Below are 125664 nucleotides of genomic sequence, written 5' to 3' on the forward strand. Positions count from 1 at the left end.
TTTTGCTTTTTACAACTTTTCTTCTCTTTTTTTTTTCCAACCCTCTGTCTTTTTAGAGAAGACGCCGTAGCCACTGGTAGAAAAGGTGCTGAGCAACCAACCGTCCACCGCACTGTGGGGGTCCAGACAGACTACAGAGAAAGTGAAACACAGACGGACCCATACAGCCCCGAGTATACGAAACAACCTGGGACGACTCCTTCAGAGCTTCTGCAGCTGGCAGCTTTGACCTGGGGTACAAGATAAACTGATCACATCTTCACTAGTTGTATAATATTATAATATTTGGCTTGTTAAAACCATAAATATCCAGCCTTTGTCTTGGTCATTGGAAAAGGCCTTGGATAACATGTCTTATCATGCCTTCTTTGTCATGACAATTCCCAGGTCATGGTTTACCAGCAGGCTTGGCGGAGGTGGAAATGATCCAGAGAGCACGTGCAAAGCGAGCTTGGGAGGCCAGCCTCCCTCCACTGCATGACTTGAGCCAGATCGACAAGAGGAGAAGGATGATGGAGGAGATGGGGGCCAAGGAGTGGGCTTTCAGGGATGGAGAGATCCAAAAGTGAGTCGTACTGCACCTCCATCGCTTTTCATTTTTCACTGGACAGACACAAAAGAGACAGCCAGAGGATACCACAACCATTGAACAATTTAACCAACTGTGCTCTGGATGGGATTTTGTCTCAGACTTGTTTTTGATAATATGCAAAATCTGACATTTTTAACTGAAGAGACGTCTTTACAGGCCAGTTGCTGCCAAAAAAACAAATCCTAACAATGAGTTTTGATCAACATTTGGGTGAGACAATTATGAAATGATTTATACTGACCAGAGCCTTGTAGCTCTTGTTGGATACATAGTCTAACCTCAATAGGAACCAAGATTTGTACATCCATTGTTTGTCTTCTTAAATGAGACTTTGTGAACAATCAATCTCTGTTATGTTCCGCGTGTTTTTACAGTACAAACCTCACCCTGCTGTCATTTCTGTGGTGGCCAGATTGCAGGAGGCTCGTCTTGCCGTGTTGATGGACCTGCTGAGGAAGAGAGATGAGGCTCAGAAACATCTCACAATTGGGAGACTGAACCAGATATATTCAAAGATCCAAAAAGAGAAGGAGACCAAGCTACGCAAAATCAACAATGACTACGTCAGGTGTAAGACAATGCTGATAGCTGGATTATTCAGGGCTTATTCAGGCTGGTTTTAAATTCCCGATGATCTAGCTCTCACTTTTCATTTCACCTGTAGCCATGAGAAAATTGGAAGCCAAGAGGAAATATGTGGAGGGGAAGGTAGAGCGACGGGACATCGTCATCGACTCTCAGACATATACTCCTCAGATCCACAGGGACGTGTTTGCCAACAGCAATGCCCACAAAATGAAAAGCCCCTACTTAGACACTTACGAAGGTGTACAAACACTTCTCCACAAGTAAAACTAAAAGTGTTCCCACTGTTCCACTTCGAACACTACAGAAGCCCTTCACTGCAAAGGTAACTTTTCACACTCTGCCAACCACAGGCTTGCTAGAGCTCGAGGCACGACTCACGACTGCGTCAGTCCTCAAGCCGCGAATGAAGCGTCCCAAAGCCGAGGTCATTAAGTACGTGATCAGGTCCCCTACGAGCAGAGCTGTGGAACTGCTGAAGAAATACAAGGTAAAGCAGGAACAGTGTTTGACAGGCACACAGCTTAACATTTAGATGCACACATTTTTATTCACCGTGGCTCCACAGGCCCAGAAGGAGGAGATGGCAGAAAAGGAGCTGCGTTGTCTTGTCAAAAATGAGAAGCCTGAACCTCTCCCTGTCACTCCCAGAGTGGAAAAACCACCAGAGGTTAGCTCACTTCTCTAACTGTAATTAGTTAACGCTACATGTATTTTAGATGCTATTTGTTAACCAATATACTGTATATGTCCCTTTTTAGGGAGATGAGGAGACAGAGTTAGCAGTAATCCACCTGCAGAAACTTCTCAGAGGAAGAAGTATCCAATATGAGGTCGGTCTGTGCGTGTTTGATATCATATATGTGATCTTTGTTGTCCCTAAAGTTACCTCGGCACCGTATACATGCGGCGTGAGTTTTAAGCACAGCTGTATTCACTTCTATCTGTGCTGCTACGCAGATGTTTAAGGGCAAAGAAAACCAACAGGACCTTATCCACGAGCTAAGGACTGTCAGCGGCCTCCAGAGCGAGGAGCAGCAGCTACAGAAGGCTGACAAAAAGCTTATAATTTCCCTGAAGAAACAGAGCAACCAACAGAGGAATAAGGTCAAGCACGCACACTCGACCACACGAACAAAATGTTTTTCATTTTTCAAACTTTCTCATGATCTCGTCTCCGTCTCTTCCCAGAAAGCGCAAGCGGAGGCGTCTTACGCCGCCGTCGAAGGCGCCGAACTTGAGCGAATGTTCGACACCTTGTCCAAGGAGCTTATTCACCTCCAGGAGGAGCGCAGGATTCATGCTTTTCTACTCGTGGCTGAGAGAGAGCGCCGTCGTCGAGAGGCCGAGGAGAGCGGAAGAAGACAGGTGGAGGAGCGCAAACGCAAAGAAGAAGATGAGGTCTTCAGACAAGTAAGGGCGTTTTTTTCTTTCTCTGTGTGCAAGCAGACAAAGGAGAGCGTAACTAAACTAATACATGCTGATATGTGGCTCGCAGGTAGTGCAAGTGAACCAGGAAAGCCTGGATATGTATTTAGAGGACATCATTTTGGGGACTTTGGAGCAGGCCGCTGACCAGCAGGCCAGAGAGGAGATCCACAGGAAGGCAAAGGAGCTTAATGATATTGTTTATGCAGAGGAGGAAAGGTAAGCAACACCTTGGTATTTCCACTGACAATTTTCATTCGGGAGTTGCAAGCTAAAAATGATACTCGCATCATTTGCGTGTGCGTGTGTGTGTGTGTGTGTGAGAGTAGGCGGGACAGCCTTCAGTCGGAGGAGATTGTGTCAGAGCTGGTGTACAGCTTCCTCATCCCAGAGGTCGAGAAGATCATCGTCAGGCAAAGAGGTGCGTGCTCGCACATTTTGAAAATTTGTGGAATAACAGAAGAGCAACAATGGAATACAGATCAATGTAATAGAATGATCCCGTCTCACCGCGTCATCTCTCCCCCAGTGCACCAGAAGCAGCATCGCCACTTGCAGGGAGCTCAGAGCATCATTCAGGGGACGACAACACCTACTGGGACCCTTTCCTCAGGGAGCTCGCAGTCGGCTTGCCCCGGCGCAAAAAGCTCCAGTCAAATCCTAGAGGAGTTGATCGGCCAAGTGGAGCAAGGGAAGCAAGCAGGACATCGGCACGCTGACACTGAGTAAAAGGACAGGCCTGAAATATATAAAGCGTACTGCTTCAATATCTGACGTGAAAAGTGTCCATTCGTATTTTCAAGGTATAGGTTTCCTTAAAGGTTTTTTGGGGGCTGAGTACAGCCTTTTGATTGTTGGTACCTGAAAATGTCATCTGTATGTAACATGTCTGACGTGTTTTCAATTGCATGGTCGTTCGGAGAATGTAGCTTGAGATGCTGTTGAAATAAAAAAGAGCAAGGTGTTGCCCAACTTCAGTTGGATTTATGGGCGACGAGTTTGTTGGTCAAATCTAAGCTTTGGCCACTAGAGAGCAGCAAGACTCTGAGAGATGCTGTTTGAGGTTACACAAGCACAAACAAGGCAGGACAAACGTGCATTCGCCGCCACACTGCAGGTGACCAACGAGCCTGGTATTTTTTTTTTATATAACCTCAGCATAAACCTTCCGTCTGTGTTCTGCGTCTGGGGTCACGGCTCTAATTGACGTTTGCGGGGCTGCTCTTGAAACTCCTCCGTCCCGCAGGTTACAGTGTGGGAATACTCGGTGCAACCAGCCGTGAGCGCAACTGGCGCGCCACAAGTCCAGCGGGACTGCGGCGCCCGTGCTCACCTGCGCCGTGTTCTGTGAAGCCTGAGACCGCACGGATCGGCCGCAGCCGCGCGGGAGTCTTGGCCGCGAAACACAGCTGTCCGGACATCTGGAGTCCTCAGGTGAGTGGGTTGATTGCGGCTCGACACTCGATCAGGTGCAGGCAAGGAGTGTCTCCCTCTCTTTCCTCTTCTTCTTCTTCTTCTTCTTTTTTGAAAGATAATTTTAAGGTTGACGCACACCATTTCGACCATTTCAAAGGAATTTAGCAGCTTGGGGGGTAAGAATTCGCTTTGGAAGCTGTGTGAAAATCGATAATTTTCTCTTGAGATGGAAACGCTGTCACACCGCTGTGGAAGTTAGTACTATTATGTCACTGTATGCCAGCGTAGGACTGTGGTTTGGGTTGGGATTAAATACGCGCAGAATGTCACAACAAACATAACTGAGACTGTGGCTCCAAGGGAAGTCATGTGACCAGTCAATAAAACCTGCAATCAACAAACCTTTAGTTCTTTATTTATTTTTGGTTGGAGATTTTAAAGCAAATCGTACCAAACTGATGATCAATTATTTCATTTTAGTTCCGTGCCTGGTTTTTTGATGTCGGTAAAAAAAAAAATTACAGGAAACGAGGAAAGAGGGGAAAAAACTTTGAGGTCTCAGTAGGAATTCCTGCTGTTGAAACTGCGCCGCAATTTCCGGAAATGATCCGGAAAGTTTGACATGGTTCCCCGCTGCGTGAACGCTTGACTTCATGGGAATTAGAAAAAAAGGCATTTGACGCTCTTAAATGACGCTCGTGCGTAACTGTGCCCTTGTTTGAAGATGGAATAGATCATTAGGAGATGGCCTTCATGACAGTGCCCTGATGTATAAAGGCAGCAGCACAGGTTGCACAAGGCCACAAAACACGTTTAAAAAGCAAAACATTTTATTTCAGAAACATTTTGATAATTGAACGAAAAACATTTATTTTCCCTCCAACATCTCATGAGATAAGAAATCCTAAAAGGCAACTGCAGGAAGAAAAAGAAAACCAGCACCCCACCAAAACAAAAAAAAATGGTGTGATATGTTTGTGCTTAGTTGTGATTGTTTTTTGTAAAATATTGTATTTAATCTATTTACATCATATCAGAGCTAATGCAACAACGACTGAGCAGCTTGATTTGGCAGTTACCCCCCCCCCCCCCCCCTCACCCCCCTCCTCGCTTCCCACAGACCTTTCACTTTTTGCAAAATCTGGGTTGCTTTTGAAAAGAGGGGGAAATGATTCTCTATCATCCCTCAGGGCGAGAAAGAACCAGACAGCCGCTGGCATGGAAACTGTCGATGAGGTGGCCACCAAGCAAAATGAGGACGACGAGGATGAGGAACCCAGAGAGTGTGGCGTGTGCGGTGATTTGGCCAAGGGTTACCACTTCAATGCCTTGACATGCGAAGGCTGCAAAGGCTTCTTCAGGTGGAGTCTCACCCGCCTTCGCTCTTTTCATCTCATATGCTACCCAGTTGCATTTGCTTACAGTATTCAGCTCAGATTAAAGGGCCTTTTCCTTTCCTTTCCTTTCCTTCCAAACGCTCATTTAAAGCCCTCTAAAAGTCATTCCTTTCATTTCCGGTTCAGAGCGGCTTCAGTCGTCCAGTAGCTTGCAGGAGAAGAAAAATCAGGGACACTTTCAGTAGCTGAAAGCTGAAACCATCCAAATTTGCGTGTGTAATTTACCAAATATTGCAGTCCAATTCCAATTTTCATGCAAAAGCTGCCCGGTGTTTGTACACTCGTCGCTATAGCACTTGCACTGTATAAACTATTGTCACCTTACGCTGACTGCAGAGTTTCATGTTAGCATTGCACTTGTGAAAAAATAAAAAGGCAACATTTTGAGATGGAAGGACTGTTATGAAGGCCCCCACAGTGGGATCTCATTGCAGTAAAAGTCAGTCCATCGCTCATCGCTGAGATCCGGCTCTTTGCTTTTGTCGACAGATTCGGTCCTCCTCAGCAGGAGAGATACCAGTGTGACACAGCTTAGTTAAAAGTTCCGTCTCTTTTCAGAGACCGTTTCTGTTGATTTAACTTTAACTTTCGCTCTCGCCAAAGGTGCTTTCCTTTTTCGATTTCAGTTAAGCAACATGCGTGGCCAGCTTTGGCTTTTTTTAGAAACTCTTGTGCAATTTTGACAGTGTGCCTTGGATCACTGCCATACTGTTGTTTTTCTCCTCTGCCAGAGTTTAGGAGACACGCTGTCATCTTGTCACTCCAGGCGCATTCCATCGTGCCATCTACAAACGTCATCTCCTCAATAATGTTTTTCGCTCATGTCCCATTTAATGACACTCCCGCCTCCCTGCTTTACTGGCACGGCTCAGGACTCTCAGTGCACTCGAGCAGTTCTGGCCAGGTTCAAGCCAAGCGTGCTGTACCCCGTTTCAGCTAAAAGTTAGTCTTTGCCTCATCTGTTCAAACAATGTGCCCCCGCCCCCCAATTCTCATCAGATACTTAAAACTGCAGTTTTGTGCCCAGAACGAGTAAAGTACCCCCTCCCCTTAACATTGTCTTTAGACGCTGCTATTGTGCAATGTCATTCACGCTTATCTGAGCTGCCATGGAAACGCAGACATTCATTACAGTGTCCTGTGTCAGTCTGATGCCATGGCTTCATTTAACCCAGAGCAACCCCTGGTTCTCATTATTTATCAATTATTTATCTTCATAGGCCAGTCTTCAAGTTAATAATTTTCCTCTCTCTCTTTTTAAACAGCTGTTTTAGTCTTCCAGCACTTTGGGGCGTGTACGTTTAATTGATTCTTTCTTAAGCCGATTGTATTTTCATCGCTCATTGAAGGAAATACTGTACTCCTTGATGCTGAATTTATGCTACTACTGAGATGAAAAATCATTTGAATCATTCGACATTTAAATGATATTACAGAGGGGTCTTCTGACTTACTGAACATGTGCAAATACAGAAATACACACAACTAAAATGGACGTAAAGGCTTTAAAAGAGCACTTTAATCAATAGAGACATCTCAAGGCATGAGATCACCATGCCAACAGTTTTATTCTGATAAGTCCGAGTGGATTTGGGGGCCTTCTGGGATCATATCGGAAATGTACTGTGAAGTCCGAGTGTTGAGGGCTTTGTGTGAGAGGTTTAAAATCTCAGTAGGTGGCCAATGCATGCTTCACTGGATCAGGCTAATGACTTCTTCTAATATTTCCAGGTACGGCTCACGCTGCTGCTTTATTCAAAGCGTCAGTAATTTAATTAATTGTGGAAGTTCAGTCTGCTCAAGTTCACGAAGGATTTTCTCAGAATCAGAACCTTGTGATTCACTATCAGCCTCGCAAAGTCACAACCACAATTCAATGCTTCTCCCTGTAGGAAGTGTTCCTCCCTCCAAGGCGATTAAATAGTATAAGAGAAGCAAGTCTTTGAGGGATAGCAAGATTAGAAGCTGTATGTCGAAAAATCCATTCACTTAAAATGCTTAAATGTGATTACTTCTAGAATAAAAGAACACATCATTTTTGTTCAAGTCGTCTTATTTGAAGTGTATTTAGTTTGGTTTCCTGCAATTTGCCACTTTGCCGAAGTGTTTTCTCTGGATTATTTGATCCTTTTTCTATTCGACTGTGTTGTTAAAGTCGAAATATGATCGTCTTTTTGGGGGGTAAATGATGGACTGGCACACACGCGAGCTCGCAGCTATTCAAGTGGAGCGCAGTGTTTGTTTTCCTTCTTTCACAGTGTTTTATTTTTGATTCTGACTTTCTGACTTCAGATTGATGTTTCTAAGCTGTTACTAAGTGGATTTTTAAATGAATTCAGACGCGCCATAAAGAGGTCATCGCAGCTCCACTGTCCGTTCCTGGATACATGCATCATAACTAAAAACAACCGGCGGTCGTGTCAAGCCTGCCGCTTTCATAAATGTCAGGCCATCGGCATGCGCAAAGAGAGTAAGTGACGACATCCGGATGCCTGTACACCGTTTTTCCCCTTATATTTTAGAAAGTGTCTCTCGTTACTGCACCTATTGTACCGCTTATTTGAATACACATTGACATGGTGTAACTGTTCCTATTCGGTCAGCTGTTGAATACATTCAAAGTGACTTTTTCCAAATTAAATATTCATCTTTTTTTGTCTTCGGTGTGGTACAGTGGTCATGTCTGCGGAAGAGGTATTGGAGAGGAGGAGCCGCATAACGAGGAAAAAGATGCGTAAAGCATCAACGCAGCTTTCGCCACAGCAAGACGAAACAATTCAGGAGCTGCTCTGCAGCCACCGCAGCACTTTTGACTCGGCGTTTACGCGCTTCACGGGCTTCAGGGTATGTGAATGACTGCACGCACTTCAAAGTGTTCACCACCATCATCATCTTCTTCAGACTCGTCTGACTGATGTTTTGTGGGGGTGTTTTCAGCCTATGGACAGAGACATCCTGGCAGAGAGTGAGCACAGCCAGTCTCACCCACTGACCAATTGCCCCACAAAGACCTGCTTTGCCGCTGGTAAATCCTCAGCTGACCCCACATCATCCTCATACGCCTGCTCCCTCTCCTCCTCCACCCCCACTTCCTCCTCCTCTTCCCCGTCTCCCAGTCTCTCCGATTGTCCTGGAAAACACGAGGACTACGAAGGAGACGGAAACGCTCGTGTTTACACGGCTCTCCCACATTTGGCTGACCTCACGACATACATGATTCAGGACATCATTCGTTTTTCTAAAAGCCTTCCGGACTTCCGGTAAATAGGTTGATAATCAAATACGTCTCAGTCGAAATAGTTTTTTTTTTTGTGCTTGTAGGCTCTAATCTGGTCTCTTACAGGTCTCTAAGCATGGAGGACCAGATATCTCTGCTGAAGGGAGCCATGTTTGAAATCATGCAGATTCGCTTCAACATGGTGTTTAACTTAACAACAAGCAAATGGGAATGTGGCCATATTAGATACTGCATGCACGACGCGGTGCGAGGTGAGACGACTAACACAAGCCCAGGGAGTAGTTTCAAAATATGCAGCTTCGTGCTTCCATATGAAATGGATAACGTTCTGAGTCTATCGGTGTTTTCAGCTCCTCAACCCCTCAGGAAAACATCTGGATTTTCAGCTGCTTCATGCTCCTCCGTGTTCCCCCAAGTCTGTGTGCGGTTTGGTGTTGGATGGGAAGTGTGTGCAGAGAGTTTACAGAAGCTTCTTTTTTGCTGACAGCACCTACCTGCTGCTGAAAGCAAGCTTAACAAGAGTGCTAAGAGGGGGCGACAAAACAGTGAAGTTGTTGACCGTAAAGGCTCAGGACTCCTCAGAGCGTCACGCTGATGAATGACGCAGCAGCAGAGAAGCAGGCCGCAGTGTGCGCTGTGTGTGAGGAATCCTGCTCGTACAGTAGTTCACAATGTAACTCAAGATATGTCAAGAACCTCTGATTTACACGCAACTGAAAAGCAAAAAAAAGTTTGAAGGCTTCAAACTGGAGTTGTCACTTTGTCCTCCTGCTTGTGTAAGGTTCCATTTGCATTGCTGGCCTTTAAGTGCACGTATGCACAGTGCCTATACATGCAGAAATATCTCTGTTGAGATGGTATCTGTGTGTGAGCAGTCATACAGAACTTGTCTCACCTCTTTTCGGTTGTGTTGTGGCTCCTGTAGGGGGAACACTATGTAGTCAAACTGGTACTGTGTTTAAGGATCGCACAAGACCGAGTTCGCTTAAATTCATGTGAATTATGCTTCTAATTCTCCCTCATAGCAGAACACTGCGGGGATTGTGGCAACATTTCTTTGAAAGTACGTGTCATAAGGTGGGATTACATTGCCAAATTTTTATTTGCATTTAGAAGATGTGAATAGGAGGTGAAAAATGTACACTGCTTCCTTTTTTTTCGCATTTCAAAGAAGACTTCATGTGCATTATGGCATAGAAACTGTGTTTGACCTGGTAAAAGCTCAAACTGATTGACTGACCAACTCTTTCTGGTTAGAGTTAGTAAACAACTCACTCTATAATATCCAAGATATATTCCAAGCTTTGTAATTATTCTAAATAATTATTATCTCCATTTTTCACTTATGAATGTTTGGGGGGTTTTTTCTGGCTAAACCAACAATTTCTTCCACTGTGGTGGAGCAATGAACTCTATACCGCCACCCTCTGGCAACACGATGCAGCCTAGTTTAAATGCTTCAAAATGCTCAGTGGAACTGCTTGATAGTTGAGGAGGTGATGGTTCGGATGCTGTCGATCAGCAGGCAGCTGCATGTAAAGTTTTCATAGAGGATCACCTCGAAGGGGTGCAGGGCAACAGTTTTGCCTCAGGTTACACTGACTTGGACCGGCTTTAAACGGCACGTACCCACTTGATAGACTTGCCCAACCAGAAATGCTGCAGCATTTTGAATGAGCAGGAAGCTTTTCGTACAACTTTTGTGACATGTGGTTATTAGACACATCATACTACAGGGAAACACTCAGGTTGCTCATTTAAAGCAAACTGTACGGGCTGCAAACTGCAAGGTGGTGTGGTTGTTAGTACCTGAAAAACAAGAAACTTCCCGGCTTGAGTGTCTCCATCTGGAGTTTAGGTTCCTCCCACAGTACAACATGCATGTTAGGTTCATTGATAATTCTAAACAAATAGTGACTGGTGACCTGTCCAGGGTCTACACTGCCTCTCAGGCCTATGAGAGCTGGGATACGTTCCAGACAAGGCCTTAAGGCCCTGAACAGGATGAAGCAGGTGCAGGAAAAATAAAAATAAAAAGTATAGAACACATTTAACAACCATTTAACTGCCAGGCCACAAATCGGGAGTAACTTTTTCATGTGAGCATGTGAAGCAAAGATGATGAATCTCATTCAATAGAAAATAAATCAGATCAATTTGACAGATCTCGTTATCGTGCCTGTTGCTGCGTTTTTTGACAATAACAGGAAATGCAATGAAACCACCTCACGGTATTTATACTGCGGCAGCTAAATAGAAGCAGTCGTCTGCAAGTGATTGCAGCTGATCTGCCTTCAGTAGACAACCAGCACGAAATGAACAGATAATCATGAGGTGGCACCAACTGGATAGCATATTTGCGTGAATATGGAACATGGATGTAGGTGTCAGCTCACAGCTTTGAGCCTCACTTGCGTGCCATTGGCTGTGCTCTTTCCCAGTCACGAATCATTCTTTAACGCATTATGTAAAGCTGCAGTCCATGTTAGACAATGTAGCGTGTAAGGTATGGATTTTATGCAGTGTTGCTTTTGTTATAAATAGAATTCATGCGAGTTAGTTGATGATGACCTAGTTCCTCCCCTTCTGTCGTGTCACTGTGTTTTACAGCGGGTTTCCAGCCGCTCCTGCTCGAGCCCCTTTTCAAGTTTCACCTCACGCTGCGCAAGCTGGACCTGCAGGAAGAGGAGTACGCTCTCATACAGGCCATGTCCCTGTTCTCTCCAGGTAGCAGCAGGTCCTCAGTTCACCTCAGCCCATGCTAATCAATCATTAATGAAGCCTGTAAATGTTTAAACCCTATAAACTGCGTGCTTTTGTAGCCAACAGAACATGAACATGTACTTTCAGACTTCATTGGGTTTGAGAGTGCTTTGGAATTTATTTATTTTTTTCATTTTTATTTGGTCCACCAGATCGTTCTGGAGTGCAGCAGCACAGCATGATTGACAGGGTCCATGAAAAGTTGGCACTGACGCTAAAAACTTGGATTGACTGCAAGAGAACAGGCCCAGAAAAACAGTGAGTTAAAGGGTCACAGGAGGGTGACGGAAACCTTTCGCATATTTATCAACCTTTGTCTCCCATCCCTTTTCAGCTTGCTGTACCCCAAAGTGATCGCCTGCTTTACAGAGATGAGAACAATCAGTGACGAGTACAGCAAACAGATCCTGGAGATCCAGGACATCCAGCCCGACACCATCTCTCCTCTCATTATGGAGGTGGTCAGCACAAACACATATACCGACCTCTCATGCTGACCGATGCGACTCATGGACAGCTCAAGCGCACCGAAATCCCAGCTGTTATTTAATAAAAAGGGAACTTAACCTGAATGTGCCCCCTGATCTCAGTGAAAAGTATTCTGTTGTTGCCAAATAAGCTTTCAGAGTCCAGTCCTGCTGAAAAATAATCTGTCCTCTGCCCACCACAATGCACAAATACAGCAGCCTTAAGCACTGGTGAGTTATTATTGACATGTTGCTCTGTTTACAGTAAGTACATATTGTGAGCTTCGATGTTTACTTGTAGATGTTTTGTCCAGAATTGCGGGAATTAAGTATTTCCTCCGAAAAATGAACGAAAGCTCAGTTGCCAAGTCGATTTTTGCTTTTTACACGTTACCTCAGGTTGTGTTTAGATTGTGCTTCTGTGGCATTGTGTACTGAAGTGATGCAGTTGTTAATAATAAAAAAAAACAAAAGACAAAAGGTGCTCTTGAGACTGGCTGCTTCTGGGTTTCTTTTGCGGACTGTGGGACGAACACTGCCACACTGTGGTCACACTTACACAGAGGACCATGGGAATGTGCAGCTGATCTGGTCGGGTACCTGACATATTACAAAAAGTAACCCGCATTGCTACTATGGCAACAAGTGATGCGCATGAAGATGAGCGGAGATTGTAATCCTCTACTAAGAAAAATGGTTTGATAACTTTTGTCAGGCATTTAAAAAAAAACAAGAAAAACCTCAAACACCTCAAAGCTTTGAAAAACAGCGACAAAAAAAAGTCTTGACCACCTCGGCCTCTCAACCTAAACTCTATAAAACATGTTCTAGCTCAACTCAGTTTTATATGAACAGCACAAACTTAAAGAGAGAGAGGGAGAAAGCAAAAATAACAATTTATCTTTACATGAAGAAACACATCCAGTTAAGTACAGTTTAAGCACTTGGCAACAGTAGGAGAGAAATTCAGAATTTGCTTTAAGAAAAGGTAATCTTAAAATAAATGATCTTATTTGGGGAGGATGGCTGTAAACTGCGACTGTTCATGGGTGAGGGGGCAGTAGGATAGAAAAGGATATAATGAGATGGCCCAATCTCTCCCCTTGGCCCCACCCCTCCGCTTTTGAGTTCCACAGGTAGGGTAGACACCCCATGAAAAGCCCCCCCTGCAAAGTTGAAGAGAGAGGCCTGAGCAAAAGTTAGCGACGTGCACAGAAAAGGGGGAGAACACTCAGAGCATGACGCGAGGTCCCCCAGCAGCCTCTAACAGCGCAACCAGAGACAGCCCCAACCATAAGCTGCAGCAAAAAGAACAAATTTCACCCAACAGTCACAGCAGAGAGGGAGGGTGCATCCTAAAACAAAGCTGGCCGGCAGCTTCACAGTAAAGGAGCCCGACAGCTGAAGGCTCTGCCTCCCATTCTACTTTTAGAAAGTCTCGAAACCACAAGTATGCCAGCAGTCTGAGTGCAAACTGCTCTGCTGAGATCAAGTGGAACTGTTTATGAGCCGCTCAGAGCCAAAGGTGAGCATTTAAGTCAGAGATCTGAAGTCTGACACACAAGTTCAAGCCGACTCAACTCTACTCTTTGAGGGCAGCTGCTGCCTCATCGGAGACATTCAGGACCTTTTTTTTTAGAGGACAGCTTTGAGAGCTGCTATAAACACCGACTTTGCTCTAAAACGTCCTTTCATCGGCCGAACTAAAGCAGTGACAACACCAACACCGAAAGAAGACCAGAAAGACAAGATTCTTGATCATTTCCAGGCTATCCTACTCTTTATTTAATGCAAATTACAGTACCAGGGAACTATTCCTCGGAGCACGCAGAGGGAATATTTACAGAGGCGCACATTTAGCATACCTTCACAGAACAAAAGAAACAAAAAAAAGAACAAAAATAAAACAAACAAATGAAATAAAATTTTTCAGTCACAAACGGAGGCATTCAAGTAGTAGTACTGTTATACAGGATGTTTTTTTTGTAGTATTTTTCTTTTCTTTGACCCCAATTAAACCCAGTTAACATGTTCTCCTCGTATACATGCTAGTATGCTATGGGATACTAGCATTTATACTTGGTTTTCTTATTTTTTTTTGGTAACCGTTCTGGTGTTTTTATTGAACTGGGGGTTGGTTGGGGGGGGGTTCGGTGAAGTGGTCAAACCTTCTGGTTGAGGGTAGCAACACGTTCATGAATGCAAAATTACAGCAAGCGGGAGACAGGAAAAAAGCTACAGGACTCGACCCCTTAGGTGCTACTGAATTCAAACCCCCCCGCTCCCCGTACGTAGCCCGGGAGGAGAAAGAAGCAAGAGGACAGAGAAACAACTAAATATCCAGACGGAGAGGAGAAGAGGAGAGTTATTGCCTCTGAGGATGGCTCATCACGACTACATCATAGTTTGGCTTTGGTAAGAGAACCAACACTGTGAGTGATACAGAAACTCTACTGTATTGTATATATACAGTACATGAGGCCTTTTTTTTTTTTATCCATTTATTTTTTAACCCCTGCTGCCACCCACCTACTTCATACCCCCGGAGTCCGTGGAGGACTGTGGTGACGTGTGTCCAAGATAAAACGTCTATCAAAATAAACACCTGTCTATTGTATCTTCAGTTAAGGAAAAACATCCTTAGGATCGACAAAGTATGTTCCATGAACTATGCAGTGAATGGGGAGGGATGAGGGGAAGAAAGAGTGTGTGTGTGTGTGTGTGTGTGTGTGTAGCTGGGTAGCAGGACATTCAACAGCACCAAAGGGAGAGTCACAATATGGGGTGGGGTGATGGCAGGGGAGGGGCCGGGTGAGAGTGGAGACAAGGCGAAGGTGTATGAAAGCAAAGGCACTCCAAACTATAGTTACACTATACATGACTAGTTCTTGTTACAATAATACAGCTGTCATCTACTGTACTGTACAGGTAAGATTGAACGTATGGCTGGATAAAGCTCATCATTATCATCTACAATATCCATAAACAACATCAGTTTTACCCTGATTCTGTCCCCCCCGCCCCCCCCTTTATCATCTTTGTTTTTGCTCATAAACAGTACATGGGTCTGCGTATATATATACATACCTTGAACACAACATGGAAAAAAAAAAGAGAAACTGATCAACAAAACATGAAAAAAAAACAAAAAAACAACAACGTACAAGTCAGAATTTTGGTGAGGAGCATTTATACTGTATATACAAACTTTTTTTTTTTTTTTTTTTCCTTTTCTTTAATGTAGTGAGTGTTCTCCGTAGATAAAGACAGATTCGACAGACTGTACCGAGCGGCTCTATGTGCTGTGCTGGCGGGTGGCGGGCGGGGAGCGAACGCTAGGCTAACACTTCAGTCAGTGGTCACGACACGAGGCGGCGAGTGGTGCGCCCGAAGACCGCCGCCGGGACTTCTCAAAGAGTCCAGGAAGAGGGAGGAACCAAAAAAAAAACGCGATCATCTGGAAGAAGAGAGGAGGACGGGGACGGGGGAGCATGTTTGTCGAGACGCTGCACTGGTACAGATGCAGTCGATGACGGGGGGGGGGTAGAGCAGTGCCCTAAACCCCATCTACAGCCTTAATACACGTAACACAGGAGAGGAAGGAAGTGGCTGCTGGAATCTAACCACACTCCAGCACGGAAAAACAAAAAGAAAATACAACAAAAATAAAACGCCCCCTTATCTTACTCTATTGTCTTTAGGCAGCAACAAATATTGCCACTGCTCTGCCAGATATGAGCTCAACATAAATGATTTCTGAACCATTGTAGTTAATATACATATATCTATATATACTTTTTATACAGAAGGAAAAGTAATATATAAACTGTGTATGTATGCATGTTTGTTTGTACTGCGTTTATACATTATACAAGCACACAGCACCAGATACATGTCACGTCCAAAAACATCTGCCCTGGTGGACCAAATAAAATAAAATAAAATAAAATAAAAGCAATTCGAGTAAAACAGCTTACCAACCGTTTAAAAAAAAAACCAAAAAAAACAGCCCCGGGGCAAAGAATATAAACTGTCCAAACATTACCCCCCTCCATCAAGTGGACTGCTTCTTTCCGCATACGTCAAAATCATCATGCATCCGTGTGTGTGTGTGAGAAAGGGTGTGCGCGCATGTGTGTGTGTGTGAGTGTGTGTGTTTACGTGAGCCTCATGCCTTGTCTGCGGAAGTGGTGTTGGAAGGTGAGAGGGCGTGACAAACCCCCCTCCGGTTGATCCTACCGTACTCGGGTCATGCACTACAGAAGGAACCAAAGGAGGTGGAGGTGGATGCAGAGAAATGGAGCAATATAAGGGAGGATAGGTGGGGAGGGCCGAGGGGAACAGCGAAGGACTTTTCTACAGATTGTCCTCTTACAAACATTAGCAGGCTAGCTTTGTGTATACATGTACAGTGTACTTTTATCAACAGAACAGTCGGCAACACCTCTGGCCCTGCGCTTTGCTTCCCTGTTAAAAGGGCAACGAGAGATGTCTTTGACGGAGGATGGAGAAGAGTTCAAACAGCTGTACGTGGAGGCCGGTTGGGGGTAAAAGACGTTGGTTAGGGATGCTTGATTTACGGTCATGGCGTGGGGCTGTTGTCTAGCTGTTGAAACCCGGGCGGCCTCAGCATCGCTTGCCGCTGTCAGGGAGGAGAGCAGGGCAGGAGCAGAGCTGAGCGGAGCTCACCCCCTGGCCAGGGCAATGGAGAGGCTGTGGGCTGGGACTGAGACCGGGGCAGGGCAGGCAGCCGGTGGGCTCAGGAGGTGGAGTTGGAGGCCGAGGCAGAGGCGGTGGTGGTGCTGGGGCCTCGCTCTGTGCTGCTGCCGTCTGTGTGCAGGAACATGGGTTACAGTTAGCTTGGAGGTAGGCAGATCAATGTAGAAAAGGACTGACAGAGACACAGAAATGGCAGAAAGGAAAAGTCTGTGTTTGTGTGTAAACTACTTTACAGCAACCCCCCCCCAAGAGGGCCGACTAATACAGGCAAGAAAATGAGCACGAAACGCCTCGGCTTCTCCACTAAGAGAGCAGGCCAAAGAGACAAAGCTAACACAACCAGCAAGCTGTTCTCTGTGACAGGCCATGATAGTTAGTCCCAGGTGTAAAGCCCTGAAAACAAAGATCTGCAAAACAAAGTTTCCAGCCCCCCCCATCAAATACTATGCGAGCCAGAATCTTGAGTAATGCTGAATCCACGGTTTCCTGCGCGGTTTCTCCGAGTCTCTGAACTAACTGGATCGAGCTCCTCATGCACAGTCATGAAATCAGTCGACAGTACAATAAGAAAGTGTGGATAATGGCAGCTGTCCTTGCAAAGTCTCTCCACAAAACAAGCGATCATTTCACACTCGTCTCCTTTGTCTGGTGTCGTTTCAGAGCTGAAGATCGATCCAGGCGGATAAAGGAGCCGGCATGCTCAGCCATTGCAGTTACAAATTGTTGGGCTGCATGCGTCGGCCACAGAGACACTGACCCACTGCGTACAGGTGAACACAACCCAAGTAATTTCACACAGAAATCGTGTACTTTCTGATCAAAGAAAGAACTTGCAAAGCATTGTTTAGCGTCCATGGAGCTTTATAAGCGAAATTTAATCAAGGGAATAATTCGTTTTTGGAGGCTGCAACCAGTACCTCGAAAAGTCCTGAATACAGAGCTTCTGGCCATTGAAAACAAAGGGTCTGCTGTGGGAAGTGTGGCTCTAACCTGTGGTGGCAGACGCGTTGGTTGGGGTAGAGGCGGCAGCCTGGCTGCGGGCGTGGGCAGGGATGAGTATGGAGGCCAAAGAGGGATTACTAGATAGCTCTGAAAAAAAAAAAAAAAAAAACAGAATGTGTTACCAGGTTAGGTTTCTGCCTGTAATCCTGAGCTGCAGACGCTCATAACCGTCATCAAGAGAAACTTGAAGAATTTTTTGAAACTGAATAGACAAAGGCGACTAATTGAGCATTAAAGACATTCGTCATCCAATGTCATTCCTCTCTCCCGTCTTAAAGGGGCGGCGTTTAGAATATGTACAGTATTGTGCAAAAGCAAACAGCAGCTGGGGAGCAGAAGGGGGAAACTTTCTGCGAGACTACTTGTTTTAGTCTCCGACAGGTTGTTATAGCGTCTGCCGACACAAAAACGCACGTCCCCTGCAAACGTGTGGCAGGGCAAAACCGCAGGGCTCGGCTCTGGCTGCTTTATTGCACCAAAGTGACGTTTCCAACACAACAGCTCTTCACATCGGAGGCCAAATCGCAAGGCGCTGCAGGACGACTAAGAGCGGAGCGAGAGCCATCTGGGGAAGACTGAAGGGAGCGGGATTTAACCTGTGGTCGTTACAGGGTAAAACGTTCTCCTTTCCCTCGCTACGGCCAGAAAAACAGAAGAAGAAATCCCACAACAGTCTACTCCAAGAGCAGACAGACCTGCTGCAGACAGAGTGAAGGTGAATTTATCATTATTTCGCTGACCCTGCATCGGTCCACTGAGAAGCAAGGCAGAAGAAAGTAGAGAATGATGGTCTAAATTAAGACGGGAACCAGACATAACACACCCAAGCTTATTCTCTTTAAATATGCAAATGATTCCTCTGGATTAAACTACGCGGAACACTTCTTCCTCTATGAGTGCGTGCTGATGGCGTGTGTTTGTGGCGCATACCCTGGGTGGTGAAGTTGAAGAGCGAGGGCTTCTCCCGCCCGTTGGGCAGTTTGACGTTGGGGTCGCGCAGCTCATCGAAGAAAGAGTGCGCGCAGGCCTCTAGAGGGGTGAGGCGGGCCGTGGGCGTGTACTCCAGCAGGCGAGAGCACAGGGCGATGGCCTCTGGAGGCGTACGAGGCCGGAAGACCTGAAGGCCAATGAGAGACAGAGACGACAGTGATCACAGAAGTCTGCTGAAAAGTGGAGCTGAACAAAAGAAGACATTTTAGTGCTGGCAACACACATGCAAGCGCAGGAGAATAGCATGCGTCCGCCTAATAGCAGGGGCTATTTAAGTCTGATCTACAGTGGTATTCTAGGAAAGCTGGTTTTCTGAGCTCATGAATGAACAGCGCTGAACTAAAAGCAGCTGGAGAAAGCAACCAGAGCAACAGGGCCTCAGAGACAGGAGGGCCTGCAGCTGCCTGCTGATTGGATGCTGGTTTTCTAATGGAAAAACACTGAGGGACCATAGAGGGGAGGAGAGAATTCCCCCTTTACACTTTAAAACCTGTTTTCTGTCACGTATGCTTTACAGTGTTTTGCCATATCGACGTCAGACTAACATCAGAGGCAGAACACATCGTGCTGACAGGGACTGAGATGGTGCGAGGCAAATCTAAAACAAACATGCAACAGCCCTGTGAGAGTGCTACTGATCCCAAACACGCTTTGAATTTTACTCGTCAACCAGTCTTTATCAGCCATTACATTATTATACATTATTTAAAAAAGTAACGGCTACTAAATCCACATGCAGCTCTGTTGGGTGGAGATGATGAGGGATGGCAAGCAAAAGCAGCTAGATGAAGCGGGGGAGGGGCTTAGAGAAGTAAAAGTGCTCTTGTACCTGTTGACTCACCTTAGTCCATGGATGTGCCTTAATCTGGGGGAATTTGAACTCGGTGTAGTTGGGGTTCATCTCACGGATCTGTTCCCTGGTCGGGGTGCCGAGGACCTGTGACACAGAAGGAGAGGAAACATTAATCTCTATAGCAACGGGCCTCAACGTGAACTGCCGACCACTTGCGAAATACAGTAGGTGAGCATTGCAAGCCCTGTGGTTCTGTACCTTGATAATTTCAACCAACTGATCCACTCCACTGTCGCCTGGGAAGATTGGTTGTCCTAGCAACAGCTCTGCCAGTACGCAACCAGCTGACCACACATCTGCAGGAAAGAGGAGGTCCACAAAAGGAAAAACAAGTCAGAAAAAACACTCAGAGTCTGAATAAGCAGCAAAGACACGGGATGTGATAATGATAATCTTCAGTTCTCTTTGCTGACATGTTGCATTCACGTGAGTAACCGACAGGAGAATCATTTCTGCGCTGCGTTAAGCTTAGTAAGTATCACGGCTGGAGTGAGCCTACCTATGCTGGAGGTGTAGTCAGTGGCGCCAAAGATGAGCTCAGGAGCCCGATAGTAGCGGGAGCAGATGTAGGACACGTTAGGCTCTCCGCGGACCAGCTGCTTCGCACTGCACACAAAATCAAAGCATTTCAAAGAGTTATCATCTCCAAACTCCAGACAAACCAACCAAATGCACCCTTTATGGAGTCAGCCTTAGGGAATAGTTTGGGGTTAGAGGGGTTGAAGCCCCTCACGTGTCTGCAAGTATGAAGCTGGAGCACAAAGTCTCAAGCAAAAATGTTTCATTCCTAAAAGAAAAAAGCGTAAGAATCTCACAGCGGTACAACAGGTTGTGTCGGGTTATTTCTTGACAGAATAACCCAAAGCCTTGTCGATTTTGTGTGGTTACCGGGTAACCAAGAAAGATTCCAGGTAGAAATGAGATGCACAGTTAATTGGTGATGGTGTTAGACTAAGCTACCCGTTATCATTCCAATCACTGCACTAAGCTAAGATGCCAAAGCAGACTTCCATTGCTCTACGGTCTCCTATAACCTGCACCAGCGTGAAGGACCTGACAAAATTCTTGCGCTGCGTCTCACCTGCCGAAGTCGCAGAGCTTGAGCACAGCCGTCTCTGGATCCAGCAGCAGATTCTGAGGCTTGATGTCCCGATGGCAGATCCCAAACGAGTGGATGTAGGCCAGACTCCTAAACAGCTGGTACATGTACAGCTACACGGCCACGGAGACACACACACAAACACACAGAGTTCAGCCACAGAAGCAATCCGACTCGCTCACAGCACGAGCTTCAAGTAAAAAACAAGCAGCCAACGATCCAAGCTCAGCTTGGTGAAGCGCGTGAGATTTTGTCAACATGTCCAGACAGTGACATCACACACACACACTCCTGAACCTTGTTATCCAGGCTGTACACAGATAAAATAGCAATTGTACAAGCTTTTTTCGCCTAAGATTTCAGTAGAAACAAGGTTTTCACTGGTTTTGGTGGATTGAGCACAGGAACATGTATAAACATAAACTTGCCTGTACGGAGTAACGTTCCTTAAAACTCGCCATCCTAATCCAGGTTAATCTATTCGTTCAAAAGGTCTTCGTGTTAACACTACGGGCCACAATATCGCGTGTTGTGCGTCGTGCTCATTGCGGATTTGGGTTCTCCAAGATAAACCCACAGTAAGTTGGTGAGATTTTAGACGACACCGTGGAACGTGCTCGTTTATTTCGGGGCTGAACTACGTTACTTATTCGCCGTTTGAATTGAGACACATTTAAATCTGCAGCAGTACTAAATGAGCCTGAGCCAATCCGGTGTCCTCAAACTCACGGAGAGCGCATGAAAGAAATCTTATGCTACGGACATGAAGATCCATCAAACGTCCTGATGATGTAATATTTAAGTCGGATAGTGTCAACTTCTCCACATCTTGTTAAAAAAAGAGAGGTGTACAGACTTGTTGCCATCATGGTTTTGGACACACACACACTCACAAACACACACAGTTTGCCATCTACCTTGACATAAACCATGGGCAGCGTCTGTTTGGCTCGGCTGTAGTGTCTGGCCACTCTGTAGACGGTCTCGGGAACGTAGTCCAGGACCAGATTCAAATAGACTTCGTCTTTCTATTGGAAAAGAAGAAAGAAAAGGAAATTCAAAACCACAGCTCAAAACACGGGGATCTGCATACAAATCAGGAAAAATGGATGGAACACTAGAGCAGTGTTGCAGGTGCAGTTCTGAGGCGAAACATTCAAATCTTAATCAAGAAGGAGAAGAAGAAGAAGAAAAAAAAACACATCCGTGCACGTAAGCAGCCTTTTTCTCTCTTTGTCTGCGATGCCTCTTTTCCTGAAGAAAGAGGCCATTTTCAAGCTGATGTAACTGCTGTTTTTTTTCACGTCCAAACTGGGAAACTATTGTGTCTCCCCCCGGGGCAGGAAGCGCTCCGCCGTGCGTCACAGCGGCCCGTGCTTCACCAGTGGCCGCAGACGATGATATCATTTCCTTGTTTCCTGGTCGAACAAGGCCAGCGATGTAGGGCGGGGTTCAACTCGGGAGCACAGCGGCTCTGAAAGGATGCTGTGTGTGTGAGGGTTGCTCCGCCTAGTTATTCTAGGACTTCCTTTTTCCTTTGAGTCTGACCAGAGCCGGACAAAAACCAACAAGATCACCACATGCGCCACAGCTGATGCATTTTGGTCAAGAGGAACTTTTTTTTTTAATAGTTTTTACAAGTCCTGAAGGAAGTCGTCCCGTCCCCCCCCCCCCCCCTCTTTCTGTTTCCGCACCACAGGAACAACAATCCTAGTGCACAGAAGTTTTTTTTTTTTTCTGACCTCGAAGGAGGTCCTTTTTCACCACGAGGGGAACCTTCTGTAAAGCAATACCACCAACCGTTTACGGAGCATATATGCAACAAAGGAATTCAAACTCAATTGCTTTGTCTACAAATGCCTGCAGTCTGCATCAATGTTTCTATCTTCTGTGTAAATGCAGAAAAAAAAAACCCCACTAGAGGCGTCTGGTCCCTTTGAGGAACTCCCCACTGGCTGCTTCCAACTGAGAAGATATAAACCGACAGAGTAATTCGTCACGAGCAGCTTCCTTTCAAATATTTAACAGTTTTCTATAGAAAGCTGGTCCCTGGCGATTTTTTACGTACTCAAACTAGAGTCAACAGGCAATTTATGGGTGGTAAACGCACACAGAACAGTGATCTACCAAAAGTTAACTGCAGCCACAACGTTTGCGGTAATGAGGAAGCTCCCAGTGCAACGACGTGGCTCATTTACACATTTTTTAAAGTTTTTGGACAAGAACTGAAGCATATGAACTCAAAAAGAAAAAAAAACCAAAAAACTGATGCTATTGTTTTCACACTCCAACCAAGTGTGCGAATCCTTTTGCCTCCTCTCCCCCATCTGTTCACGGCTTTATCAGTCGGCCCCGGCTCCCTGCAGGTCTGCAAAGCACATTGAGGGCCGTGTCCATTAGAAAAGACATAAGCAGACCGTGTGGTACACTTCTGCCAGCTCGGTGTCCTGCTTTGTACTGACTGCCGCCTCCTGCTCACACTCAGACAGTTAGACACATATTTGATGTGTGCGAGTAAAACGAAGGGCCATAAAAAAAAGAAAAACCAGGAGACAGATGCACACAGCAGAGCGGCGTTTTTAAGACAACTCGATAGGCAAAGGTGCTCAATCATCTTTTTCTAGAACCCCTTCCACTCCTTGGCATTGTTAATCTGAGCGTTTCTGTTTTCCAGCCATGCGTGTGCATGTGTGTGTGTCTGTGTGTGTGTGCAGAGACGCCTCCTCCACCGGCAAACCTCCCATTGATAACATGTGTGACGGCTGGAGAGCTTTTTCTTTCTGCTAGCACCATCAAAGCTATATTTAGCCTAGCAACAGCGATGACTCACTTCCTGCCTCACTACAAAAGCCACTTCCTTGGCTTGTTCCCAAAGGGTTAGCAAAGCAGGGATTGGATTGGCTGCCTGCTGCTCTCGGTTAAATAATAAAGCCTCCGATTTGCCGAGAAAATAGCGACTCCACCTGATCAAGTGGCTGAGCTTTTTTTATGAACAACAATCACCATCCTACACTGTGCAAGAAGACTCGATGGAATCGGCAGACGCAGCCTGAACCTTCGGGGCAGCTCTTAGAGCGTTAATAGAGTGCATTCGTGCTTCCTGTAACTGCATGGGCGCTCGTGTTGGCACATTACGCACGAAGCATATGTGAACCCATACCATTAGAACCATTTACATACCAAAATGTGTTAATGAGTGTTAAATCAAAGAGGAAAAGACAGAGGGACGTACGATGAGTGAATCCTTACTTTGATACACTCATGAAGATGCCTGTAACATGGCACTATGCATCTAAGAATAAGTCTGGAAAACATGCGCAGGCAAATAGGCCGTACATCAGGCACTGCAAGAACTTGTCCTCACCATTTCTTGGCAATTCCAATGACAGCTTTATAAGCTCACAAGAACTGAGTCATTACCCAGAGGCAACACTGTTTAACCGCTGCGTATTAGCATCCGCACACATGTTGGGAATACATTTCCCGTATGAAGGGTTCCATTGGAGTACAATAAAAGCCACTGAATGGCCCGGACCTTTCGAAAGCTTTACCGGGACGGTGGTCACAGCTGGATTAACCTTAGCTAGAAGGCCTGGGGGGCGGGGAGGGGATTACTTTTGGACCCCCGTGGCCCCTTTTTTTCGTGTCCGGTCGTCATCAAGTGTGTACAGGACTTAGAACACAGTGCCAATGAAAAGTTTGGATGGAACTTTTTTTTAATATTCACAAAAGTGAATGAGAAGCAGAGTCCAGACCTTTGACTTGAAGTGTAAAGGCAGGAAAAAAAGAAAACAAAAAAAAAAACACATTATACAAATAATACAGAAGAAAAAAACCTACCGCCGCAGCAATTATTGGCAGCCTTCACTAATATGTGGTTTAAAAACCATGAACCTATCATTGATCATCTAAATATCTCTTATAGCACATCTAAAACGTTCTTGCACCAATTTGCTGGTAGTTTCTGACACTTTTTCACAGCTCTATCTTCAAAGATTTGGTTGAATTTAGGGTAGCACTTTGCTGGTGGGTTTTGGTCAGTTCAACTCATTTTCAGCCATTTTGGAAGCTATCGGTTGTGTGTTTTTGGGATGTTTTAAAACCTAACATCCAAAGTTAGGTAAGTCTTCTGATTCAGTCTGTACTCTGATACATTTACTGACCCACAGCATGACTGAACCTATCGTGTTTTAATGCAGGTCGTGTGCTCCTATCGCTTTCACCTGTACAAAACAAAACTGATTCCCTTCATTCTCAAAGAGCTTTTCTTTGCTTTCCCCTGACCATAGTGGACCGTTTGTGAATGTTTCTGTTGTTTTCTCTGGCTTGGCATCCCTCTCGTCTTTAACCCACGGAGCACTACTCGGTGTAGACTTTGGAAGAAACTCTGCACCGAGTAGTGCTCCGTTTTTCTTCCAAAATCTACACCGATCAGCCTTCTGTGTAAATCTCATTAGAGCCACATCCCAGAAGCACTTCAACAGTTTAATGATTGCATGGTAACATTCAAACTACTGAAACAGCGATTTCAAGGTGTTAAGTCTTTTTTTTTTTTTTTTATAAATAGAAGCACGTCGGTTGCTCTGAAACAGACAAAAAAAAAAAAAAAAAAAACCTAGAAACAATCAGCCCCGTGACACCGAGTTAAACCATCATCATTTAGTTAATTCCGCTCATATAAACACCGAAAGAAAAGCAGGTGGGAAATATTTAGAGAAGCCTTTTTTTGGGTCGTTCATTAAAGTTGATTTCAATATTCCATTAATTATGTTTGACGCTCTTGCATTTGCAATTCAGAGGCGCCGGTAACAAATGCAGCAAGCTCCCAACCGTCATGACTCAGGCTGCTATGAGTCAGTTTGATTCACTTAGAAAAACGCAGCACCACTTAGATGTGGTGAACCTAATTTCCTTTAGCCCGGTTGATAATCAAACATAAATATACGCCACTTCTGCTAAAAGGCTCCCAAAATGAGTTTCCTCTGAAAGGAATTTAAAGCTTCCAGTGGCGTAAGAGCATCACTGTTTGAGCGAAGGCTTTGATGTGGGTTTTCGCACGTCATCATTTCTGCGCTACCGAGGTTTTAGATGCTGAAAATTCACTCTTCTGCTGTCCCTACTCTGAGCAGCAGTCAACTCAGGAGATCTCATAATCGAACACCTACTTATATCAAAGAAAAAAATGCTTAAAATCCCTCTGAGAATTGCCATCTCAAAAAACAGTGCTTCCTCTAGTCCAGATAATTTACCAAACAGGCATCGTGGGTGTTTTAGCCACTGAATAGTAGAGTATTGGCAAAGATGAGGGCTGCATTGTTACCTTTAGGGTTAGGGTTAGGGTTAGTTCTAACCCTTTAGAACCCTGTTCAGAGCATCCTTATGTAAAGACTTAAAGACAGAAGTATTATTATACTGGTTGGATTCTGTGTTTTGGTGAGGTTCACACATTTACTTGAATCCCTCACATCCCAACTGAGTTATAGATTTATAAAACGTTTCATCAATCTATAACTCATTTATTATAATTGTTGTTAATTCATCAACGCTGTGGCAATATCTCCTCATCTCCCGTCGACTTATGTGACTGAAATAGTGCACATGCGAGTGCAAATATCGCGGGGGAGCGGCTAAACTGCACAGCAGAGGGCAACTCTGCCGGCTGAATGTCTTATGCACTCTCTCGTATGTCGAAGAGGTAAAAGTCAGTCTTATTTGCTTACCTGCCCACACACTTTGGAACAGTGTCCCCTTTTCTTTTTTTTCTAATCAAAGTATTATACAAGAGGTTAAAGGGTAAAAGCAAAAGCACACGGTGTGCCACAGGCCTCGCCACAAGGCAGTAGTTGTGTAAGACTACCTGTGCACATGATGACAGCTACAGCAGCTACAGCCCTCGCCTGTCTCAGCTGCATCTCACGTCGGGACAAGCCCAGCACCCACACTCCTGACGTGGCCGTATCATATCTCTTTATCAGCATCTTCTTTTTAAAGACCATCAAGTTCTCTGAAACGCTCCATCCATCCGCTCACCTCTGACCTTTCACCTACTTCACCAGCCTTCCTTCTCTTATTTTCTCGCTCTAGCCTCTATGGGTGGTAAATCCCCATACCAACAACACAGTGCCAGTCTCCATAATTAGCTCAGTGACACAATGAGGGGGGGGGCGGGGGGGTGGAAGGGAGCACATGAAATAAGTTAAGTACATGAAAGGCTACACATCAGAGGAGATTTAAAAAGGCGTAAAGGTAAAGGAAACTTGTGCTGTATCGAAGCGACAAATAGTGATTGCAGAAATTCAAACTGGAAGGTGTTGGCCGGGTTCTGAGATAAGTCGATACCTCCCCATGAGTCAGTATACCAAGAATTAGCGGTGATTCCCAGAGGTCAGTGGGCACATGGCTAGAGGCAAGGGGAGGGGAAAAGGTGGAGCTTACAGCACAGTTGGGAGGGCTCAAGTAGATCTATAATTAACCATCGCCCCCTGCTCTTGCAAATTGATGCCCCCTCACCATCTTTCAGTTCACTCTCCTTCTACCAATCCACATCAAAAACCCCCCACGTCCATAATCCTCAACAGCTTTCCTTGGCTTCAGTAGCCGTGCAACAGTGGAGCATTCCTAACTGCAGCGTCATGGGTATAGTCCCGACAGCATGTGTGCCAAGTCCATGTGTGTCTATATTTGACAAGCAGACCTCGGCGGGCCTGTTTGTCGGCTCACTGAATGATATAGTCCAGCCTTGTAGTCTCCTGGGGAACTTCAATGGTCGACAGAGACGGATAGCAACCCAAAGGGAGTGACTTTCCTGCCGCGGTGTACAGTACGCACTCGTGTACTTATCAAACAGGGATAAGTTGAGCGATGAGGCGGCTGAAAGGCACAGAAACTTCAAACAGGAAAAAGACTCATACACAACAAGAGATTCACTTTGACTGGATGGAAGCAAAGTTATTTCACTGACTAAAACAAAAAAAAACAAAAAAAAAAACAATTAATTCCATCAAGTCCGGTAAATCACGCCGCATTCTCGTCCACAGATCAATGAGTTACTTCTTGAAATACTGCGAACCAGAGGTGTGCCACTTGGGAGGTGATAGGATTTTATATTGAGGCTCAATAAAGTACATTATCTCCGTTACGATTACAGGTAAAGTCACAGGTATGTCTCGATTAGCAAGAGCAGTTGGTCAAATGCTCAAAAAGCTGTTTTCTATGATGGGAAAAAGGATTTCTTTATGTGTGGTTTCACATGTCCTCACCTGGAACAACATGCGGTGATCGTCAGAATAGAATATAATGAAAAGCTAATGTACGGAAACTATTACAGGTCTTCCTAAATTTAGCCCAGCAGTGATAAACGTCCTATTCTTTTAGTGCTCACTTGATGACGGCACTCCCAAAACGTAGAGAAAGTGTTGCGGTCGACCGTGATTTTCATCCCAGATTGGCCGGATCGACGTTATGACACCAGATCTGGCAACGTGCCAAACAGTGGCGAGCCGGAAGGTAGCCCAGTGCTGCACTTCTGTTTGAACAAACCTGTCAAACAGGTGGAAATGGTGCCATCGCCTTTGTCTCTCAATGAAGAAATGTGCCACGGCAGAGCTTAATGTTACGGACAGGAATTTTTCTCCTCTCTGCTTTGTCGTGGATGCATCACTCCCTCTTAAATCTAAATGCCTGACATTAAGTGATCTGTCACAGAGAAAAAAAGAAAAAAAAAGCTTTTCACTGTCCATTTAGTCTTTACTTTCCTGCCACATGAGCAGTTTTTCACTGAAACATCAAAAACAAAATGGATCAGGACACTGAAGACGATAATAAGTTCAGAAACTGCGTACTGGGGCCATTATAGGTAAAAACTAAATTACTGAGCTGATAGTGGCAGAGAAAAAACAAACAAATATTTTAATGTTACAACATGCAAGTCTTGAAAAATGGAGGTTAGAATAAAGCACTGACACTGACAGTGGGCCTTGGGTAAAATGAATGAAACTGGTCGCTTATGAGCAATCGGACAACCCGTAAGCTGTCCATCACAGCTCATTAAATGATTGAGACCAACCAACCTCGTTAATTAATTACAGACGGAAAAAAAAAAAGACCTGACGGAGCCCATCTGTGTTGCACCACCTCACATGTGTGAGCCACTTCCTGCTTACCCGTGACGTGCCGTAATGCGATGAGGTCGCTCCAAGCTTACGAACAGAAGCAATGTGGCTCCTTACCAACCAAACACTACAAATTCTCTCAAAGAAATATGTAGTTTGTTCATTTTTTTCCCCCCCGCACACAAATCAACGGTAAGAAGAGCGTAAATTTCAATCAAGTTTCTCACCATTACACACGTTTCTTGGAGCAAACGTGTTCATCTAACTGACCTTGTCTCCACTGGAGTAGAAGAAGTAGCGCAGGCGGACGATGTTGCAGTGGTCCAACTTCCTCATGATCTGCAGCTCACGGTTCTGTGCAACAACGACAAAAAAACACGACATTAGACACATTACATTGAAGCATTAGACATGCTCTGAGTCAGTCTATGGACCTTATAGAGATTCTGAAAGGCCTACATCGCTCTGAAGGACAGCTCCTTTTAAAATCATTTACCTTTACAGGGGCAACAGTTTATAGCTGCGCTGAACCCTCACAAAAGAGCCCTTAAAGAAAGCTGCACATCACTGTGTCTTAGGACAGAAAACACACTTTCCATTTGTCATCGAGTTCAACAACAATGTCATTGACTTCCACGTCCCTGTCACAAGCCAGCATGCCAGTTTGAGAAAAATGGATGAGGTAGCAGCAAAGGAATGGTACTAAACAGATAAATGGGCTGTTCATTCCTTTATGACACCATTACACCGTGTGGCATGTTTCCTATTACCATTAAAAGCCACTAATATCGAAAGAACATGGCCCTTGGGAATCAGGAGATGGTTAGCAAGTCAGCAGAAACACTTCCAAATGCAATATGTAAAGATAAAAGGGTTTCTGCAACGATAGTTTAATTGGTCACTCGAGCAGCATGTGAGCTCTGAGCCTTGACAGAGAATCCAATCTAGAATCACGCACAGTGTTGTCCATGCAGAAAGTGGCGAACTTTCATTTAGACTTTCTCGAGAGTGGTCAGGAATTCCTGCATTAGACGAAACTTTGAAAAAAATTAAAAGAATCCATTATAGCTCAGATTTCCTCTCCATTTCCCCTCCCTTCGCTTCTTAATCACAGGACTTTTGTAGTGACTGGATTTAAAGGGCTTATGTGACCGTTACAGAGGGCGGACCCCAGAGTAGGAAGAAAAAAATGAATAAAAAGGCAGGTGGTCAGAATACAGGTGGCTGGAGGTTGTTTTTATTCAAATGTTCTCATCTGCCAGCTGACAAGGTTTTAGGTGTTTGTTCTCAGTGGGCACATTTACATTCAGACACCAAATTCTTCAGAACATAAAGAATAAATATAGTCTTCATATACGCAGCTTTTAGCTTACGGTTTTTGAGAAATTCTGGTGTGCCTTCCCACTGAAAAAAAAGTCAGTTCACGGGCTAAATAAGCGATTCCCTGGATAACAGTTAACATGATTACTTCATTAAGTAGCTGGCTGAAATATCATCAACCATTAAACCTGGACAAAGCATACAGTGGAGAACACTGGCTTATCACAGACCTGATGCACCGACTGATTTGGTGTAAAAGCACGCTGCACATGACTCAATTTGGCAGCTGTTAAAATGCGACCACATTGGACAGTGGTGACTAAAATCACAACGACATCTAATACAGAAAGTTGTGGTTTTAAAAGAACATGTTTGAGTTTTGCCGACATGGCTATTTAAAGCCGACATGATTCAAATCGTTTCATCGTTCTACTCATTTAAAACTATTTAGACTGGTCAGAGAGGGCAATAATTACCAGTTATTTTCATTACGGAGTAACTCAACTTGATTTTATTCACCGTTTGAGATGACTGGTTAGTTAGAAATGCATTCATTGTGTTATCCTTTGGTAAATGTGAGGATGTGATGCAATTCTTTGCCTTTGGAGGTCATAAACGGAAGCTAATTCAGCCTCTAACAGTAGCGCATCGGGGGGAAAAAAGGACTTGTAAAGTATTTTCAAATCCGTATTAGGCGGAGTGATAAATGTGCTTAAATGGCAAAGAATTTTGCCATTGTGTGCTGGCCTGAGAAAATCCAATCAATAAAATGTCATTCAATTCCAATATAATGCCTCTGTGTGACCACGGCCTGAAAGGAAACGCTTTTCAGTTAAATAGCAGAAGAAAAAGAAACTGAATATTCACATTTGGCCAGTCGGATCAGTAAAACTTTAGGTTTATAGCTGACGAGGCACCTGGCTGAACTGTCAAAATGGTGAACTGTAGTGCTGGCTCGCAGTCTGAAGGAGAGAATAATGCAGTCCCTTATTGTATGGGTAAGGACCAATGCCGACGGGTGGAGGGGGATGCTGTCCTTAATAAGGAATACAATTTGTATTCCTTTATTCAACAGAGTCATTTGTCATTTGTCCACCAGACAAGACTTCCTCCTCAGCAGCAGCTCCGCGGAGCATCTTGTAGCTCGGCAGCCTGGTATAAACGACACCCTCAGCCTAATTCACTTACAGGCAGAGGCAAATGGTCCAAACCGTCCTCCCCCTGCTTTTTCACTCTCTCCACAGCTATGACCAACACACAGACACACAGCCACCACACCGTAAAGTGACATCACTGCGCATAGGTCACAGAGCAGCCATCGAAGCACCGTGCGCCGCAGGCAACGCCCTCTTCTTCTCGCACTGGAGTGTTGGAGGGTGTGCCGGAGATGGCAGCATATGGAGGAGGAGCAGGCAGGCTGTTGAGCAAAGCGCTGCCCAGCTCCTCTCATACCGCAGTCCTTCCTGCTGACCTGTTCGCCGCCAGCGTCTCAGCAGCGCGGCCAGCAGAGACCCAACGAGACAAAAGCAGACAGATGGAGCAAAAATCCAAGAGAAAATGCTCCACCTGAGCACTTTGTGCTGCTGATGTGTAACACCACACAAAACCCCATCCAGCTCCAGAAAGATTCAGAGCAGAGACCAACACAAACACGTGGCCCGCTCTGCTTAAGGATTCAACCGACTGTACACGGCTGTACTCTGTGAAGCCCACAAAAACAGCGGACCAGCAATGTGTAAAAACAGCCCAAAAAACTACGATTCATGGGGTTTGTTACCGTTAAGAATGCTCAAGGCTGGCAACCTAAAAGGAACATTCATGGGATATGTAGTCACCATAAATCCAGCCTTTTTATTCTCTCCGTGTTGGATGTTTACTGCCCTCTGCCAAATTAGGTCACTTTATCAAGCTTTTATGGGTGGAAAATGTCAGCATGTCAGTCACTGATCGAATGGACACTGTTCAGGGAGTTCATTTATACAGGATGCATTTGTAGATATTCCTGCCACATCTCCGCAAACAGCTGGACTTTAAATTCGTATTATTTTAGTGTACGTGTCTGCAATTAGAAAAAGATTAAATCAATTTGACCTGCACGGGGGGGGGGGGGACTAAATGCTTTGGTTAATCTAAAGGAACATTAGAGGAAAAACTACAGTTTGCTCATGAACACAAAGGCAAATATCAGCTTCTTGGGAAAAATGTGTGAACCGTGCACATTGTGAAGCACGACAGTGGCGCTATTATGGTCCTGGGAGTTTTCAGTTCAAATCAAACACTGGAGGAGGATAATGCCGGCCCATAATTCTTTTCTTTTAACAGGGTAACGATCACAAGCCAACTGGCATTTCCACTGAGGAACACGTATTGATACATATGTTACTGTTTTTTTGGACAACTACAGGTTTTTAGTCAGTCGTGCTCACTGACGATATAAAGAATTTTTTTTTAAAAGCTCACAAATAAGTTGGATAATACATAAAAAAAACAGTGCACTGTAGTTCAAATCAAATGTCGATGAAACAATGCAATGGTTAATGTATTTACTGGGAACCGTTCAAATTACTCGAGCTGCACATTAATGAACAGACTATTTACAGCAGTAGGGCAGCGCATGTGGGGCTTACTCAAAATAACCCCGCATCTTTCTGCTCTGTAGCGTAGAAACATGTCACCCAGTTCAACAGCAAGGTTCAGTGACGTCCTTTTGGTTCATTCAAATATAAAAATCGCACCAAGGCTTTGATGTGGGATTGATCAGGTTTGAGATGCTTCATCAGTCGATCAACTTCATTCTTTAATGGGATTTGTTGCCAATGAGAAAAACGCAGCGTGCTGCCGGCCTTATCGTTTACCGCTGTTGCCTAAGAGCAGCTGCCACCAGACGCGCTCTCACTCCGAGTGAACGTTCTGATGCGAGCATCCATTTTCCAATAGGCTGATACGTGATCCCTCAGATGGGAATGGAGACTGCCCTACCTCATAATGCACCACAAGCAGACTGAAAGCCCACCAAGATGGTCTCTCACACACTCGTCTGCTGCAGCCTAATGCACAGCCTGTTCACATGATTACCCTGTTTGACTCGTGTGCATGTCAGTGAGAGGAAAATAAAGCACTTGCACGTGCTGGGCGAGCACGGTTTGGTCGACCCAGGCTCACTGCACAAATCAGCGGACGGGGGGGGGAACAGGAGGAGGAAAGAAACAGAAAGCAGGTGTTGTAACCGGGTGTGCACACTTAATCGCGCACGCTTGCTGTCATGTGAAGAGTCTTAGCTCTCATTTACCTCATTTTTCCCCCTCACAAGCTGTTCACAGGGCTGAGCAAAGAAAAGGGGACGTGGCGAGTGGGAGACATCCGCGGCAGAGGGTCTGCCTCCAAGAGGAAACCGTACAATATATCGCAGCATGTGATCTTCAGCTGATCACTGAGCTGTTTAAAGATGCAACCTGCTGGTGCCTCATGCTAATCGCAGGCAAAGAGGAAGAGCAGGATATGACTTCATTAGAGTCTGCACGCAGAGTCACAAGGAGTGTGTGTTGCCCCTGTGAATTTGGTGGCAGATGGTCGACCCCCCCCCCCCCCCACACACACACACACACCATTCAGTGACATCATTTGTCTTGTTTCAGAAAGCGAAGAAGCACTAGTACGAACTGGAAAACGCCGCCGAACCTCGGAAAGGTTAAAAACCAGGGCTCTGAGCTGCCCGAGCATTTAGCCCCAACCAGGTGGGCGAAAGTGCTGCAGGCTCCAACTTAATTCCAGCGACTCTCGTGGGAAAAATGGAGCTACAGGTTGTGAGTCGACCGGTGAAGGTCCTCTAATAATAACCAATAAAAAAAAGACCAGCTCTAATGATTTTAAATCTGGGTAACGCCCTGTCAGATACATTTCAGATTTATTTTTTGCCTCATTTAATAGCTGTATTCATTCATTTCCTTCCATGGGCTTGAAGTACATCAGTAACGCAGTACATTCTGTAACACTAATGGAGCAACATAGCCCACAGCACCGATATTAACAGGCCATTATCACAGCGGACATTTTAACAAGTCGCAGCAGAAAAAGAACATTTTAAATAAAGTGCATTTAGCTGCATTAGTTTAAGGGCCTTGCTCCCTCGCACCCAAAATCTATCCCCGCCCCAGTGCCTCGTTTAGCCTTCGACAGCACATTAACAACATGTCAAAATACAAAGAAGGATATAAGGAGCATGCCCTAATGACCTCGAACACATTATGATGAGCTGCCTTCGTATTTCGAGGCCCGTTCATGTCATGTTGATGTGTTCCTCTCTCTGGCAGAAGCCGCCAGACGTTGTGATAATTCCTGCACCAGGTAAAGGTGTGACCACCATATATAAACCTATATATACACAACACGGATGTGTAAAGCTGCACAGCAACGCTCCAGAACGCCTTTCCCAACCCCGGACATCAATGGCTCCCTCTCATCCAGACCAGCAAAAAAAAAAAAAAAACTAAAACTGGAACAGCTCTGAAATGTGTTTTCTTGGATAAGAGCCGTAAGGTTGTCAGTGAAAGAATCGGTTGGAGCTTAGGCACTGGCTCTGAACCAGGACTGGAACTGCTTCAGTCAAAAAAGGGCTATTAATTGGTTTAAGTAGATTTTAGATCAAATGCGGCTGGTCTTCATTACAAAACACAGGATGAAAATGGACTGGAACAAAGGACCGTGTGATAAATACAACCAACTGGAGCGTGGAGTATACAAATAAGACAGATCTAACTATGGGAGTGACCTTCATGACAATCTTTGCTCTGGCTTTTATCCCTACAGTACAGCAGGAAGGTTGTCCCGTGTTGTGTTGTGTTGAGGGAAAAAAAATAAAACCATGACAGCGTCGCCACAAAATCAACTCACTGTAGGCTCAAAAAAAAGTTTCACAACAGTTGAATTTGTTCAGAACCTCCCAACAGCTGCTGTTTAGGGGCCTTCACGACCATCACACCTTCAAACCGATACAGTGATTTAGATGGTGGGAAAAAAAAAAAAGCATCAAAATGCTCATTTATCCAAATCTGTTCATTTTCTACCACAAAGCAAAAGTTAAAAGTAAAGGATATTTGTATTTATCATGTACATGGGGGGGGGTAATGCATAACCAGACTTCTTCAGCATGACATCATCACCCCTCCCAGTATGAGCAAAACCAGCGTTGGCTCCCTGGCTGGAACGCTCGTGTAAAACACACCGACTGCCTCTGCAAGCCTTCCGTCAGATCTATTCAAAGCACCAGAGGAGGATTCCAGCGGCGCTTTACTTGGAAAGAAACGTGACGTCCCGGTGGCAACCGAACTAAACCCGACGGATGACTCGAGCAATCAATCAGTTGCCGGTTGTTTGGGAGAAAAAAAACACGCGCATTAAAAGGAGGAGTGTGTGGAAGGAAGTGTCAGATTTTCCCTTTGTTTGGTCTTGTTTTGCAGCTCCTCTGATCCGCCTGTTCGTGTGAAAGATCGCTGCGTTCACATCTCATTCACAGTTACTCGTGGCACAGTTAACGTGGCAAAATCTCCCGTTTGGTCTGTATGAGGGCATGTTTGTGTGCGTCAGTCATCATTTAGCCATCCACCCCTGCCGGTGTCCTTTTGTGTTTAAACAATGCGCCCGAGAGGCATTTGTTACCTTAAATCTCTTGTCTTGCAGGACCTTCTTGATGGCTACTAGTTCTCCGGAGTCGCAGAGTTTAGCTTGGTAGACGACGCCGAAAGAGCCGTTGCCGATGACCTTAGTGTCCGTGTAGCTCACTTCCTGTGGCCGGTCGGGGCCTTGACCCGGAGTGGCCACAACTGTTGTTACCTTGCTGCCATCTTTATCTCCTACAGAGAGACACAAAGAGACACACAGGCTGTCAGAACAGAGTTTTTTTCCTCAGAGTCGGGAGAAGAAAAGTATATACACACATCGTCAAAGGAGACGTTTAGGACATTGTCCTTTACTTTTACTTTTTTTGTTGCTGTTGAAAAAAGAAAAAAAATCTTTCTTTTCAAATCCCTCAATCCAAGACCTTGGGAGCACCTTATTGTCAGAGATCGGATTCCCTACTTTTGGATAGACTGTAAACGCAATTTTCTTCTTTGTTTGGTTTTAAACGACTGTATTTATGGGCAATCAAAAGAAAAACTACATGAATGATTTCATTCGGGACAGACGGGTTAAGGCATCACGAGATAAGTATTAAAAACAAAAAGCACAAATGGGCTCAGAAAACTGGTTCATCGCTAATGCCAAACGCAAGTGTCTGACGCGCCGTGTCGTCACGCGAACCAGCGCTGACGTTTTCCAGATAAGGAAGGTAGGAAGTGTGTGTGAGAAAGCGACCTTTACCCTGCCAGCTGCCCAGTGCAGAGTCCAGCCAGCGTCCGACTGATGTGTGAACAGAGCAGGGCTCGGCATGCCGTGAACAAAATGCTGATTCTCTCGTCCTGCAGCCCACTTCTGGGTAATGAGAAGAACTCGTCTCACAGTAAAAAAATACATAAAACTAAGGAGAATGTGCATGCCCTGTACAACTGTGCAAAAGCATCCGATTTTGTTTCTAAATTTACCGTTTACTTCTAAACGACTGCAGGCTGAGCTTTGCAGATCAGCTACGAGCCCGAGCAGCGGCAGGAGATGAGGATGATGAAACCGCCACAGCGTTACCGTAGAGACGCGGGCATGTTTACGTGCTGTGAAATGCTTGTAAAAAAAGGTCTACCGGAGCCAAAAGACACCACGACAGCAGAACTTGTTGCAACGCCTGAAACAAAAACACACAGGGGGACGTGTCTCTACTCAGCCGCTTCATTTCCCATCAAACAGTTGGCGAGCATCAGTGGGGGAAGCTACGGGAGGGTGAAAACATTAAGTATGAACAACCGAGGGGAGAGTATTTAGAGAAAACCAATTCTGATTGACAACTGATAACTTTTTGCTGCTGAGAGGCGAATAAACGAAGCCTAAACGGGCCGGTTGTTTTACAGAGAAGAGGAAATATGATCGTGAAGATGGCGTCGAGACCAATAGTTGGCGTTAAGTGCAATCCAGAAACTATTCCAGCCTCCGGTATTTTTTATTCCGCAGGGTTGTTACAGTTGAGTGAAGCAGTGCAAACACCAACGAGGTGGACAAAGGTCCACTGGGATGGTCTGCGTCGCCGAAACGTGACGTTCCATTTCTGGGGAAGTGTTCGTCACGCTTCAGAGAAGTTTCAGCATATCCTATGAAGGAGGGTACAAGTTCATTAGTTCTCTCCTGTTGCCCCTGACCGCTTCCACCTCTCTGGAGTGGCTTCCAGGGCTAAAGTCCACATTAGCTGGCAGTTAAAAGGACAGCCAGCTGCAAGTGCGTTACACAGGCAATGAAAACATCATTCCTTATTGCCTTCAATTAACCCCTACATTACCACACGACCTGTCCGAGGAAATCTACAAAATCCCCAAAGTCCTTCATTAATTAACCGGAGGAAGCTTGGTTTTGATCCAGCAGAAGAAACTGAATCCATCTAATACATCCAAAACTGCTTTCTTTGATAATCAGCAGCATACACGTGTGTCAACAGCTCAGTGTGTACAAAGTCACGTCCGATGAAAGGATCAGAGGCGCCTGATAACCTGTGATCGGTCAGTATTGGCTGATGATGCCGGCCAACACACACACACGTTTGGATCAGGCTCTGCTGCTTCTTAACCAAGTGTGTGTTGAATTCATTCAACCAGAAAGAAGCGATAACAAAGCAACATTTTTAATTGATAGCGTGGAGGTTTACAGGTCAACTTCAAGTCTAATTGGCTAATTGAGGTTACTTTCCAGCAGGATTATTGATTTTACCAGATGGAGTGGCTGAATGGACACATATTCACAGATGAGGGGAGAGTTTGTGTGTGTATGACCAGCTTATTCTGGACGTGCGTGTAACGAAAAATTTAAAAAAAGAACTGGGAAAAAAGCAGCGAGGGGGTCTAAGCAACTGAGAGAACCTCTCTCTCTCTCTCTCACAGAGTCTACAAATAATGACTGAAGACAGACACTGGGACAAGAAGAATAGACTGCGTGTGTGTGTTTGTGTGTGTTTCAAGAGAAATCTGCCTACATATTCCAGTAGGGCCTTCTCTATGACGCCTCTGCACTTCCTCAAACCGTGAGAAAAAAAGTCTGTGCTCTCTCTCTCTCTCTCAAACACACAGACAACGTATGAAGCTCGCAGTGAGATCCCACCCTGGATTGAATAATGGATGACCAAGCGATTCGAGCGCATCTCAAACGGCCTTTTTTCCTTTTAACGTTTTTCACTGACTGATTAGAAGCCTCCATCCTGACCTTTCCAACACCTTTTTCCAAGAAAAAAAAAAAGGTCACTCGAAATATCTCCAAATCTTCCCACAGACTTTCCTGCATCAACTGCTATGTGACCTTTTCACAGTTAGGACCAACAAACCGAGGATTAGCTGCACTTGACATGCCAAACGACAGGCCTGTTCTTCCGAGCTACAATCGTTCTTTTAATTCTACTAAATTCTCCCTTGTGAGAATCACCAGAAAATCAAACGCCCAAGAGCGAAAACAGAGAAACAAAAGAGATTCAAATCCAGATGCAGAAATCAAGTAACGTGTTAAACCAGAGCACGAATTCACGGCCCCATGTAGCAAAACTCAGCTGCAAAACTCGGGCACAAGAGAGACGGCCGTTGCAGACTTTTAGGCGGGGACATCAATAGTCGATTCAGGTCACCAGGCTGGCTCAGGCCGCAGCCAGCACGTGTGAACAAAGGGGGCAAAGTAGAGCGACAGCTGAGCGGGTGCAGGATACAAGTGGAGATGGGCATCTTTTTTGCAACCGATCACAAAAAAAAAAAAAAAAAAAAGCAGGTGCATCTTTGAGTCAGTTCAAGAGTGACGAATTTCAAGTTTACTAGTAAAATGAATCACAAATTCATTCGCACCGTTTATGATGCAAACACAACATTTCAAGGAATTTTCCACCAGCCTCGGATTTCACGATGACCACTGAGTTAAGTCTTCACATCCCAGAGGCTCTCAGTAAGTCTTCTCCAGCACATCCCAGAAGCTCTCAGTGGGATTCATTTCAGGACTCACACAATCTGTGTGTGAAAACATTGGCCCGTGCCATTAGGGAAGAAAAAAAAATAAAAAATCTATACAGAAATCTATTGATGGACAACCCTGATCATTCAGTGTGTTCAGGTAGTCAGCTGACCTCTTTCTTTCTTGCTTTAAATGGGTATTTAACCATGCTGAACCTTGACCCGACCAACCGAAGCGACCCCAGATCATTTACCTCGTTAACGTGAGGTAGAGACTTCTGCCTAAGTCTGCCTTGCCTTATGACAGAAGCCTTCTTTCACACTGGACTGAAGCGTGTCTCCCTTCAGTCGACGACATCCGGAGGTTAAGGGCATCGAAATTGTGCGGATGAGCAGCAAGTGCTGCTTCTTCGCTCTTCCCACCCGCTGCCGCCCCAGTGTCTCGCTTCTCCAACCATTAGGTAACCACCGCCCCGTCGGTTCCGGGCCTGGATTGCGGCCCTGAGTCTTCCACAACTGGTTCGCAGTTCGCTGCATTACTGGAACATCCAGTTCCAGGAATGTCAGCACTGTCGCACAGCTAACTTGGCCGAGCAACAGAGAAGGAGACGGGGTTTTTGAAAAGAAACCATGTGGGTGCATTGATTTTAGATAGAGTGGTGCACAGCCTGCGGAGCCGTGGCCGCTCAGTCCTGCCACCACACCGACGACACCCCACAGACGGATCATCCTCCCGTTTCTCACCGATTCTGGTGGCTCTTCCCTTCCCAGTAGGAAGGATTCATTAGGAATCAGAGTGTAATTAGTTCATTTTGTTCCGCCATCACTTGTAAAATGTGAGCGAGACGCATAAAAGGACGAGGAGGAAAGGGGAAGAGAGAAGAACAGCTTTGAAATGCAAAACAAGCTGCTCATTGTTCTTGGCCAGCTGCCTCACCCCCAAAAAAACAAAACCTAAGAGTGCTGGTGTGGGTGTGTAAATGTATACGTGCGTTTCCATCTGCCTGCGCTGGAGGGGGAAAAGCATTCTGTCCCTGATCATACACACAAGCTACAGCTGCTGAGGATCATCAAGCCAAGTTATTCCCACACATGGCCAGAAGAACGTGTGCTTGGGTGGTGGGATGGGAGAAGTCAAGGTAATGGTCGATGACAAGGAGGTAGATTCTCAGGATTTGACACATGTTGTTTTCTACTAATTCAGTTCAAAGTTCAGTCATGATACGGCTGACGTATGCAGCACATAATGCCTCTGAATGATAAATCTAATTTTAGATTTTAAAGAAAAAAAAAAAACAGGTTTCTTGAGTCACTTGTTACTGGGAAATGAACGATTTTTACCAGAAAAAAAACTATCGCAATTATTCAAGGGGGGATTTTTTGGGGGCCAATTGATTGTTCCAAAAAAGGAAGAAAAAAAGGGAAATTCGTTTGGTCCGCAGCTGCCTTTTGCATCTTTGCTTCACAAGAACAGGAAATACTCCGGAGGAGCATCTTGTTTTGTTCAAAGCACGTCGGCAACAGAAGAGGAGGGTCCCAACCCATCCGCAACGATTTTTGTGTTCCGATATGACACCTCGAGTATTTGGACGCATCCAAGCTGCTGAAGTGGAAAGTAGCGCAAATGTCAGCAGAAAAGTGCTACTCCGACCGGCACACACACACACACACATCTGTAATCCTGCAGAGGATTACCTGCAGCAATCACACGCCGTCTCATTCAGTCACTTTCCAGGCGCAGTGAAAGGAAGTAGCTGTCCGGGTTATCTCCACCTCAACTCTGCCAAAAATGTGGCGGAAATTCACGTTCTTCGGAACACGTCTCTGTAATTTCAGTGTGAAAATGTCTAAAAGAAAGTACTTTGAGACATTTTTCCCCATTTACTTGTGTGTGGTTTAGTTTCTTGCATCTTCAAACTCTGTTTATTACACCACCACCTCTGCTCAGGACGCAAATGAGCCTTCTGCTTCCACTCCAGCGTGAGAGCGCAGATGTCCGCAACCTTTCCCCTGGACTGACTCCATGGAAGCACGAGCCCAACCAGCCTTTGCTTTACTCTTAAACAGAACCATTTCCCAGCACCTTTTGATCGAGACGACTTCTCATCAAAAAATAAATAAATCAAACCCTTCAAAATGTCCTTGATTATCTACACATTGACGCAGAATCAACGCCAGTTGCGAAAATGCATTTGAGCTGCGATACATCTTTAAAAGCTGGAATATCATTTCATGGCACTGAGAATAAAAAAAAAAAAAACGCCATATTTTTGCTTCTATATTGCAGACTTATTTAGACTTAGCTGATAGTGGATGGATATGTCACCAAACAAATTGTGAGCACTGTGGATATGCCAGTTTATACACATACACCCACGCCATGTATAACAGGTAGAACAGGTATAGGGCTTGGGACTGGACTTAATCTTTGCCTATGTGTCACGGTCCAGCGGTTTCTGCCAAGGCCCAGTGGAGAGAGCCTCACCCTACTGACACACATCCTGATCACATCAGTCCTACAGCTCAATCCACATTCCTGAGCAGTCTCCATCCTGCACATCTAGAATGTCGGTGTCTCAGCTAGAATTTTTTTTTTTAATTCAGTCTGGTAAACTCCAACATACGTCATGCAAGTGTAATGCAGGTTTTTTTTTTAAACCATAGTAGTTCACATCAGAAATAGATTTACATGTGACTAAATCGAATAGGGAACCTGTAGCACCCATGTATTTATCAAATACTGTAAAATAAATTGGTTTCGAAGCATGCATAGGGTGAGTGAGCTTTTGTCGTTCTTCTGAAAGAGTCGCAGACATGCCATATAGGAAAAAAATGTAATCTGACAGAAGTGTACGGAGCTGAGCAGACTCCCCGAGCTTAGCTGACAGGCCAAGTCAGTCGCGTGGCTTCATCTCCGCAGCCACCGTAACTTCATGGGCATTAGGACAGTCGGCGTGACGCTGCTCTACCCGTCGCCACGTCTAATTTCGACACGGCCCCACGGAAATAGGACAGGTAAAAAAAAAAAAAAAAAATCAGTCCTTTCGAGGGCCGCGACAGTTTCGCCCGAGTCAACTACGAACGCACCTTCCGCTTCGACTCTTGCGTAATAGACCGGCCCCATCCTTTAACCCCATTACGCATATGATTGGTGCTGTGTAGTAATGTCGCTGTGAGATCTAATCTACATTGAAATGGCCAATAGTCAGACCGGATCTGCGGTAACAGGGGTGGGCTAGGTTTTAGACTTGGGACGGTGCCAGCACCGTCTTCCTCTGGCCCCGGCCCTGGCCCCGGCCCGGCGCGGCCTGCTTGGCTGACCGGCCCTGGGGCGGCGCGTCAGAGTGCAGCGATGTGCGCTCACACCGGAGGCAGCAGCGGTGCGTGCCGCTCAGCACCATCCAATCTCTGTCTGCGACACAGACGTGTGACAGGGCCGAGCTATTCGGAGCTAACGCTGTGCTAGCTTGACACATTCTCGGGCTGGTTAACGAGAAGACATTTAGCGAGCAAAGGTGGCCCGACAGAAGGCTTGGTTCATGCAGGCGGGTGGGTGGGGAGGATGAAAAAAAAAAAAAAAGCTACTCTAGAATTACAGAGGTGTACTTACTGCTGACTTTCATGCTGCCGAAAGCAGAGGGCTGCGGCACTGGTTTGCAGCTCTCTGCGAAGGATGTGGTCCTGGGCCGACCCGACATGATCCAATCCCTTTGATTCTCTCGACACGGATGCTGTTACTCTCTAAACGGCAGGGCTGATCGATTCGCCGAACTTTCTCATCCAAAAAAGGATGACAGCAAATGAATATTACTGTGATTAACAGAAAGGGCAGACAAAAAGCGACCCTTTTATCCCACTATCCCTCACACTACTTTGTAAGACCTAATAAACTACCCTTTCTTTCTCATCGACGTTCAATCAGAGCATCGTTTCCTCTTTATATTCCAGGTTTTCTCTCAACGGGCCTCAGAAGACACGTCTCCGACTAAAATAGTCATGAATCTGGCCTCTCCCAGTGGCCCCCTCGTTTAAAACCAATTGCGATTTCTGTCTGGATGAATTCCACAAAGATGAGGACGTGTTAGTTCAGACGTTGATCCACCGCGGATCAAAGGTAAATGTGGCGTTTTCTTGTCGATTTGGGACACATGCAGTTCCTCTTCATATCCCGATGTGGAGGCTCAATGATCCGACTGCCATGGCGGCTCCCTCGCTATACCCTAGCCTACAGACCGTCCAACGGAAAATCTGCCAGTTACCACCGTCTTCTTCTACGAATTCGCTGGCTTTATGCTGACACTAATTGCGGCTTCGCCGTCGTCAAGTTTCGGCGTCTGTACCAAAGCCCAGGAGCAACGAGTTACTCAGAAAATATTGGTCTTAAGGTACAGAGTGCGACGATACTGAACGTCTTTTTTTTTATTCCTTCCCCATAGGTTTCGGGCTCTCAGTCTTTGTCGCTGCGCATGTTTGGTACGCTTTTTCCGTAAATGGTGCCATGGATCCCTCCACCGTCATGGCAAGGAGTTCACGCTGCTGACGTAACCCATAGAAGAGAATAGGAAAACAGAGAACACGCATACGTTGAATCTGGGGTGGCCTATTCATCCAATCAGAGATTGTATCCTTCAAAAATGGGCGTTGCCCAAATTCGTGTGGTCCAATAAGAACGCAGCGTTTCAGCACCACATGGCAGTACTCGCTCGGCACCGCCTTCGCGACTTCAAAGGCTTTTTCCCGTGCCGCGGCGGGGACAACGGGCGGAGCTGCTCTCAGGATTGATGACTTCGTCAACCAATGGAGCTCCAAAATCAGGCTGTCAGTTCAAAATGCCCCAGCTGTCACAGAGCACCGGTGGTCATGCAACACTGTTGCTATGTTAGTCACAAAAAAACCTATCCTTTATCTCCTCTCGCCACACTTTTTCACGCGGCCCTCTGGCACATACGGTTAATTCGTGTTGAATTGCTCGGTATTTTTAATTAAGGGCGTGCACGTGTGACAGCATTGCTCTTTATCCAGGATCATTTCAGAACCTTTACCACACCATACGTTTTACATTTCAACACTTTTTCACAGTTCCACTCTAAATATTTTAAATCAATGAAGATGAAAATGTATTGTACATGTTCTGTTTTCATTTAAAGTACTGCTATTTATGATCATAATAGTCATAGATAATAGTCATTTATGACTATTATCATGTTTCAGTCCTCTTACTACCTTGATTTTTTTTCCTTTTTCCATTATGCATACACTGTATTCAGACAATTTGTTCTTGTATTAATTTTTTTTCATTCATTAATTTTTTTTTTATTCATGAATTATTCGACTCTTATCTAATTTCTTTTTATTGCTATGGACCTTTTGTAAGAGCAATTGTTGTATTGCATGAAGATAATAAACCTGCACATTTCACTTGTAGCCATGTTTATATATATATATATATATACATATATACATACAAACATGACTATTATGAACAATCGTTTTAGAGTATCGATGTGTTCTTCACATTTGCTGATCATTTTTACTCACTGTGTGAATTTCAAGTGATTTAGAAACACTTCAAAAGCTGATAATGGATATTGGTCCAGATTAGCCAACAGAACTGTCCATCAACTTGTAACCATAAAATCTAAATTATTCACAGGTTGTAACTGATCCGTGACACATTAAATATCATTAAAGTGGTGCCATGTGTTCCTCTGGCCTGTGTACAGTAGCCCTTGTTGCACATGCTCCAATGTGACTTATTTTATGATTTGCATGATGGAATAGATGCACAAATGTTTGTTGAGGTGTAAGTGACTGCCCCCCCCCCCCTCCCCCTCCCCCCAGCACCACAGCATCGCTTATCTCACACAGCATGCAGGTAACTCAGCTTCACAGGCAAGTCTTTCCTCCCTCACGGTGATCAGAGGGCTGGCGGCCTGTCTTTTATGGGATCTATTTATACCTTTTTTGTGTGTTTCGTATCAAAAGGAGTTTCTCCAAGGCTGCCCCTCAACAGTGCACATGCTGAATAGATTTAAAAAACAGGCAGCTGAGCAGAAGTAATGCAAGACTGTTTTCTCTTCACCTCCCCCAGCAAACACACTTTTCCCCATTAGTGAAAGGAAAAAATATCTAAAGACTGTGAGCGGGTGAGCGGGAGCAAAGCCAAAGGCCAGCTCAGAAAAGACTATTATCAAGGAAGATGGGAGGGAGTTTCTGTATGTGTAAAATATATTAAATATATATATATATATACATAAATATATAAATATATAAAAGATGGATGGACAAGGTAAAGTCAATAAAGAGCATTCTTTTCCAGACCAGTAGGGGGCGACTCCTTGATTGCAAAAAAAAGAAGTCTGACCTCTCAGTTGACCCCCCTCCCAATGAGTTCACAGTCTCAGTTATGTGCTTCAGTTCGTCTTCAATACAGCTGGATGTTTATTTAGCAAATTATGATCCCAATTGAGGACAAAATAAACTATAAAACAGGGTATTTCTTGATCAGAATCACAGCTCGCTTGTCAAGTATAGTTTTAAATAATGCTTGACCCATAGTTTCAAAGCTCAAAGCATTGTTCCAAACCAGTAGCCCACAATCCACCGTGTGACATCATTGCATCCACATCCACATTTTAATGCAGTCTGTTGTGAAGCTTCACTGTCAGAACCGTCCACACTCTGTGTGGTCAGTAAATCTGTGGTATGCAGTTTGTCACTGCATGCGTGTTCGATGATAGAAAACAACAATGCTCAGTTCAAAACTAAAATCATAAGGGCGCATCAATAGCTATGGCATCTTTTAGTAAGTCTTCAGGTTCTGTCAAATGGACGAGGCTTGTGTATCAATTAATGCATAAATAATCTATAACCTTTAGGTATAGCTTAGAATCTGCACTTGGCAGGGAGGTACTCGTCCAGTCTCGATTGACTGATTTATTTGTTGTACTCAAAGTAGGAAATGGAGGCAGGCCAATTAAAAGAGCCAATTAGTCTCTTAAAAATCTGATGTCAGTTTATAATTTTCTTTCTATGTGCACAAACACAGCTTTTTTAAAAATATCATTACCGGTACTTATGTTCAAGTCATCTTGTCTTTTAGGCACTTTCCTGAAAGCCTGAATGATGGTTCATAAAGATGTGTGGGCGAAAGCAAATCTCACCTCACACAGCTCAGAATACATACACATGGCAGTTTTATTCAGTGATTACTTTGCTGTTGTTAGCACACTGATAGTTCATGTTTGTACAGCGAGTCTGTGCAGGGCTATAGGCGGTGAATAAAACATTTATTATCCTTCAGGTTTAATTTAAAAAAAAAAGTAAAGCCAATTTGCAGGTGCCTTAAACCTACATTTGACCTAATGGCCAGCAGGGGGAGATTCCTGGTGTCCATGGGAAAAAGGACACTGTCCTCCTGAGTTGATGTGGTTGTTTTATGCATTTCATGGTACAGAGCTTCACAGACTTAAGCTGAGGAAGAATTTTTAGCAATCCGCAAGGACACTTGGAAACACGATGAAAGCCTCAACTGGCTCATCTGAGTAAAACAGACGCAGAGTGAGCAAAGTAGAACTTCTTTTTTAAAGGGCAAGACTTTTAATTTGAATGTCAGCAAGTCTTTCTCTCCCCCTCTCTCTCTCTCTCACACACACAATGGACATATTCCATAACTGGGACATTTACATATAAATACTAATTAATCAGGCAGGGTTAGCACCAAGATATGATGCTGTGTCAGTATAATGATGGCGTTGCATGGACCAAACCTTTCAAAAATGCTGCGCTGTACTGTCGGGTATTGGAGAGATCAGTGAAGCCAGTAGAAGAAATGGCCTTCACAACGTTTTATGCACGTAAAGTGTATGTCAGTGAATGTAAAACAGTAAAAACGAAAAAAAAAATCACTTTTTACAACAAAAACGTTAAGAAATAAATATCAAAATAAATATAACATTTGCACAATAGCTAAAAGAGACGACATTTTATAACACTCTCTCAAAAGATTTTTGTGTCGACTGTCATCACCTTGTGGAAATTCCTTGTTCTATGATTAAAACCCTTTTCTAAAAGTAAAGAATGTTTTATCTGACAGAAGAAATTCACAAATAATGCCCCAAGTAATATCAAAAAATCGATTCAGCATTTTGTGCCATTGAGCTAAAAGTTTTCACAATTCTAAAGATCCAAGGAATAAAAGAACTTCTCCCTGTTCCGTGATGCAAGATTCAAGAATAAAGTTTCAAGAACAAAGGAGAAAAATGAGCTCCCGTTATAAAAGCCCATCATCTGTATACACAACGGTCTATGTGTTCTCGGCTCTAAGAACACGTAGATTTGGTGGAAATGGACCAATGCAGTAAAGTGCAGTAAACATTTTTTCATACAAAGGTGGGTTTGATGTCGTCTTTGAACACCACAGGGCGCGAAGAGCGATAGAGGCTTGTATAGCCATCATACTCGCTGTCAGAGGAGTCTGAGGAGCTGTCTGAGCACAGGAGTGAGCCTCGCTGCAGGCAAGAGTTACAGTAAGGGCGATGGTAGTAGCAATAATCCGTAGAGCTGCTAGAGTCCGAGTCCCAATATCCACTGGAGTCTCTAATGTGTTGATGATGCTGCTCGCTGTCACCACTCTCCTCCACGTCACGTGGAGCTGCGCATCTGTGGGATCTTGAAACACATCTTTGGCATTTTCCAATTACTTCCTGCCCGTCTGCATCCTCCTCCTTCTCCTCCTCCTCATTTTCTAGCCCAGGCTCATTGTTGTGGTCATGGGAAATCATTTCATCCACAGAGATAGTCTCCGGATGTAGTTCACAATTGCTTCTTTTCTTTCTGCATCTAGACACGTCTGATCCTGTGTAGAAGCAGGGAGGGGGCAAGGCTCTTCTGCCGGAGCGAAAGGGCGGCCGTCGTTTCCTCATCACATAGGGGGAGATGCTGGGGTAGCGGAAGAGGACAGGAGGATGAGGGGAGCAGGGTGACCGCAGGGACAGAGGGGACAGTGTGCTCAGTTTAAGCAGGGAAGGTGTCATGGATGTTTGACTGGGAGATCGAAGCGTTTTCTCCGTGACTGCATCCACGCTCAGCTCCTGGAGGATCTCCTGCAGCTGTTCACTGCTAACAAAACCAGTTGGTCTGGTATTTGGTCCCATTTGAAATGTTAGGCCACCATGCCTGACCAATGTTTCCTGAGGGGGTTTTGCTCCTATATGGGCTTGTAGAGAGTTGACAAAGTGAACTGTCTCCTCTGCTGTCCTGCCTGGAAATTTAAAGGGTACAGGTTGCTTGACATCCCCTGCTGCCCTGGAATCAGCTGTGTACCTGTCTGCAGGGCCAGTGTTAGGAACGTCTCTCTGGATTTCATTAATGTAAACATCTTCATGGAGGAGAGATGGAACAGAAACAGAAGCTGAGGAGTTTGGAATAGAGGAAGGCTCAGAGGATGGTGTAATGGCGTTTGATGAAGCAGGAGCAGGGGTGAGGTTAGGAGAGAGAAGAGGGGGTGAGAGTCTGGATTTGGGGTCCCTCTGAGATAAAGACGAGGAAGAGGGGGCTTCAGACTCAAGTTCAGTGTTCTGAGTGGAGGAGGAGTTGAGGTTAGTGGCAGAGGAGTCCACACCCTGCTCCTCGAGAGGCTGGCTTGCCGTCATGAGTCGCAGGAGTTTGTCCTTGGCGTTGTTCACCTGCTCCTGAAGACTGTCAATCGCAGCGTTCTTCTGAAAATTGGGAAGAAAACAATAGAAGCATAAACATTTGGAGATATACAGAGAAAACGTGCAGCTTCCTGCAATTATTACAAGGAATAACGCAAAGGGAAACGGAAATGGAAAACAAAACGGGGACAGTAAATCAATTTTCATGAGAAAATTCAGAACCTAAGTTCACACAGAGTCAAATTTCTTTTGATATTTTTTCTGATTGAACGATAGATTTAAAAAAAAAATTTAAAAAGCTGACAAACAATACATTACCTCACTCAGCAGTTTTTTCATGGAGCTGTTCTCCCCCACCAGGTAGTAGATCTCATCCTGGCTGTACACAGATGGCTGGCTCTTACTGGGGCTGCTGAAGTACTTGGCCATCTGACTCGGGTTGTTCTGATCTTCCTCGAACTGCCGCCACTGGGTCAGCTGCATGGTGACAAGTTAGATATTTCAGAATTTAGGGGAAAAAAAATCTAAATCTTAGACCAGATCAGTACAACTAGATATCCACCATAAGATATTACCAGCACTATTTGTCTGACATTTGAGCAGGTGTGTTGGAGCGCTCTGCTCATTGCTCAAATATTTCCTTCCTCCTCAGTGGAGAAGCATTCCTTTACTGTAATGTAAACCCTCTGCCAGAGTGTCAGAAAGTCATAAAACTGTTTGCAGCAGTTTAAAGAGTTTTGACTCACAAGAACCCTCCGTGTGAGTCATACTCTACTGACAGACATGGAAAACTGAAACGCATATGGAAACTTCAGGTGTCAGTATAAGAGTCCTGCAGAGAATTTATTAGTTTCTGCCTAACAAAATGAGAACGTCATGCACATAGTCGTCATCCATCTGTCTGTCTGTCATCTGTCTCCCGATAGTTTCGGCCCGTCTGATCCTTCTTATTCACTCTGTGATGACAGCTCTCACAAAAAAGTTTTCTTTCGCTTGTGTTTCTACAACAAGAAATACTTTGGAAGCAAGCGGATGCCAGAAGTGTTTTTCAAAAGAATAAAGAGAGGATCCTGAACACTCTTTAAAGCAAACAACTAGCATGTTCCGCTAACAAAACAAATTCATTCTGGAAACGTTATTTTGCCTGTAAGTTTGCGTATCTGTTGGTGTTTTTCTCGCACCTGAGGCACGAACAGCACGCAGTTGGTGGCCAGCGTGCAGATGAAGATGGCTCCAGCCACAATGCCGTAGACCAGGTTGGGCCAGGAGTGCAGGAAGACGGACACAGGGATGGCGACAGCAGAGGAGAAGGCGACGAGGGTGACAGATGTTAGGATGGTGGGAGACTGGTTGACTGGGGGATGGCTGACGTTGCTGGTCAGTCCGGCCAGATAAGTGCCGTAGAGGAGAAGACAACCCTAAAGAGAGAAGTTCGGGAAAATGACAGAAAATTCAAATCAGGAACACTGTACATTGTTTTGTTCTGGTTGTTTCTGGTCGTTTCCAGAATCAAGACAAAGATATCAAAAGAAAAAATAAATGGCAAGAACTTTGAGCCTTTAACAAATTCATTTTTTCGACTCAAGAAATGTGCGCAAATCAGCCGATATTTTGACACGTCCAATGGATCATTTGCAAATCTGAGCCTAACACATCGATGACCCTTAACAGAAAGAGCAGGTGTCTAAAATAAGTACGCTACTGACAATGACCCGACAAAGAATTCATAAGTTCATCCTTTAAAAAAAAAAGAAACCAGAGATAAAAAATTTGTACGTCATGGATTGTCAAAACAGCCTTAAAGCATTAGAGAACAGACTCTCCAGTTTTGTTTGACCTTGGACATGCAGCTGTGTTCACTGCATTCACTATAACCACTGAAAGTATTTATAAGTCTACAAATTCCTTTAGATACATCAAACTAATCTAAGAAGGTCATTTGGCTCTGTAGATATTTGTTCCCAGGTTTGCTATGGAACAAAGTGTGCTTGAAGTACATAAATAAAAAAAGGTATGACATACTTATGTATGAACAAAATAATATGAAAGCAGTGATTTATAATATTTCATAATCGTACTGAATTTGAACACAGACTGAATAGAGAGGACTTACCTTCTGGACGGCAATAATGATGATCCACATATTTGAGTATAGAGAAGAACAAGAGTCCAGCTGAGACAACGAGTAGGAAATGTCTCTCTCCATCACCTACACCAATGGAAACCATACACAATTTGAAAGCCGAGACTTTTTTTTTTTGACAGTTTCACAAACTTTTCCAATTTATGACAACTTTATTCAGGAAAAAGTCCAAAAAATCTAGCTTTCCAGCAGTTTCATACAAATCAAATTATAGGATCGCAAAAAGGCGTACAGGGGGAATTATGATTCAGTTTTGAGTTACATGTCACACTCATGTTTGGTAATTACTGTTGGTAATTGTACCTTGACAACTGCTCCCACAGATCGCGAACACCTGACAGGGTCTGTGAGGTTCCAGGCAGTGAGAACCAGGATGTCGACCAGGATCAGCAGAGCCACCATGCCAATCAGCTGGATGTCACGGATGATCTGAGACATAAAAAGAAGTCACTCTGTGAACAAATTCCTCTCATCCGCACAGTGTTTTCATCCAGATGCAGAGACTCGATGAAGAGAATGCAGTGGCATTCATGCAGTGGCGATGCAGCCTCACATCAGAATGCATTCTGGTTATAATGGCTATAATGGCTATCTGGCCCATGGCTGCACAACAACTTCTTACTTGGTTAGGTTTAAAGATTGATGACTAGATGGTTACAGGTTTGCATCATTTCACCTAAATGCTCCTTTGTACAAAACATGCGATGAAAAACGTCAGCATAATTTGACTGTTTTTCACACATCTGAGCAAGTGTATCTATCACACCCTTTTTTACACGAGACTGTGTTGGCCGTGATGCGTGCTTCGTGTTCACTGCAAAGACTGGATAACAACGAAAGTCACTGTGAAAGGTCACGAAATTAGCTGAAATCAAACATGACCAACAGGAAGCCAGAAGAGAATGCATTCGTACCACTCTCTTGTCAGGCACCCGCTGAGTGAACACTCGGTAAAGCCTCCACGTTTTCCCCAAAATTGGGCCAAACACCAGGGTACTTCCCACGCAGAGCGTCCACATCTGAGCCTGCAGGAGAGAGCACCATATAACAACCTTAGAATTTAACAACTCCAACACTACCAGGAAGCATTGAAGGTTACGCAGGTGCTTACTTGAAGAACGGCCGTAGATGTTCCACCTTGGGAGTGAGCTCGATCATCACCGGCAAACAGGAAGCCGCTGGTGTAGGTGAGGACACTTCCAAAAAGAGTAAGGATGTTGAGGTTGGGACTGGACATCTTTACTATCCTGATAATATGACAAAATCAAATTAAATGATCTGTATTTATCTCTTTGCGTTTATATGATGTTTTACTTCTCAACCCTACCTGTTGTTTTTGAAGCGCAGGGTGAAGACGAGGAAGCAGAAGGCCAACAGGATGCCACAGGATAGCAGAGTCCACACAACAGCACTTAGCACAGGGGAGAGGGAACGCCTTGGGAGCTCCACTGCCAGCTGCACACACACACAAACATGACCCTTTAAACTTCTAAAACCACATCTAAATGCTGTTCATATATGTGCATTATGTGATTACTGCTATATGGCGTTTTGACTTTTACGATGGACACCAAAGCAATACCAAGAGCCACGGGTTCGTCTCAGCCGAAAATTTTATTAGAGCAAACAAGAAAAAACAAACATCACCCAAAACATTTGAATCGTTTTCGCCGAAGATTAAAACCAGCAGTGAAAAATGGCAGAAGGGTTTAGACATTCACAGGCACAATGACAAGAGGGGCCGAGTTAACCCCCCCGTGATTCCTTCGAGGGTTGAAGTAGGGGAAAAGCTTTTCATTGAATGTGTATCCTGTGAATGTGTAGATATGAGAATGAGAGTCCGCGTTGTAAAAGGAAACCTGACCCCACCCCAGATCCACATACACCCCGACTATCTGGGGTTTCTCCACCAGCGGCACGCAGACAGGGGGGCTACTGAGTGCCCAGTATCCCCCATCTTCTCTCATCCCCAGGGTCCAGTAGCCTCTTTCAGGTTTCAGCAAATTCCCTCCTTTTCTGTTGACCGATTCAAGCCCAACACCAACGTCCCACTCCGTCTTCCCTTTCACCTGGACCTCAAAGTAGATCCTGCCAGAGGAGAAACCCTCCTTTCCCAAAACACTAACACAAGGGTAAAATCTCTCTGGGTTGTTAGGGAGGCTCACAGCCACATCACCGTGATAGACCTGTTTCTTGTTTACTGACAACACCAATTTGGGGTGAGCTGTGTCAGGATCCAAACTCACGTCCACGGCGCACCTTTGAGCCCGCTTAAATTCGGCCTCACAAAACCTCTTCACCTCGGCTTTCACTGTCTCCTCCAGCTGACACATGACTCTCCGGACCGCCCTCCTCACTGTGCCCACATATTCAGCACTTTCCACGCTGGTGTCAGACCAGTCCTTGATGGCTGGCATGCTGCAGAAAGCTGGGAATCTCTTTAGAAGGTAGAGATTGTCTTCAGTGCGTAAAAGCAGCTCCAGTTCAGAACTCCTGCGCCTCAGCCGATTGACCTCCTCCTCCAGCTCCATTATAATCCCACCGGCCATGCTTTCTACTTGCCTCTGCTTTGCTTTTATCACATCAACCACCTCCGCTTGACCTCTCTGGACAACTTGGAGCAGATTGTTGAAGACCTGCAAACTCTCCTCAACCTCTCTTTCTGCGTTTCTCTCGCTGAGCTGAACAACTTGATTGAACTCACGGATTTTCTGCAGCCTTTCATTGATCAGTTTTTGCACCTCAGCATTGATGCTTCCAATCTGAACTCTCCTGTCTCTGCTTTCATCCTCTATCTGAGTAGTGTGATGATCTTTGTGGTCAGTTTTCATGCAGACATGGCACACGTACATCTGATCAGTGTTACAGAACAGGTCCAGCAGGCTCTCATGCTTCTGACATATTCTCTCTTGCATGTTCATCGTGGGGTTAATTAGCTTATGTTTCTTGAGGGTTCCTACAACATGATGAGGCTCCAGATGAGTCTCGCAGAATGAGGCCAAACAGTCCAAACAGGATTTAAAAGCTTTCACTTTCTTTCCAATGCAAACATCACAAGCTACGTCTCCTTTATGGCCTGTTGACTGGCACACAGCGCTGACTTCCTCTTTAAGTTTCTTTTCCCCAAATTCCTTGAACTGAGAGGCCAACTCTGATATGAAGGTGTTAACTTTGAGGTCAGGCCTCTTGTAAAACTTGTGCTTACACATGGGGCACTGCGGCAGATTAATGCCTTGCCAGTATCTCTGTATGCAGCCCCTGCAGAAGTTGTGCCCACAAGGAGTAGAGACAGGCTGGTTGAACACATCCAGACAGATGGGACAAAGAAGCTGCTCCTTAGACAGAATGCTGGCAGCAGTAGCCATATCTGCAAACACATCCAGAAAAAAAAGAAAAAGAAAAAAAAACAGGTGGGATTTAATTAAATAGGTTGGCTCAGCTCCTAGTACTTTTGTCTTTCCACTGTACTATCAGGCTTAGAAACACGTGTGTCTGGTAAGCTGTCCGCATCCATAAATAGCAACAAATGCACAGTGTTACATTTCATCACAAGATAATTCCTTGAAGTGGCATGGTTCTCATGTCAGCTAAGATCAACAAAGAATAATACAGAGTGACAGTAAAAACCCTAACATCAAGTAAAACAATTCATTCAGCGATATCCTCTCACAACAAAGAGCACAGCGCAGCTCACGGCTTCGTTTTCCTTTGAGTGAAGATGTCAGGCACACTCCGAGGGCAAATGATGTGGAGCATTAATATCATAACGCATGACAGAGATCAAAGAGATGTCAAAGAGATAACTCACCTCGCTTTTTTGTGTTGTTGCAAAGACATAGAGTTGTGTTTGTTTGCCTCTACGCAGTGTCTCCACTGCTCAAGTTTTCATTTGAGAAGTCACATTATACTTCCTCTTGCATGGTGCTGACCTCTGCTCACTTTTCTCTTAAAGGCATCGGAGACAGGGGCAAAGCTAAACATAGCTGCAGGAGTCCATCCCTATTGCCTTTCCCGATCTCTTGTATTCAGCTGCCCTCTCAAATGAAATAGTACCACATATCTTGCAAGCAGGCGTGAGAGCAATTTTTAGGTGGGAGAGCTACGTGCTGCACAAAGCATGAGCAAATGGGAGGCACAAGATCGAAGGTGTAAAGATAACATTCATAGCTAAAAAGGTTAAAACAAAGGCTTATGTAATGTATGAGTTAAAAAAAAAAAGCAATGAGGAGGAAGTAAAAAAGTAGTAGAACTAAAAAGCTATCAAAAAAAATAAAGAATAAGATTAAAGCTCGATAAAGAAAAAGAACATTGAAGACCAACAGCCGTCAAACAAAGAAGATGAGTTAAAACCAATTAAAAACAAGATAAATCAATTTTAATATTCTTATTTGACTTGTGTGGATCCTCAATGTTATGTGGTAGCAATATATATTGCTATTGACTAACAAGTCTTGTGTCAGTCATGTGATCAGTTTATTGCCAGCAGAGTCAAAATGTGAAAAAGGCATTACATTACGCTACGTGTTAAACAACACACACACACACATCAAGCCTAACATTAAAACCAACAAGACATGAAACTGATCGTCTTGTTATAATGTGACCTGTCAAAGAATGGGATATATATAATGCAGCAGTCACTTCTTGAGGTTGACTTACTTGAATCAGGAAAGCTGGGATGTGAAGGATGAACTAAATGTGAAATGACTTGAAAACTGGGTCGGATTATCTACATAAACAGGTCTAGAGGGGTGTTCCTAGTGGTTAGGGTCTGCAAAAAGTGGTCTAAGAAAGGACCAGCAACCAGGTCAGAGAGAAGGCTGCCTCATACATCAATGTTGGTTATGTCAGAAAGGTGTTAAAGCATGTGGTGCATCGCCGCTTGCTGTATAGCTGCAGAACCGTCAGGGCTGTATATTTTGAGCATGTGAGCACTAGAACTGGTCAAACAGAGAAACGTGGCGTAGTCTGATGAATATTTTTGACCTCGTTTGAATGGTAGAGTATGCAGAGTATTAAACTTTAGCATTTCTCACTCCCAACTTGTGACACACTGACACTGGGTCAGCTGGTGTCAGTTTTCAACACTCAGGGTACCCCTCCCGTTTATCAGTCCACATGCAGAGCAGTACCCCGAGAATATATTGCCATGATAACTCGTTTTCCACAGAGCGCAACACCTAAACCTGGCCAAGAAGTTTTATTGCCCAGACCCGAAAAGCAGAGGCTGAAAAAACAAAAGTGTAACAGCGACAAATATTCAAAACCTTGTCAGAAAACTGACTGGGTGCTCGGGTTGGAAGTCAGGCGACTCTTTATTTACTGCCAACAGCAAACACTTATGCTGTCAGTCACTGTAAACCTTCATTCTTGAGGATACTGGTGGAGATTAGTTCCCTACACGTCAGTATATGGCACTAAAGCATTAAAATGTGACACCGTGTCAAAATATGATATCATTAAGAAATATGATGTAGGTCACCCATGCTGGACAAGACATATAGCATGTCAGAACTGTGCTCAAGTGTCAGATGTATACATAAAGCCTACTGTATAAACGAAAGCACAACTGTGTATGGCATCTGGAAACCTCAGATATAACATGGACATATAATCATGTTCTTGTTATTGATAAGTAAATCTTAACGGCCATGTTTGATCAGGAGGGAGAGAATTACCAGGTTGAGTGAGCATAGCCTCTGGAGAACGTCGAGGCCTTCCTGCCTGCTGACTCCGGACTGGATGAAGCAAAGTGGGGAATCACACTGGGAGCTGCAGTTCAGCTCAGGCTCCATAACTGGCCCCAGTCTGTCCACCATTACATGCACATCCTGCGGAGCATCAAAAGACAAGTGTGATCACATTTGGAAAATCAACATGATGCTCTCTTTGAGCCAATGTGGGGACTGATGATGTAGCAAGAAACTGAACTTTTATCCAAAGGTCCACATATATAGTTTTGTTACTTCATCTCTATTCAGAAGCATTTTCAGGTAACAGGTTGTATAACTAATGGGTTTTTAGTGAAGCTTATCACCTTTAACAAATCCATCAGAAAGACAGCAGTACTTTGGTACGTTCTGAGAGTTCTGAAATAACGGCTGCAGGTCTGGATCGCCGCTAAAAACCCCTGCTGCCATGTAAATAAAACTCTCCAGGAGGTAGACATCTCATTACCCCGGTCTACCGTAAACATAAGACTTCACAGAGATAATACATAGGGTTCAACACAAGGTGCAAATCACTGATAAGCCTCAAAAATAGTAATGTCAGATTAGACTTTGCCAAAAAGCCAGACTAGAGCGGGAAAAAACTTCCTTTGAACAATGAAACTAAGATTACATTGATTTATGGGACTTTAAGGTTTGCAATAGGTTACGAGCTTAAATTTTACAGCACTGCGTGTAAAACATGTTGTAGCACTGTGGGGGCATTGCTATACAAGACTTTCACTGGCACTGGATCAGCAGTAGTTATTGACGATGTGATGGAAGACAGAAGCATCTGGAAGAAGCTCATAAAATATTCTATCTGCTGCGATTCAGCTAAACTAAACCGAATGGACAATGAGCCAAAACAACCAGTGAAAGCAGCACAGGAGTTTTTTAAACCAAGGGCCAAACCAGTCCTGTGAATCAAGCTTTATATCACTTGATAAAGACCAACTTAAAGCAGATAGACCCATAAATAAATAAAAACAGAAGACAGCTGTTGGAAATTCCTGGCAAAGCATCACACAAGAGGAAATGCAACGTTCGGTGATGTCCATCGAGCAGCCACAAGGATTTTAGAAAAAAACATTTTTCAAGCCCTAAAAAGATAGCTATAACATTTGAATGTAAATGTCTTTAAAAATAATGTTGACAGTCTGCTCTTAAAGCCATTATTCTTTATATAACCGACTTAAATATGTTTAGGTAAAGAAATGAATTAGAAGACATGTCTGTCTCCTTGCTGACAGAATGAGCTGAACTCCAAAACAAAAAGCACTTGGGGGGGGGACGCAAACTGATTCCATGTGAAGCCACTGTTATATTTCCAGGTTATAGTTCACTAACTAGTTGTAGGGCCTCTGTCCACCACAGTGTGGTGCTCTGAGAGACCACACGAGGAATGATGAGGACACGGAGGGGATTTTACACTGCACTGACACCAGAACGTCAGGAAAGAGCTTTTGATCTGAATGACAAATAAATCTCACACTAAACAAAACTAAATGATATCGGAGGAATGAAAATGCCCAACAAAAGTGTTGAATTTTTTTCCAGCAACAGAACTACAAATAGAGGAAGCGGGACCTTTCTGTTTGAGTGGACGCCTGACTGTCTGAATCTGCTCAACCTCAGTTTTCACCACGTCGACACACAGGTAAATGAACATTTGCAAACAGCAGATCCCAGTCCCCTGCACTTCTTTAAGCAACAAAGCGAAAGAGTATTGCAGAGGTGACACACAGCAGCTGTCATTTGATTCACTTAACAGCCACGTCATCTGTAATCAGCCCAGTTGTTTGGGTGTCTGAGACCGAAGATGTAAACTTTACCTGCTACAACAGTTTGTCACCCCTGCCATAGGCATTTTTATGAGGCTAACGCAAGCTGCACTGACATGCTGGAGATTCACCTCTGAGACACACCTGATATTCCGAGCTGAAACCAGACTATGAATTTGATCATTGTAATTGCTGCAGTGATTCATCCGCATACTGTTTAGACGACAAGACAAACTGTATTGATGTAAACTGGCAGACAGGTGAGTGTTTATGTGAGCAGTGTTATAAGGCATCACATGTCTCATCACTGTCTGTAATAACTAAGACAGACTGTCTTAGAAAGGCCCTGAATTTATGAGCTTAACAGAAAATGTGTGGGAATGTATCGATAGATCCAATGTGACATGGAGATATCCTCTATAAAGTAAAACAAACAAATGTGATCAAGTGAATCCCCTGATGACCTACTTCCAGAAAAATTATCGCTGTTAAACACACAAAGGAGCCGTGTGGGCAACACATCTGGGAAATGTCTGAAGTTCCTGTTCATGTCCTGTCGTCACTTTCCAAGTTTAGATCACAGTTAAGCTTCTTCCCGCAGGAAGGCCGGCAGGGAAAGGCATTTCCTCCAGTTTTTCAAACCCCAGCCTCCACAGGTTGTAATATGGAAGAGAGCCCGCCACCACGCGGGGGTCAGCAAAGGTCTACCGTCATCCAGCTATGTGGGGAGGTCACTGTGTGCGGGAGAACAGCTCCCAACTTCAAGCGGCATCAGGTTTTATGGACATGTTTTGACAGTTCAGGATAGTCATGAGGAGTGTCTTAGGCTAAACCACAAGTATTACCTGTGGGATGGGCCTGACCTTGTGGTTTAGCTTTCCCTAGTTCATTGCTCTCTTTTTGCCAGATTTTTTTAAATCATTATTCAATAACTTATGATTACATTTCCACCATTTCAGGCTACTGAGCCTAAAGACACACGAAAAAACAACAACTTGGTTTTAAGAGTTAATTAAAATGAAGTAAAGCCATTCATTGTCCTGTCAATCACTAGGTTTTGAAGATTAGAGCGGCAACTGCCAGATGCATAAAGCCTGGTTCAGGGGCTGATATTGAAACATTCTTTCTGAGGCAATAATCCGTTTATAAGTTTATTCTTTAATCTGAGTTAGAATGTAATTACTGGCAGCAAACTGTCGCACGCCATTTCTGGGCAAAGGGGTCATTTTGCAGCGCAGATGTATCAACTGGTAATTTTGCCCAAATTTAATCAAGATGTAATTAATTGTTCGGAACCGTGGAGATGTTTGAAGACATGAGACAATTTCAAGAAAAACGCCAAATGAAACGGACCTCGTGCAGGTCAGCGTAAAATGTAGGTGTTCGTGCAGAAGAACACATCTTTAGAAATATTCAAATATGCCTTATACTCTCTTGTATTAAAAAATATTTTAATTGTAGGCTATATGATGTAGCTTCTATAAGTGGTCTTCGTCGATAGATTATTCTAATTTTCTGAACAATCCTGATCTGTAAGACACTAATTAACGCTGTTTTCCATCGCCTCGGTTATCCGGTGACATAACAAACTTGCGAGCATGGAAAAAGGATAGGAGAGAACGGGAAATGGGAATGAAAAGGAATCAGAAAAGAAAAGTTTTAAAACGCAAACCTCGATCCTCAGAGCGCAAGGAAGATCCCATCGCCGCGTGCTGCGTCAGACTCCATCGCGCAAAATTCGGTAAAGTTGTGATGAAAATGAAAAACAATTTGAAATATAAATGCTCCAACATTGCTACGTGGTTCCCATGACCGCACTCCGGGAAGAGAATCCCACGACTTAATCTCGCCGTCAAACTGTCAGTCCAAGCGGAGCCTGTCACTCAGGAAAAGTTCACCAGACTGCTGGAGTTTCCATTTGAGCACCCAGGGAGGAGTGTGTGTGCGTGTGTCGGATAGGAGGTGGTTGCGCCCTCTCTCTATAAACTGTGTGAGCATGTGGTGCAGGAGGGCTGTGACAGTTCCAGAGGCCCCTGGGGGCACTGGGATGGCATATACGGGATAGACAGGGCGGCACACCATCTGACCGCAGCGCAAACAAACAGGCTGAAAACAGCGCTGGTTTAAATGGAAAGAGAAACACAAATTATCTCTGACTTGTTTTTTCAAATGCGGACATGTATGAGAGACGGAAGATCACAGGCGAAATGGTATCCCTGCAGGCCGACAGTCGTGTCAAAAACAGTTTTACTTTGAGTGTGGTGTGCTAGAAAAGATGCTTGTTCCCCAAACTGCAAGAGGCATAAAGCTGTTATTAAGTCGTCACAGAGATTTACAGTGTGAGCCTACACACAGTGTCATTCCTCATGAGGGAGTGCCACTTTCTGGGAAACACAAGAGATCCAGAAGAGAAATTTGCAGATATCATTCAAGCATTCATAAACCCACTTTCAGTCCCCCATACATCTTTCATCTGGATGTGTGGGCTTATTGTTTTTCAGTTTAGCCAACCTCCTCGGTGCTATAGGCAATGGCTTCTGAATTTATTTTCTTGGTTCCTGAAGACGTTTCACCTCTCATCCGATCACCATGATGTATGGACTGAAGCCTCAGTACAGTCTCTAAAACTGAACTTGCACACAATGTCACGCAGCCATTGAATCAATGGAAAAAAAAAAAAAGATTTGCAAAATCAGAAAGTGTCAACATACAATCACACAAAAGCTTCATAACAATTTCAGAAAACTCATGAGAGATAGAATGCGAAAAATAGACCAATTGTCACATGTTTTGATCATCTTGTTTCAGGTCTTTTTTCATGTTTTCAGGTTTCTGTCACTTAGTCTCACTCATGTCACCTGTTTCATTACCATCAGCTGCACTCACTCACTAATCACCCTCCTCAGTATTTAGTTTACTGGTTCATGCATGTTCATTGCAGAATCCTCACCTGTTCATGCCACAGTCACAGATGTTAAGTCTGGTTTTGCCTCATAGTTTTGTTCAAAGTTATTTACTCCATAGCCTTGTTTTTCCATAGTCTTGTTTTATGATAACCGGCTAATCCGCGCTTTCTGTTTTTGCCTTGCTCCCTGTTTTGTTTTTGTGAATAAACCAAGTTTACTTTGAAGAACTGCATCTGGGTCCTACCTTTCACCACCGTCCCGACACCAATGAATCTGAAAAAAAATCGCACAACTTTTGGCCCTAAACAGTTGTTCTTATTTAACTCACTCTGTAGCTTATGTATTATTTTCATGTATTATACAACAATAAAAAAAATTGCATTTCATTGCTATATTTTTCAAATTTCACATCATAACACTGGAAACTGTCACTATATCTACAGCATAATCCTCAGGACATATCCTGTAATGATTATTAAAGAAAGCCAACTGTAGGATTACTACTGCTAAAACCATGATGAGAATGTCAGTACTGATTATTCTGATAGCAGCAATGCATGAGAGGAGGAAGAAGAGGAAGAAGCCCATCTAACTTACGTTATCCTGCAGAGTACTGCGTCCCTGAACTTTGGTAAGACACTGCAATAGAAAACATCAATAGATTTTTAAAACTGAGGCGGCTAAACTGCTGTTAAACAAATAGATGAACCCTCTAAATCAAACAACCGTGTTAAGCCTCCGCACCAAATAATTCGGCTCCTATCGATTTTGCACCTGTGCTATTATGTGAAGGTTTCCGGAAGCAGATTCACGTTGGCAGACTGCTGCCATACTTTGATAAGCTGATTGAATACAGAGCGAGCGGATGGATTTTAAGGTTACACATCACCTATTTCAGAATCCAGTATCAGAGAAAGGACAACTAGAAGACTTTCAATAGGAACCTCCATTGACTATAACTCTCATCGTTGTTAACAGAAACTTTAATTGACCGGATTACTTTTCAACTATAAATCCATCCATTAATCTATTTTCTACACCCACTTTGTCAAGTTCAGGGTCTCTCTGCCATTGGGCGAGAGGCAGGGTGCACCCTGGGCACGTCACAAGGCCATCACGGGGCTAACATGATCATGCACGTTCACTCCTACGGTGTATTCAGAATCATCGGTGAACAATGCATGCGTGCTTTTGCATAGTGGGAGAAAGCTGGAGTGCCTGGAGACAACCCATGCGTGCGCTTTAGCAAAAACAATAAGCAGATGTCAAAACAAGGATGAAAAGCTCAGAGAAGTTGTTACCTCCAGTTGGGTAGTAGCTGGTAAACTCAATATTTTCACTTGCCAGTTCAAAAGAGAGCATTTCAATGCCCCACAGTTTCCAGCTCAGTTACACCCAAAGCGTGGCAGTCCCACTCAGGTTTCCCTCATGATAGAGTTCAATATGACTGCAGCAGCAGCAGGTGGACTGCACGGCTACTCAGATTACCGGGGTCTTGAATATTTCATCTCAGGACACGCGACTGCTACTCAAAGAGCAGGAGTCAAAGCAGAGAAGATGCCTGGTAGGATGAACTGGATGAAACAAGACACATGTTGCTCCTCTGAGGTTACCAGGGATCCATTCAAACATTTAGACTTAATAATTACCAAATCCTGGTGTCAGTTACAGTCTCCCTCTCGCACTGGGCTGTTACGTTGGGCATATATAGCTGGAGGTCCATCAAACAAAACAAATAACAAGCAGAGTTTTTACACTCATGACACACCATTTCCTGCTGAATCTGCTGACAGATCGCACCACTGTTTCCTGACATGGAAGCATCTGCAGTTTGAGTTCAACATCCCACCTCAGTGCCAGAGACTCCCACCTTTCAGGAGTGTTTGAGACCGTGTGGATGGAAACGTATTGTTCTGTGTTTGAAGCCTCGTTAACCCAGTGCAGCCCTTTGCTGGACGCTCCTCTGGCATGCCCAGGTTTGCCCACAAACATGCCGAGAGACAAATCCCTCTCTGGAACGCTGCAGCTCCTCCTGCAGTGTTGCTATGGAACTGGATTAGCAACACTCTTCCAATTAAAGGGGAACTCTGGTATTTTTAAACCTAGACCTTGTTTCTGGCATGAAGTAAGTTTATCTACTCACCGAGAACAATTTGGCGAAAGTTGGCGTCCTTCGGAAGATATTTAGATAACTCGCGATCCATATAACGGAGTGAACGGGGCAAAAACGATGCAGCCTCTAAATAAGGCATTATCTGTCTTTATTTCACCAATACTCTAAGAAGAATGAATGAACGAATGCATACTATTGCTCTGTTAGCACATAGCTACTGTTATGTGGCTACTTGCAGCTATAGGAGAGCTAGAGGAGGGAATTCTACACACACCTCTACTGGGACCACTTCATCGACACACATGCCTGCAGCACAGCTCATTCACTCCGGTAAGAACGTCCATCTTACTCAAAGTCGTCGTTCACGTTGTCAAAATTTGATAAATATCCTGCCATGTTGCACAAAACTAGCAGTAGCAAACTCCGTGTGAAGTTAACCAACTGTCACAGAGCAAGGAGTAAATACACTGTGCTCCAGGGGGGCGTGTGGATGAAGTCATCCCAGTAGAGTGCCTGTGTAGAAATGCCGCCGTTAGCTCTCCTAAAGCCGCAAGTAGCCACATAACAGCACCAATGAGCTAACAGAGCTATACTACACGTTCGTTCATTCATTCGTCTTAAAGTATTGGTGAAATAAAGACAGATATTAGACATAATTAGAGGCTGCATCGTCAAAGCCCCGTTCACCCTGTTATACGGATCGTGAGTTATCTAAATATCTTCAGAAGGATGCCGACTTTCGCCAAATTGTTCTCGGTGAGTAGATAAACTTACTTCATGCCAGAAATAAGGTCTAGGTTTAAAAATACCGGAGTTCCCCTTTAAAGCTCCTAAGCGGGTTCAAGTCATGGTATGTTTTATGCAAATCACCCCCCGACTCACTCTGTTTTTTTTAGAAATGATGATCTTCCTTAGACTATCATGAAGAATGAAATGATATGCTGGCATTTAAGCAATAATTCCATGTTAAGTTATACGATATTCAGTCCAGTTAACTCTCTTTTTCCTCTGTTATGGTCTCCGCCTGTGCCATCTGCTGCACATTTCAGTGTTTGCTTGTGTTGTGAGCCTTTGCAGCTCGGTTTGCCACTTTGAAAAACATGTTTTTGTAATTTGCTCGTGCTTTTCATAAGCTGCAGCCCACTAAACTCCCTGACCGTCACAGGTTTTTCTCACATTCGAGAAATATGGCAGCCTGATCTAATGGGGAATTAGCAAAACGCTGCAGTGTCGCAATTAAGGGTTGAAATTCATCAGAAGGCAACCTCGGTGTAAAACCATTGTTTTGGGTTAGGAGGCAAAAACCGTAACAATATTCCAAATGTATATTTTGTAGCTTGTTGTACGAAAGTTTTGAGCGACCTCTCATTTTTTTATATTTCACTTTCAAGGGGCCAGAATTTCATTTGGTCCTCAGAAATAGTTTCCTGGGAGTTCTGATGGTCTGTTAAAGTTTTTTTCTTTGGACATCGGCTGCTTTTCATTTCAGGGGATTTGTTTTTATTTTTTGTCACGCCACTAAAGATTAGCCTGTGAATCGTTGACGCATAAAAGAGTCCCCTAACTCATTGGGTGAATCTCTGTCGTGTCTACACATAACAGACAACTTAACAAGGAACTAACTTTTTTTTAGTTTTTAGTTGTGCGCACTACCCTCCCATGTTATACCAATTCTAAAGAGTTGCACTTACTAGCAGCTTGTCACAAAGACAGTGTATATTTCTTAAGTCGCTTTCCCCCCCCAAAAAAAGCCAAAGATAACAGAGTTTGCACCAACAACTTGATTCTCATAGACATATTAGCTCAAAAGTTGATATATTTCAGCGGAGAGTGCTATTTGAGTAAAAAAAAGAAGTAGACGGCCTAAAAAAGACTGTGGCAGTGAAAAAGTAATTCTTAAGGAAGGGGAAAGGGAGAAAAGGCTAAGGCATGCCAAATTACTCAAGAACTGGATTGAAAATCAATGGCAACAGGTCTTGTGGAGTGATGGAGCCTCCCCAGAGCTCAGACCTCAACCTTACTGAAGCAATGTGGGATCATCTTGACAGAAAACAGAACAAAAGGCAGCCAACATCCAGAGAAGAGCTTTGAAATGCCCTTCAAGAAGCCTGGAGAGCTATTCCTGACGACTGCTTAAAGAAATGACAAGAATGCTTGTGTAAGCGGGCTCAGAATGTGTGGATGAACTCTGTTGCAATGTACGAACACTGTTCATTCTTTACATTTTGTATTTCTATTTATGTTTTTGGTAAACTGCTGGACCGATTTTCCGTTTTCTTGCCAATATATTAAGAAATGGGAGGTGGTGAAAGACTTTTGCACAGTACTGTAGTCATCAACATCCGAAACCTTACCTTGTACATCGATTCCAACCCCACTGAACTTGTTCTCATTTGACGTAGTCACTTGCAAATTTGACTAATTTGCGACCAATTCTACTCATAAATTTGAATTGTCTGTGCTTCTTATGGACAATGGAACAGTTCTCTCTGGTAACCACTGGGCCTCCGCTCCACCACCTCCTCCCAGCTTTGAACTTAATCTAGATTTTCTCTTGAAGGATTAACAGTGTAGCTCTAAAGACAAGGCTTGATTGTTGTCAGGGTATCTGCAGTGTGTGGCTGCTGGAGGAAGTCGTTGTAAATTTGAAACTAGTCATGTGTGAGGTCTGGCATGCATGTTAAGGCACACTTACTCGTGAGCTGACATGGGCTGGTATGCCTCTGACTCAGGGTGAAAAGAGGATTACATTATCACACCTTCCCCCGAAACACTTTGATCCACCGATCATCTGCATTTAACCTGCGTATTGTTACTCTCAAGGTGAGGAGAAATTGTGTTGCACAACAGAACAAAACCAGAAATGGATGGTATGGAAGATGCATTTACATCTTATTCTTACATCTGTTTTGATTTTTATGTCAAAATGAAGCTCTGAATGAATCCAAGATAATATGTGTTTGGTCTAAACTTAATTTGGTAATATCCACTCATTTTTACATTCATATTTCAAGGAAAACATTGCAACTGATGCAGTTGAGGGATAGAAACGAAGTATGTGAAACAGGCGCTGTCAGTGAGTGATAGGCGACATGATTTGATGCAGAAAATAATTGAACTGTTTGCACTCAGTGTTCCTCGAAGAAAGATCGGAAAGGAAACAGCATCATCAACCATTCAGGAATCTGGAGGAATTTCAATGCATGAAGAGAAAGGGTAAAAAAACCTAAGCTGGCTATCTGTGATCTTTAATGCCTCAGACCCCACTGTATCAGCAGCTCGTATATTCAGAAGGAATTGGGAAACGTTTAGCACGCACCACAAAGATAATGAGACTATACAGTGACAGAAAAAAACGTCATATCTTCAGTGTAGTTTTATGTTAGCTTTTCCCGGAGGCAGCATCAAATTATCTGCACTCTGATGCATCTGGGGTGGACCATAACGCAGTGGGGATGTTTTGTTGTCACGCAAATCGATATTCAACATCTTTTCTGGAAGAAATGGGCACTGTGTGCATCGGAAACAAGCTGAAAGGCCCGGCTCGGTGGTGGCCATCACTGATGATCTGTAATGGCCACATTAATGCAGAAACGTTCAATAAAACTTTGGAGCAACGTATGTCGTCTTCAAGAGGACGTCTGAAGACCACGTTCTGCTTTCATTACAAAGGCGTGGCTGAGGAAGAGGAAGGCACTGTGCTGCCCTGCCGGCAGTCCTGACCGGTGCCAGGTGGAACATTTTCAAAAGAAAACTGCAGCGACAACAAGAAGAACCGTCTACTGTTTTGCACATTCAGACGTGTTAGCAACAAGGATGGGATAAAATAACAACTTAAAGACTTCCTCACTTGGTTTTTTTTTTATTCCAAAAACATCTTTTAGGGGTTATGATGAATAAAGAATAAAAAAATACATTTAAAAAAGGTAACGTCACAAAGTTACAAAAAAAAAGATGTTACAACTTTTTTTGGAACGTGTCGCAACGCCTTAAAAGGATGGAAAGATGTAGACATCAACAAATGTAACTACGTTACATGCGACATGTTTCCGTTTGTGGTTGTAATGTAGCTGGCGTCAGTCCTCATGTGTAAGACAAAACTACTGAGGTGAGATGTGATCAGACACCACATTTACCGCGCAGCGCAACTAGAACGGAGGCAGCATCTTTCTTCTCGGAGGCCGACCCAACGTCAGGAGTTATCTCCAGATTACAAAGGCGCGATATCATGAATTATTTCATTTTCTGTGACTCCCTGCGACCTGGACAGAAGCCGATTTCTCTCCTGGAAGCAGGCGACAGCTCCGCTTCTCGTTTGTTTGTCACCCTGATCCGCGATCTCGGGTTTCCTTTGTGACAGAGTGTTCGCGTTTTACGCTCAAAGTGCGTGCGTGCGCGCGCAAACCTGCGCTCACAAAGTCCAGGCGTGCATTCGGCCACTTTGTGGGGAGTGTTTCCTTGGTTGCCTGTAGCTGCCGAGTGAAAGAACACGGGAACCCAGCTGGGACTTGGTTCAAGACCATTCAAAACAGACAAAATATGCGAAAATCAAAGCATCATTCGCGCCAGCCGGGCTGAAAAGAAACGGTGAAGTGGAAAGAAGTTTAACGAGAAGCGGAGTTAAGAACATAATGTGCATTAAAAAAAAAACAGAAAAGGAAACAAATTAGTCAATGGCTCTTGGCAGGTCGCGTTAAGGGATTAACAGATTGTCTGAGACAGAAAGAATTTGCTCTTGAATCTCTTAGTTAGGGGGTTACAGAAAAGTGTTCAGATTCAAGAATTAATTCACTTACAGAATGCAGATGAAACCTGAAAACATTCGAGACACAAAGTGGACGTGTGAACGCAGACAGGAGAAAGAACCCATTATTCAGGGTTTGCAAAAGTTTGAGCAACATTTGATAAAAAATCATTTTAAAAAGAAAAGAAAAAAGAAAAAAAGATTTGTGCAACAGCGAATCAAGGAAAATACCTGGTTTTTTTCGAGGGCATCATGTAAGGAGACATCACATTTGTGTAACATTTCCATCTTTTATGATTTCAAATTAACACAAAAAGCTCCAGAAGTTTTGACACCCTGCATGCTGAGTACTTCATGATATCCTCTTTAGGCAGGTATCACAGGTTGGCTTCAAGTATTCTCAGATCCACCCCCCCCCCCCCCGTTTTACATGTATAAGTGCTCTTTTTAGGTCAGTCCACCAGCTGTAGATGGGTTTTTGGTCAGTTGGCTGATATTTAGCTGAATCCTTTCTTTGATTTTCCCTGTGCCAACTTCAGTAACATTAATCCAAACATGACATTGACCACCCTGGCCTGGAGATTTGACTTTCACTGCATTATATGTTTGCATCAGGAAAGTTCGGACGCTCTCTTGCAAACTTAACAATAAAAATTCTGCAGTGAGAGAGCAGAAAAGGGTTCTTCTGATGGCTACAACGCTGCTTCAGGGGTCTCAGAAGAAGTCCTGGGAATTTCTCTAGACCTCAGCCTACCTTCAACGACCCGGTTAACTTTCCTCATTTCCATTGGAATGTAGAGAAATGCCTATCAGGCATTTTCCTGGAATCAACTGCTCCAAATTTTCAGAGGCAGAGTGTTCAAGTAAGCAGCTGCTTAGAGAAGGCTGGTGGCTTCTTTATGATGACCCTGAACAACCTACACGAGCTTGTTAAGTTCTGAGTAAGTTCTATTAAAAGCTCGGATCACTCGGGAGTGGGATTCAAATGTGGATAACGTTTTTACTTAATGGGCTAAAGACCACTTTACCCTGTAATAACTTCACTGTTCACAGCCACTGAGACGTGCTTTTAAGCCACTGGAACAAAAACCTTCCAACGGGATCACAGTTTAAAGTCGCAAAAGCGTCGAGAGAAGAACGTTTCTCCCAGAAACCAGAAGCCGCCACCAGATGATCACTTTTTATTATACGTTTATCACAGTCTACTTACAGCATCTGACACGTTCGCAGTACATCACCATCATCTCGTGTTTAGTAGAGCTCCATCTGTAGGTTATCTGAAAATGTAAGCTCACTTGGCGTTTGAAAAAGAATAGTATAAAAGCAGTTTATTTTGTTATAAAAGCTTACCTTTGCTCTTTAGTGTGGTTAAGCTGATCAGTACAAAAATCTGATACCAAAGGATTCCATAATAATTCCTTCGAAATGTTAAATTTGTCACATTTTAGGGTTTATATATTAATCACATTATTTCACACGCAAACATACTCGTATTTTACTGTTACTAAGGCACTTAGCAGTAGCTGTAATGTAGGAACTGTTGTAACACAGAGGAAAGTTCTGCTTTCTAAACATTAGTTGCTGCTGGGAACTTCTCCTCCTCCTCCTCCTCCTCGCTAACACACACAGAACTGTCCGTCCGACGGGTCCCCGGCTTCTCACCCAAGCGGAAAGTTTCAGCAGAGATGTAACCAGGAAGACAAACATCACTTCCTGTTTGAAATGACCGCGGTTTGCATCCAAAACCGATGAACTCAGAACAGAAACCTCTCCGACCGCGAGCTTCGTTTTTATTGTGCGTCGACGCCCAGCGAGTAAAAAAAAAAAAAAAGGCTGCGACTGGGGTCGTGTTCAATGGCCATTGTTTCTGTGCTAGTGTGGTGGATGGTTTCCCCTGGTCCACCCCCACGTGCACTTCCTGCCAGTGAGCCTGGACGAGCAAACTTCCACATGTGAAAGCCTTAATCTGAGCTCATTTAAACACAGGCATCGAGGGAACGCTCCTCACAGGTGGTGTGTTTAATGACCATAGAGCTGGCAAAGAAAAAAAAAATACTATAAAGTGTAAATAAGGCTCTCTTATCTCCCACATCAGAGGGCCGTAGTGTCAAACCACTTTCTGCTGACATACTAAAAAGCTCCTTTTCGACGCTCATTTGGTCGGAGAAATTTCGATGAAAAACGCTGCAGCAGCTGGAGAAAAACATTCAAACTCAAAGTGTATAATAATGTGCTGCAGGTGATAAAAAGGCTTAAAGTGTTACAATACGGATGAAATATGCTGTCCAGGAAAACGAAAGCAATCATGAAACTCCTTCAGTCCTCAAAGTCCAAACAAGAGTTCTACTGCCCTCCTGTGCTCAACCGCCAGAGAAGCAGGTTGAAAGACGGGTGCTATGGCAACATGACACACACGAGCCATCATTTAGTCAAATATTGACATGAAGTATGGATAATCCCCCCCCCACCACCACCACACCACCTTTTGTTGTCCAAGTTCAACAAAAGATTGTTTCATATTCTGTGCGTTTAAGTGGCCAAATGTACAAAAGCGCATGTGCACATAGTTGTGCGTGAGTTTGTGGAAATGCGTCTGGCATAGTTCGAAGTAAGCTCCCCTCCGCAGGATGGCGTCGAAAGACGGACCCAGCCTTTACTGGCCAGAGGCTCAGATGTCCCTCCGTGGCGCTCTATCCCAGAAGCACCCGTTGAAGGCGGTCGGCGGGCACGCTGTTCTCCTCCTCGGACTCCGCGTCGCTCTGGGAGTTGGAGCTGCAGGGAGAGGTGCACTCGGGGGAGCACAGGTAGTGCATCAGGGGCAGCCGGTACTTCCCGCAGAAGTCAACGAATTTGATGTGGCGCACACACGAATCAAAGTACACACCTGAGGAGCAATGACGAGAGCAAAGTCAGGCCCAAGCGGTGCTGCTACGCATATGTAATGAAGGCAGTTCATGTCCTCAGCGTGATCAGGGGAGCCAAAGGACAGAAGTAGGAGTTGAACAGCTCATTAAGAGGAGAAGCCAGAAAAGAAAAACATTTATGTTGCAGCAAGTTAAAGAGCTGATTTCTGGTTGATTTGGGAAAAGCTGGCATGAGGCAGGCAGCAAATAGACGTGGCTTCATTTTCTTTTTTAAATCAAACTTAACTTATGGACAGAAAAATGGCAGAGTTGCACAGCATGAGAAAAACCGAGAACAAAGAAGTCTCACCGGCACACTTGGGGTTGGGACACTTGCTGGCAAGGTCCAGGTAACGCACCAGGTTCGAGGGAAGGTCGGAGGGGGAGTACGGGATATTTCGACTCTTAATGGTACGGCCTGCCAGCTCCAGCAGCATCGGAGGGTCGTAGGTCATCTCCTTGACGAAGCGTACCACCAGTGGGTTGCCTCTGAGACTGAGCTCCTGCAGCTGCACCAGGCTGAGGATCTCTCGAGGAAGGTAAGTGAGCAAGTTGTTGTGGAGGCTTAAGGATCGCAGCGAGTGGAGCCTAAAATAACACATGGAGGTAAGTGAGTTTATCTTCAAAGCACGACTACTGGAACATGTACACACACACACACACAATTCCAGCCTTGAGGATAGGGCATACTCCAGACTAAGCTGTTAAAAATGATGTAGAGTGCTGATGTTACCTGGTGAGCTGTGGCGGCACACTTTGAATGCGGTTGTCACATAGGACCAGGTAGGTGAGGTAGGGCAGGTTTGCCACTTCAGGAGGAATGGCTGTGATGAGGTTTCCACCCAAATACAGCACCTCCAAACTGACAGGAAAAAAGAAAAAAAGAGGACAGGGATGCTCTTTAATTCAGGTCTTATTTCACTGGAGCTTAATGCAGTGCAACAATGACTTTCACAGGTTTCTTTCTTCACAATTTATTTGTGAGATCCATTTCTTTCAGCTTCGTCATGATGGTTGTTCCTTTATAAAGCTCTCACTCTGCACCTTTACAACAGCAACCCCCCCCCCCCCCCATTTTTTTTTTAAATCCACAACTCACAGTCCTTAAAAGATAATCTCTTCTCTATAGCTCCATCTTCATTTAAAATACAAAATGTTGTATTTGTAACTGTAAGTACATCAACATGCCACAAGGGGGAGACAAAGATGCACCGATTCACACTCAAGTGGTCACATTAGTGGTTGTGTCCAAATTTGCCTGCAAAGTTTTAAGAAATAAATAAATAAATAAAAAATACACAAAAAATTTAAAAAGACAGGAAGTGAACCAACCGCACAAAACTGATTTTTTTTGTACACGTATGCTTGCATCTCCTGCTAACAGCTGAGCAGAAACAACCTAAAATGAATGGATCGGAATGGTTCCAAACAGAAAGAAAACTGCATCACTGCACCAGTTTCAGTGGAGAACAACATTAAAAGGCACTGGTGCTATTAAGATAGCAAAAAGATCGAGGCGGCTGACTGTAGGCACGAAACACACAGGCTGGTAAATGGGAGACAAAGTGAGAGACAACAGGGAGAGAACTGCGGATGACTGGTCAGCAAAAGTAAGCCGTCGGGCCATCTGCCTGCTGGAACTGATGACACAGCAACTGCGAGACATGAAGCCATTATACTGCCCACGGTGCTGAGCACTGGGCAAAGCCCCTCTGTGACGGTCACTGAGACATTGAGGGTCTGCTCACAACCCACAGATGTTTGGGGGGAAAGCACAGATAAAAAAAACATCAGAAGTAGCTGCTTTGTGCAGAGCTGTATGCTTATGCACAATCATGGGACACTGACACTTTCACAGATAAAATTAGCATGTCACAGTAACTATATCTGTGTGTGTGTCCCCCTCCCACAGAGACATTTCAAAATGTCCAAGTATTTTTTTTTTTAGGAGGCTGATGAGAGAAATTAAGATGACCGGTGATCAATCAAAGTTGACGGCACCTGCAGCTACAAAGTGAATTTCTTTCTGCTTCACCGGGAAACCTGCAGATCCTTTCAGGGTCTCTCCATACACTCCACTACTTTGAAAAAAAAAACCCTCAGATTTGGCGTGTATGAGTCCAGCTGGCGTTTACGTGACACCCAACTGAATAAACGGCAAAGAATGACCATGCACGATGCATTCAAGTAGTATCTGAAAAGCATCATCGACTGTCTGCCCCCGTCAACTAGAGAGTCCTCTATACAGTGAAGGATAGTGATAGTGTCCAAGTGAGTGAACAAATGAACAATTTGAAGAAGTCTGAAGACAGTTACGTGGACTTTTTAACAGCCCCGGGAAACGCTGTACAAACAGCAACTGCTGCCCAGCTGAAAACTCTTTCAGGCCACCACCAGGCCTTCGATAAGCACAAGCAAATGAGCAAAATGACCTGCGATGTAAAATACAAATAGAACCTCACCTATTCAGCAAACCAGCAGAATCTGTAAAAATCGCAGCATGTCAATGCTGTGTTCTGCAGATACAACAGGAGTCGTCGGTCCTCTGCTGGTTTATCTTTGCAGGATCCTTTGCTCTGAACTGAGTCATTAGTTCTCACAATTAGTGGGGCGTCTTTATCCATTCATGCCTACAAATGGGGAGTGGAAATCAGGTTTGTCCACGTGTGTTTGTACAGTTTCTCAATTACTAAGATTTATAAAAGAGAACCATATGATTACAGAGCTTTGTAAATCTGGCAAAAAGAATGTGCGTGCACATTTCTGCCTTTCTGCGCACACCGATACTCATTCATGGATTTCCACGCCGTTTTTGCGTATCTTTTCATTTTAGACAAACTAATCACTGCTATTAGCTATAAGCTAGTATCTGAGACTGATATGAGGCGGCTAAAGGTCTGACTGTGTGCGATCATAAGTCGCACGGCCCTCTTTATCATCTGCTGCCTCATTAGTGATAGAGATGCACTCTTATGTGCGATTGCGCTGGTTAAAGTTTGACCTTTGGCCTCGGGTCTCGCATCGGGTCACCGTGATCTGCTACCGTTGAAATTGGCATAGGATAAGACTGTAAAAGGGCTCATGGCCCGGGGCTCTATCGTGTTCTTCGTCTCTCACAGGAAACTCAAAGACAAAATTTTATTAAATAAATAAATAAAATTATTTCTAACTGACTGTACTGCAGCTAAATTTGCAAATTTGGATGTTTTTTGTGTTTCTTTTATTGCGTTTAGTCTCTTTTTTTTCTCTCTGTACTTTTGTCTCTAAGAGACAATCTCCCATGTGACCATGTGTAATTACAACCATGTCTAATTTAAACTGAATTTTCATGTGAGGACAGACTCCGTCTTTTAATGACACCTTTACTCCAAAATCGCTTTGCATATGTGCCTAAACCTGCCAGGACTGGACCAGGTTTAGCAGATGCTATGAGTCATGATGTTCACACAACAAACTGGAATTTGAACAAGGGGCACAAATGTCAATAGCATTGATGAGATAGGGGATTTAACCAAATCTGTAAAGATGGAGCAGAACTGGTCACACTTCAAATAATGCAACAGGTTCCCAGACTGTGACAGAAAAATGTGGGTCAACGTGTGACTCGTGAAAAAGCGGGTTAAGTGTGACTAAAAGGGGTTTACAAAGCAAACAAGGCAGATGCAACGCACATCCATCAGTGACTGATGAAAGCTGACTAACGTAAACCACAGAGGAACGAGACGTTTTTTAGACTAACTTCTGACGTGTACATCAAGTTGTGCTCGGAGAGATAATGGGTTGTGTTCAGCACAGATATGTTGTCATCATTCTATTACATCAGCTGAAATTTGACCCCCCCTCCGCCTCTTTTACAGGAGTGAGAGAAGAAAGCCCATTGATCATCTCTGAAAAGTTACAAGTGATCCTTCGAGTTAAAGTCCTGCACTCAGAATCTTACATAAGAAGCAGGCAAGCGATGCCATAAAAGTTCTCAACGCAAATGTATAGAGACTGATAACTTAAGGAGACTATTTCAGTTCCAAAATCTTTAGACTTTTGTGGGTTTTTTAAAGTTTTTTTTTCTTCTCATATTGCGTTTTCTGCTCCTGTTGCGTTTTGTGGAAAGACGTCACCGGGAAATATTTCCATACTCTTGAGAAATGATGCGTTGAAATGCTGCAGCGGGTTCCAATTTCATTCAATCTTGTTAGTCGTTTTAAAACGTCTCTCGGCCACCGTATCAATTCAGGCCTAACATATCACCATGGCAACAACACGTCCGTTCCATAGTTCCTTCCCTGTCAAACTGATCGAATCACAGGCTAACGGTCAGGATAAAGCAGCGCAGTATATATATATATATATATATATATATATATATATAGCGACATGCACCATGGCGACATGCACCATAGCGACATGTATAACCCGTAGTGCCCTTTCACACGGACCCTGAGGTTTAACCCTGAGGTTTATCTCTACTCAGTCTAACATTACTATTCGTGTCATTGTGCAATATGGTCGCGTTAAATAACTCGCTAGCTTGCACCAAAGAGTTAAACCCATGTGTCAGTGCTTGACTTGATTAACCAGTTAATAGCTGCCCTGTGCTGTTACCTACCTGGTTAAATTTTCAATCTCTGTGGGAATACTTTTGAGTCTGTTTCCGCCGAGAGAAAGCGACTGCAGACTCAGCAGTTTGGTGCACTGGAGTGGGATCTCCTCAAACCGGTTCCCACTTAAGTTCAACACTTCCAGCGGCAGGGAGCCGAACTCTTTGGGCAGAGAAAACTCGTCCAGACGGTTGTTCTTGGCAAAAAGGGTTTTGAGCTTGGTGAGTCGCGTGATGCCATCACAGATGGACAACAGTCCGTTGTTGCTGATGTCCAGAAACTCGAGGTTGTAGAAAAGGCTGACCGACGAGGGGAGCGAGGTCAGTCGGTTGTTGTTCAGGTACATCTGTCTGGTGTCCCTTTTCCTCTCGTCGCTAATACTGTCAACGTTGAAAGTGTTCAAACTCAAACGTGAAAGGTCGAGCACATAATCTCTGGTTGCTGCTGCTGCTCCTTCGTGAATCTCCATTTTGACTGTTTTGTCGTGAATTTGACTCTCTTCGAGGTCCTCGCAAAAGTTTTGCAGTCCACGTGATCCGCAAGTTAGTTCCTAGGCCTTCCTATCTTCAACATGTAAAACGGATAGACTTCCACACTCTCACCAGTAACAGTTAACCGCATTTCGGATTAAATACAAGTCACTAAATTAGTGCTAACTACAGGCCTCTTTCGTCACATTTAACTACTCTGCCCGCTGAGCAGCGCTTGTACAACGCAGACGTTCTTTCAGGGGGATTTCGCCCATTGGCTGATCCTTGACAGATACCCCGCCCATCTGGGCGTTGATTGGCCACTCTCCCAACCTATATTGTTACAAAAGCAGTAATTTAAACATTCTATGGCTTGCTCTATGTAGTTTACTGGCATTTTATAGTCACGCACTATCATATCATGAGGTGATACAGCAGTAAATTAGTTTTTAGGTCTTGCAACAACGGTGCAATGCTGGCTGATGATCCATCATTCCAGTAATCAAGTCCTTCAGTCATTATGCAACACATGTCTTCTGTCACATTATGTAAAAGTGTGTTGGTTTTTAGGTGCACCGAATGAGGGAAAAGGCACAGGACAATAAAGTTTTTGCAACAGAATTCAGATACATGCCTAATACATTTAGCTCTTTTCGACAGAGGACAAACTTCAGATGTGGACATTCCCAGTACCCACAGTTTTGGAGCTGTTTCCAATTGTGACTCCTTTTGTTTTTTTCAATAACGTGTGCCAACGTTTGAGAAAAAAAAGTCACTGTACTTTCTGTCAAAATAAAATGCACAGTGACTATAAAGTTTATTTTGAGCAACCGCAAGATTATTTAATGTACACTGACAAACAGCAAGGGAATTAGGGGTTAAAAAAAAAAACACTGGTCATATTTTAATTGGAAATACAATACGTCAAATTTTTATGTTACAAGAACATGGAGACAGTGGCAAGAGAGTTGATGAAAAAACAAACAAACCTTTGAACACCTCACGTGTAATTAGATAAATTAGCAATAAATCAGTGGCATGACATAAGCATAAGACTTACAGGAATATTATATAATCCTTCAAAGATAACAATAGGTTAATTGCTGCTTGAAAGACTACGCAGAGAATATATTGAACTATTTAATACGAGTGTTTCTCAGTGTAACACTGCAAAAAAATTTACAAAGCAAAATATATATGAAAGATTCAGAATCCAGTTCTTAGTTCAAAGCTGGCTTCCCTTAAAAGATGGACTGAGGTGAACTGGAAAACTAAGAATCAAAATATGAAATTCCCTTTGGAACTCATGGAGGCTGCATCCTCCAGACTAATGAGGAAAGGAAGCATCCAGCTTGCTGTGAACACACAATTCAAAGGCCAGCATGCACTTTGTTATGCGTCCGCAGTGATACACTTGGCACCGGTCATTTTCCACATCTGTGATTGCACCAGTTACACTGAACAATAGATTGTAAAAGAACAGCATTTGTTCAGCTGTTTCATCATTACGGTGACCTTGTCAAACACTTTACCCAACAAGCCTCATTCGCCCACTCAGTTGTTCGGGTGGCTTTTTATTTTTCCTCATACAAACCGTCACACACATCACTGGTGATGCATTTAGGGCATTTAGATAAAGGTTTTGAAACACCAAATGATGTCATTGGGCTGATGTTCTTTCCAAGGAAAGTCTTGCTCATTTCAGCCAGATAATACCAAACCACAACAGCATGACTCTGCTGTTTGGCAGCCAAAATCCTTTATAAAAGCAAAAATATGAACATATTTGACCCTCAGAGTTGTAAGTCATGGGAACTTAAAACCAAATTTCCCTGAAATTATTTAAATCATCATCTGTTAATTACATAAATTGCTGACCTTTCAACCTGGGATTAGGAATAGCCATTAGTCACTGATTGAGAGGCTTTAAGACATTTTGTGGCTACAGCAACAACAATTCAGATATGTATTCAGTGGCTTGCGTGTTAAGCAAAGAGTAAAATGTAACATTTAGTTCAGTACTACACTGTCAGTCCTACACTGCTATAGTGTAGTCTAGAATGGCTTTATCTCAAGCAAGAACTCATTTGTCTCCAAGGGCAATCCTTCTGAATTCAATTCAGTATTTGATTATTCATTTTGGATAAGAGTGCACACGTATAGAAACGACAAGGTTATGTTGTTGTGTAGGGCATTTATTGGCATACATACATTTTCCTTACAGTCTCTGCACTTTTCAGTGGAAAGATCTAGCTCGAAACTAGTAATGTACCTTTCGCACAGACATTTGTCAGGGTCTGCGTTACAAAGCAGCAGTTTACCGCTAAACTCCAGCAAAGCAACAAGCTCGTGGCACAAACCGCTGACATGCAGGCAAAGGTGTTGACCGATACGGTTTTGCAGGTCTAAGGCACTGATTTTACTGTCAAACATCCCATTTTTTGATACAAGATTTAGACAAATGAGCACATTAAAGAAACCCAACTAACTCACAACATTACGTTAATAACACACACGCGCACACTCATACATTTTATTTGCACCCAGATATCAATGTTGCTACGCTACTTTAGCTGACGACGAGGCTAGTCCTTCTGTTAGTGATTTTCAAAGCACAGGTATAGTGTTGTTGCTGGGTCCAGAGTAATGTTTTACCTGGAGAGTTTTGTACATTATTCAAACACTTCATCGAGACTTTGGTTTCATTTTCACCATGCTAAACTCGAACCTGGTCTTATCTGGATGCAAAGAACTGGACAGCGACACCGTCTTTGTCTCGGTAAAAGAAGACAGAGAAGTGTTCAGCCAGAAAAAGCACCAGAGAGACTTGTCGGAGCGTAACATGGGGAACAAAGTGAGCTCTAACTCAAGCCGCTCACGTACTGTACATAGAAACAAAAAAAATTTTCGCAGTAAAAATATCACTTAAGCAGTAAGATACAAATACATTTCAGCAATGTGGTAAACTGAAGCTTAGGAAAGATAAGAAGAAAGAAAGAAGTGCAATGGTCAAGTCGTGGCCTGCTGTTGCAGTTCTACATGGCAACAAAATCAAAAGCACAGGTGGCTCTACCGTCTTATCTCAGCTTGTTTAAAGCACCTGCTGATACGAGAGTAAAGAGAAACATGCCCTGCATACGCCCATTTCAATAAGTGGATTCTCCAAGCTCCAAACTCGGCTGCCTCGTACAACACTTGACTTTCATCCTTCCAAAACAGTGCCAACTTGACAGTTTCTTTCATAACAGGTTGGAAAATAAAATACAAGAATTGTAGTAAAACTAGTCCCAGGACTAGTGTGGAGGTGCAGTGATACAATCAAATATGACAGTACTGAACACAAGGCAATCGGATTACATTCTGTGATTGCTCTTGATTCTAACAAACATCAACACAAACACTTAAACACAGTTAAAAAAAAGAAAAAAAAAGCGTAATAATTAACATAGTAGAGAATGATGAAAAAGTCAGTTTAATAACACTTGTCCACAAGGGGAAATCAAGTATGGATGAGGGGCGACGGCGTGCATCCTCCTCCTCTTAGTGTTCCTACTTAGGCCTCCTTTGTGCTGCTCTTCATCTTCTCAACTGTTTCCTGTATTTGAAAACAAAGAAACATAGAGGGAAACATAAGCTATGGTATGTATTTCCATCAAAATAAAAACTGCACAAACAAAGTAAAAAAGCCTGAAAAGCTGCAAGAGCATAAAGTGAAATAAATCAAGCGCACTGTTATTAAGACGATAAGATTTCTCAATGCCAAACTGCAAAGAATTTAGAGATTATGGGATCTAAAATCCACAAGACCATTGCACACTTTAAAGAATATGGAGACATTTCTGCGGTCATAGAGCTTTTAGGCGGCACTGCATGAAAGCCAGAGAGAGTACTTCAGTGGAAATCAACTCGCTACCACAGGGATATTTCTGAAAACCCCGGACGGTAAACAGTGTTTGTCACGCATCCTCAAATGCAAGTAAAACCTCTGCTAAAAAGGGAAAAAAAAGCCACATTTCAAGAGGATATTGAGACTGTTGCCTCGTCAGAGTTCCCCCTCCAAAGGATTGAGGCAAAGTGAAAAACTGGCCTGTGGTCTGATGAATCATAGTTTGAAAATCCTTTTGTAGATTGTGGACACACTTCCACTGGGCTAAAGAGGAGATGGGGCACAGACACAGATGTCCTCCAGTTATCAGCACACAGTTTCAAAGCCAGTGGCTGTGACCAGCTTTTCTTGTTTTGTAGCAAAATAAACTAAACAGAGCTCAGAGGTTTTGGTTAAACTGTCCCATCTGTGTCCTCCACAATGAAATATTCAACAAATGAAACACTGAAATGTTGAGCAGCTAATTTGTTAACAATCAAAACTGCCAGCTGGCGCCTCATTTACCAAACACTTAGTGTTGTTAAGAGAGGAGGTTTTAAACGTGACACCGTCGCAACAATTTTACACAGAACTCCACTTTGAAGGTGAATTTAGCGTGAACCTGCCTAAAACTGCACACTCAAGAGTCACATTTGTTTACTGTGGCGTTACAAGCTGCCGGGGCACAGAGTTCATGACCTTGCTGACTCAGCCATGGCCTCAATCCAGAGCCCTCGAGCTATGTTGTGAGCGCCAAGTCCACTTGTAATCCTCCTAATTCACTGTTTGAATAACAGATAAATATTCATAGTTATTATCACAATAATCATTCTCAATGTTAGCAGAAATCCATTCATACGACAACACCGTTCTTTTGCTCTAATTGTTTCACTTGATATGCCTGAAGTGACAAAGCTGCTGATACCGAGGCTCTTTTTGAGAGTACTACGCAGAGAGGTGTGATTCAATTTTCTGGAAACATGCTACCAGTAATCTTGGTTATATCACCATGGAATCTAATGGCAGACACTGAGTTCAGAGGCCACAGTGTTGATTTTCTTCTGCACTGGAATGCAGAACTGGAGAACCCAAACCAAAGAGAGGAAGATGGATGAGAAACTTTCATTAAGTACTGCTGTTGCAGAGAGTCAAAAGGAACAGATATCCGGACAAAAGAACTACGCACAAGCAGTGGTTCAGGCTAGATTGAGAGGAGTAATGACTATCACAAAGCAGGTGAGTGGCAATTAATAAGTGGACCTTGGTGTAAAACAAGGACAGGAGGTAAAACCAAACAGAAAAGGGAGCAGACTCTATGAAATAAAACAGCAAGTGAAGCTAACCTACAGTGCGCAAGGAAATCTAATTACAAGGACTTGAAAATTGCTTGGAAATCCAAACAAAATAAAACATTACACATTTTAGTCCAGTTCTATGAGCAGTGGTGGAGTTTTGAATTATACCTTTATACCTATCATTACACCCAAGTGGTGCGAAAAGCTAAATACTGACTCGGAGTTTGATAAAAACAGCGGGACTGTTATCATTTTTATGGGTTTTCAGATTACCAACACAGACCTGGTGCTTGTTGAGCTCAGCCACGCGGAGGTTCCACTCCTCTTCCGTCATCTCTGCTCCAGCATCTGCTGACTCACCAGCAGCTGTCTGTTTGTCTGGACAGATAACAGAATGGTCATGTTCTGAGACATGAATCACTCAAATTGGTCAAATGATTAGTAGCACCACACGTGCCAAGATTATTACCAGTGCAGGTCATAGCAGTGCAGACCCAGTTGCCGCATGCACAAACGCAACGGTTACAATCGACCTGAGTGTCTGCTCCATCCTCGTACGTTTCATCCTCAAGGGCGCATTCTGCACAAAGACACACGTTGACAAGCTTACAAGCCAAGAACATGGATGTTGGCGTTTCAAAATGCCATGTCATACATCTGGGAGCTCAACTGCAAGGTTAAATGCCTTTGGCTACTTTCAGCTTAGTCATAGACAGTCAGCAAATATGCAAACACCCACGCCAAGCAGGAGTGTCGGAGAAATGATCACACCAAACAAAAAAGAAGAAAAAAAACAGACACATTGCTGAAATATACTTCATTATTTTAGAAACTCCAGGATTTCTTTAAGCAAAGGAATCCTGTATGTGTAAAAGAGCCGGGGTTGAAAAAAAACAAACAAACTGAACCTGTCAGCTAGCCAAATGTGTGTGTGTCCTTGATTCTGTTTTAACTCCAGGGTTCAGTGTTCCACACAGAGCGACCGATGGAGCAATGCTTCCTGTTTCTATGAACTTTATACCAGATTTGTTGGCATAAGATGAATGACTATGCAGACTGAGGGGATGAACAAAAAACTGTGTTTCAGCCACTTGAAAACAGCAACGGGGGGCCCGTTTCCACACTTTGCTGGGAGTCTACAAGTCTGCAGCTTCACTGCTCCTTTAAGTTACATTTAGTCAAAGTATCTTGTTCAGCTCACTCTTCTCTGGTGGGTTGAAGCCAGGCTTCAGACAGTTGAGGAACTCGTCAAAGCTCAGTTTCCAGTCGGCATTCTCATCAGAGAGCTCAATGAGGGCATCGACACACAGGCTCCTGGGAAGCACAGATATACAAAATAAAATGTTAGCTTCTGAATATATGTGATGACAGAGCATACGAGAAAGAAGACGCAGACAAAATAGCATTTGTTGAGAGAGTTTCACTCCACAGAGTACAGGTGTTCATGCCCCTGCAGGCTCTCACAGGAGGCCTTCAGTAATGTTTGCCCTGAGGCACACAGATTTCAGTGACATTTCAGCATGCCTGAAAATAGCACCACGGCACCCAGATAACACCTGTTATCACAGGAGCAAATATTTGAAGGCAGGGGGAAAAACATGCAAACAGTAGTGGGTGCTCCATCACTCCGCCTTCCCATGCACTTATGTATGCATGCACACTGACAAACACACTGACCTGAGCAGCTTGTTGCTCTCCTGGTCGGCATAGGACTGCAACTCCACGACTGACTCATTGTGCTGGATGAATTTGAGCAGCTCGGAGGAGTCCAGCTGAGAATCACCATTGTCATACGACTGCAGAAAAACACAGCGAACGTCAGCGTGTGGAAGACTACACAACCATACTAAAATCTCATGATCATTCACACGTCTCTTCTTAGCTCACATTATATTTTGATCAACATGAGTCATGCGGATGTCAGCAATGAAAATATTCATCGCCGGAAATGTGGCTCTGTTAAAGTAAATTTGCAATTACTGCCCCAAAAAAACGCTCCACTGGTCATGACAGCCATGCTGTAATTCTGATTTAAATTTAGTGTGATGCACCGCAAGCTCTGTCCTTGTATTACTTCTGTAATATTTCCAAATGGTGAGGAGGTTTAATCACATGAATTATTCTGTTCCACACGTCCTTGTACAATTGTGTATTTGCACTGAGATTATGAGCCCGGCATACAGACTTCATGGGTCTGTCGCTGTAGGGAAACCAATAAAGGCTGCTGAGGTAGTTTTGCGGTGATAGTGTCGGCCTTTCATTATTTATCCATTACATTGTGACCGTACAATACCTTTGCTCAAGACAGATGATCTGAAACATTCATGAGATGCTGTGTAAACATTCAGCATTGAGAACACACTCAAAGTGTGCAGCACATTTTCATGACTGCAGAAGCCCAGATAAACACTTCTCTTTTTCAACAAACTGTTCAAAGAACCATCGCGAGACGTAGAGGCCCTCCACTGCAGAACAAATATCCTCTTTAAACAGCATTACAAACATCAGCAGACACACTTGAAAAGTCCGTCACATGAATAATCGGACTGAGGCAATACGAAGCAACTGTAAGGATCAAGGGTGGCTGGAAAGAAGGTAAATATAACAGAATGCTGTAGGAACACCTACAGAGACAGGAGACATTTCTACCCCCCGGACATCAGCACAGAGTAGAGGCCCACCTTGAAGTACTTGAGCAGGATGTCAGAGAAGTTGGAGCCCTTGGCAAACCAGCCGTCTGGGATGACCTCAGTCTGCAGCCACTGGATCACACGACTCCTTAACTCGTTGCGGTCAGCAGCGAAGCACACCACTGCAGCAGTGGAACATTTTCCAAAGGTCAGAATCATGAATTAATTGTCCAAAGGGCAAAAATGATCTTGACAGCTTTGTCACAGCTGACTCCTCTCCTTTCGTGCATGTCATATTTCCCGTGTCACAATGACCTTTACATGCAGTGATTGCACACACATAAAAGATAAAACCCTACGTAATTCTCAGATCCAGCCCACCAAAACATCATCTGGTTGAAAAACAACCCCGAAGTAACAAGGGCCATTTTTTTTTTCTTCTAATTTCAGAGAACATTTTGATTATCTGAATATAAATGTACGTACAGCCTACAATGCAAGGTTAATACAACTTCTGGTGAACAACAACACATGACCTGCAACTCTGTAATCATTGAACAAAAACAAAGGCAAAATGCAGAAACAGTGTGTGAGAAACTAAGTGCATCCAGCGATTCAACAGCTTATAGGGCCACCCTTAATGGAAAACAATAATTAGCAACTATTTCTCGTGTGACGCTATCAGACTCACATCATTGTGGGGGGAATTTGGTCCACTCCTCTTCACATTTGCGGGCATTTGTTTATGCACACCCGCCACAACATTTCAACCAGGTTGAGGTCTGGACTTTGACTGGACTGTTGCAACACCTTAATTCTATTTAATCTCAGCCATTTTGTTGTAAAGCTGCTGTTGTGATTGGGGAAATTGCCATGCTTCATGACCAGTTTCCACAATAGCGGTTGAACAGATGTTCTAAAAACTCAATATTATTTTACATATATTCAGTGGAGTTCATGGTCGATTAAATGACCGCATGGCGTCCAGCCACAGGACCCGGACACCATGTCTATTTCTCATTGTGCTGTCATGAACTTTGCCATTTAACATGTTAACTGAGGCCTGCAGTTTCCCTGAGCATTGTGCAGTCTGACTTTGGAGTGAACTAGCTGGGACGTTCACTACTGAGAAGATTGGCTGTCTTGAATGATGACAGAATGATGTAGAATTCCAAATATTTTGGAAATGGTCTAATAACCCTTCTCAGACTGATGGGCAGCAACAATTACTTCTCTTAGGCCATTGCTGATGTCTTTCCTCCTTTGTGTTAACACACACCTCGAAAACTCCCAAAATCCCTGCTTTCATAGAGGTGCTCACACTCGTTCATTATCAGTTAATCGAGTGCATTTGATTAGTAGAACTTGGCTGCTACTTATTCTCAGAGTTCCTATGATAGCCGATAGGCTGCAGGGTTTCACACAAAGCTGAATGTGGCCTAGTTTTTGTAATGTGTGCTGTTGTTCATTTTGCAATCACCTCACTGGGATGACTTTAGTTAAGTCCTGATAGGTTCAGCTTTAGAAATGATAGAAGATGTACTTTTTTTTTTTTACATGACTATATATGCAAAGAGGGCAAACATGCAGATGCATACAAAAACAAACTCACCTGGGCTGGCAGCTGGCTGCTCTGTTTTCTTTTCTAGAAGAGATTTCAAAAGAGAAACAAAATGTAACAACCGAGGCTATATCGGCTTGATTCAGATAGATGAACGTGCCTGTCACTGAACAAAGGTCTGGAAAGAGGACAGAGTGACGTAAAGATTTTTAGAGACTGTTTCCTGCCACTGATCAATGTTCAGGCCAGCAGGGAACCAGTGCGACTTTCTGTTGTGTAGGAAGAGACAAGTTCAGTCCTGATAAGAAGCCCATATCAGATGTATTAAAAGAAAAGTTGAGCACACAGGTGTGAGCGGAGCGGCAGATGTGCAGCGTCAGGAGGGTGGCCTTTTATTTTCACTCTGAACCCATTCACCTCAGTCTATCAGCCAATGAATATGTGCTGGTTCATAGGTTAGATGCTAATCAGTACATTACCTATGTGCAGTGTAATCAGTACCTGCACCACACGTCAGATGAGCACAAATGGATTATCTGCCACCCTGGCCTTTATCTAACTGTCACTGAACATTGTCAAGGGAGAATTGTAATATTTAAATAAGCGTCTGAGTCTGACGCTAAATGTTTGCTGGTGTTGTAGAGCTGGAACAAAATGCATGCTACAACAATATATTTCATAAATAGATGTTTATACAATAATACGTTATGTTTTAACCATACTTCTGACACACATTTTAAAAGGAAGAGTAATTCATCTATGGGAGAAGTGGTCAACCAACCTAGTATTTTCAGTGGTTAACACACGTAGAGTACTTGCCTGTGTTGTGCTGGTTTCTGCACTTATGCATTTTCACATCCTTAAAAGCATATTTTCATAGTCGCAGGAAAGGAATTGGTGTAAATGCTGACATATTTATGGTGACCTCCCTACAGTAGAGACAGGTTCTTAGTTTCTGTCACCAATGACAGTAATTCAGCCTTTACAGATATGTAGGCTTTCATTATTCAGTGCGGTGGAGATTTTTCAAATAGAATAAAAACACAAAACTGATACTGAATTTGTACTTTGTTGGCAGATCAGCTGAGGCATCCAAAACTCGCATTGCTATGTTTCCTCAAAGCAACTTGCACATAAAGAACATCAACAATCGAATTAGTTGTTTCAGTGAGTCATAGACTGTATGCAAGTAATCAGGGAGCACTGAGGGAAGCTTTTCAAATGCAGTATAACCTCAGTAAAGTCTCTCGGGAATGTCTTGACACAGCAGCGATGACAATCAGAGCAATTTACCACCCATTACAAGAACATCTTGTTCTACAGAAAACTATTTTGTTATTTTCATTAGTTGTTTCTATTCTTATTCATTCAATGTAAATCTAGTATCTAACCTTTTTACATGTCCGCATGGACATCCAGTGAAGAAACTAACCAGGGCTGAGTATTTCCACCCTGGAGCCTCAAAAACACAGATTCAAACAGCATGAGTGTCATACGTATCAAACATCAGGAACCAGTCCAGGCTGGGTGGGGCTTATTGGAGCTGGTGATCAGGGGCAAGGTTGATTTGATATTAAGGACACATTATAGGCTGTTTGATAATCGCAGAGGTGAGGGTGAGCAGCTGCCCTGGAAATGAAGGTGGGGCTAATTTGAATATTTATAGATCTGCACACATCAAATGAAACAGAGTCACAGATAAGCCACTCAAAGACACGTAGGGATTACTTTCATAGAAAAAAAGTGTGTTCTTTTTATGGAAAAGGGTGATTTTTTATTAAGTTAAAACCTACATTATGAGTAATGCTCTCAAAAAAAAAGTGGAAGTATTCATTCCTCAACAGGATTGGGTGGTTGTAATGGTGGTACCACAAAACCTTCTCAGCTTTCTGTATTTTGTGCAGTGTTTGTTGTTCCTTTACCCTTGCAGTGTCCGTCGTGAGCCACTTGGATCTTCAGGCCGGTCAGACAAGCATCTCTGTGGAGCTCACAGTGATTCCTGTAGGTCTTACCATTGCTGCCACACACTGACCTCTTGTGGGGCTTACAGCTCTGCAAACAAAGTGGAACAGAAACCAAATCAAAGTGAACTGAAAATGTGTTTCTATTCCCGTTGAGTGAAAGCGCTGCCACTGGGCCTCTGCTGGTCCAGCTGACCCCTCACCTCTATGCACAGACAGCTCGGCTCCCCCTTCTCGTTGACGGCACACTCTCTGCCGGCCCCACAGAACACATTGGCGCACACTTTGCTCTTACTTTGCAGCTCCTGGATGACACAAAAACAGATTGGTTACGTTTAGAAATAGTTGCCCATTTTTCACAATAGGTGGTGCTATTGCACATGTAGGAGGTTCAAGAGTAAGTAGCCCAAACAAATGTGCTGACCACATTTTAAAGCTAATTTAAAGCCCAAATTTTTGCATATTGGGCAGAAATACAAATATTCCACTTTCACATTAAAACAGATGTAATCAAACTTGATCTGCCCAGACTGATGTCATGACCACACAAGAGGTTTTCATCAACCCGAGTTTAGATGCTTCAGAGATATCAGAAAGTATCAGAAAATCACTACCACAACTAAAACCATTTGTAAAACCTTTTAAAGCATTTTCCAGAAGCCATCCTGCGAGGTCTGAACAAACTCTCTTTTAGGTAATCTTCACCAAAGTGATGAATAAAAGCTGCTATATTTCTAGGCCTAATTCAAAGAAATGTTTCCTATTTGCTGTCTTTTTTGTGTCCTGTAATACATCACCTGTGTCTTTGTGTTTGCGCTTTAATTCAGATGTCTAGACATCTAACTGCATGACTCATCCCTGATGACCACACTTGGGGAAGGAATTCATCTGTGTTGTAGACTAAAACAGCCTTTTTTCCCCCCACTGTGTGTCACTGCAAGGGGAATAAAAGATAAAGCGAAGTTTTTCTGTCTCAAACTTTCTTTTCACCTGCGTTGTACCACTCTCCTTGTTGATACTTTTCATAGCTTGTTAAAAACGTTTTCTTTGTTTTAGGAGATTGCCAGCAGTCTCAAAAATTAGGTCACCTCTGCTACAAACCAACCAATCACAACACGCCAAGCGGAGCTTCGAGAGATGTCTGTTGACCCTCATTACCTCCTCCTTTCCCCGTCTGCGTGCCTTTGTATATTTGTGTGTGTATTTGAGTTTGCATGTGTGTACAGGGTGTTTCCACATCTGGAGATTGAGCAGTGTTTTCCTTCTGGGCCCATTCCCATGCTCTGTGAAATCTTTTCTCCTCCCCCCTGGTTCTCCAGGCCCCCACCTCATCATCTTCCCTAAGCTGCTGTTTCCTGTTGGAGCGAGGCAGAAAGTTGGCTTTGTTTTTGTGACTGTACATGAACTGGATCCCAAGTTTTAGTGTGTGTGTTTAAAACTGCACTGTCTGGTACGTGGGTTTGAAAGATGGGGGGGGGGGTTGTTGTCAACAGCAACCTAATGATTAATATGCTGTAACAGGGTGGATGCAGGGGGGTGGAGGGGTAGTCACATGCTTGCGTCACACTGCAGCAACTTTAACTCAGAACCGGTGAGAGTAGGGGGATTGTAGGGATTTACTTCAGTTTTATGCATAGTTCACACACACACACACACACGGACACACACACACACATACTTCCACTCCAAAGCTGAGGTCATGGAAAATCTTCAAAGCCATGCGAGTGGCCTTGAGCATGTTGGACACATCAGTTAGTTACACATCAACACAGATGGGCTGGAGGCCTGTTGAAACCTGTGGAAACCTCCATGGGAACATGAATAATGAATGGGCTCCTGAGAAAAAAATCCACTACAAATGTAAAAGTCTGTCAGTCCTTCTCCGTCTCTGAGCAGGGGATCCATGACATTTATTAATGAATTCGGAGGATGCTGATTCAAGAGGATTGTTGCCATAGTGAGGCGCATGAGCGGGCACCTGCGGTAATTTTGCAGAAGCATCGATCAGGCGACTTTGAAGGGATAAAAGCAGAATGTGTTGCTCAGATTTTATTACCGATGCAGACATACAGTGTAACACTATACTGGAGAAGACAATGGAAAAAAATAACTGAAATGTCACCTTCACTAAACAAGGGAGGCTGCCCCAAGTTGCCATAAATCACACCTGCCTGTAGCTTGGTGCTTCTACTGTGGCGTGGGCAGACATTCTCTTTTAAATACACCATCAATGAATATGTTCACATACATAACTCCTGGTTTTGAGTCTTAATTTGAGTCATAGTTTGAAAAATGACATGGAACCTAAAGAGAAACAGTGTGCGTATGCCTGCGTATGAATGCAACTGTATCGAGGTTTCATTATTGCCTGACCCCCTCCATGTCCCTTCCACTCATTCAAAGAACTAGACCAGACTAATCAGTGGCAACAAACTGCAGCGAAGGAATGTCAAAGGTGAGTTTTAGGTAATTAAAAAAAAAAATGTGACCAACTTTATTGGGAAGCTAGGGATGTCAGGTGTGCCACAAGATGACAAACGGTAATTAAAAGGGTTTCAACTAAATCTGTCAGTCAGCTCTGTTGGTGGGAGAAAAACAATTTTTTGTCAGTTCCACTAAGCTGTTTCTGAACAAGAGAATTAGGACAATTGTGCAACCATGATCACGACTATGTAGAATTACTCCATTAATTGTTAATTGTCAGATGCCTATGGACAACACTGACAGTTTTCACAAGTATTTCCTCTGATACATGCTGTGCAGATTCACAACCGTATGAGTATTACCTCTTCTTGTTGAGAGTAAGACGTGTCACAACTCTTGGACCCGATTACAATCATTTACCACAATTAATTAAATCTCCTGCAGTCAAAGGTATAAAACGAGTTGACTGAAAGTCGCGGAAACAGTGTTTTTCTTTTTATATTCCCGTGTCATTTACCGCTGTTTGACATCATGCCATTGTGCTGGTGGCACTAATCTTCCACTCAAGCAGTGGACGATTAGTGCCACCAGCACAATCAGCAGTTTACCTCGAGGTCCTCTATTTCTAACATTCAGCAACAGCGTTCAAATGGGCATGTGAGGATGTTAACAACATGGATTTAATTAAAATCCTAAAACCATAGCTCGGCTCTTCACGATCATCACATAACCATAAAATAACAATTTTCTTTTAATGAAATGGGCTCATTCTGCATATGTCCTCATTGCGTTATACCATCAGATAAATTGTTTTATTTTGTTACGCCCCTCTCATCTGCTGTGGACACGAACTGAGAAAAGGTAATATGTGACTTTTCTTCATGCTGTAGTATTCACTGCCAATATGAGGTGGTTATTCTTCATAAAGTGTGTCCACAGTCACACTATTGATTTTTTTTCAAGCAGACTTTTATTTCTATTGAATCATAAACAGGATATGACCATTAACAGTCGAATAGTATTTCATAACTGTGGCAGTCACACTAATATCGCAGCCAAACATATAACAATACATAAAAAGAAGAGGCCAATAATTTAGAGGATGAGTTTGGTAGATCGAAGCGAAAGGGTTGCAGTCAAAAAGTACCAACAACACTCAGTTAAATTTTAAAAAAGAAAGAAAAAACTGGCCTCTACAGCATCAAATACCTGAACTAAAAGAGACAGTCACGGTTCTAAGTTATAATCATTTAAACAAAAATCAATTCTATTTATAGACTATGTTCCAGTGTTCGGAGAATGATTCTTCCTCTTCACAATGTGTGTACAATTATGCAATTATTAAGTTTAAAATATAATAGTGGCACGAATGGACAATTATATAATATTATATATTATATTATATAATATTATATAATTATAATATATATATATATTATATAATTATATAATATATTTGAATATAGATCAATGCTTTCATCCAACTGTCAGCGATAAAGAAAACACGAGTATTAACCAAAATGTTCAGCTCTTTAAAATAAGTGATACATATTATTGAATGTAAACATAATGAGGATTGTCAAAACGCTGCTTTACTGGTGTGCATGCAAACATTCATTAACCCAATCATTAGCTGAGCAGCCAGTGGTAAAAGCCAGCACAAACAAAGCTATCTCATCCACTGTGGGTGTCCTAGTTGAATGGCTAATTTTTTCAGCAAACGACGTCTTCTTTCCCATTTAAAATTAATCACAGAAGCTTTTCACCCGGTGGATCATTACAGAATAAAGAAGGTCTCTCACAGAACGACATTATTACTGACAGTATACAGGCATATTTCACACATGTTCAAGTCTTGTCCTTTTTTTTCAGTGTTTTTCTATTTGTCAGGACAATCCAATGATTTGAAGGGTTTAAGAGGATTGAAACTGAAATGCTGTGCCCTTTTAGAGCTGCAAGGAACAGGCCAATGAGCCAAAAGTGGCCTTAAGGAGCGTCGATAAACAGTAAATGGACTGTGCTTATATAGTGCTTTTCTAGTCTAGCTGAACACTGAAAGTGCTTTTACACTACGTGCCACATTTACCCATTCGCTATCACACTGATACAACAAGTCTTAGTCCATATAGGCAACACAGGGCTTTCTTCCACACATTCACACCCATTCGTACACTGATGGACGCATCAGTAAGCAATATGGGGTTTAGTGTCTTGCCAAGGGTGCTTTGACCTGGGTTCCAGGGACACCAGAGTAGAACCATGACCTTCCTCTTGGTAGGCGACTGCCCACGGGTAGAAATCAGAGCAGGAAGACAGGTGAGCAAAAGAGGAAATGAAAATGAAATAGAAAATAATAATGAAATGAAAACATTAAGAAAATACTTTATATGTGCCAAAGGGAAATCATATATATATATATATAGATATATAAATTATATATGAGTAAGTTGCGGGGAGAGTCTGAATGTTAGGAAATGGGAAGAAGGTCGTAGAAGGTCAGGGTATAGCAGAGAAGGAGGAGTACTCATCCCCCCCCCCCCCCCCCCCCCCCCCCCACCACATGCTGAATGACTCCAAGCTGAGACTCGAGTTAAAGGGCAATGTCTTCCCGCTTCAGTACAGAAAAGCCACCTCCGCTTTACACTTCTGATAAGGACAAACGCAGTACAACAACAGCAAGACAAAAACCTGCACATACTGACACATAAAAATATTACAACGCGTGTCTTCATGCCTCCCTCATGTCCTTGTCCTTCTACACTGATAAACACTCAGAGCAATCTGAGAAACAGCTCTAATCTGCCTGTATCTGCATGTGTTGGGCATATGTATTTATGTGTATGTGTGCATATGCTTGAGATGCTCCATTGATCCAGTAAGCCAATCAATGCTTCTCTCCTGTGGATGTCACTTTACAGCCTGCGCGAATACATTCCCACAATGCACCCTGCCCTTCATTACCAGAGATAACATTGATTTAGAGATAGTAAACACCCTGCTGCAGAAGGAAAAAGCAAAAGTTACTTTAAAGAAAATAAAGATGACTTTAACTAATCTGGCAAACCAAGCCGAAATCAATGCCTTAGAAGTGTTCAGTCTCTCTCATTTCAAGTACAGAGCTTTTCTTCTTCATAGCTCTTAAGAAAAGTAATAATTCAGGGTGAATTCTGAAGGGTGCTTCAGTTCAGTCGACATCTCTATAAAAATTTCAACATTAGCCTTGCGTTAAAACCATCATAAAGGCTTCGCTAAAACGTTGGATAAAAATGTCTCTCTTCAGTTTACAAGGTTTTGATATGTTACAGAGCTGGCGTCCTTGCGAAGCTTGATTAATGTTTTCTTATATTTTGACATTTGTTAATCTCACACAGTAAAAATCTAATAAATGATAACGCTGTAAGTATATACTGAAGTCAGTATGTTCTGATGTGAAAAACAGCACAGATGTTTTTACATTTTATCAGCAAACCACCTTGAGAAATAATTTTTCAATACTTTATGGATTCATAATAATGATTCTGAGATGAGCTGATGAGGCTCAAGTCAAGACAGGCATTACAGCTTGTAATTGTGGCCTTAAGTCATCAGTGTGTCTCCATTCAGAGATTTTGAGCCTGTTATTTATGATTAGCTCAACTTAAACGTTGAGTAAAACAGGCCAGCAATGACTGTCTCTTTACATGTGATTGTTTTTTCGACTGTTGTGACACTACGTCCATATGCAGATATGAAAGGAGTCATTTCAGTCATAAATGTTGGTATCTGTTCCGAAACAGACAGAAAAGAAGCCAATTGACCATGAAACATCAGCGCAGCAACAACCCAACATCTTCAGGTAATTAATGAGCGAGTTAAATAAACTGTTGGAGACAATAGGGTTTCTTTTTCACTGTCTTGGTTACTTGTAAATTAGCATTTGTAAAACAAATTAGCTAACACATTAAAACACAAGGGTTTTGTCTCATACTACATCTTAATCACAAGACCAGGGCTTTTTTTCGTTGATGGCATTGGTGTTCCCGACTAAAAACGAGCACCAGCACAAGCTTTAGAGGCACTACTTAAATTGCTTTTTCCACCTTGGTTGCCTTTCTGAAAAAAAGGCTTGGTAATGAACAAGCAATCTAAATGAATACCAAACTGTCCTTTTACTGTTACACTTTTTACTTTAAATGAAAAAAAAACCTCACCGAGTAAACGCTATTTTATCTGTGAAAAAAACAACACACCAAAAAAGAAGACAGCAGTCTGGTATTTTATGTAAGTTGTATTTTATGTAACTGCAAAAACATTAGTCAGTCGTGGAGATAAGATGAAAAAAAATGTTGCATTAGCTACATGTTGATTTAAGTTAATTGGTTGACACATCAGTATCCCTGACAGTGAACCAGGGGATGTTTCATTCGTAGGATGCATTAAATTAGTCTATACTGGCTGATTAGTACATTCCTTTTTTACTAATGCTGTTTGTGTCATGCTGTCTCTGTCTCTTATGTCTACATGTTGTAGACTCAGCAAACAAGTCTACAAATGCTGGGCCGCATAGAGAACTATAAATGAAGTGTTTAATGTTGGCAAGTAGCACAGGTCTTTGCCTCCTTTAACGTGTCATTTTTCGTAGGCGATGACAAGAGCCTCAAGTTAGAGCTGCACTCTCTGTAACTCACACACCACACGTGCATGCATACACCTCTTCCTTGTCCCTCGCTGCTATTTCAGTGGATGGATGCTAATTATTTAAAAGGAAGAAAACACACACACACAAAACAAACTGCTGGCAAACTGGAGCCCTAAGGTACACAGACATGAAGCCGTGCTTCCATATCATGAGCAAATAAACTACATGTATATGGTCATCAGAAGGTGGAAATATTAGCTACTTTACACTGCAGTAAGCAGAGTTGAAGGGGTTGACTTTGGCCATAAATGAAAGAATAATTTAGTCTTCATGATTTTTTCTGAAGTTCAGCTCATTGTAACGCTTCTCCTATCATGTGTTTCTGCTTCTAGAGAAGAATTATTCATGTGATGAGTCATGTGAGACAAATGTTCAAAGTGCTGAGTAGGTTCAGATGTGAACTGCATTTCTCCCTGGTCCAGGGTTTATGAATGTTTAAACAAATGTTTCCATATCTTCAATGAAAATGAAGTGAAATAATGGAAGCAAAGCAAGAAGTAAAGGCAAGGGATACAGAGAAGGGACAAGGATCAGGAGAATGAGAAGGTGGGGTGGGGGTTGCATTCCTGAGTTGTGTTGTGCCTCAGCTTGTGTCCAACACAGTTAGTCTTGAGCCAAAACCTAGTCTGTATCTGGGTCAGAGAGGTGCCTCTGCTCTCCCACTCTCAAACATTTCCTGTGCTTCCTCATGATGTCTCTCCACTTCTAAACTATCCTAGTCTCCTTAGTTAGCGAGACATGGGCTCATGCCAGGAGTAAAGAGGGCGGACGGAGCTTAAACTGAACGGCATGTTTCCTTCAGCCCATAAAGACCTCCTTCTCTCTTCTCCTTAGACAGGGTGTACCAGAAGAGAAATGACGCATAACAAGAATGAGAGCCACTCTCACTCCACACTGTGAGCTAACTACGATCCACTTTCCTCCTTTAAGGATATTTATGCAAGCTTGCGGCTAAATCCATCACACAGGGGATAAACATGACAAGACGATCATCGGCTCTGGTTTTGAGTCATTACAGAGAGATGCAGCATTCGCCCTCAATAATTAAAACTCCACCAATCCCAAACTCTCAAGACCCGAATCTATTCAACTGTATCCTCATTCATGTTAGATCTGTTTCAGTCAGTTTCTTCTGTACTTGAGAGCCTCTTGAGAAGAGACATATAGTTAAACCTCCGATGATCCCCCAAAGTGAAACAATTAACTGACATACTTCCTCTGAGCTTAAATTCCTGGTTAGTTTTTCAGTGGTTTAAATGGTAATTGATTGACAGTTGATAGCAGAAAAGGCAGGGTGTGTCCTTGGAATAATGAGGTCAAAGTAAGACTAATGTATTACAAAGATATGAGTGCTTTGTATGAGCCCTATGGGTGGTCTAAATATCCCTCTTAGGGACCAGTTTTGAGAGTAAACCAGCAGAAACAAAGGGGCTCCGGGTAACGACCAGTTTATGCCACATGTTATTCTTCTCCACATTTCTTATTCAGTGTGAAAGGAATGCACCAACAGACGAATGATGTCACCCCAGACTGTAGCCTGTTATTTTACACCCACCAAGCCCGTTGTTCCAAAGCTGAAATGTGGTAAAAAAAAAAACACCCTGAGAGAAATCAAACAAAGAAACAACAACAACAAAAAAGGCAGATACAGAAAGACACAACAAAGAAGGGAAGAAAGAGAGGCCGATAAAGGAAAGAGAGCATAGAAAAAGTAAAAACAGCAGACAAAGAGCGACTAAAGAAAGCAGGAAATAAGTCACGGTCTGGGCAGAGCTACATCTGCTAGCAGTTAAAACGTCACCAGAGGACATAAAACACAGTGAACACAGCACCACCCCCGGCCCTGTTCCCCCTGTTGTCACCCTGTCGGGACAACAGTGTCGCCTCTTTCCTCACCACCTGTCTCTCTACCATCTCTGCTGATCCAAATAAACTTAAAAAAACACAAAAAACTACATGTGACCCTGTTCTGAACTTTTCCCTGTTTCACTACTGATAACCAGGTAACCTTGACATTTCCTCTTAATCATTTCTAACTTTCTCTCTCTGCCTACTTTGTCACCTTTCTACCCCCTCTGACCCACCCTTGCTTTGTTCCAGGAATTTTTTTCACCATCAGGAAGGTGGAGAGAGGGAGTGGAGAATGAATAGATTCCCTGCCCTCCTCTCTTGGGCTCTGAGGCCAGTATTGGGGCTAATGGCTGGAATATTTTTGTAAAAGGAAAAGGCCCATTTACAGACAGAAGAACGTGTTTAAAAGCGGTTGGGCTATGAGCATGTATTAGACCAGACATTTACAGTCTGATATAGTTCTGTGACTGTATATCCACACCGTTTCTAAGCACCTCCGACATGATAGGTTCTTCAACCGACTCAGCAGTGCAATGATTTCTAAGGCTTTTCTTAGAAATACACTGTACCATTTTGGAGGGAAAAAATCCCATTCAACTGACATTCTACAGAGTGGGAGAGGACAAAGAATTGGGATAAAACCATGTTTTAATCAGCTACAACATCTACAGTTTACACACTAGCGGAATCATTTCTCATCAAATTATTGAAAAACTATTCTTCTCTCTTCTAATTTTATTTTCTAGGCCAACAGATTTAACTTTTTGAGTCATCCACCTCCAAATCACAGGAATACCACCGACTGACCCATTGATTCCAATGTAAAATCCTTTTTGACATTTGATTTTCAGTGCAAACCTTTTTTTTTTAACTCATCCTCGTCTCAGAAAGCCTTACAGTGTGTACAGTGGTGCCACTGTGTCAACATGAGTTACTGCGTTGTGTTAAATCACAGCAGATTGAGATGAGATGAGATTTGAGTGAATTTTCAATCTGAGTCAGAGAGAATGTTGCAATCAACATCACCACGACAATCTGAACTGCCTCTCAGAATTCCCAGCTAACGGATGTTTCCCTGTTATATTTACACACACTTTTCAGCAATTAGCAAGAGAGAAGGAGCAAGCAGCTTCAGCAATCCCACTGCGGCAGAGCAGTAGCCAGGAGCAGCAAATCCGTACACGAAGAGACTCATTTCAAATGAGTTACAATTTTATCACGAAAAGTTGAATACTTGCAGACAGCATTGATGGCAGATAATGTCTGAAATATGGTTAACGGCATGTTTTTCCCTACAGCTTTTATCCCACAAGTCTCTTATCAGAAGAAAAAGAAACTTGCATGAATCATGTGAGAGTTGAGTTCAAATAAGCCCCTTTGGTAGATTTTAAGCTTTCTGGATAAAGGTAGAGGGGAACAATGGTAGCCAATTAATCAGTCAACATACTGTGAAAAGCAGCGGAGGTGAACAGATTGTATGGGATCTCTTTTTTTTTCTTTTCTTTATCGTTTGGATGGGAAACAATCGATGTCAATATAACATGTCACATGCTTTGACTTTGAGCTAAGCACAAGAAAAAGGTGAGAAACAGTATGTATCATTGAGACAGAACTGAATGAACTACAACGTACAGTACATTTTTGTTATTTCAGTTGTTTACCAAAACTGTCAAATTATTTGATGAATATGGGCTGAAAGTGCAGATGTTCACCTGCAATTTGAGGGTATTCACAACCATATTAGGGGAAGGGTTAAGGAGTAACAGCCCTATAATATGTATATGTATGTAATTGGACAATGGACTCCAAAGCTGTTCCATGGACAGTTGCGGGTCATTCCTTTATTATATCCTCATCAACCAAATCCACAAAAGACAACGCAGGTGAATGAATAAAAAACACGCTTAACAATCCGAGTCAACCAACAGCTCATGAGGGGAAATACAGAGAGTTGTGGACCATTCATGACACTAAAGAACAAGAAAGCTAGAATAGACTTTAAAACACCTTAAAAAATAAAAGCAATTCTGGAAGAACATTCTTTGTACAAATAAAACTAAAATCATGAAATATGCATTGTCTGTAAACACACGAAGGCTGTGTGTTGACACGGTCGTGCTTGGCTTCCCGGCTGTGAATCACTATTTACTGATGTGACAGAAGCAGCTGGGTGAATTTTTAAGTGTACAGAGATGTATTACCTACTCAGAATCAGGGCACTTCACAGTATAACAAAGACCCAAAACATTCTGCAAAAGCAACATACGAGTGTTTGCATGTAAAAAAGATGCAATGTTTGCAATAACCGAGGCAATTTACTTATCTAAACCTCATCACATGTGGCATTTCACCCGCTGAAGACAGAACTTGAGATGTAACGACCCAGAAACAAACAACAAATGAGGACAGTCGAAATGAGGGTCTGGAAAGGTATCACAAAGGGCAAAAAAAAGTTTCTTTTTGACTCGTACATTTCCTTTTGTCTTGGTTCTGTACAATTGTCCCCATACATGAACCTAAAAAAAGGGGGAGTTCTTTGAAGAGCTGTTATAACACCGAGCCCAGCCTCCAATTTGGTTGTGGCTACTCTCAAATTAAAACTGGCATTTTGCACTTTAAGCACATATTCATTACACAACTTTAACACATTTTAGTCAGCAAATGCAAATTCTTTCCAGTTAATTCTGCTGAAAACCCATATGTGTAAGTTACAGCACACATGGCAGCATCTTCATTATCTCTTCCCTACAAGCCAGGAGACTTGAGTGCCACTCGCTGTCATTTATATGTCTGTGGTTCCCCTGAGAACAGGGTGTTGGTAATGATAAGACACCAGTACAGCTGGTAAGCTAAATGAGGACCCCTTTCAAGCCAAGCCAAGAGCGAAGAGAACAGACTGCAGGGACATCAAACGCAGCGCAGGCCCACCTTTTTTCTCTTCACACAGCTGAGTCTTACCTCACTCGCAATCTCGCCTGCTATAATTGCCCGACTGTGGCTCCATCTTCTCTCTGTTTTACATCACTCTATCTCACCGCCCCACACAATCCCTGCGCAGGATTCATGACCGGCTGTTGAGCTACAGTAATTAGAGCAGGCTGATACAGACAGAGGACACAGCGTCCCCCTAATGCTCCTGTTTCCTCCACCTGGGCAGATATTTTTAGCCCACCTTGAATGAGAAAGAACAAGCATCAACATGGAAGCATGGCAGAGTGCTTGAGTGAGAAACCATAGCTCAATTAGGCGTGCTAAAGGCAGTCGGCTTTCACTCGGCTCTATCCTTGTGACCAGAGGAGAGTGGAGCTTGTCTGGTAGCCTTGTTGAACTTAATTCCAATAAATGTCTGTATCTTTTTTTATTTTAACTCCAGAGCACTGATAACAAAATGAACCACCATGTCATTCAACCCCGACTTGTTTTACTCAGCAACCACAGAGAAAGCCGTAAAAAGAGTAATATAAACACTCCCCTTCCTCTGTTTATATGCGGGTACGTCTGCACATAGGTCCCCTGGGGCTGCAAACTTTGACTTTGACTATTCTTGCGTACTACCTCCTTTGCATATCAAGCTCCCGGTGTGCTTTAGCAAAACATCAACATTTTATCCACAAGATGCATATCTCTCTTCCAGCCTGCAGACACACACTCACACATGAGGCTTTCCCTGAGTCTCAACCTCGGCCACCCCGCCACACATTTCTGAGCAGCTTATCTTCAAACGCAGCAATTTCTCACCTCGGGAAGCACACAGGCATTCTCTTTGATAGCAAATCAGGAGTTACTTTGCTTCATTTGAATGCCTCAAACTCATGCCAGTAAATAAAAACGCCAGTCGATGCAAAGAAAATTGAGTTTTCACCCATTACTTTGTCTTTTTGCGCTACGCCTTCATTTAACAAAGCCAAAACACACACTGTGTATGTGGATCATACTTCTGAGAGGGCTTCGCTCCAACTTGTTGACCTCCTTTGGACAGCACACTGGTATGCAAGCTTAGGCTCTTCCCACGGCAGTCAACAGGCCATATATTGTCAAGGTAATTACCTTTGGAGAATAGATGCCTTTCTAATGTCTCCCCATTTACTACACTCAGCACAGCCTGCTGCGCGCTCTGTCACCCCCATGCCATACCTCACAGAACATGACCATGGATTCAATACAGACACAGACAATGGCACATTTAGCAGCCGGCAAGCGAAACAGGAAGGTCAGCAGGGAGGGCCCCGCGTGTCCGCTATGAGCAATGTTGTTGCAGCTGAGGCACTAATGGCCATTAAGCTATGAAGACAGACTAGGCAGCAGACAGCTTGCCTATCTTGTGTTTAGCTGTAAGTCACTGAAAAAGCCAGGCTCTAATTAGGAAAAAGTACTGCGTTTATTCATCTCTTCTTCCTGTAATTATCCAGGTTTACAGAGGAGTCAGCTCAGAGCCAGGTATTCCATGGCTGTAGCCTTTAAGGTTCTGATCCTTAGAGAACACTTTTTGGAAATCCAGTAACTCATTTTAAAACGATGAGAAAACTTCTATGACTCTGAAGTACGTAGAATTACAAAGCTACGAAGAGCAGACGGCTAGCTTAGCAGAGAGTCTGGGAACAATACATCAATTTACAGGTGACAGGCTTTTTCTTTGCTGGAATCTGTTGCCTGGCAACCAGCCTCCAAGAAGTTGCCAGTCCAGCTATAGTTTTAGATTTAAGAGCGCTGGCAAGTAGAGCAAAGCTAGCTGTGTCTCCCTGTTTCTAGTATACGTCCTGCATTCGATCGGAACTCAAAGCTTGGAACAATTTCACATTCCAGTTGATCGTGTTCAAGTTACAAGTCAGAAAATCAGAAAGATTTCCTCATTGTTATGCTTACGAACTGGCCAGTGATTATTATCAATACGAACTGATAACACAGCTTTATGTTGTATTTTGAGTGTAGAAAACACTATAGTGTGTGTGACTGATTTAATGAGTCACAAAGTACTTCTAAAGTGCAGCTAACATTACTTTTTATGCGGGGGGGCAGCCGTGTTAGATTCTATCTGCTGGATGGTGAGGTTACAGCAATTTTTTTAGTCAAAAATACAACTTCAGGGGGACGTCCAGTTGATCTTTCCCACTGGGAGCACAGAAATTCTGACGTCCAAGTTCAACACACTAACTGTGTCTGTTAAGCTAACCTAACTGGCAACTGTAAAATATATAGCTTGATCATTAGTACTTGCTTTCACACATTTCCAGAAAATAATGTGAGGCCATCGTCTGGAGCTACCCTTTCCCACATGTAGCACATTGCTGGAAACTGTGTGCATGACAGACTAGAACAGCTGGGAACACTCCATTTGTTTAGGTGAGGGTTGGCACCTCAGTGCAACCTTCATGAGTCCTTTCCTAACTGACAGTCCCTGAACCATCCAGTCAGAGGCTCTTTCAGTTTCACATCAGTGACGCTATTATCAGCATTATTACCTGCTCTATTGAAACTGGGTACAATCAGATCTTTTCAACCAACACAGAGTCGTGACATCAGTGGAAATGTTATTTACAACAGCAGTTGTGTGCTGTTTTAACCTCCCTGTAATATATTCTAAATTTGATTAGAAGAGGACCACAGTGCTGTGAGATTGTTTGTCTTCTCCTCTATCCAAGTATTTGTCTAATTTTCCCTGCAGCTGTGGCTTAAAACATCTAAAACATAATTTTTTCCCCCTTTCTTTCATGAACAAGGCATTCCCAAACTTTAAAGTTGTCTGATTGGTCCCCATAATCTTGCCTCCAGACCCTAACATTAAGTCTGTTTACTTCAAACTTTCTACAGGATTTGGTGCTGCTCCAGCATGACTCTTCCAAGCTATGATAAGACATTAGTTAGGAAACTGGTTCTAAACCAGAACTGGGAGAATTTCTGCAAAAAAAATGTGCATATTAGAAACAAAGGAGATTTAAAGAATTCGACAAGGTGATAAATTCTAGTCTGAAACAAATGATCTCCACCTGACACACTAAAACCTAATCTAGCTGCAAAAACAAACTAAAAAAAGTGCTTAAACTTCACCAGACCTATTGTTTGTATTGGTCCACATGTGCCATCAAGCCTCCTAATCTAACAGCACATTACCTCTGTGTTTACTCAGAGGCTGGACTACTTAGCGGTGTGGCGCTAGAGCCACAAGGGGAGCATTCTCACAGCCTTTTAGCACACATGCGAACACTTGCTCTCTCTAACTGACCACCCCAACGCATTGATTGTGTGCCATCAGAGCAGCTGCCAGTTGGCAGTGCATTTTGCAGCAAAACATCCTACAATATTGATGAAGAGGGCCATTAAACCCCAAACAGAGCAGGGGTTTGTGAGATGCGCGCAAACGGCAGCCAGCCCGTCAGTACTTTTCACAGCCGCCTGTCACCCCTGTGTCACCTTCGACCTCTTATGGCAGCTTTTGCTGTGCTGTTAAGTTGGCAGAATAAAAAAAAAAAAAAAAGAAAAAAACTGAGACTAGGTTGTTTGTGTGTTTTATTCGGTTACAAGTTACTTTTCCAGTGACGCATTTAGGCAATGATTTTTAACGATTATGTTGTTTTTTTTTCCTGTTATACTTTCTCTGTAACAAGCACAAGGCTGGCATTTTTGTCTCCTTTGGGAGGATAAAAGGCTAAATGGCCTCAGGACTCAGTGAGGTCTGCACAAGGCTCACTTTCACCACGACGCCGTGTTATCTCGACACATTCCGACCTTTTCCAGATGTGCCGAGCTTTGAGAACAAAGCTGATGTGTGTGTCTCCGGGTCAGCTTCTTTCGGAACCGTTAGAAAGTGTTAAATGCAGGCGCGACACTAGCTTTTGGTGATCATTTCCAGAACCGCCAAGACAATAGCTGTAAGTTTGAAATAACGAAACTTACCTCCGCGTTACAGAGAGCCACGGCCAGCACAAGGAGCACAGCGACACTTCGCAACATCTGGAAACAAAAAGAGAAAGTATGGTTTATTGAGAAGGGGGGAAATAGCAAACAAACAAATCCATCTGTTCTCGACATAGAAAACTTGTGGAAAATCTTCGTTTCGTACGGTTTCGTCAAGGCGGCTCCACTCAGCAGAAGGGGAGCTGGTCTTGGTTTTTGTTCGGACGGAGTCGAGCTGAGGGTCCTTGGTTTGATGAAATTTGAGGAGCGCTCAGGAATTCCTGCAAGCCCGTCAGTATCCCCTCCTCCTCTCTTCTTCTCCTCCTCTCGGCCAATGAAAATCTGTGGAGTCCTCCGAGGACGTTTCCAGCCGAATAGAGGAGGAGGAGGAACTGGACAAAGTGTGTGCCGTCTCTACATAGTGTGGCAGTTCAAAGCTTGGTGTCCATCACGACATTAATCCATATTACCTGACCCTGCAGCATCCATCCACCCACCATTATCTTCCACTTATACAAATTGCCTGCCTATAACAGTTCATTTGTTTCAATTCAAGTCTTCTGCATAGATTATTTATATCAGATGGATGTAGCCTCATGGTCTGAGAAATGATTGAAGGTACCTTAAACCTGCATTTCATGACCATCAGGGGGCGACTCATGGGGCGGCGAAAAAGTTTATTTATGACCCAGTCTGTTGGAAAATGACCAACTTGATCTGTAAACTCAGTAATCCTTCCCCTCATCAGCTTATGGTTTCAAATGTCTTTGTCAGAAATCTATGTCACGTGGTTTCCTCGAGACTTACTGCATATGTCTCCTTGTGTTACGTAGACAGTAGTCAGGGGTCTCAGCTTGGGAAACGTAAAAGTTACAATAATTAGTCCATCCTAAAACAGCTCAAATCACTGGTGTCCACAGACACTTTTTACTGGGGCATGTCCGCCAATTTTGATCTGCTGTGCCCCAGTACAATCTCATATAGGACTTTTAACTAATGTGCAGTGTGAGATTTGAAATAATAGCAATGGGGCCAGTTATTTTTTACTAATCCACGTTATCAAATAATGTTAATCAATTCAATATAATCTGAAATGAGCGCCAAATGTGTGAACTTTCAACCAGCCAGTAGTCATCTACGCGCAACATTGTCACCGGGGTTTGGTGTTAGCTTTTTGGACGACCGTATGGCTGTCCATTTGCGTTATAAGTACGTTACTATGCAAAGACTGGGCGCACCACAGACAGATACCTCTCTGAAGGTATAAAACAGCCCTATGGTCACAGTTAAGTTATCTGACTGCTTTCCCCTCAACAAGTTGATATTTAATTACATTTAGTATAATAAATCAATATAGATTATTTTACACCTCTGATTGAACTTTAAATTCTTTTTGGCTTTTATGGTTACCATTTGGATAACATCACAGGGGGACAGAGGAAGACAGAGAACGAAGGAAGAGAGATTAGGGAAAAGAGCAACAGAAACCAGGTGAGAAAGTCAACAGAAAGATGGTTATAAAGGAGCTGAATGAACAAAGCAAGAGAGAAGCTGAGACAGGTAAGAAACAGGTGAGACCACATACCAGAGATCGAGACATTTATGTAACATACTGTATTGCACATTTCATATGCGCATAATAATAGGCCTTTACATTCAAAGATTCAAAGGTAATCATAGGTCAGTGCCCCAGTAGCTACACCTCTGACTCAAACCTCATGAAAAAATAACAGAATTTTAAAAGTTACAATATAGGGTTTGCTCAAAAAACACATTCTTTAGAGTCAAATCGTTTTAGATTGCAAAGATCTGCTCCTCTGTAGCTATATTCTAAGTAGCTTTAAGCTCAGCTCCTCAGTCAAGATTCCTCCCTTACTTTTCAAACAAATATCCTTACAAACATCAGTGCTGATACTGATGGTGACATTTTCATAGTTTTATAAGTGTTTTTTACGAAAATATATTTTCATAAATACACCATCAGTAATCTTCTGTAAGTCCTTTGCTGCTATGGTTGTTTCAAATGATGTAAAAGAGGTTGCTCTCAGAATTTCATACATTCTTAACAAGTGTACTTTCCTTCAACATACAGTACATCTGAGTGACTAAACAGATGTGTGTAAATCTCTCACATTTGAAAACGTGTGTTTTCATGTCCTTTCCCGGGAGTCTTGGTGTCAGTTCGAAGTGTCACCAATGCAATTAGAAAAACTTACTGGGAAAATGTATCATGCTGTGTTAGATTCTTTGCATTAAAATTCTATGTCTAACCTGTTCAATTTTTCATCAGTGCAAATAATCTTCCTAACAGTGTCAAGAGGGTCCAGTTTCTGATTTTAGTCCTCGGTCAGTAGCCTTTGGCTATTCTCGTTATTTCATTATGAAATGACATTTTAGCTTTAAATAGGTTGTCACGTCACCACAATACAACCTTCCCCGTGTCCTCTCCCAGCAGCATCTTTCAGTTAGATCCTCCACATGCAAATATGTCCTTTACAGAAGGATTATTTTTTCCTGCCTCACACTGAAAGATTAATGTTCAAAGGTTCAAAGACTAATTTCAGTTTTTCAGGATAACGTACCACCCCCGGACGGTGCATGCTTCACCGATGAGTAATTAGAATGATTAGGAATGACGGTCTATGGCACTGAAAACAGCAGTGCACTGAATTTTGAATATAAAGAAAAGGGATGAATGATTTTCCTTGCAAGCCATCAATTATATTACAACCTCGAGCCCTCTCAGTAAGGCTACCTTTTCAAACAGATGCTGTCATTATTTTATACCCTGAGGCTTTTTGCATTTGTATGTGTGATGTGTGTGTGCAATACATGTCAGTGCACAGTGGAAACTGAGAAACCATTTCCTAGTTGTCTTTAATGAGCTTGTGCATCTGATTGTTTTTAGATGTATATTTATACTCATGTGTTTTTTTTGTCTTCCTCATCTGCAGACCTCTGTTCCCTTTCCTGTTTCGCTGTCATATCGTCATCTTTGTATTTCTCACTGGGAGTTTCCCAACTGAACTGATGAAACTGCTGACTTTTTCAAAAACCTTTTTTGTTTTTTGCAATTAATCAAAAGGATTTATATGAGAAAACTTTGTATGGTCCTTTTTCTTTTTGCCGAGATACAAAATCAATATCTGTTCACAGAAAAAAGGAAAAGAAAACGACAAAACCTTACACAAGGTCCTTTGAGGGCTCACAGTGAGCTGTGAGATGTCGAATAAGATGCCTCAAGTGATAACCTGAGTCAGGGCCAGATGGGTCTCAGGAATTCAACTTTGAAAACTTAATTAGACTACCTGGGGGTATGGTCTTAGAAAGAGATGAGCTCACCACACCTCTGTGGTCCACTCCTCTGTGGTCTCTGCTCAAGGCTACGTGACTCAAAGATCGACGTTTGTCTGCCACACTGCAGTCACAGACCTAACGCTTACTTGTGTGGTGAGAAATGTAGGATAATCAAGGTGTCAGGGACCTTTTATAAAAAAATCTTGAGCTGACAGAACACACAAAATTTTTTTTTTAAAACCATGCTCAAGCAAGTTCGATTAATCCCATTTTTAACTTTTAACTGTGGTTTACAAACCTCAGACATGTGAGCAGATGTACCACTACTGGACGCTTTTTCTAAACTAGTAGAACACTCAAAGCACTTTTACATTACAAGCCAAATTCACCCAGTCACATACTAATACAGTGTTTCTTAGTCTGTTTTTTCTGAGCAACAGTTGTGTATACAAAACAACTGACAAAGTAAAAATCTACCATTTATGCACCCTTATTGTGAAACTATTACCTGTTGCACATTGTGACTGGGATTTCATTTAAATTCACTTTCAGCTTGGGTCTCTTTCCTCTGTGAGGGTCCAGGGGCCCATTGGCTTACAATCCATCCATGGCCCTCAGAGCATAGGTCGAAGGCAAAGACTGGTCTCCAGCTGAAGATTTAGATTTAAGATAGAAAAATTAAGAACAAAACCAATCTCTGAGTTCTAATCATACTAGAAACCCAACCTCCAGCTCCAGATCTTTGTGGGTTTTACCATCTTAACATAATTCTCAGATGTGATTAGCCGCATGTAAACAGAATTTCTAGAAGACAGGGTCGTAAAAAAAAGCAACATGTTCCCTACTCCCGATACACTGTTTCCATTTTATCCCAGTTATTTCCAACTCCTTCAGCAAATAGGTAAATATGTAAATAGAATGCAAACTAAATGTTTACACAAGCGGCTTGCTTGATTGACAGGTCATGCAAAAAAAAAAAACAACCGAAAAGACAATGGTTGTTTGATCCATTGTGTGATCCATATGCACACGCACACACATTCTGCAACAACGCGTGTGAAAATCTAAACCCTGACACAGGAAAGAGCATATTTCTTCACAGTTACACAGAAAATGCCATAACCTCGTTCTTCTACACCTGATTTAAATTCATGCACGAAAGACGTATATACGAGCAAAATTGTGCAGTATTCACAGTAGAGAACAGAGGTAGCTGCTCCTCAGATGTCTCTCTGTGCTCTGCCAGGGGCTTTGGAAGAGGCATCTCAAATATTCACAAACATCCATCGGAGACTAACAGGGTCAGAGACAAACCACAGTCATAAAGACCCTCCCAACAAACACACATAGAGAAACTCACATCTTTGTTTAGGTTTTTTTGGCTCCTGGATTTATCTTTAATCAAGGTGTTTCTACCATCTCTTTCTCTGTGTGTGACTCAGTTTCAACCTTATTGTGTGTTTGTGTGTGTCTATGTGTGTGTGTGTGTGTGTGTGTGCGTGCGTGCAAACTGCATGTTGCTGTAAAATTAAATTCATGGTGAAGGCTGTAGGGTAAATCTTAAGATAAGTCTGCAGAAAATTAATGTAGTTTAGTGTAACATGCTCTGAAGTAATGGAAATATGAAAAAGTTCCTCCGTGTGCTTCTGATGGTGTGTGTGTCTGTGAAATTGAGTGGTTAAGGGTTGAGGCTTGGGGCTTTGTAACGGTAGGTGCATGTGTAGGAGGGCCCTGCAGAACCATTTGATCATACTTTCTGTTTTACTGTGCAGTTTCGCTGCCTGCATTACAAGCCAAATGCAAAAAATATCAAACAGAAAGAAGGTGGAATAATGGATGAAATCCAAACAGCTAATCAGCGATTGTAAAGTCCAGGAGGTTATTTTGGTCCACAATGGAAACAAACGAGATGATTCACATATCAGGAAGCAACGTTCTTCTTTTTTCTTTTTTTTCTTTTTTTTTTTTTTGCTTGTTTGTTGGGCCTCTTCCCTCTTCTGCATTTTTCTTTGTGGCCAAGGACACAGGCCGACTGCTGCTACCTAAGAGCTCATTCACACAGGTAGAATTTAGATATAGCAATTGCACAGATAAACACAGACAGTTACAATAAGCATAAAAAATTAACAACAGAGTGAGGGGAGGTTTGAGTGCAAACAGACACTTGTTTTAGTTATTGTATCAGACTCCAAAAGCACTGATACTTCTTTCAACGTGTGCACATGTATACGTTGAAATGAGCTTCCCCATCTGTCAGATACATTGAGCATGAGGAAGTTACAGCCCCTAACAGACCGTCTGTCAACATGCACCCTTTAAATAGATTTTCAACTTGATATAAGATGAGGAGAAGATTATTATTATCTTTTCTTTAATGTAGGTATAGTGGATTAAAAAAAGACAAGATAGGGGATGGGAGAAATCAGTTTGTTAGCTGCATGCAGCTGCAATTAAATGAGCCCAGTACAACAGATGTTTGTTCAAATGTTTTAAGAGGCTTTTTTTTTCCCTGCCATCTCGGGTTTTTATGTTTCAGTGATAGAATCATTGTCACAGATGAATCAAAACGTACATTTATTTCACAATAGCAGGATTTGTTGCAGGGCAGACTCTCCAATGTATGCGCCTAAGAAATGAACATCTGAATATCAATATACAGGCTGTGCAATAAATGGTTACAGCTCTTTAACTACTGGAAGCAACCGTGTGTTGTTGTCATTGAACCTCCAGATGCTTTGTCTCACACAGGCACCCTTACTTTACAAGTGCTGACCTGCTGTTTTGCTGTTGTGAGGAGTGGTGGGAAGCAGTGTAAAGTCATTGCAGTAGCCCCTGCTGATGCATATGGAAGCCTCTATAAGGGAAGCGGAATACAGTCAAAGCACTTTCTCACTGCTGCTCACTGCCTTAAAGCCCTGTCAGCTTTTTGTTCTTGCTGAAGCTCCACCACAGCCTTACAACCCTAAAAATTAACTGAGCTCTGAAAAGCAAGGAAAATGCACATCCTGACTTTCAGTTCCCTTTGTGCTGTATCACACCTCCTGCCTAAGCATGATAGAAATACAGAGGTGGGAAGTACCGAGGTCCAGAGATTGTCCTTCACCTAAAAATGTTTCTGACGAGTCACGTTTGTTCACAAAGGCAGAAACAACTACAGTTACGTTCAAAGAACACTGGAAAGACTCTCGTGTTTCAGAGCAATTGCATGTGAGTATCCATTAATGTGACGGTGGGCTTGTCGAAACAATTTAATTCAACCATGATGATTTTTTTTTTATCCTCACCAATTAAGATTTGAATTCTAACACTGATGCTATAATCTACCGTGAATCCAGTCAGCAAGTTTTGTCGTAACATGCTTTTGTGTGTACTTGTTACTAAGGAAACCAACTAAATGGTGTCCATGAGGGTGATGGTTGCACTGTTTAAAGAATGTGTTCAAGCCATAATCACGATGTTTTCTCACTCTAACCAATTAACCAGGACTAAAGTATTTTGATAAAATGCTGTGATATCAACTGAGTATAACTCAGAAGTGAATGATAACATATTCCACTGAACAACTGCACCATCCACATCCCCCGTATGTAGATACGCCTTCATGAGTCATATTTCCCTCCTTGTAGAGGAGGTTACTTTACAGGACACCATTATTGGTCATATTTCATGGTTTGATATTTGAACTTTTTACTCCTTGAGTCTTCAATATAGGCTCCTGACTTTATTGCTGTAATGCATTAGAATGTATTTGAAAATGATTGATTATACCATGAAATTTGCATCATTAAGGTCCTTTTCCAACATCAGGATCAATTCCAACACACATAGATGCAACTGTAGCATTTTGAAATGATTCCTTGTATTCGTATTCAGCTGTTGACGATACCTGTAACAGGAGGTAATGACGTGACACGACTGAAGACTCAGATGCAGTATCTATGACAGGAAAAGCCAGTAACCAGCAATACAGATGAACCAGACCACACAGCAGATGGAGCAGAGTCAGAGCAGCTATGCAGTTGTTTTTGGTGAATGTGTTCTGTCAGTATTTTTTCATTACATTTTTCTTTATTATTCTATTGTAAGTCTGAAGGGGCTTGACATCCTGCAAATTCTATTATGATGTAAAATTCTGTTTGGCATTTATTTGTTTACTTTCTTTTTTCTTCTTTAAACTTTATGTATTCGTACTTGAGCAAAGGTTGTGCATGTTTTGAGAACCTCTGCAGAAATGACATGTACAGGGCCAGATGATGAAAGTTTAAAAGCTTGTGTAATCTGTCTGACATACTAACTCTATGTGGGTCGCAAAGAACTGAATGTCATCGACGGGCTTGTAACTCATGTTTACTTGCTTCGTATTTACAGGATCTACAGAGTATGAAGCAAACACATAACATCTCCTTCTCTCATCTTTCAGCCTTTTAACCATACTTAGCTCTTTGTTGCTTTCCAAAAGAAGTACTGACAACACAGTGTCTCATGCTCCACGGCAAAGTTAAAGCATATGCAGAGTTGAATGAGACTCTGACTATGAGGTTTGTGTTTATCTATTTCCATCTGCCTGCGCAGATTGGATGCCATCTCCTCAGAAGTTTTCAGCAGCTTGTGCATCAACAGCATTTTTTCACAAACTACGGTCCAGATGGAGATGTTCGTAAATGCTGTTTTATGTTTAATCAATCACCTAACAGTACCACACCTTAGTCCTATTATCATTATCAAGCCTTCTTGATGACATTGACATAGCATAAAGTATCATTGCATCATTCACAACATTAATCCACAAGAGTCTTGTACTGATCTAATCAGTGTACCAGAGTTCAATATTTTAACCAGCCGCCCCCACTTTCCTTTTTAATAGGTATTTTTGATAAGTATGTTTGTGTGGCCACCCAACGCTAGATTCCGTTATGTGAGTGGGCTTTAGGTGATACATTGGTTAGCATTTATGTTGCACAATCTAAACTAAGTGTTAACATGTCTGACTGTTTGTCTCAGTATTGGACTTGTCCAGAAGATGCCCCAACTTCTTGTCAAACGACAGCTGGGATAAGCTAAAGCTCCTCCATGATTCCATATGGGACAAAGTGGGTGGAGAAAGTTGAAAATGGATTAAATAAAAGGATAAGTTGTTGATCTCTGAATTTACTGGGTGTTTTTTTTTTTTTGGTCTCCAAGAAATAGAGTCCAGCAGAACTATTGAACTGATATAGCGTGGATTAGAAAAAATTCAAATTTAGTACCAGAATGATATTTGAGTCACAAGAATAACTGTAATACTTTACAGATGTAGTGGCAATACACCGATTAACTCAACAGATGTTTAATTGGGGGATCTTCCAATCACCTTCACCTTATCTGGATCATTGACAGCAGCAGGGAACAAGTTGAGAGATTGCTGGAGGTTTTCTAATTAAACGTGACTGCAACCAAGTCTTAAATTCAAAATATATTATGTAAAATGACCGCTGGGATAGGCTCCAGCCTCCACGCGACCCGACCAACAGATTAAGCGGATATAGAAAACGGATGGATGGATTATGAAAACTGAGGTGCACCTTTAGATATTTAAGTGGAGGACACCTGGAGGAGAATATATTTTACCTCTTCTGTTTTAGAAAGCTATCTTATCCAGAATTGTATAATTATGTCGGCAATGCTTCAACGAGGACTGCACCAAATGAGACTGTTATATTTTCATGTCCTGTAGTACTTGTACCTCACAACACATGGCTACAGTATGCGCTTGTAGGTCCAGAGAGAGAAAAACAGTTTGGTGTGTCACTTTATGTCATTTAGATGGAATCAGAAACATTTCAGTGTATGATAAAACTTTAAAGATTGCTCTTAAGAGAGCTCTGACCAGCAAAGATGACGTCACCATACCTTATAGACATGTCTTTAAAAAAGAGAGGGCTATTTGAGAAGATGAATATAAGACTTTTGGAAAGAAGAATGAGCATAGCAAACTACTGAAGGTAAAATAAACACTGCCTCTGCTTTATTCCATGTTTTGGTGAAAGTGAGAGCATGCACTTTTCCTGCTGACATTTATCATGTGAGCGTCTTGTGAGTGGAAAAAGGTCAGTTGATGTTTAGGATAAGTGTATTCATGAGGCAAATCAAACATAACACTTGTCATTTCTATCCCACCTAACAACATAAGAGAATCAGTATCGATGCCTGTTTGTAATGGGTTCTGATTCCATCTAAATATCGGCGTGAGAAGATGAGCAGCTGAGAAGTCTTACTAAACAGTTTGAATCAAAATTTACAAAGTGTGTGCACACTTCTTCTTAAGATGCTGTAGTGGTTTTCCTGTTCTTGGTAATTGCACATTAACCCAAGTTCATCTTCTGGTTAAAACAAGAACTGCTTAACAAAGAGGGAATTGTTTACAAGACAGTCCTGGTGCCAGCTTATTTCTACATATAGCTGTGCTTAAAGTGTCAGAATCTTTGAACTGCATGCTTTTACACAGTTTTGTGACTTAATTTCATTCACAGTAGGTGTGACATGTATCTCAGACTTAACCTTAGCAAAAGAGCTACTAACCACTTCCTTTTCTCTCTACCTCCTCCGCTTGTACATGAAAAGCGGATGATGAAGTTCCAGTCTAACCGTCGCTGTCTGATGGTCATCATGTTCAGCCTGAGCCGAGCAGCTGTGCTCGTCATTCAGCTGTCAGAGATGTGGCTGGTCTTTGCAGGTACAGAGCAGATTTGTGTTTGTGATGCATGTTTTTATCCGGATTGAAGAAGAGATTTAATGATTCATTGACTGTTTCCTTCAAACTGCAGGAACTCCAGCGCCTGATCACAGGAACATGAAGGTGTCCAGAGGAGACTCAGTCATGTTCACTTGGAATACATCCCAGAATAATGCAACACAAATCACCTGGACCGGTGGCAGATTTAAGTTTGTATATAACAATAAGATTAATCAGACCTTTTCTAACTTCTCCTCTGACAGAGTGAGAATTGATGCCAACATGCCTACAAAGCTAAATATTTTTAGCGCTCAACAAGATGATACAGGACTTTATAGATGTGAGATAACTGACAGGCAAGGTGTCGATCAAATTATATGGAATTTAACTGTGTCTGATAATCATAAAGGTGGGTTGAGCAAAAAGCATGAGTTATTGCATCTTTAGTCAAACCACAAGCTAAGTGAATAAATTAGTCATTGTTTTTTTCTTTTTTTTTCAGAATATCTTTTATCAAAGTACGCTGTATTCGTATTACCATCTGCTGCCGGATTGCTTCTATGCTGCATCACATTAGCTGTCTGCTTCTATCGGTGAGTAATAATTTTCAGCTTCACATCCAGAAATATGATCCGCTTAGATTGACTCTTTTCTCTTCCAGTAAAGCTGTCATTAGAACCTAGTCAGCTAATTTCATTGTGCAGCTCTGTCACGTTGTCATGATGTGCTTTGCTTTTTAAAGTGTTGCTTTACCAAAATGTACAAATAAATCTTTTTTTTTGTTTTGACTTGTTGACCTCCCCTGTTATATTGTTATGCAATTATGCTCACGGCATCATTACTGCAGCACTGAATAAGTCGAGACTGATAGTTTCTTTATGCTCAACCATTCAAGAAAACCGTGTTATTGTTCTGCCCACTTCTCATGGATCCAGAGATATTCACATTATCATGTCCGTCAGATGGTTTTACAGCACATTTTAGCAACAGGTGCCACTTGGAACTGCCATTTGGTATTTTTGGTGGAGTTATTGAGGGAAAATAACTCCACTGAACTTCACTTACAGAGTCTTGTTATTGGTGAGAGCAAATGACCCTTTTGGGCGGACGTAATGCTGCATGCACTCACTGCTTATTGCACTTCTGGTTGGATGTTAAACTGCATTCTGTTGCTCTGTACCTGTACATGTGTAATGACAATAAAGTTGAATCTAATCTGATCTAATATAATAAAGAATAAAGTCTGGTGTAAAATCTGAAGGATATGCTCACAGTGATGTTCACTCAGAGGTCACTCAGACTATTTGTGGCTAATTTTCTCTGAATTTGCTGCTACTTGGAATGGGTTTACTTCCTGTATCTAAAAAAACCCACACACACAATGCACCACTCTCAAAATAATTAATCGTAAAATGACAACAGCACAAGCTCTGTGTATCTTATGTGTACCTCATTTTCAAAGGGAAATTTTGGAGGTCTTATTTGTGTCACTTGCAGATACAGCAACCATTACTTAAAATGCTGGCTACACAGGGCGTGCAAATTCAGCTCTCTGTAGTCACATATATGAGCTCAAATTACTTCAGTGCAGCTATGTGACCGGAGAACAAGGGAACCGGAACAATTTTAACTGTCATGCAAATATCAGAGAAAGATTGCTGTTGATACCACTTGTACATGTGTATTGTGTTCAAGGAAGTCTTTGTGGTGATGCATGATGTATACATGAAGCAACTGAAGAATGAGAATTTGCCATGGTTCTGCTACAAATATGACTCAACGGTTTCTAAAATAGTTGCTTGTACTCACTATGAGAGCTTACTCAGGCTCAAAAAACATAGGAACAACTGGGAAGTTCTAAGATTGGTCACTGCTTTTTCTCTGCAGAAAATGCCGGACCAGAACACACATCCAGGATCCTGTCCAGAACCAGTTTCAGTCTCAGGCAGAAGGAGAGGTCAGAAGAACTTTTTGATCTTTAATCCATTTAATTTCCTACGGTCATCTCTGACTTTTTGTCTTCCCAGTGAGGCCTAGTTTCGAGCCCAGGCCTCAGCAGAGTTATTCTCGTCTGCCTGTCAATAAACTGCGTAGCCAAACTGAGTAGTTCTTCTACCTTCTGCATGTTTCTGCACGAGGACCAATCGGCATCTAACTGTCACACTGTCTTTACTCTGTAGGTGACAACCACACAACTGCCTGAGGGCACTGATCGTTGGAGGAACTGTAAACAGAGAAGAGATTACATGGAGAGGCTGAATTCAGTCTATGGTCACCTCTGAACAGAGATGCCATCCAAAGGCATTAAGCAAGATGCGGTTTGAAAGACATTACATTTTACAGTCACAAAGCATGTTCTTCAAAGGAAAGGCATTGCAAGGAGGACACAACACAATACAGTTAACACAAATGTCTAAATGTGAATGCACATTTCATTTTTAATACCAACATATTTTGTTGGACGTTGTCCTGTTTGTTCTGCTTTATGAGCTGATCAATGCTATTTCCTGAGAATAATTTTTTTAATGGTCGTGAAGTGACTGATTCATTTGACATTAACTGAATGTGAGTCCAGTAGTTTGATTTTAGGGAATTCCAGTAGATGGCATGTGTGAGTCACTTTGAGTTACTCTGCTGCTCCACACAAGGATTTAACACTATTGAAAGGCAATAGTAAGATATTGGAAACAGAACTGTGTGAATTAGGTGGTTCATATTTCAGCACTTTGTATCAAGAGATTCAAATTCAGGAGTCAAGGAGTGAATGTAAGGTAGCAGATTTGGATCAGTAACAGTCTTGTTAATTGTTGTGAGCGAATGACCCTTTTGGGCAGGCGTAATTTTCTGAGCCACAAGATATGGTTATTGTGAATAGACCGGAAAAGGAAAAAAACAACTTAAACTGTCACAGTAACACATCGAGACAGCATGTACCTCCACAACGGCTTCAGTATGTGATGGTGTTGGTGACACATGTTTATGAATCGTCCATCTTCTGAAACATACTTCCTCATTAAGTGGCTTGATGATGGCAGTAGAGAGCGCTGTTAACCAAAATGTCCCTCAGGTCTTCACTTGGGTTAAGAGTTGGTGATTGTAAAGAACATAGCATATGATTCACATCATTTTTATAGAACAACAGATCAAACCAAACAGTGATTTGACATGTATTCATTTAGCGGACACTTTTATCCATTCTCACAAATGAGAAAACAACATTGAAGCTTGAGTGCAGTAAGAAACCCTGTTTTACACACTGAGTGCTAAATAAATAAAAGGCTATTTAAAGTGCAAAAGTGATAGTAGGAGCAGGTTAGGTATGTAATGTTGTTGGAAGAGGTGTTTGTGGTTTTAGAGGGGAGCACAGTTGTATAGAGAATATGTGGGCATGTCATGCAGTGCTGCATGTTTGTATGTGGGCACCATTCTGTGAAACGGGCTTCCTTTTTCCTGTATCTGCTCTTGTGGTTATCTGCTTACATGTTGTTTTGTTTGGTTAAAAAGTTGGTAAAAAACGTGGAACCTGGTTAAGAAAGGAAGATATGCAGATAGGAAAGATGAGATAAATGATAAATGATAGTGCAGGATAGTGCAGGTACAAACTCTTATGGGGGTTCAGTTTTCATATACTCCTACCCAGAGTTGGATTAAAACACAAAGATTTTTTTTCATCATTTTGATATGTGCTCTTTCAGAAAAGGACGTTTTCATATCAAAAATAAAAAAGATTGAACTGATGCATCAGAACAAGCTCTTTCCACAGCTGCCCCACAACATAACCTATAGGCCCCAAAGGACCCGCTGCCAACACTCTTGTGTGAAACACCACAAGACAACTACACAGGTCCTGTGTCTGTGTCTTTACGGATCTGAACTGTTTTGGTGGCACAAAGGAGATCTGTGAAACGGCTATATGGAACAACATTTTTGGAATGCTGTACACTCATATAAATACAGCATAGCCTATTGAATAAGGGCAACATATGAGCGGACAAAATGCAAACATGGAATCAAACTACATCAAACTGGATCACTGCCTCTCTACCACTAAAAACAAAGACAAGTTATGAGTCACATGCATTTGTGTCCAGTGGGCTCAATTAAATGTCACAGGGTAACACTACAGCATAAGGTGTTTGCCACATCTGCAGTCATAGTGTGTGAAGGGAAAACTTGATTATGTTCATGTCTTCATCTTAATGGGTGGGCAGCAGTTAAATTCATCCTTAACAGAAGAATACTTCAAAGACATACAGAAAAGACCCCTGTGAAAACCAACATACAGCCTATTTTTTGTCTTGAGGAACACAAGTAAGTGTGTAAAAAATGGACTATCTTTGTCTTACAAATTCCACATAACAACACAATACTGTTGCAATCCCCACTTACGGACAGGTAAAATTAATTTAACTTGAGGTCAAATGAATAATGGTATTGCTACTGTTGTATGCTATGTTAGCCTGCTTGGAACACTCTAGGTGCAGGTAAAACTGAAGCCGTGTGTGAAGCACAGCAGGGATGACCTTAGGTGAAAGATTGTCACATAGCCAAAAAATAAATGAATAATGAAGATCATCACATCAGCATATTGAGGCCAGCCAGATCAATGTATTATGATTAAAAGCCCAGATGACTCTTCTGACATCAAGGGTGAAAGAGGCAGGTGCTCCACCTGTAGCTTTCCCCTCTGTCTGCACATGCATGTTAGGCAGGTGGTTTGAGACGACCACTCTAGCAATTATCAATGCTCTAAAAGCTAATTTATTTCTCAGAATTGTACATTTGTACAATTTATGTCACAAAAAAAATTAAAAGAAAAAAAAACTCTCAATATTATGGGCTCCTGGCATCTTGATTTTTCCCTTTGTCTCTACTTCCCTTTCCCTCATGCATGTCCTCTGTACTGTCTCCCCCTGCTGAACGCGTTTGGTGTGTACCGGTGTTGCAAGAGTAGGCGCTGCCTCTTTTCTCCAGCAGGTTCTCTTAGCACAGCTGACTCTCATCACACTCATCATCCCTGCTGCTTAAATTCTCTGGTCGGACCTCCATTCAACCCCAGATTGTTCTAACTCTTAAGTGGTACAGCTGGCTGCTTTGTATCCAAGTTTGTCTACTTTTGCTTTGTCTTAATCTAATGGAGTCTTTTTCTTGTTCTCTTAAGAAATCCTTTTCTGGAAAGCTGTAGCTGAGAACCCAAGAGATCCTCTGCAGCCACACCTGCAGAGACGCCACCACGGGACAGGCAACCCAGGCAATTGCCTCAGGCCCAGAGCTGGAAGGGGCCCCAAGACAGGGCTGACATTGGTCCTTATCAATAACAAAACGATTGAACTGCTTTAGACACTGCAACGTCGATGCATCGGGAAACCCCCACATAGGGCCCCCTACTAGCTGTTACTGGCTAGTGGCAGGTAAGGAACCTCACGAGACCCGGCCAATATTGATCCATATCAATGACACAACAAGAACTCCCCATAGACACTGCAGCGACATGTGTGGAATCCCGTCCCGACTTGCCCGGCTTTCTGCCGTACTTTCAATTCACAGAAGCAAACATGAAACGGGCATATCCTTCAGGGCATGCAAAAAACATACAAGAAGATAAAGACAAAAGAAAACGAGAAAGTGGTAAGTTCAAATGTGTATCATCTGACATAATTTTTAAAAAAAAGTTGTGATGCCACTTTGTACCGGTCTCACCAAGCACACGTTTGCTGCACATTAACAGCTCATTTAAACGGTAATTAACAGTAGGTTAACGAGCAACTAATTTGTATTTGTGAGTAAGCTGCTGCAAAGCCCAGATGTTTCTCTAGAAACACAAAGCAGAAACAGAGGGAGTGAAACATTACCTTCAAAACTTCGGGGGCAGTGGCCTTGCTTTTTGTCAATCTGATGCAGTGGAAATTGCTGACGAACTGGAAATTGAAAAGAAGCTTCCAGAGAAAAGAAGCAAAGCGATTTCAGCATGAGGGGCTGAAGAAGCTCAATTCAGTCCAGAAGAGGCCTTCAGAAGGGAGTTCTTTCTCCCTTTAGTAGACACGGCCCTAAGAAGCCTAGTGACAGATTCTCAAAAATGGAAGCTGTCTATGTCCTCTATAGTTTTCTGTTTTCAAATAAAAACATGCAACAGACAATAAAGAGTGGCAAGCTTCATGCAAGTTGCAATAACCTGGAGCAAACAATGCCAGACATTGAGGCAGATGATTTAGAATTGGAGATCAGTTATATTGTCTTCACTTTTCCTGACAACGCCTCCACCTGCCCAAATGACATTAAATTACATATACAGTGAAAACCTTCTGGATATGAACAGTAGTCTTAGCACTGCATTGCGTCTCCTCTTGACTCTTCCTGTCTCTGTTGCCTCTGGTGAAAGGAGCTTTTCAGCATTAAAGTTGATTAAAAAAAATACTTGCGGTCAACCATGTGCCAAGAGAGGCTCAGAGGACTGGCACTGATTTCAATAGAACATGACGTACGAAGGTCTTTGGATATGGAAGACATCATTGCTGCATTTGCACAAGCCTGCAAGCAGAAGTTTAAAAGACAAATTCCACGAGGACGTGGATATGGAACCACTAACTTTTTTTTTTTTGCTTGTGTTTTTGTTATTCAGAAAACTTTGCAAATTTCATTTGTGTTTGTTATGTTATGTTTTATATTGTATATAGAGTTTTCTATAGTCTTTGTATTTATGCGATTTTGCACTTTGGAAATTTAAGATAAAAGATTTTTGGATTAAATTATTTTCCTGGTGTTTTTTGGCCGGGAGGGCCCCCATGGTCACTCTTGCCAAGGGCCCCCGAGGTGACTAGAAATGCCCTTGCACACCTGAATCACACCCACCACCTCGTGGAAACCTACCTGAAAATCCTTCAGACCCGTTGGACCTGGAAACCTACTGTGACATTCCTCGTCACAAGTCCTCCTGTCTTGGAGTCACCTACCTTGCTCCCTTGGACCCCTCTACCCTTCAGGAATCCTCCAACTTATCGAACTCACCAGTCTGTCTGCTTGTTTCTGTTTCCTGTTTCTGTTTCCTGTTTCCTGGACTTTCTGTCAATAAAAAACGAGGATCACTTGGTTAAATGACCCCTCTTCCCAGTATAATTATTAAGTCTGTTAATTCTCATTCTCTGTGCCGGTCTGCTCTTTGGGTCTGAAACCCTCGAACTTGTGAGACACAATCCTTAAAATGGCTTGGGTATGGTTCAACATCAATCTATGAATATGCTAATCTAACCCCATCTACTTCTCCACCCATCATGACATGAGAAGTGTGCTCCCGCCACAAGAATAAGGGTCTGATCACATAGTAGAAAATGTATATTCTATCATCTTTTCCTCAACTCATTTCCTTGACCATGTGGAAAATCATCATGGGTTTAATGAAAGATGGGGGTAAAAGTTCTGAAGGACAGTGAGAATTGTTCTATGATGTGATATGGATCTCCAACACTGAAACATCTGCTTGGTAAATATTCTACAAAAAGTGCTCTTGATACTTTGTCCAATGCTATCATATCATACCATAGATAAAACTGAATATTTTTATTAGCAAAGCTTGAAATTAAATAAATAAATAAATATGTATATACTTTCGCAGGCTGCTCACACTCCTGTTCTCATATTTATCCACATGAATCCACGTATGACAATTGGATGAAATTAAGTGTCTTTATGAAAACTGGCCGCAAGGAACAGTGGGATGGAATGATCTCCTTTCTTTCATAAATGATGGTGTTTCCTATGCTAAAGGCACTGAAGTTCCTTTATTTAGCATTTAGAGCTAAGAAACAGCTCTTTCACTCAATTAGGAGAGTTCCCTAAACAAAATAAGCAATTTAATCGGACCCTAAGTTATTCCGGTAATCCTATGCTAATATTTTATTGTTGCTTGAACATTGTGGCTGTCTTATCTCGTTTTTCTATGTTGGTGCTCTGCAGATTCAATGCAGAGATCCCCAGTGATAGCATTATTGGTTGATTAGCTCATAATATTCTTTGTAACCTCCTAATGCTGGGAGCATTTTCTTCTCAAGTGACTCACAGAGACTGTCCATGCCAATTTTCATGCTTGTATCACTAAATGCACGATTATGTAACTTATCTGCTCCACGAAAGTACTCTTAGTCTCCTCAATAAAAGTTTACAATGAAGCTCCAGACTGCCCTTTTATTTTATGCTCATGATCATAATCATCAGCTTTACTCGCACCATATCCAAGAATACATGCAATCATCTGCTGCGCCAATGCTTAATCAGACCTTTTTTTATTTCTCCCCTCACATCGGTGTGAGTAGATGCCATCATACCAACATAGTCAAGTATTTTAGTACTCAAGATGACAATATAAAACATAATACATATAGAAAAAAATCATCATCAACGTCTGGTTGTAATTGTAATTGTCTGCATAATAAATAATGTTTGAAGTTGAGCAGCTTTGAAGTCTTAACAGTTTGAAACTAGATTTACAACGTGTGGACACACTTGATCTTAGAGGGCTGAAAAGCTTTTCCTGTTGTTGAAAACTGCGGGTTAATGTGAGATAATTTCACATTTTGTTGAAGAACTACTTGATTCCGAGGAAATTGTTTCAACACAATCCTGTTGCCAGCGTATTTTAACATATGGCTGTGCTTAAAGTGTCAGAATCACTGAACTGCATGCTTTTACACAGCTACAGGACTTGATTTCATTCACAGGTGTGACATGTATCTCAGACTTAACCTTAGCAAAAGAGCTACTAACCACTTCCTTTTCTCTCTACCTCCTCCGCTTGTACATAAAAAGCGGATGATGAAGTTCCAGTCTAACCGTTGCTGTCTGATGGTCATCATGTTCAGCCTGAGCCGAGCAGCTGTGCTCGTCATTCAGCTGTCAGAGATGTGGCTGGTCTTTGCAGGTACAGAGCAGATTTGTGTTTGTGATGCATGTTTTTATCCAGATTGAAGAAGAGATTTAATGATTCATTGACTGTTTGCTTCAAACTGCAGGAACTGAAGTGGCTGATCACAGGAACATGATGGTGTCCAGAGGAGACTCAGTCATGTTCACTTGCAACATATCCCAGAATAATGCAAAACAAATCACCTGGACCGGTGGCAGATTTAAGTTTGTATATGGCAATCAGATTAATCAGACCTTTTCAAACTTCTCCTCTGACAGAGTGAGAATTGATGCCAACATGCCTACAAAGCTAAATATTTTTAGCGCTCAACATGATGATACAGGACTTTATAAATGTGACATGATTCACAGTCAAGGTGTCGATCATATTATATGGAACTTAACTGTGTCTGAAAATCATAAAGGTGGGTTGAGCAAAAAGCATGAGTTATTGCATCTTTAGTCAAACCACAAGCTGAGTGAATAAATTAGTCATTGTTTTTTTTTCAGAATCTTCTTTATCAAAGAATGCTGTATTCGTATTACCATCTGCTGCCGGATTGCTTCTATGCTGCATCACATTAGCTGTCTGCTTCTATCGGTAAGTAATAATTTTCAGCTTCACATCCAGAAATATGATCCGCTTAGATTGACTCTTTTCTGTTCCAAATTTCATTGTGCAGCTCTGTCACGTTGTCATGATGTGCTTTGCTTTTTAAAGTGTTGCTTTACCAAAATGTACAAATAAATCTTTTTTTTTGTTTTGACTTGTTGACCTCCCCTGTTATATTGTTATGCAATTATGCTCACGGCGTCATTACTGCAGCACTGAATAAGTCGAGACTGATAGTTTCTTTATGCTCAACCATTCAAGAAAACCGTGTTATTGTTCTGCCCACTTCTCATGGATCCAGAGATATTCACATTATCATGTCCGTCAGATGGTTTTACAGCACATTTTAACAACAGGTGCCACTTACTGCAAGTTGCATTAGTTTGGCATTAGATACTGAAATAAAACAGTGTAGGAAAGGACAGAAAGTCCATTATGGCACCTGAATGTAATGCACTAAGAGTGTGTTTTAGTGTTTTACGTATTAATCTTTTCATTACCAAGAAAAAAAGAAAACGTTTTAGATATCTTTCTAACATAATGAGGTGCAAGAACGAAGTTTGAGTTTTCCACAAGTGGCTCTATTTCGAGCTTGAGTTATTGAGGGAAAATAACTCCACTGAACTCCACTTACAGAGTTTTGTTATTGGTGAGAGCAAATGACCCTTTTGGGCGGGCGTAATGCTGCATGCACTCACTGCTTATTGCACTTCTGGTTGGATGTTAAACTGCATTCCGTTGCTCTGTACCTGTACATGTGTAATGACAATAAAGTTGAATCTAATCTGATCTAATATAATAAAGAATAAAGTCTGGTGTAAAATCTGAAGGATATGCTCACAGTGATGTTCACTCAGAGTTCACTCAGACTATTTGTGGCTAATTTTCTCTGAATTTGCTGCTACTTGGAATGGGTTTACTTCCTGTATCTAAAAAAACCCACACACACAATGCACCACTCTCAAAATAATGAGTCGTAAAATGACAACAGCACAAGCTCTGTGTATCTTATGTGTACCTCATTTTCAAAGGGAAATTTTGGAGGTCTTATTTGTGTCACTTGCAGATACAGCAACCATTACTTAAAATGCTGGCTACACAGGGCGTGCAAATTCAGCTCTCTGTAGTCACATATATGAGCTCAAATTACTTCAGTGCAGCTATGTGACCGGAGAACAAGGGAACCGGAACAATTTTAACTGTCATGCAAATGTCAGAGAAAGATTGCTGTTGATACCACTTGTACATGTGTATTGTGTTCAAGGAAGTCTTTGTGGTGATGCATGATGTATACATGAAGCAACTGAAGAATGAGAATTTGCCATGGTTCTGCCACAAATATGACTCAACGGTTTCTAAAATAGTTGCTTGTACTCACTATGAGAGCTTACTCAGGCTCAAAAAACATAGGAACAACTGGGAAGTTCTAAGATTGGTCACTGCTTTTTCTCTGCAGAAAATGCCGGACCAGAACACACATCCAGGATCCTGTCCAGAACCAGTTTCAGTCTCAGGCAGAAGGAGAGGTCAGAAGAACTTTTTAATCTTTAATCCATTTCACTGCTGAACTATCTGTCTCAGATGTTGCGTTTTAACTTCTCTTCCTCTGACCTTATACTTGTGAACACAGTTTTTTGCAGCCAGAGCAGAGCCACCTCAGCGACAGTTGCTTTTGTGTAGAATGTGTAGCATCTGCTCATGCATTCCTACGATCTTCTCTGACTTTTTGTCTTCCCATTTCAGTGAGGCCTAGTTTCGAGCCCAGGCCTCAGCAGAGTTATTCTCGTCTGCCTGTCAATAAACTGCGTAGCCAAACTGAGTAGTTCTTCTACCTTCTGCATGTTTCTGCACGAGGACCAATCGGCATCTAACTGTCACACTGTCTTTACTCTGTAGGTGACAACCACACAACTGCATGATGGCACTGATCGTTGGAGGAACAGTAAACAGAGAAGAGAGTACAAAGAGAGGATAAATTCAGTCTATGGTCTATGAACAGAGATGCCATCCAAAGGCATTAAGCAAGATGCGGTTTGAAAGACATTATATTTTACAGTCACAAAGCATGTTCTTAAAAGGAAAGGCATTGCAAGGAGGACACAACACAATACAGTTAACACAAATGTCGAATGTCTTATGTCTCACATTGTAAACTATGTTTTTGGGCCTTGTGGATGCACTTTGCATTAGTTTAGAGTTACAACTACAAGGAAACTCAAGAACACTTGTCCCGTTGCTGGCTGTAAAATCTGATGATCAATAAACTAGTGTTTAACCAAAATCAGATCAATTGCAGAATCTACTTCCCCTTTTTGTCAAAACTGATTAAAACCAACTTTATTATGTGGCACCCACAATCTCAATGCTACATACAATGATAATAAAGCTTTTAAAGTTACTAAACTTCCAAAAAACATTCAGCTCTTTGTTGTCGTTGCAGTATGTTGTTCTCCACATAAGGTGTTAGCCACATCTGCAGTCACAGTGTGTGAAGGGTGAATTTGGTTATGTTCATAACAATAATCTTGTTCTTCTAATAATCGTTTTACATGAATTACCAGTCTAAAGAATGTATTTATGTTTATAGTTACTCTCTGTACTACGCAAGAGGTTGCAAAGCTTATTCATTGTTTAAAATACACAAATATGTATGATTTGGTTACAGAGCAACTGAGTAGATACTTGTATCTAAGTGCCTAAGACTTGGTAAAAGGCCAGTAAATGGCTTGGTCAAATGGAATGTATTAATATCTTGCCACTGTCTTACATCTTAATGGGTGGGCAGCGGTTAAATTCATCTTTAACAGAAGAATGCTTCAAAGACAAATAGAAAAAGACCCCTGTGAAAACCAACATACAGCCTATTTTTCTGTCTTGAGGAACACAAGTAAGTGCACAGGAACAAAAATGGACTATCTTTGTCTTACAAATTC

General features: G+C 42.7%; 7 protein-coding genes across 13 annotated transcripts in view; 2 read left to right on the forward strand and 5 right to left on the reverse strand.

Annotated features, from left to right (window-relative positions):
* Positions 1 to 3557, forward strand: part of cfap91 (cilia and flagella associated protein 91) — a 4653-nt gene extending 1096 nt beyond the window's left edge. The window contains exons 6-17 of the mRNA XM_072396914.1: positions 57 to 235; positions 388 to 565; positions 1005 to 1162; positions 1257 to 1418; positions 1531 to 1667; positions 1746 to 1847; positions 1939 to 2010; positions 2138 to 2284; positions 2369 to 2590; positions 2676 to 2824; positions 2935 to 3026; positions 3135 to 3557. Coding sequence (XP_072253015.1) covers positions 57 to 235; positions 388 to 565; positions 1005 to 1162; positions 1257 to 1418; positions 1531 to 1667; positions 1746 to 1847; positions 1939 to 2010; positions 2138 to 2284; positions 2369 to 2590; positions 2676 to 2824; positions 2935 to 3026; positions 3135 to 3334 — 1798 coding nt within the window. The 3' untranslated portion in view covers positions 3335 to 3557. The remainder of the gene's footprint in view (positions 1 to 56; positions 236 to 387; positions 566 to 1004; positions 1163 to 1256; positions 1419 to 1530; positions 1668 to 1745; positions 1848 to 1938; positions 2011 to 2137; positions 2285 to 2368; positions 2591 to 2675; positions 2825 to 2934; positions 3027 to 3134) is intronic.
* Positions 3558 to 3682: 125 nt separating this feature from the next.
* nr1i2 (nuclear receptor subfamily 1, group I, member 2) lies at positions 3683 to 12037 on the forward strand. 4 transcript variants are annotated; one of them, XM_072396915.1, is made up of 9 exons: positions 3683 to 4039; positions 5212 to 5382; positions 7758 to 7888; positions 8093 to 8262; positions 8356 to 8678; positions 8762 to 8907; positions 11267 to 11383; positions 11572 to 11677; positions 11754 to 12037. In XM_072396915.1, exons 2-9 carry the CDS (start codon positions 5240 to 5242, stop codon positions 11914 to 11916), a joined length of 1299 nt encoding a protein of 432 aa, XP_072253016.1. In that variant the 5' UTR covers positions 3683 to 4039; positions 5212 to 5239; the 3' UTR covers positions 11917 to 12037. The 4 variants fall into 4 exon arrangements, with proteins under 4 accessions (XP_072253016.1, XP_072253017.1, XP_072253018.1 ...); XM_072396916.1 differs by lacking the exon at positions 3683 to 4039 and having other exon boundaries at positions 5241 to 5444; XM_072396917.1 differs by lacking the exon at positions 3683 to 4039 and having other exon boundaries at positions 5241 to 5382; positions 7711 to 7888.
* A 1600-nt stretch (positions 12038 to 13637) lies between these two features.
* Positions 13638 to 43503, reverse strand: gsk3ba (glycogen synthase kinase 3 beta, genome duplicate a). 4 transcript variants are annotated; one of them, XM_072396919.1, is made up of 11 exons: positions 42647 to 43503; positions 35636 to 35829; positions 28931 to 29014; positions 21467 to 21577; positions 20532 to 20662; positions 19950 to 20056; positions 19649 to 19746; positions 19427 to 19534; positions 18538 to 18724; positions 17596 to 17694; positions 13638 to 16716 (listed from the first exon to the last, which is right to left on the reverse strand). In XM_072396919.1, the coding sequence occupies exons 1-11, from the start codon at positions 42732 to 42734 to the stop codon at positions 16646 to 16648; spliced, it is 1278 nt and encodes a 425-aa protein (XP_072253020.1). In that variant the 5' UTR covers positions 42735 to 43503; the 3' UTR covers positions 13638 to 16645. The 4 variants fall into 4 exon arrangements, with proteins under 4 accessions (XP_072253020.1, XP_072253021.1, XP_072253022.1 ...); XM_072396920.1 differs by having other exon boundaries at positions 19439 to 19534; positions 42647 to 43500; XM_072396921.1 differs by lacking the exon at positions 17596 to 17694.
* Positions 43504 to 46601: 3098 nt separating this feature from the next.
* Positions 46602 to 60256, reverse strand: gpr156 (G protein-coupled receptor 156). The gene is made up of 10 exons (XM_072396936.1): positions 60000 to 60256; positions 56514 to 56666; positions 52163 to 52290; positions 51947 to 52082; positions 51750 to 51860; positions 51139 to 51264; positions 50806 to 50901; positions 49874 to 50110; positions 49011 to 49169; positions 46602 to 48755 (listed from the first exon to the last, which is right to left on the reverse strand). Exons 2-10 carry the CDS (start codon positions 56652 to 56654, stop codon positions 47418 to 47420), a joined length of 2472 nt encoding a protein of 823 aa, XP_072253037.1. The 5' UTR covers positions 56655 to 56666; positions 60000 to 60256; the 3' UTR covers positions 46602 to 47417.
* On the reverse strand, positions 52473 to 54939 carry LOC140319337 (E3 ubiquitin-protein ligase TRIM21-like). Its single transcript, XM_072396937.1, has 2 exons — positions 54644 to 54939; positions 52473 to 54202 (listed from the first exon to the last, which is right to left on the reverse strand). Exon 2 carries the CDS (start codon positions 54198 to 54200, stop codon positions 52545 to 52547), a length of 1656 nt encoding a protein of 551 aa, XP_072253038.1. The 5' UTR covers positions 54201 to 54202; positions 54644 to 54939; the 3' UTR covers positions 52473 to 52544.
* A 9012-nt stretch (positions 60257 to 69268) lies between the features above and the next one.
* On the reverse strand, positions 69269 to 76306 carry LOC140319323 (leucine-rich repeat-containing protein 58-like). Its single transcript, XM_072396923.1, has 4 exons — positions 75597 to 76306; positions 71727 to 71855; positions 71304 to 71581; positions 69269 to 70974 (listed from the first exon to the last, which is right to left on the reverse strand). Exons 1-4 carry the CDS (start codon positions 76055 to 76057, stop codon positions 70781 to 70783), a joined length of 1062 nt encoding a protein of 353 aa, XP_072253024.1. The 5' UTR covers positions 76058 to 76306; the 3' UTR covers positions 69269 to 70780.
* A 1926-nt stretch (positions 76307 to 78232) lies between these two features.
* LOC140319325 (follistatin-related protein 1-like) lies at positions 78233 to 103549 on the reverse strand. The gene is made up of 11 exons (XM_072396924.1): positions 103381 to 103549; positions 103215 to 103271; positions 87574 to 87675; positions 87332 to 87461; positions 85461 to 85493; positions 83900 to 84030; positions 82896 to 83014; positions 82420 to 82532; positions 81688 to 81798; positions 81502 to 81596; positions 78233 to 79653 (listed from the first exon to the last, which is right to left on the reverse strand). The coding sequence occupies exons 2-11, from the start codon at positions 103269 to 103271 to the stop codon at positions 79612 to 79614; spliced, it is 933 nt and encodes a 310-aa protein (XP_072253025.1). The 5' UTR covers positions 103381 to 103549; the 3' UTR covers positions 78233 to 79611.
* Positions 103550 to 125664: the final 22115 nt, after the last annotated feature.

The sequence above is a fragment of the Leuresthes tenuis genome, unplaced genomic scaffold (genome assembly GCF_036924035.1).
Source record: "Leuresthes tenuis unplaced genomic scaffold, fLeuTen1.0.hap1 SCAF_12, whole genome shotgun sequence".
Taxonomy (NCBI): domain Eukaryota; kingdom Metazoa; phylum Chordata; class Actinopteri; order Atheriniformes; family Atherinopsidae; genus Leuresthes; species Leuresthes tenuis.

What these genes read in the sequence shown, in the direction of transcription:
- LOC140319337 (XM_072396937.1), bottom strand. Translation starts at nt 54,200, where the DNA reads ATGGCTACTGCTGCCAGCATTCTGTCTAAGGAGCAGCTTCTTTGTCCC.
- nr1i2 (XM_072396915.1), top strand. Translation starts at nt 5,240, where the DNA reads ATGGAAACTGTCGATGAGGTGGCCACCAAGCAAAATGAGGACGACGAG. An exon ending in GGCTGCAAAGGCTTCTTCAG is followed by an intron (nt 5,383 to 7,757) that starts GTGGAGTCTCAC and finishes AAATGAATTCAG; the next exon opens with ACGCGCCATAAAGAGGTCAT. An exon ending in CATGCACGACGCGGTGCGAG is followed by an intron (nt 8,908 to 11,266) that starts GTGAGACGACTA and finishes TGTGTTTTACAG; the next exon opens with CGGGTTTCCAGCCGCTCCTG.
- LOC140319325 (XM_072396924.1), bottom strand. Translation starts at nt 103,271, where the DNA reads ATGTTGCGAAGTGTCGCTGTGCTCCTTGTGCTGGCCGTGGCTCTCTGT. An exon ending in TCACGACGGACACTGCAAGG is followed by an intron (nt 85,494 to 87,331) that starts GTAAAGGAACAA and finishes AATCTCTTCTAG; the next exon opens with AAAAGAAAACAGAGCAGCCA. An exon ending in CTTCAACCCACCAGAGAAGA is followed by an intron (nt 81,799 to 82,419) that starts GTGAGCTGAACA and finishes GTCTTTGTGCAG; the next exon opens with AATGCGCCCTTGAGGATGAA.
- gpr156 (XM_072396936.1), bottom strand. Translation starts at nt 56,654, where the DNA reads ATGGTGGACAGACTGGGGCCAGTTATGGAGCCTGAGCTGAACTGCAGC. An exon ending in CTGCGCTTCAAAAACAACAG is followed by an intron (nt 52,083 to 52,162) that starts GTAGGGTTGAGA and finishes TCATATTATCAG; the next exon opens with GATAGTAAAGATGTCCAGTC. An exon ending in CTGTGGGAGCAGTTGTCAAG is followed by an intron (nt 50,902 to 51,138) that starts GTACAATTACCA and finishes CCATTGGTGTAG; the next exon opens with GTGATGGAGAGAGACATTTC.
- gsk3ba (XM_072396919.1), bottom strand. Translation starts at nt 42,734, where the DNA reads ATGTCGGGTCGGCCCAGGACCACATCCTTCGCAGAGAGCTGCAAACCA. An exon ending in CGGCAGCATGAAAGTCAGCA is followed by an intron (nt 35,830 to 42,646) that starts GTAAGTACACCT and finishes GTCTCTCTGTAG; the next exon opens with GAGATAAAGATGGCAGCAAG. An exon ending in TGCCCATGGTTTATGTCAAG is followed by an intron (nt 20,663 to 21,466) that starts GTAGATGGCAAA and finishes GTGGCCGTGTAG; the next exon opens with CTGTACATGTACCAGCTGTT.
- LOC140319323 (XM_072396923.1), bottom strand. Translation starts at nt 76,057, where the DNA reads ATGGAGATTCACGAAGGAGCAGCAGCAGCAACCAGAGATTATGTGCTC. An exon ending in GTGCCGCCACAGCTCACCAG is followed by an intron (nt 71,582 to 71,726) that starts GTAACATCAGCA and finishes GTGTTATTTTAG; the next exon opens with GCTCCACTCGCTGCGATCCT. An exon ending in TCCCAACCCCAAGTGTGCCG is followed by an intron (nt 70,975 to 71,303) that starts GTGAGACTTCTT and finishes ATTGCTCCTCAG; the next exon opens with GTGTGTACTTTGATTCGTGT.